This window comes from Eucyclogobius newberryi, unplaced genomic scaffold (genome assembly GCF_026437365.1).
Source record: "Eucyclogobius newberryi isolate DKJ021-1_F unplaced genomic scaffold, fEucNew1.0.hap1 SCAF_6, whole genome shotgun sequence".
Classification (NCBI taxonomy): domain Eukaryota; kingdom Metazoa; phylum Chordata; class Actinopteri; order Gobiiformes; family Gobiidae; genus Eucyclogobius; species Eucyclogobius newberryi.
In genome coordinates, this window is record NW_027316278.1 from 20,666,772 (window position 1) to 20,810,950 (window position 144,179).

At 41.3% G+C, this 144,179-nt stretch overlaps 6 protein-coding genes across 21 annotated transcripts; 4 read left to right on the top strand and 2 right to left on the bottom strand.

Annotated features, from left to right (window-relative positions):
* The first annotated feature begins 3,061 nt into the window (after positions 1-3,061).
* Positions 3,062-11,842, top strand: fam81b (family with sequence similarity 81 member B). The gene is made up of 7 exons (XM_072432909.1): positions 3,062-3,105; positions 3,357-3,567; positions 4,029-4,147; positions 4,578-4,701; positions 5,472-5,546; positions 8,331-8,532; positions 11,709-11,842. Exons 1-7 carry the CDS (start codon positions 3,062-3,064, stop codon positions 11,840-11,842), a joined length of 909 nt encoding a protein of 302 aa, XP_072289010.1.
* A 2,967-nt stretch (positions 11,843-14,809) lies between these two features.
* Positions 14,810-27,595, bottom strand: mapk1 (mitogen-activated protein kinase 1). Of its 2 annotated transcripts, none has more exons than XM_072432448.1 (9): positions 27,323-27,595; positions 19,800-19,982; positions 18,838-19,027; positions 18,626-18,742; positions 18,435-18,549; positions 18,190-18,321; positions 17,953-18,062; positions 17,745-17,873; positions 14,810-17,545 (listed from the first exon to the last, which is right to left on the bottom strand). In XM_072432448.1, the coding sequence occupies exons 1-8, from the start codon at positions 27,484-27,486 to the stop codon at positions 17,757-17,759; spliced, it is 1,128 nt and encodes a 375-aa protein (XP_072288549.1). In that variant the 5' UTR covers positions 27,487-27,595; the 3' UTR covers positions 14,810-17,545; positions 17,745-17,756. The 2 variants fall into 2 exon arrangements, with proteins under 2 accessions (XP_072288549.1, XP_072288548.1); XM_072432447.1 differs by having other exon boundaries at positions 14,810-17,548.
* A 3,784-nt stretch (positions 27,596-31,379) lies between these two features.
* Positions 31,380-34,212, top strand: grsf1 (G-rich RNA sequence binding factor 1). Its single transcript, XM_072434177.1, has 10 exons — positions 31,380-31,440; positions 31,539-31,794; positions 31,912-32,047; positions 32,130-32,285; positions 32,369-32,506; positions 33,291-33,429; positions 33,510-33,628; positions 33,706-33,776; positions 33,858-33,993; positions 34,066-34,212. Exons 2-10 carry the CDS (start codon positions 31,579-31,581, stop codon positions 34,116-34,118), a joined length of 1,164 nt encoding a protein of 387 aa, XP_072290278.1. The 5' UTR covers positions 31,380-31,440; positions 31,539-31,578; the 3' UTR covers positions 34,119-34,212.
* A 466-nt stretch (positions 34,213-34,678) lies between these two features.
* On the bottom strand, positions 34,679-42,402 carry rufy3 (RUN and FYVE domain containing 3). 4 transcript variants are annotated; one of them, XM_072434176.1, is made up of 18 exons: positions 42,177-42,402; positions 39,512-39,685; positions 39,138-39,255; positions 38,954-39,055; positions 38,750-38,873; positions 38,614-38,678; positions 38,473-38,538; positions 38,321-38,390; positions 38,156-38,245; positions 37,994-38,074; positions 37,342-37,509; positions 36,943-37,040; positions 36,019-36,138; positions 35,411-35,531; positions 35,251-35,336; positions 35,151-35,178; positions 35,005-35,079; positions 34,708-34,941 (listed from the first exon to the last, which is right to left on the bottom strand). In XM_072434176.1, exons 1-18 carry the CDS (start codon positions 42,385-42,387, stop codon positions 34,798-34,800), a joined length of 1,941 nt encoding a protein of 646 aa, XP_072290277.1. In that variant the 5' UTR covers positions 42,388-42,402; the 3' UTR covers positions 34,708-34,797. The 4 variants fall into 4 exon arrangements, 3 of the variants coding, with proteins under 3 accessions (XP_072290277.1, XP_072290275.1, XP_072290276.1); XR_011924390.1 differs by lacking the exon at positions 42,177-42,402 and adding an exon at positions 40,650-41,271 and having other exon boundaries at positions 34,679-34,941; positions 35,005-35,178; XM_072434174.1 differs by lacking the exons at positions 34,708-34,941; positions 35,005-35,079; positions 35,151-35,178; ... (1 more) ...; positions 35,411-35,531; positions 36,019-36,138 and adding an exon at positions 36,258-36,765.
* A 1,407-nt stretch (positions 42,403-43,809) lies between these two features.
* slc4a4a (solute carrier family 4 member 4a) lies at positions 43,810-85,201 on the top strand. Of its 12 annotated transcripts, XM_072433530.1 has the most exons (27): positions 43,810-43,902; positions 44,512-44,586; positions 47,484-47,557; positions 51,212-51,385; positions 62,826-62,961; positions 63,250-63,410; positions 64,530-64,709; positions 65,565-65,660; positions 66,666-66,742; positions 68,488-68,645; positions 68,848-68,935; positions 69,055-69,209; positions 71,104-71,226; positions 71,296-71,470; positions 71,544-71,677; positions 71,929-72,203; positions 72,319-72,383; positions 72,464-72,649; positions 72,718-72,831; positions 72,912-73,073; positions 73,871-74,049; positions 74,222-74,294; positions 82,057-82,125; positions 82,205-82,378; positions 82,568-82,720; positions 83,225-83,304; positions 84,385-85,201. In XM_072433530.1, the coding sequence occupies exons 2-27, from the start codon at positions 44,570-44,572 to the stop codon at positions 84,503-84,505; spliced, it is 3,399 nt and encodes a 1,132-aa protein (XP_072289631.1). In that variant the 5' UTR covers positions 43,810-43,902; positions 44,512-44,569; the 3' UTR covers positions 84,506-85,201. The 12 variants fall into 12 exon arrangements, with proteins under 12 accessions (XP_072289631.1, XP_072289636.1, XP_072289637.1 ...); XM_072433535.1 differs by lacking the exons at positions 43,810-43,902; positions 65,565-65,660 and adding an exon at positions 82,833-82,926 and having other exon boundaries at positions 44,555-44,586; XM_072433536.1 differs by lacking the exons at positions 43,810-43,902; positions 65,565-65,660 and adding an exon at positions 82,833-82,926 and having other exon boundaries at positions 44,555-44,586; positions 64,530-64,682.
* A 30,044-nt stretch (positions 85,202-115,245) lies between these two features.
* Positions 115,246-135,146, top strand: npffr2a (neuropeptide FF receptor 2a). The gene is made up of 4 exons (XM_072433537.1): positions 115,246-115,427; positions 123,811-124,145; positions 129,553-129,652; positions 133,919-135,146. Exons 2-4 carry the CDS (start codon positions 123,818-123,820, stop codon positions 134,772-134,774), a joined length of 1,284 nt encoding a protein of 427 aa, XP_072289638.1. The 5' UTR covers positions 115,246-115,427; positions 123,811-123,817; the 3' UTR covers positions 134,775-135,146.
* Positions 135,147-144,179: the final 9,033 nt, after the last annotated feature.

Here is a 144,179-nt window from a genome sequence, read left to right on the forward strand (position 1 = left end):
TTGACCCACATTGTGTTGAGGACACCGCGTCTCCCAGGGTCTCACATTGTCCTGACTGAACTGTCCTACACGTGTTTTACTCACAGAATCAGTCGCGTCTGTGCGCGGCTGCTCCTCTTCTGACGCCGGCTCCACCACCAGCTGCTCAAAGCACGCGGAACCGAGAGATGAGCTTTTCTGTTGATGCAAAATCAGCGATACCGGCAGTTTAGGGCTTCCGTGAGCCGACAACTCCGGTTTACTTCCCGTGGCACCGGAGGCAGCGCCGAGGGGCTCGAGCAGGCACTGTCCGCCGCGGCTCGTGCTGGGACCACACTCCAAACCAAAGGATTTCTTGTCTTCAAAGGACTGGGATAAATTGGGCTGAGACGATGAAAACACGCGGTCTAAATGTTTTTTCTTCCGCTTAAACATCCATAACCCAGATTCCTTTTTACTCCCTTCAGCACCGCCGCCACCGCGCCTCTCGGATCCGAGTTTAGGGCTCAGCCATGGCTTAGTTTTAACCTGGAAATTCTTCCACATCCTCCTCTGATAGGACATCGATCCTTGTCCCGGCTCAGCCTTCGGTAATTTCTGCTCCATATTGCCCGAACAGCAGCCAGCCAGCCTGAGAGCCCACTATGTGTGAAGGATCCTTCCACTGGTGATCAGAGGAGGCTGAGACACGCACGATGGAAAAGGCAATCTCCCAATGAAGCTTTACGACTCCTTTGAAGGAAACACTATCAATTAAGTCATCCAATATCCCAAATTGTGAAACGGGTCAATAAAGTTGTCCCATGTGAGTGGCGACTTCATCCAGTATAAAAACGTAGATCTCAGTCGTACTGGTCTAAACTCAGTGGTTTATCAAACTTCACTATAAATTGTTCTATTTAAATATGCAGAATGAGCGCACGCGCCTCCCTCTGCTCAGCTGCACACTCTGTGATGCTGTTGTGTAACTCAAGCTCACAATGCACGTGGTGATGTTTAGGTCTGGAGTCAACACCTCAGATGTGCCCTTCCCTTCCATTACAGGAAATAGGAGGTGATGAGTGGTTAACAGTTGATTTAAATATGTTGTGTTTATGTCTGGGACACAATTATGACATGGATGTTTTGTTGTTTTAATGAATTAAATGTTTGAGTTGAAGTCTTTTGGCAAAAGCAGCACCTCTCACAGTTCCCTGTGTCTGTGGTCTAAAAAGTCACTTTTACAACCTCCAACTGAGCCATTCACAGCAAATACAAATACATCACAAATGCTGAACAAAAAACTAAAATCCAAAGCCACAGGGCAGTGCATAAGTAAAACATGGATGAAGTTTTAGACTATAGTCATTGCAATAGTGAAAGTAAAAGTATTCAGAGTGATTGGACCTAGTGACAGAATACGTTACAAAAAATATTATTGCAGATATTCAGTATTCATTGTCAAAGTATTCTACCCATTACTGTGTGGTGGTTGGAGGGGCCGATGGCACAGATTGGCAGCCTCGCTTCCATCAGTCTGCCCCAGGGCAAGTAGCTTTCCACTGTCAAATATGAACTGAATAAATAGTGCTTACAATGCAGCGCGTTCAGACGCTTTGTATGTGAAGTTACAAGTGCAAACAAGTGATGTAGATGAAGGACAAACCAAACACTCACAGTTGCATGATAAAAAAACAGTAATGTCTAACAAGTTTGATTTTATATGATTTTTTATGTGCCTATGAACAATTAGGATCAACATCCAGTGAAACTCTGTCTTGTGCCAGAAACCCTAAATGTCCTAATGGAGATGAAAGAGTGAGAGCCAAACACTTGCAGTAGTTATTGGCGTTTCCTATAGATTTGTAAAGAAAACTGATGAGCTGGCAGTGGCCTGCTGAAAAACATCCAGACGTTTAGAATCTATTTGTCAAACTCTGACAGACGCACACAAGGATCATCATTTATTTTTGCATGTTGAATAAAATACTGTGTTTTGTTGTCAAGTACAAAACCAAACGTTGGAATATTTTTTCTGCAACTACATTTCTTATATGGAAGAAGAATAGCTCCTTTAGACTTTATAGTGCCCCCAGTATGAATAATAATAAGTCTCTAGTCATGTATAAGCAATTTCTATGTTAATTACAGTTAATCTTTCAAATATGGTGTTTAATAAGTGGAAATAATCTCATACAGTATCTCACGAGGTCTATGTTAATTAGAATACTCATATATTAAGGTTATTGTTAATTAACTGGCACATTGAAATTACACTCATGACTTCCCCTTTACTAAATGAATATGCGTAAACAAAATTGAAATGCATGACTGAAAACTGTGCTCCAACATCTAAATAGTTAATTAATTGAAATCCTTTTAGCGCAACTTTCATTTAGCTAAAGTTCTAACTGCCAGGTCAAATGGTTTTCTGACTGTCGAGTGAGTGGCTTTCACCACACGCCCCACTCGGCCTCACATTAGTGTGGTGACAAATCCACTCGGACGCAGAGGCCAAACCCATTCAAGGAGTCTGCAGTTACCAAGTGACGGCACAAACAAGCACTGGAAGAGACAGGAACAGCCCGTGAGTATCCAGAAATGAATGATTGTGGGACAAATACAAAATAATTCAGCTTTTTCTATCTAAGTCTAAGATCTATCTAAGAATGAAAAACATTACACAGCAAGTTTTAAAATGTGTTAAACCTCTGTTGTACATTTAAATAGTTATAAATGGCAATATACTAGTAATCAGATTAAAAATGTATTGAAGAAACACAGATAGAGACATAATATAGGGGCTGGAGTGTGAGAACCAATTATTTAGACCTTTTATGTATATTATATAGGCTAATATTAGTGTAGTTGCAAAGTTTAATGTAAAAATCATATTGCAAACAATTTCTAATGTTCATACAAAATAGGGGTTCCATTTGTATGCTTAATTTAGATTTTTCTCGTGTGAGTGATGATAATTCAGTTGATCACTTAATTAATAATAAAAAGTCTTCTATTTCACCTCTTACGCTGCCCTGTTTTGGCATAGCTGTGGTCAGTATGTCATCAGTCCTATAACAAAACTTTTTATTTTGGGTCTAGAATGTCAAATGCGCTTGAATTTCCCCCGGATCACACCAATCACAGGTAAAAAAAAAAAAAGATTTGTAATTTTTCAAAATTCTTTCAGCGAGAGGGTAACATTAGACTGGGGAGCCACTGCTGACCTTTCTTACAATACTGTGACTCACTCAACTTAAATTAAGGCTAACCTCACATCGGGGGACACAGCTAAGAGAGTTCAAGAATGACCTAAGGCTACACACAGTCCTTTTCTGTCTGTGTACTTAAGCCATATTGTGTAAATGTCTCAAACCGGCTTATGCTTTCTCCGTAAGTGTGAGACCTGATGTCCTGGAGGGCCGCGGGGGCCGTGAGGACAGGACTCTGGCTGTGCTGCTGGAGCAGGCCTTCAGGATCAAAGAGGAAGTGTCCAGTCTGCAGAGGTCCGAGGGATGCGCCCAGGCTCAGGCCGTGTCCCGCACACTGCTGCAGAGCCACATCCTCACCGTCACACGCATCGTCCAGCAGCTCAGTGTCAGCGTACAGGTCATTTAAACTCTCCAAAGCCCACTCCTGTCGCCAATATGAGGCTGCGAAACAAAAAAAAGACTCCTTCAACCATTTCTCAATAGGACTTCACTGGTTAAGTCAATTTAAAACAAGACATCAAACTATTAAATCATAAACTAGACACTTGTGTACTTTTGAATTCATTATGATCAAAGTATTATATGTGTGAATCAACTGCAACAGTACAAACCATTTCACACATGAAGATAAACGACGTGGATGTTATTACTTATGCGTGTTGTGAGCAAGTAATAATCCGAGCAAATTGAATTAGAAATCTGTTTAATTCTATAAGAGCCATGTAGCCACAGCCTCTCATGACACACTGGAGTATCTTTACACTCTTTACTACGATTGTGCACACTGCATACATCGGATTTGAGAAGCTGAGATGTGAGTGCGTGTGATAACATAATGCTTGTATTTCACCTGAGCAGACCTTGCAGAGTCAAATCGCAGAGCGAGACTGGGTTGCATGTGGGACCACGCAGGCTGTTCAACGGCTCGACCACAAGAACACGGCCGGCATCGGGGACCTGAGGGGGCGAGTGGCCAGGTATGTGACAAACACAGCAACAGGAGCTGAGGAATTACAATTATTCATTCACAATTGTTCCTCCTTTGCATCACAGGCCTTGCAGGATAGGGTTGTTAGCGATTTCCAGGAATACACAAGTACTCACAAGATATTTAGCTTTCAAAGTACCGTGACAATATCTGGAATACACCAAGTAAAAGCACTTCAATGGGCAAAGTGAAGCATACATAACATGGTATGAAATTAAAACAGATAAAGCCTTGTGCTGCAGAGAACCCTCAAAAAGACCACCAGAAGAAGCCTGCGCACCACACTGTGAGAATGAGTGCAGGAGATTTTAACTTTAGATCTTGTCACGAGTTGAAAAAGGTCCCTGTAGAAAACTAAAGCGTTAGTTTAGTTTCAGTGTACACTTTCGGGGGGATTCCATGTGTTCCCGTGTCCTCAGGTGTGATGCGAGCCTGGCCAAGCTGAGCGCCGAAGTGAAGAGCACGGAGAGGCAAGTTGTGCGCCTGCAGCACGAGGTGACCCAGCTCCGATCAGCAGTGACGCTCCAGGTTCAAGAGGTGCAGGTAAAGGTGAGGTTTGACTTATTTAAGATACTGGACGTCTGCAGTTATCCATAGTGTTGTCATGGAACTAGTAACTCAATTTGGAAATAACTTATAATACTTACTCAATACTGTTTTTGATACAGCGATGAAACAAAAATGACACTTTTATCATTAGTCTTGACGTGAGCCTCAGTCTTCTTAACCCTCTCCATATTATAATACCATTTTAATAGTAACCCTAACCCTAATAATAGTTTGTTTTACTATGTGGTCTTATAATAAATCTAATAACTCAGATCCTGACCTACTGTTCGCTGCTGGACAAAGACTACTCAATGTATTTGTATCAAGTATTTAGATTTAGATTTTTCAATTTTTTAATTGATTGTTTTTTCAGTATCAAAATCTGCTGAACTCAGATACTAATTTAAACACCACAGTATGAGTTGGTTATTGATTCTTTTGGACATACTACACATTAAGAGATGCATTTAATGGTCACCACACTAAGAGGACGGGGCTGGCACGTCCACTCTCTGTTTTAGTGGGGTGTAAATCACTAGGCAGCGCATTAGCTTTGGAGCAGTGGTCAAGCATGTGCCATAAAGGTAATTGAAAATGCAGAGAAAGTGGGACAGGGCTCATTCTGGAGTAGCGCCGTCAGGGGAATAAGCTTGACTCAGCGCAAACCGCAAAGGGAGAGGTCATATTGCAGATCTACATTTATAGAGCCGGCATTACAGCATTACAGTACAAAGAATTTATGCTGTGTGTTTGCTTATGTCCAGATGCAGCGCGACCTTGGCCGATTGTACCAGGTCCAAAGAAGCGTCAAGTCTGAGGTGCAAAACCAAGTTGGGAAAGTACAAAACCAGTAAGGCTACATATCACTGCTGAATAATGGTTTTATTTCAAATCACTGTGATTATGAAGCTCACACTTGAGACTGTAGATTGAGTATTGCGATTTGAATTTATGCTTTCAAATTAAGATTCTGTTCAGAAAGTGACAAATGAACTCCTAAACTATTAGAAGAATCACATGTATTTCAGGACGTGTTTGCACATACATATTATACACCAGACCGGATTTGGCCTTTGTTTGAACACAGTGCCATGTTCACAGTGTGTGTGTGTGTGTTTGCAGAGAAAACGCTGAGTGTGTGACGGTTTTAGGTTTCACGCTGTCACTTGTTCTCTTTAATTTTGTCAGGTTAAACTCTAGAGTTGGCAAAAAGCAAATGTGTTTTTGGTAACTAACTATTATGTAAATATGTGTTGCCACACTGGAATTTAGTATGCAAATTATATTTTTCTCAGATTCTGCCAAATATTCAATATAAAAGGTCATCATAATTTTCAAGTCATCAAGATTTAGTGTACAATACAAATGTTATGGAACAAACCTCCCAATGATAACAGTATTTTTTTTCAAAAATAAAAACTTAAAATGCACTGTTCCAAATGATAATGCACAACAGAGTTTGAAACCATGTTATTGTTGTAAAGAACTGAAAATGGTCTTTTGTTGAAATTAGAAGCATTAGCAGGTCATATTTACTTAAATCAAACACTATTTCATTAAAAACATCTTAACAGGTCAAGTTACATTTTAACATAGGGCCCCTTCAATAGGGTTGAGGTCAGGGGAGGATGGGGGCCACACCATGAGTTCTCTTCTTTGATGCCCATAGCAGCCAATGATGCAGAGGTTTTCCTTGCAGCATGAGATGGTGCCTTGTCATGCATGAAGATGATTTTGTTACAGAAAGCACGTTTTGCTGATGTTGCAGCCTTGTTGCACAGCACTCATCAATGAACAAGACTGTTTGAAAATGAGTCTTCATGTATTTCTGGGCCCACTGGAGCGTTTCTGCTTGTGAGCATTGGTTAAGGGCCGAATAGAGGCTTGTGCACAACTGCACGCCTCTGGAGGAGCCTCTGGAGGATCCTGCACCTGGATGTTCGTTGGAGCACCAGCAGCTTCAAATACCTGTTTGCAGCTTTGAAATGGCAGATTTAGCAGCTGCTCTCTTAATCCGATGTATTTTTCTAGCAGAAACCTTCCTCATTGTGCCTTTATCTGCATAAATCCATGTGTGCTCTGAATAAGGTTCAAATCTCACTTAAGTTTTCATGAAATATCTGATGTTTTCATATCTTGTCCAAGGCATTCATCCTTCCCATATTAAAATGGTGGTCTACTTAATAATGTTCTGCTAAAGTAGTTTTTTCCTTTAATTGGACTTTCCTGGCAAACAAATTGGCACATGTGTCTGGGACTGATTTCACTGAGAAAAAGCCCTGAGACACAATACCATCCATGAGTTTCACTGGAAAAGAAACAAAAATGACCTTTATGACACTTAAAAACAATTTGCATAATAATTATAATATTATTGTATTATAATATTATTGTTTTTGAACTATGAATGAAATATCAGAATGAGCAATTGAAAGGATGTCTCTCTCTCTCCCTGCATCGCAGACTGTCCTCAAAGATGACGGACGTTGTGAACCAGTCTAAAACGCTGAAGAAGTGGATGGAACAACAGATTCAGGACTGTGTTCAGTCATTTGAAAAAAGCAGCAGACAACTACATGACAACATGGTACATTTTTGTCATTTTAACACAAACAAATGTTAACAGAATAACAATAAACAATAAAGAAAGGGTATAATATTGACAAATTAACAAATATTATACATTTGAACTGTAAGAGGATTACAGATTACATATTGAAAGATTATTATTTTTTGGCATTATCTTGCTTTTATTTAAGGCCGTGGCTGGAGACACTCCCTTTAATTAAAGGAATAATGGAGGATTTATTTTTTGGCGCCAAATCTTTGTCTCATTTCCTCGTGCCGAGTAGTTCATTCACATGTGAATCATAGAACACACCCACTGCACAGCTGCTGCCTCGTCGGCTCGTCCCCAGGAGAGCAGCACGTTTCCCTGTGTCTAAGCGCATTGATCTATTATAGTATAGTTCCCTCAGTGTATTAAGACAGAGAAAGACAGTTCGAGCTGGCTCAGAAGAGACGGAAGATGAGATGCGATCCGTCGCGCTAATAAACAAACGCACGTGTAGCAACGAGGCTTTTGTGTGCTTTCGCACGGGGGGAGTGCGCATGCAATCTACCTCTGTATCTACCTGCGTTGCAAAAATGAAATTTCCCCATGTGTGGACAATAAAGGAATATCTTATCTTATCTTAATCCTCCATTATTCCTTTAATTACGAGTGTTTATCGCTCAGAAACACACTGAAAAACATGGAATCTCACAGTGAGCTTGGGCGCCTCTCCTTAGATCTGACTTGTAACTTGGCCTGATGGAGTCACCTGCTTGTCGTGGAGATTGCTGAAGCCATACTGTGGAGCATTCAAGACAAAGCAATGAAAAATAGAGCCAGAAAAGTTTAAAGTGTACAGTCTGTTCCCTTTTTGTGTGATTCTTGAACCTCAACCAAGACCGTTAAGGCACATTTAAGCACATGACGGACTGTTTGCTAAAATGTAAACTGATTATTGCAATCGGGATGATCCTAAATATTCTATGTCGTCCACCTCCAGGGAAGTTGTTCGGTGTAGCCTTTGTAGATGAGAAGCAACTAAAGCTTTATTCAAATGTGTTGAATCTAGCGGGAAGCTGAGCGTGGACTACTCGACAAACATGGTGCCCTTGAAGCTGGTCTGGAGCGGTTGAGAAGTCACCAGGAGCGGTGCGAGTGCGTTCAGGCCGAGCGGCTGAAACACATGGAGACCAGGCTCAGTGACAGGGTCGAGTCACTGGAGAAGAACCTCCATCACGAGCTGCAGCTGCTCAAACACGACTACCACAAAGGTCTGTCCGCCGCATACTGTCAGGAGCAAGCAAACATGGGCCGCATCCGCCCACCCGAACATGAGCGTCAGGGAAAAGTGAACGCATCACGTACAGGGTTCAAATACTTGATTTGTTTTGTCAAATAGTTTATTTGTAGAGCACATTTCATACACAAGGCAATACAAAGTGCTTTACGCAGCAGGAAAAATGCATTAAAATCACAAAGAAATTACATCACAAAACAGTTTAAGATATAAAAGAGAAGAGTGCAAAGAAAAATCCTTTCAGTCATATGCGCAGCTAAACAAAACTGTTTTTAGCTTAGATTTGAACATTGTCAGAGTAGAAGCCTGTCTCACATCTTCAGGAAGACTGTTCCAGATTTTAGCTGCATAAAACTGAAACGCAGATTCCCCATGTTTAGTCCTGACTCTGGGCACCAGCAGGAGGCCGGTCCATGTTTAGTCCTGATTCTGGCACCAGCAGGAGGCCGGTCCATGTTTAGTCCTGACTCTGGGCACCAGCAGGAGGCCGGTCCATGTTTAGTCCTGATTCTGGCACCAGCAGGAGGCTGGTCCATGTTCAGTCCTGACTCTGGCACCAGCAGGAGGCCGGTCCATGTTTAGGCCTGACTCTGGCACCAGCAGGAGGCCGGTCCATGTTTAGTCCTGACTCTGGGCACCAGCAGGAGGCCGGTCCATGTTTAGTCCTGACTCTGGGCACCAGCAGGAGGCCGGTCCATGTTCAGTCCTGACTCTGGGCACCAGCAGGAGGCCGGTCCATGTTTAGTCCTGACTCTGGGCACCAGCAGGAGGCCGGTCCATGTTTAAGCCTGACTCTGGCACCAGCAGGAGGCCGGTCCATGTTTAGGCCTGACTCTGGGCACCAGCAGGAGGCCGGTCCATGTTCAGTCTTGACTCTGGCACCAGCAGGAGGCCGGTCCATGTTTAGTCCTGACTCTGGCACCAGCACGAGGCCGGTCCATGTTCAGTCCTGACTCTGGCACCAGCTGGAGGCCGGTCCATGTTCAGTCCTGACTCTGGCACCAGCAGGAGGCCGGTCCATGTTTAGGCCTGACTCTGGCACCAGCAGGAGGCCGGTCCATATTTAGTCCTGACTCTGGGCACCAGCAGGAGGCCGGTCCATGTTTAGTCCTGACTCTGGGCACCAGCAGGAGGCCGGTCCATGTTCAGTCCTGACTCTGGGCACCAGCAGGAGGCCGGTCCATGTTTAGTCCTGACTCTGGGCACCAGCAGGAGGCCGGTCCATGTTTAAGCCTGACTCTGGCACCAGCAGGAGGCCGGTCCATGTTTAGGCCTGACTCTGGGCACCAGCAGGAGGCCGGTCCATGTTCAGTCTTGACTCTGGCACCAGCAGGAGGCCGGTCCATGTTAAGTCCTGACTCTGGGCACCAGCAGGAGGCCGGTCCATGTTCAGTCTTGACTCTGGCACCAGCAGGAGGCCGGTCCATGTTTAGTCCTGACTCTGGCACCAGCAGGAGGCCGGTCCATGTTTAGTCCTGACTCTGGCACCAGCAGGAGGTCGGCCCATGTTTAGTCCTGACTCTGGGCACCAGCAGGAGGCCGACCCATGTTTGGTCCTGACTCTGGGCACCAGCAGGAGGCCGGTCCATGTTTAGTCCTGACTCTTGCACCAGCAGGAGGCCGGTCTATGTTTAGTCCTGACTCTGGCACCAGCAGGAGGCCGGTCCATGTTCAGTCCTGACTCTGGACACCAGCAGGAGGCCGGTCCATGTTTAGTCCTGACTCTGGCACCAGCTGGAGGCCGGTCCATGTTCAGTCCTGACTCTGGACACCAGCAGGAGGCCGGTCCATGTTCAGTCCTGACTCTGGGCACCAGCAGGAGGCCGGTCCATGTTCAGTCCTGACTCTGGGCACCAGCAGGAGGCCGGTCCCTGAGGTCCTCAGAGTCCAAAGATGTACTTTGGTGCTAGGCCATGGAGAGACTTGTACACAATCAGAGCTGTTTTAAAGTCTATTCTCTGAGCCACAGGAGCCAGTGCAGAGGCCTGCACTGATTAGTGTGCAATGTTCCTTTTTCCAATATATAAACAAACAAAAACAAAAAAGAAAGAAAGTATGTTTTAGCACAAAGGCAGCGTTTATTGACTCAAAATGAGACAGGAATATTTTCTTCTATTACTCTATCTCTATTACTACAGTGTTTAAAATTCATGAAGAAAAAGGTACAGTGATAATTGTTTGAGTGGAAATAAATTAACTGTTATGCCCAACAGAACAAAAAAGCTATAAAAGACATTGCTGAGACTGTAAATGTTTAGACTGTTTTAATAGCATATTCCAATTTGTATAGAATCCAAAGAAGGAGGTCTATGTAAGAAAAGTATAATAACAAAAATAGAATATAGCTATGTTTTTTAGACATCTGCAGCCCTGTGTCCCTATAAACCTATAAGAGACCAGTGTAGTCAGACTTTGTGTAGTCTCCTCTTCTTCGTTAATGCTGCCCTGAAGAGTCCAATATTACATGTGCAGAACCAAATTTGCATTTAAGTTGGCATATAAAATGGCCTTCCTGTCTGACACCACACTCTTTGAGTTAAAGCCTGGAAGGCAACTGATATGATTTGCTGAGACGTCTCCAGAAGGAAACAGACAGTTAAAAATAAAGTGCATGAGCTGTGGCTTTATTATGTAGCTAACACAGCCTGGGTAATGCACATGATAAACCTGGAGGCTCAGAGCAGAAACTGCAGTAAACTGCTGGACATTTATCGCAGTCTCAGTGCAGAGCCAACTGGAAGCTCATTTCCCAGAGTCATTGCAGTAGATCTCGGTGCATTCACTCGGGCCAAAGGCTGCCTCACTAAATAAGAGCAGAGTTAAACTGCACTGTACATCATCACTCAGCCAAAGCTCTATTCAGCAGAGCCGTCTATCACTGCAGAGAAGGAGAAGGAGGACATTGTGGAGGGGGTTATGAGATGCAATGCATATTTGGTGATGGTACTCTAGGACAGAGCTATCTATACTCTTTAACTTCATGTGTTGAAACCACATTGAAAATTAATTATGATGCAATATTAATGCATTTGATAACACATTATAATAGAGAATAAAAAAACTCACTGGTTTGCATTAGAACATACAAAGACAAAACTACTTGAACACTGAATTCAATACATTTTATTCTCACTATGTTCTTTTCTTTAGGGTTCAGGTCTGTGCACGATGCCATTGAGACGCTGAAGGAAATAACAGACCTCGAGTCTCGCCTGGAAAAAGGAAACATTCAAAAGCAACTCAGCCACATTTGCAGCAAAGTAGCAGAGCTGAGTGATGCTTGAAACTTTGACCTCCTTGTGTTGAATATTAGGTTATAACTTACTGTTTCTTACACGTCTACGGTCTACTCCTTTAATAGGAAGAAAATGTTTGAGTGGCAGTGACCTCTAGTGGCAAGTCCCAAAATGTAGTAGCGGTTTTATGAAAGTAATAATAATATAATATATAATATAATATGTGAGGTAACCATTAAACATTACATGCATTAATTGAAATGCAATGAGTGCATGTGTGTTTCTTCTTCTGGTGTTTGTGTATCGTCCTTCAAGGTCGATGATGTTGTTGCATTTGTGGACAACATACTAAACTCTGTTGTTTAGTTCAGTTTGAGCTGAAAAGCTAGTGGACATGGATGAATCAGTCTGATTTGAAAATAAACCGGCCTACCTCTTTTCATAATTAAAAAAAAAAAACACAACAAGGGCAAGGCACAAGGTCCAAAATAAAAGTCCCAAATTGTCCAGTTTCTGTAAAATGTGTCCATTTCCAAGTTGAGTCTGTATGTGAGTTTTTCCATTTTCTGTATGTCAGTTATGACCTTGATTCAGTCCTTAATTGTCGGAACATTTTGTGTCATTTGAACTCTCATTGTGGGACAAACAAAGGTTATCTTATTTCACAGTGTGGCATTAATAACTGATGTAAATAAAGTGTTTATTTTACCATCATTATTAGTAGTAGAAAAAGCTTCAGTTGTAGTCATCTGGACTCAGTTTGAAAAAATAGACGTTTCGACTCTCATCCAAGAGTCATTGTCAATAACAGAATTTAGGTCGAGAACTCCGATATTAATACTGTTCTGTGGTAAGACCCGCCCATTGGGAGGAGCCTTCCTGAAGTAGAAAGAGTTGTTTGTTTCAACAGAAACTCCCCTTTGTATCTACCGAGCTAGCCTATTCAGAATCTTAATGGGCTATTAGAATCCTCTTTGTCTTTGTGAGACCCTGGCTCAACCACCCTGAGTACCTGATTAGCATCTGAATGTCCTTTACCTTTCCAGGGGTTCAGAATCCCATTATAAATAACAGGAAGATGAAACCTAAGCCCTCCATTTCTGTTTAAAGAAGGTCTTTCTTTTTTAACAAAAATAGCTTCCTTGACTCCTCTTTCAAACCATCTTTTCTCCCTGCTTAAAACCTTCACCTCACCGTCTTCAAACGAGTGATTAGAGGCTTCAAGATGGAGATGCACGGCACTCTGAGGTCCTGAACTTGTATTTCTTCTGTGCTGATAAAGCCTCTTGTGTAGAGGCTGTTTTGTCTCACCTATGTAACGTTCTTTACAGCTTTCTTCACTGCATTGGATCGAATAAACTACATTGCTCTGTTTTTGAGTCGGCAACTTGTCCTTAGGATGAACCAGTTTTTGTCTTAAAGTGTTTCCTGGTTTAAAATAAACAGGGACTTCGTGTTGTCTAAAAATTCTCTGCAATTTTTCCGACAGGCCAGACACATAAGGGATAGAAACACCCTTCCTTCTCTGTTCAGTTTCCCTTTTGTCCTGCTTCTTGGTTCTCTTCACTCATCATTATTAGTGTTATTTTGTCTTACTCTAGCTGTTTTCTTTTTATCTTTATTTCGCCCTCAATTTCTTATTTAGAAATGAGAGGTTCTGTCTATAGGAGTTTTTGTTTATAAGAGTTTTGTTTATAAGAGTTCTTCTATTAAGAGTGTTTTTTAAACTTCCTATAAGTTATCTGTCCTTTTCCTCTGTATCTACCTGTGTTGCAACAATTAAATTTCCCCATATGTGGACGGAATATCTTATCTTATCTTAAACATCTAAATGGAGACATGTGACACCAGACCAAGTAACAGGGCAGATCTGTGGCGAGGCGATCCCAGTCATAGTAGTGAAGTTCAAGCATAGTTTCAAGATCCCATATTATGCTATTTTCCCCATTTCGTAGTCTACCCTAAGGGCTTATTTGATCATAATAAGTGTTGCGCAACACCCATAGCATAATAGTTATAGAATATCCCCCATATCCTGGACCTCATTCATAAACCCGGAAATGCGAGTGCTTCCTGGAGGATGGGCTGAAACAGGGAAGCATGTATGCAGCGACACTCACAAGGATGACTCATCCAGGTGAGAAGCCTCCATCTGTCTGCTCATCCGAGGGGAAGGACAAAGACTGTTCTCTTGCTAAAGACTGCAGGAATCAATCAAAAATACACTTCGGGCTCACATACGAGGTCTCAATAGCACTGTAAGAATGTTAAACGCTCTGAAGAGTTGATTTGGTCTCATATGGGCCTTTTCAGCCTGGAAGACTCCCCTGCTGTCTCACCTGTGCAATTCTTCACCGCCCTGCTCTGTCATGATAGGCTCAGCAGCTGCCAATCACCTGAGCATATTGTTTTAAACTCCACCCTCCTCGCGCAACACTCCTCCTCCCCAGCACCACCTTTACAGTTTCATTTTTTTCTCAGGTTTTATTTTTCATCACCAAACCATAATACATTATATATTTTTTATATATCACTGTTAATTATCATTCCTCTTCTATGCATATTGGTTAGTCTCTCCAGGAAGTTGAACTAATGGAATTTCAAAATAAATAAATGTAATTTTATATGATGTAATTTGTTGTTGTAAAGATTAGGACTGATCTGGTATTTGGGCAGTTTATGTACGTTTTCTTTGGAGTTTACATTTGTTTACACTAGAGCGATTGGAACCAATAGCATGAACCAGGCAAAGCAATAACATCTCCATGGAGACGTGTTACTAAAGTACATATTTTACTTGAACCATGTTTTTCTCAATAGATGTATGCTGTTGTCCTCTACAAGATAGTCACTAGATGACAGTGTTTTGTGTTGCTGGCGCTGACTACATGAGAGATCCTTTTACAGAAATCTAAAAAAATACCTATAAATGACCAACACATGAATAGTTATGGGATTTTTAACAGCTAATGGAATGTTCAAAATGTTTTATACAAAGAAACAGATCAACTACAATTCAAAGTGACATTTTTTAATAGCAAAGAAATGCTCTGTTCAAGTCAAATCCTTCACACAACAGCAAAGAAAAGACTCATTTCAAACAATTACAATGGCGGGTCCAACAGAACTTCTTCAAAATGGTTAAGAACACAATTAAAGGTTTATACTGATCAAAACAGAGTGAAGTAGTTCAGCTGAAGACATTTCAAACAAGATTAGTGTCTGATAGATTTTTACAATACAAATATTTGCACAAAAACGTCAAAAGTAAAGGCTCCAGGAATAAGGAAAGCGTCAAAAATATAAATGTCATTTTTTTTCAATGTAATCACAAATCACGGTTGTGGAAACACTCTTTTTAAAATTGTACAGAAATGAAAATATTCCCATCTGCCATGACCCTCTTTGATTGTGTTCATTTTCATAGAGCAAATCTGCATTACAACAGGTCTCAGACTAAACTAAAGCTGCACATCAAATCTTGGATATCAAGACTATCAAAAAGGCACAGACAGACAAGTAGCACATAGAGTTAGCAGAAGCTTAAAACAACTAATCCAGGTTTCTCTTGCCCTCCCACAAAACATGGAAAAAGACCATCTCCAAGTCAAGTCCCAGGCACCTCGGATTACAAGCCCCACTACTGTATTTCAAGCAAACTCGAGAGCAAAGGTGACGAGTGTCACAGACACTTCAATCTGAAACCTCACATCAGATCAGCTGGGTAACAGCAAAGTCATTTAGGTAAACCGCTGCACCAAGTGAGTACTCTTTACAACATGCACAAGAGAAATTTAGTTTTAACACCAATTTTGGAACTAGGCCAACTTCCAATATACATCAGCTTCAAAATTGAAAACCTTGGACGAGCTGTAAAGACCCACCTGAAGATTCAGTATGCTTAAAATGTGAATCATTTCTTGAATATAATCACGTACAAACAGTAGATTTACAGATTTGTGCAAAATGCCAGTTTATATGATTTCATGAACATTTTGACCATTTCAAAAGGTTAATTGTGTATTACTCAATTGTATTTTAATACAACACAAATATTACCCATTACAAAGTTCTTTTACATTTTAAACCAACAAATCATCTATTTTAATACATGTTTTTTTCATTTGTAAATATAGGACACACAGAAAACAAAGCCAACAATTATTAAAAGTATTGAAAAACTGTTCATTCAGAACATGTGGACAATAAAAAAATATCCAAAAATAGTTTTAACAGAGGTCAGATATGACCATTTCCTTACTAAGTGCTTTTGATGTTCTGTTACCGAGTGTTTTTGATTAATCGGTTGGCATTAACATTCCAGGATATGGAGGCTTGAAAATTAGCCAATTAGTTTTAAGATGTACAGGGGGGAAAAATGACTTCATAATGTATGTGAAGTTACAATTAGTTTTTGTTAAACAGTCTTCAATTAGAAGTTACAGGCTGTGATAATGTCATACTGCCTGTTTTCTACGCAGCAATAAAGATCAATTTATGTGCAAAGTTACTTAATTTCCCTCAAATGCAGAAACATTTTTGTAATTGGCATTACTACCGTATACATGTACATATGGTTATTCTCCTATAACAAAAAGAGGGAACCGTTTTTTTATCGCAACGAAGACAAGATGAAGCGAAGGAGGACAAAAGCACCATGTGATTGGAAAGTGTAATAAACCGACAGAGCAGGAGCTCCGGGCCGGCCCGGCTGGAGTGGCACTTAACATTGTTGTCTTTGTATACAGAGCTTTTAACAGTCATGCAAAGAGCACAGTCAAACTTTGACAAGGTGGAAAATCATATTAAATAAAGAACAAATGGGAGGCACAACCATGTTTTTCTCTGGACATAGAGAAATGAAACCTTACATAATGTACACACCGGAAGGAAAGATGCAAGCAGACGGGTTGTCAAGGCCAAGGCCACACCCACAGTACAAGACTGCTTTGTTTACTTGGTTTTCCATTAACTTCACTTCAAGTAGAAGTCAATACAAAAAAGAACAATTGGTATAGACACTTGAAATAAAGCGGTCGTACAGGTCCTCCTGTTCTATCTCCTAACTGCACACTTTCCATTCAAATATTTAAGACTTTTATGTTATATATAATATATGTTTCAATTTTTGTGTATACATTTGTTTGGGGGTATTCTTATGCATGTCAATGCTTTAAAATACATAAACTATGATAAAATAGACAGCTTTTGAAGAGTGAACCCTCTTCAGTGATGGCTTTTGGCCCATGAGGTCTCTGGCTAACTGCCATGTTTGCATAAATGTGTTGGTTTTCTTTTATAAACATGAACATATGCATCCTTTCTTGGAACAGTGTGACAAAGGGTAATGAAATACTAAAGATAGATAATTGAGTAGCTTAGCTCACTTGTTTAAACGTCACTACAGCACAACAGCTAGTTTATGACCGCACTAAACAAAAGGGTCCACAGGGAAAAGCCAGAGCCACACAGCCTTTGACACACAGACCAGGGTTGATTGTGGCTTTGGAACAAATACCACCCAGAACTGTAACTGTGACATGACCTCCTCCCCTCACCTCCTACACACTCAGGAAAAATGACTGTTTTGTTGAGTCCGGACGCCATTCCTGAGCATAGTGAACTTGACATGCGAGACCCACGGAATCCAAATGATTTGGACAACAAAAGAAAGAAAGAAGGTATAACCAAAAGTCACATGATGTAGTGGAGGCGGGGAGAGCGGTGGCCGTCCAGAAGACAGTCCAGATCCTTCTGTCAAGACAACCAGACTGTGAGAACAGGTCAAATGGTCCTTGTACATATTACATTATACTTGGTAACTAGAGCTTGAACAGGCATTTAGAAATAACACATAAATAAAATAATTAAATAAATAAATATATTTTGTATTATCAACTGAAGATTAAATTTGAATGAACTAAAATTGAAATGATAAAGGCTGACTGACCTGTGGGGGGTGTTAGGACCTAAAGCCTGGCTGGAAACGTGCAGTCTCTTCATAGATGAGCTCCTTTAGTGTCTCTTTGGGTAAATCATCTAGCTCCATGTCAAATTTAAATGGTGCCTCGGCAACAGGCTGCACACAAGAAAACAGCAAAAAAGTAAGAATTTCAAAAAAGTCAAACACATTTCCAAAGTTAAACTAAAGTCCACACCTCATCTGTGGGGTCATAGTATTGTTCCAAATAGGGATGTGCGAGTGCCTCCTCCACCTCGATCCGTTTATGAGGGTTGAACGTCAGCATTTTGTCCAGCAGGTCCAGAGCTGCAACACATGAACCGTAAGCAGCTGCTCCGAGGACTCAAAGTCGTTACACAAACGCACCGGCAGAGGGCGCCACTGTCAAATACTGCTCATCCTTTGAGACATTTTACTCGCCACATGATCTCACCTTTGGGATCTGCATTGGGGAAGAGGCGATTCCAGGGCACTTTGCAGCGCAGCGGCAGAGACAGCAAGTAGTTCCTGGCTTTAATGTTGATGATGCAGTTGAGATCTTCTTGAGAGGGAGAACCGAGGATTCCTGAGAAATTGAGAAGAAATGTACTGTGTGAAACCCTGCATAACATTTGCACTGCAGTATTTGTACTCGTAACTATTCATTGTTATTTGAGTGTTTGTCGTGTATATTTGTACCCAATATGTGGTTAAGTTGATCCAGGTAGTGCTTTCCGGGGAAAATGGGCCGGTTGGATAACATCTCTGCCAGAATGCAACCGACTGACCAGATGTCTATGGACTTGGTATAGCCCTAAAATTACAATTACAACCACGATTAAATTAAAAGTGCTTTGCTTCGTTCTGTCCGCCAAACTGAGCGCGAGTACCTTTGAGTTGAGCATGATCTCGGGCGCCCTGTACCAGCGGGTGGCAACGTACTCGGTGAGGAAACCAGTGTGGTCGTGGTCAGGATCCGCCACGCGGGCCAAACCGAAATCACAGATCTAGAAACGGGGAGAAAGGTACCACGAGATCATCACGAGAGGCAAACAAAAGGCGGGAAACTGAAACGGTTGTGACAGCAAAGACGAGCGTTGACCTTGAGATCGCAGGTGGTGTTGAGCAGAAGGTTGGACGGCTTGAGGTCGCGGTGCAGGACGTTGGCGGAGTGGATGTATTTGAGGCCGCGGAGAATCTGATAGAGAAAGTAGCAGATGTGGTCGTTGCTCAGGTGCTGGGTTTTGAGGAGCTTGTACAGGTCGGTTTCCATCAGGTCCTGGACGATGTAACTGCACTAAAGTTGAGGAACTAAGCAGAAAATGCAACTCCTTGTTCACACATGGAAAGTGTCACGCAGTAACTCAAATAGGGGTGCAGAGTAATGTGTTTGTCGTTTTGAACATACCAGTAGTCCAAACAAAAAAATTACAAATATGAAAAGCATTTTGTTTGATGGATACCTTTGGAATGTACTTTTGGCGGCGGGAAAAACAAAGAAATGGCTGACACAAACTTCACAACTGGAACAAAAAATACATTCAGACTTAATTTGGAACTGAAACCAAATAGACTTTTAATTATTTTTTCATTTGATTATGTCATGAATGTTGATTTACCGGTAATCTTAAATTTCCCTCTCTGGATGTGTTTTGTGTCCATTCCATGTTGTATGTTTTGTATTAAAAAAAGCTTTGAATAAAATATATGTTTAAAAAAATAAAGTCATTTTTGCAAATTTCTAAACAATTGTAAAAATATCATCTGAATATTGTCATGGGGACGATCAAACAATCTTTGATTAATTCATTTTTGTTTAGTTTGTTAATATCCTAATCTTAGCATATTATTTGTGTAAAATATAAACAACAATGTGCTAGACTTAACAGTTGGCTGCTAGGCTACAAGAGGGCTGCCAAAAGCAAGAAGACAAGAGGCTATTATGTAACAAAAAGCCCCTCTTCAACAGTGAGCAAACATCAACAGCACCATCTGAACAGAGACACTGAACAATGTTTGCTCGGGAACATCACTGGGGACAGTTTTAATGAGCTCAAAGGATACACGTCCTTCATCTGGTCAATGGCTGCAGCACGGATGATGTCGTTGATTCCAATAATGTTCTCGTGTTTGAAACGCAGCAGGATCTTGATCTCTCGGAGCGTGCGCTGGCAGTACGTCTGGTGCTCGAAGGGGCTGATTTTCTTGATAGCAACACGGATTTTGTTGTCCCGGTCATAGGCAGAACTGAAAGAGAAAAAGAATATATGGGGTTAAATAAATTATAAAATGAGAATGTAATAAGATAGTCTTTCCTTACAGGGGGTCTCCAAAAGGCGGCCCATAGGCCAAGTCTGGACCCCCAAGCAATTTGGTCCGGCCCGCGGCCCAGTTAAAAAAAAAATTATATATATTTAAATTGTATTTATTTATCTATTTAGCGATGCACCAGCGCTCTGTGCTGCTTTGCTGCAGAGCCCTGGTTCATCTGAAACACTGCTTTGTCACAGCACAAACGTGTCCTGCTGCAGACACAGTAAATAATAGCGTCATTGATGATTTGGTGTAAATGTAACATGTGTAAGAACCTTGTTGGATTTAAAGGTCTCCGCGAGTGCACGGTACGTCAGACCGGTGTGCATGATGCGTGGATCTTTGCTTTAGGCATGGCTAAATTCATAAGCTTGGGTAAGCATGTCAGATTGTAATTAAAAAAACTCATTATTTTACAGGGTAACTAACAGAGAACACAAATATGGAAGAAGTTTAGTGTTTTCAGGAACTTCTTTCAGTTGTCCATTTCATAACGTTACATATATTTCAATGCTCAGTCTGGGTTATTTTTAATAGACTTTAATAGACAGCAGGTAGAAAGAAAAGGTTGTGGTCTGAGTCTGCTGCGGGTCAGAGAACTCCAAAAACATGCATGATACTGTGCATGTGGCCTAGTGACAGCTGCCTTTGTTCTTATGTACTAAGTAGCTAAGTGAGCTTTTTTTGGCAGCTATTGTAGGCAGTTATGTTTTTAATATTATTTGATCCAAATGTTCAAATTACATTTATTCTTTAAAATAGTCCTGCTTCATAGTTATCCATGTTTTTCTGGTAGATATGGTTTGTTTAGTCTTGGTTTAAGCCTCCTCTCGTCTTAGGTCTGCTCTGCACTACTCAAGTCAGGTTCCTGGTAAACATTGGTTTTAGTTCTTTTGTCCTGTCTTTAGTAACGTAATATTGTTATGATACTTTTACTTCTCTGAACGTAAAGTCCTATGTTGAATTCTGTTGTTGAATTGTGCCCCTGTGACTCATTTGTGAATCTTATGGAGATGAAACATTAAATTGTGGTGTGATTTTGTAGTTCGGCCCACGGACCTTAGCCCTCCAAAAAATATGGCCCCCTGGAAAATAGAATTGGAGACCCCTGCACCAGTCGGATCTAAATATACACAGGAACGTTTAGTTGTAGAGGAAGACTGTGCTGCCAACAGACGGAGTACAAAGACGTGTTTGGCCCTTGTTAGAAGACACTACCTCCTCCACAGTGTGGGAACGCAGCCCAAGTGCAGACGTCTGCTGTGGTACTGCATGTATGTGCAGCCTCGCAGTACTGAGCACGCTTTAAAAACACATTTCAAATAACCCAGCAGATTGAACAGCACCCATTTATGTGGAAAGAAAAGAAAATGCTGTGTCGCTATGGAGATGGGGGAGTAGAGACTGAAATGTAAACACAAGTGTGCTGCTTTTAGCAAAGGAAATATGAGTGACCGTATACTTGTATCAGCCCTCTGCTCCTTCTGCTCCTTGTGCTTCTCTGCCCCTGGTGCTTCTCTGCCCCTGGTGCTCCTCTGCCCCTGGTGCTCCTCTGCCCCTGGTGCTCCTCTGCCCCTGGTGCTCCTCTGCCCCTGGTGCTCCTCTGCCCCTGGTGCTCCTCTGCCCCTGGTGCTCCTCTGCCCCTGGTGCTCCTCTGCCCCTGGTGCTCCTCTGCCTCTGGTGCTCCTCTGCTCCTCTGCTCCTCGTGCTCCTCTGCTCCTCGTGCTCCTCTGCTCCTCGTGCTCCTCTGCTCCTCGTGCTCCTCTGCTCCTCGTGCTCCTCTGCTCTTCGTGCTCCTCGTGCTCCTCGTGCTCCTCTGCTCCTCGTGCTCCTCGTGCTCCTCTGCCCCTCGTGCTCCTCTGCCCCTCGTGCTCCTCTGCCCCTCGTGCTCCTCTGCCCCTCGTGCTCCTCTGCCCCTCGTGCTCCTCTGCCCCTCGTGCTCCTCTGCTCCTCGTGCTCCTCTGCTCCTCGTGCTCCTCGTGCTCCTCGTGCTCCTCTGCTCCTCGTGCTCCTCTGCTCCTCGTGCTCCTCTGCCCCTCTGCTCCTCGTGCTCCTCTGCCCCTCGTGCTCCTCTGCTCCTCGTGCTCCTCGTGCTCCTCGTGCTCCTCTGCTCCTCTGCCCCTCTGCCCCTCGTGCTCCTCTGCCCCTCGTGCTCCTCTGCCCCTCGTGCTCCTCTGCCCCTCGTGCTCCTCTGCCCCTCGTGCTCCTCTGCCCCTCGTGCTCCTCTGCCCCTCGTGCTCCTCTGCCCCTCGTGCTCCTCTGCCCCTCGTGCTCCTCTGCCCCTCGTGCTCCTCTGCCCCTCGTGCTCCTCTGCCCCTCATGCTCCTCTGCTCCTTGTGCTCACGTGTGCGTTGAAACGTTTTTGGGTTTATTTATTTTCAAAATAACAATTCTTTTTGTAACCGTTTGAACAGCCGCTCCTCAGATACAAGGCCTTTCCCAAAATCACATTTCCACACTGTCAGGTCTATGACATTGGACCATTTGTATTGCACTGAAAAAACAGACAGAAATGACGCAAACATGAAAGGGATTCTTGCAGAGAAAAACAAAAATAAATGCATTTAACTGACATTTTCTGTCATTTAAATAAACATGTAACGTACATATTTTATATTATTCTTGTTTTAGTTATTTTGCCCAAGTTTAGATGGATGTTAAAGTTGATAAATCTTTTTAAATCTGGTGCTTTTAGTGCAATCTTTTTTTTTTATTGCAATCATTTTTAGAGGAAAAGACCCACTTTTACAGTTTGTCCCAAAATACAGTATAAACATATGGTATACTATAGTGTGAAGCCAAGCTCATGACTCTCACTGCAGCCTCTTATCTGCACCATCTTTACAGGCGATTCACACACACACACACTGGTGCAGAGTTTGAAGAGTACAGGGGCAGCGTTTCCATGGAGACCAGAATACAAGGCCTCACAGTTACGCAACAGGCGGCTCTGTTTCCATGGCAAAGTTCAAAAAGATAAAATATGGAAGATTTGTTTAATCAGGTTTTTTTAATGCTGCTGAATTTATCATATATATTTGTTTAATTCAAAAGGAAAAAAATACCTGTTAAATATTCAATCCATACATTCAAATCCAACAGTCAAACTCAGAGTAAAATTTGCAGGGAAAGAAATTCACATACATTTTTAAGCATGCCAAGATCTTAGCAATCCTGAGTTTTTACTTGGTAACAACCAGGACATATTGCAGGGAACAATCAAATTTGTCCAGATTAGTCTAATCATAACATCATAACCTTGATTCCTTAGTGTAAACCTCATCCACACAAGAGAAAATGTGTGATTTTTTTCACTGCAAATTTTAATTTAGGTGGGAGTTGTACCAAAAAGAGATCATGATTTAAATTTGAAATACAATCTATATATTTAGTGCATTTATTGCCTTGAAGAGGCAACTAAAGTCTACAGAAAGTCCACATTGCAGTGTGATATCACCAAAAGAAAAATCAATATTACATCTTATCACCGTATTACACAGCCCTAATTTTAGGTCTTGAAAATATATGCGTTGAATAATTAAAAAGATGATTCTCTTTTTTTCATTTTGAATTTTTAAATAGGGAAAAACTCATGTATACTGCAAACTTCAGAGAATGAAATTCAGAATAAACACAATTCAAACATTTTTTTTTCAGCATTTAACATTTTAAATCTGATTAAACTAATTATCTTCCACAGTAAAAGTACAGTATGTAATGATGAGTGCATCATGATCCACTACCACTACGTCGACACAATCACTCAAAAATGCAACACAAAGACAAAGACTATGGTGATATTATTTATCCTCACCGTAGTAAATCAGAAGCAAGGAGATGAGGTCACACATATTTCCCTGTTAAATTAATTATACACGATAAGATAAGAGAGCCTTTATCTGACCGCAAGATGTCCAAATAAATAATATGTAGCGAAACACAAATTATAATTGCCCAGTTAAATTAAGTCGGTGTATTCCCTCATGTGTCCAGGAGCGTTCAATTGTAGAAAAAACAAAAGTAAAATGAAGGACATTTAGCAAACCTTGCTGGACTCTATGCATACATTTTGATATTTTGTTCCATTTACACAAAAACACTAAAACACATCCAAACAAGGTGTAAATGAGACATAAACAAGATCTAAACTCATATTAAAGACAGGAAAGAACTAATGCAAATGTGGAATGATTTGGGTCACTACAAATCCCATGTATGCTGCATATGTACAGCTGTAAGTGTCAATGCTGCGTAGCAACTTTAGTTTAAATAAAGCTCTAAGTTATTAAAGCTTGTTTCAATGACAAATATCTCAATACAGCAAACTAGAATCTAATGAACGGTCTATAACACATTACAGATAATTCAGACAAAGGACTAAGATACCAAAGACACTGTCGGATAGGGCCACCAGAAAAGTTACACAGTGTACCTTTAATAAGGCTGATGCACCGCACTTGCCACCGCTAATAATCAATAAACAGTTATGCTATATTTTTCATTATCAAGCAGCCTTACTGTTGGATGGTGCGTTTGGACGAGGCACACTCAGCTTTAGAGGACACAAAAACAGCAGCACTCTCCAGTCTGAACACTGCGGGCCGGGCATGACAATATTCTGATCTTAAAAAAAGATGACAAGTGGATATGCATGGGAGCTGATCACATTAGACAATGCTGCTACAGTCATTAGCAGTTTAGACTCATAGTTCGCACTGGAGCAGATGTGGAACAGCCTGAGGAGAATCATGAATGCAGTAACAAAGTGAAGCTTTAATTTCCCGTGTGCATGAGCATGCTTCCTAACCCATAAGTCATCACACGCGTCTTGTATAATAACCCAAATTACATCGCCACTTGAATAGCACAACAGGATTTCAGAGTGTCAAGGCGCTCTTTCTCTCCTTCCTTCTCCCATTGGCTGCAGCGTGGTGCTACTGATGTCAGAAACAGAAGGGTTGCCATGGAGACGGGCGCCACTGTGGCATTTCAAGAGGACAGCTCATGGCAGAATGAAGCCGAACATCGTCAGACACTACGGCTCAGACAGGTTAAGAAGGCACCGCCAAAAGTCCAAAATCATTTACAAGTGTGCCATTCTTTACAACTACAACCAAAAAACAAAAATAATCCTTTGTTATTGCCCCACCGTGCCACCAATCAGCCAAAAAATACACTGAAATCATCACATTTCAGTAAACCATCAAGAAAAACCATCAGGTTCAACATTTGTTAATTTTCCTTTCATTTCATGGCAAAGTTCAATGTAATCAAAAGGGGAAAGTCTCTCTTGCCCCACATCTGAGGTTAGGACATGATCACATTCAAGAAGGGAACTAAAGCTTACTTTGCCTCGGCGCATGCTGTGGAGACATGCAGGGGGCATGCCCACTACCACTAGTCTAATGCCATGCTACATTCATTTCATAGACTGATGTAGATTACATTTGTTTTCCAAACGGCAAATAGTAGTAGTCAGTATTATCTACATGGTTTTAGGGCTGAGAAATATGACAACATTAAATCAAATTGTGATCTCATCCTTGTGACAACTTCTGGGGATATTGTCATATCGTATTTGTTGCATTTCTGTTCCCAAACAGAAAGATTGAGTGACAAGTGTATTTAACCAATCATAGTGAAGCATGAGCTTCCAGAAGTAGCAGTAAGCTTTAGTTACTTTTTAAAGACCGTATATAAATACTAAGAAAACATGAATCGTGGTAAAATGGGAATTGTGATCCAAGAAAATCATGATAAGACTCTTTTGGCATTTATATTACTTGGAATATTTAGGACAACGGTTGGTTAATAATGGGGGTTTGGACCCACAGAGACACACAGAGACACACAGAGAGACACAGAGAGACACAGAGAGACACAGAGAGACACACAGAGACACACAGAGACACACAGAGACACGCACACTGCTAAAGTGAAAGGCTGAAGAAAGCAGAAGGAACGACACTTGCAGAGTTGCATCCATCCAAAAACAGATCACGTCAGCAGTTTTAGGTATCTTTTGTTATGCCAGGGCGATATTCATATTCAACATGCAAAACCTGTCGTCATAAAGTTACAGCCAAAGCTGATCCAACATCTCTGAGATAATAATCCATCGAGGGAAAAAAAAAAAAAGTACAATCCTTAAATTAAAGTGATCCCGAGGGATTACAAGATTTGATTGTGAACAATTATGAATAATAGTAATATTAATACATGATATGTTCAGTGGCAGTAGATTGGATGTTTTGTTTCTATTGACAGTTATTTTATAAACCGTAGGTTATAATCACCCAACCAAGCATCACCCTGAATCAAGCTGACTTACAGTCATACGATATTCTACCAATTCTGATCTTGCATATTTACAGAACAACTATGTTTGGGATACATCTCCCACGTCAATCCCAGATGAAATAATAAGCAAACTTTTGGGTTTGGTTTTCCAAATAGCAAAATTCACATGGAAATAGTTTCTGGTAAACACTTTTTCTGGCAAATGAGTATTATGACAACAAACCCTTATCAGACATGTATAACCATAAGCATACTGGGTGATGGTGCCAAAGAAAATACTGGCCTTTTTGTAAAATATAATATTCACAGGGATGGTGATAGAGATAGACACTACTACTATACAATTAGGGCTGCAGAATAAGATTAGTATCAATATCGAAATAATCAATCTCACAACAAACATATCACAATAACTTTCTCCATCTGAGATGAATTTAGCTAGTTAACTAAAGTGCAATTATTATTTTCCTAAAATCCTAAATAAATAAGCCTCGAATTCATTTTGTTTTTGTCGATGTTGTTTTGACAGCTTCTGACTAGTAAATCTGGCATGATTTAGTTTAAAAATAACAGAACATATTGTATCAAAAAGCATAATTAAGTATGGCAATTATATCGATATCACAGTAATTAACGGCACACGCCCGATACCAGAGCATGGGACAGACAAGGGAAAGGGCCACACGGGCAGCTTGTTGCACGTAGCCCACAGCAGCTGCACAGCACAACTTTGGAGTTAAACTTGGGCGTAATAGTTTGTTGTTCTGTACGTCTAACTTAATATATCATTCACTTTATCATTTTTAAAAACATGTAAAAGTGCCAAACTAGCGGAACTAGCGCGGACTCGGTGACGGTTGCGATTAGCCAACACGGAACATGATCTGCTGTGTTTCTGTGAAGTTCTGACGGGGAAAATGACAACGTCCGCGGAGCTGGCTTTACGTGCGGGACGGGAGCGCGTGTTTACGTACCACACCATCCCGTAGGCTCCCTCCCCGATGTAGGAGAGGTTGCTGTAGCGAGGCCCGACGTCGAAGGCCTGCCCGCGGACCAGCTCCGCCGTACCTGACCCGGGGCTGGGGCCGCAGCCAGCAGCAGCGGCGGCAGAAGGGGCAGACACCGCAGCCGTCGCCATTACGAGTACTTTCTACTTCTACGCCGACAAACGGGAACGGTTAGAAGAGGTGATAACGCGCGTGTGCTCCGATGCGGTGCTCCGGTGCTCCTGAGGGTCACGGTGGGCCTCGGGCATGTGAGGAGTTTGCCTGTGTGTGGCCGTATGGTGAGCGCGAGCACACTGCTGTAATGTGGAGCGGCGCCGGAGGCTGAGCGCAGTCCACACCAGACACACAACACAATGTGAAGGGGAAAGCTAGAAGGCGCTGGACGCTGTTGCCACGGCACCTGCGGCGGCCATCTTATGATGGTAAGAGCAGCAACGTTCTAATAGAAAATAAAGTAGAAAGACAAGAAATGCATTTAAATGGGTTAAATGGACATATGGTGTATTTGTGATCCTAAGAATGCAGGAGACTCTATATGTATCTGTCCAAATTAATGTCCATCAACATTTCAGTCATGTGATTTATTTGTTGTTCATGCTGTTGCTTACCTTTAATATTAGATAGTCATAAAAAACAATGTGTAAAATTGTAAAAAGGTTGATATTTCAAGAAGACAGAGGTTATGGGCTCTGATCCTTATCTACAGCAGCGAGTCACTGATGGATAAGCTCGAGAAGCTGCGAAAACGTGCTACAACAAACTTTTGCCGACATTTACATCCAAGCTTCATAGTCCTCATGGTGACATCCAGAGACTGACGCGGGCAAAGCCTGAGTCTTTATTCTGTTAGATCGTGAGTGCTGCTTTTAACACTGTCAATCATGGGATCCTCTTACAGAGACTAGAGGACTGGGTGGGCATCACTGGCAGTGCCCTAAATTGGTTCAAGTCCTATCTGGAAGACAGGAAGTACTTGGTAACTGTGTCATGGTCTCAGACCACATGCCTTAACCTGTGGGGTGCCTCAAGGGTCAATCCTGGGACCCCTTCTGTTCAAACTCTACATGCTGCCGATAGGTCAGTTGATACGCAGCGAAAATATGTCCTATCACAATTATGCAAACAATGTTTCACTAACGTTAGGTGAATATAGACTAGTAGATTCACTGCATCCAAAAACAACTTTTTTGCAAAGTTGAAATAATCTTTGGCCCACAGGAACAAAGAGAAAGCGTTAGCAGTCATCTCCAGAGTCTTGCCCTAAAACCTACTAATCAAGATAGAAATCTGGGGGTAATAATGGACTCAGACTTTAAATCAATAACATCAGCAGCTTTTTACTATCTAAAAACATTGCCAAAATCTAAATTATAGTATCTAAACCAGACTTGGAGAGACTGATCCATACGTTTGTCTCCAGTAGATTAGACTTCTGTAACGGCCTGCTCACTGGCCTCTCCAAACGAGCTGTAAAACAGCTGCAGTACATCCAGAACGCTCCTGCTCAGGTCCTGACTAGAACCAGGAAGTACGATCACATTAGTCCTGTTCTCAGATCTCTGCACTGGCCCCCTGTGGACTTGTGTACAAGTCTCTCCGTGGTCTAGGACCAAAGTACATCTCAGACATGTTAGTACAATATGAACCATCTCGGACTTTGAGGACTTCAGTGACCGTCCAGGACTAAACATGGGGTATCTGCGTTTCAGTTTTATGCAGCTAAATTCTGGAACAGAAGAAGAAGAAGAAGTCCAGCTCCGTCCTGGGCTGTGCTCTGGACTCGGTGCAGGAGGTGGGGGACAGAAGGGTCCTGGCTAGATTCACATCTATGCTGGACCATGAGTCTCACCCCCTGCAGGACACTCTCTGTCCGCTCTGGAGAGCAGCTTCAGTGAGAGACTGATCCACCCTCGTTGTGTGACGGAGAGATTTTGCAGGTCTTTCCTTCTGCTGCTGTCAGACTTTATAACAAACACCGCTAGCCTTGAACATGTGCAATACTGACTTAACCATGTGCAATACCGTCATATTCATGTGCAATTACTGTCGTACTCGCATGCAATAATGTCACATTCATGTGCATATAACTGATGTAAATAGAGTGTTTATTTTATACCATTATTATTAGTATTATTTTGTCTTATGCTAGCTGTTTTTATTTTATCTTTATTTTTCCCCTCCATTCCTTATTAAGAAATGAGAGGTTCTGTCGATAGGAGTTTTTGTTTATAAGAGTTTTTGTTTATAAGAGTTCTTTTATTAAGAGTGTTTTTTAAACGTTATCTGTCTCTGTATCTACCTGCGTTGCAACAACGAAATTTCCCCATATGTGGACAATAAAGGAATATCTTATCTTATATCTTAATATCTTATCTTAACAGTTAACTTGCTGAAGATGTGAGACAGAAATCTACTCTGACAATGTTAAAATCCAAGCTAAAAACAGTTTTATTTAGCTGTGCATATGACTGTAATGATTTTCTGTGCCCTCTTCTCTTTTATGTCTTAAAAGTTTTTGTGATTTTAATGATTTTTTTCCCTGTTGTATCTAATAAGATAAAAATAGACTTAGTATATGCACAATTTTTTTTTATTTACGTGGGGTAAAACGGAAACTCCACTGTCAATCAACACCGGATCTGTGCAGGTCTTGCTTATCCTGAACGCACCTCTTAGTGTATTAGTCATATGCTAACCAAATAGAAGACATTTGCCCCTGGAGGACAAGGACATTAGAACATGACTTGGATGACCTGGATGCCTAACCACGCCCAGATTTTTAAAAGATTTTTCCCCCCCAAGTTTTTTTTTTACAGACACAAAACACAACGTCTGGGGACACAACCTAAGAGAAAAAGAAAGTAGCAATAATACAGTAATGAGAAATAACATGGTTAAACATAAATAAAGCTACAACGTACCTAGTCCAACATAAACGTCCCAGCTCGCCCCAAAGTTGTTTTCCCCATATGTCTAATGTGTACTATAATGTCAACCTGTCCTTGATTGTCAGGGGGGTTGAGTCATCAATTTCCTTGTGATGGCCTTTTTTCCTGATTCCAAAATTATAATCCAAAGGTATTCATCTATTGTGTCAATGGCAGGGGTTCTGAGGCCTAAGTACATAGTTCTGACATCTAATGGGATGGTGATGTCAACCACGCCCAGATTAGACCAAGACAGGGCCCTAGGATGTGGGAAACAGTCCCAGAGGAGAGGGACATCGGAATTGAAGGACATGAAACCTATTGATGTCGGTGTAATCCCTCCAGGCGTGTTCTATTGATAATGATGAATTTTCCCCACCCATTCTTTGGGATGAAGCAGTTTTGAGGGGCAAAGTAACCGCTTTCGCTTCAGCTAAAAAGTAACAAAAGCAAGAAAAACTAAAACAATTTATAGACTTTAGTCATGTTAAGACTTTTACATACATATAATTATTTCACCAGAGGAAACCTACGTCTTTATAAAAGTATGTGTTTTTGTCTCAAAGCTGAAGGCTAACACACATTAACTTAAATCTAAAGCAGACAAAATTGATAAAAGAGACGCTTTACTTTGCCTTCAACGTACTTTAAACAGGTTAGTTGAGTTTGTGGTATTATTTTAACAATATCGATAACATTTATTGTATGTTAGCATGGTTACCGTTAGGATTAGCTCTTAGAGACAAAACTGTTTACTTTTAGCAACATATAGATTTCCCCAGGTGAAATACTTACATGGTACATAAAGATCTTAACATGCTGCCTGTGATTATCCATCTGTAACTTGATCTCAGCTTTGTGTTAATTCATTATTTATTTATTTTAGAGAGACTCCATTATGTCTCTCTATTAATTCTCCACATGTCATGTTTTTATGGGGAATTAGCCGCCGAGTCTCACTAAAATCAATCAATAATTTATATGGTTGAGTTGTTTTGTCTCTAAGCTAGTGCTCACATACAATAAACGTCATCAATAATGTAACAAACTGACCTTGGTGTATTTTGAAAAACCTCGACGCTGCGATGTTGTGTTTCCTGTTAGCTCACGCGCTAACGTAACACGGAAACCCCCCACATTGCCCTTGACAAGATACACGTGAGTTCAGCCAAGATATAACATAGATGTGCTCTCTATACAGGAAAAACATTATAACTAACTAATAAGCTGTCAAATCGTGTCTGGGGATATTTAAGGCATTACGGGCTTCCTGCGTTGGTCTCGGCGCGTGTAAACATGACTTGTCACTGTAAACCACTGCTGTTTATACTGCAGCGAAGTATCAGAGCAGCCCAAATACCCTTACCCACAGTGATCAAAGCAAATGTACCAGGGGGTCGTGGCTTAATCCAGCACAGGTTATTGTTCTCAGCAGTTCGTCATGTCAGAATTAAAAGTATATGTGAGACGCGGACAGTTCTGAGGAGCAGCTCTCTTCATTTCAGTACCAAGGTGTGTATGCCGGTGTTGTGTAACCTCGTCAAACAAGGATCCAATAGTTAAAAAAAAAAGCATAACATTGGAGTAAGACTGTATCGATTTTAATTTCTGGTCAATTATTATTTCCAGTTGCCAATAGAAGACGACTATCCTCCTCTTCCTGATTACTCTGATTCAGATGCGCAGAGGAAAGAGGTTTACATCATTCAAGTGAAAGGTCTGCCATGGTCGTGTACACCTCAGGACCTTCTGCAGTTCTTTTGCGGTAAGTTCACTGTGATATATTAACCACACATTATCAATAGTTCTGCAGGTCCAACATCATAATATTGCTGTTTACAATCCAGAGTGCAGGATCCGTGATGGTTTGAAGGGAATTCACCTCACCACTGATCGATCCGGCCGACCGTCTGGACAAGCTTTCATTGAGGTAGAACATGAAGAAGATGTGGGCAAGGCTCTGGAAAAGCACCGACAGTATTTGGGTCCTCGTTACGTAGAAGGTTGTGAATGCAAAACAAATGCATGTAATTAAAATATTGCAACGTACAAAAGAAAAGTGGTATTAATGTTTTGTCTTTTGCAGTTTTTGAGGTTAGTAACAGTGATGCTGAAGCCATCTTAAAAAATGCTGCGGAAGAGGGGCCATCTTCAGACTGTGTGGTACGTCTCCGAGGTCTGCCGTATTCCTCCTCTGAGCGGGATGTTCTTCAGTTTTTTTCAGGTACGCAAACGTGTAATGATTATTTAAAGGTGCACTATGCAACATTTCTGGATGAGTTTCTGCCACAGCATGCAGGGTGATGTTTCGCTTTGCCTGGAGTGTAGGGCATTAAACATTTCTATCTATGCATTTATTCAGTCACAGTTTGTATAGGTTAAAGATTGTGTTAAGAAAATACATTTGAAAACGAGTATTGGTACTAGTGATGGGCAAAGTGAAGCCTCATGCAAAGCATTTGAGGCTTCGAACCACTTCTCCAGAGTGACATCTAGTGGTATGTCTTAGTACTACTACATCCACATTGGTTCAAACCACATTGTATGAGACAACTTTGTACTTTTTGTTGTGTATTATTGATGCAAAAATATGATAAAAGTGTGATGTTTTAAATGGCCTACATTTTTCCCTTACTAAATTTTGCTGTGCTTTTATTGTCTTACTTTGGAAAAGCAGCAAAATCACAGGACGGGGCAGTTCTTGACACACAAACTAGTCCCGTACCACATGGGCATCGCTGCTCCACAGATCTGATCTGTAATGTGGCCTGTAGATGTCACTTGCTTGTTTCCAAGTAGATTTACTTTTCATTAACATTTCATTCCAACATTAAAATCTCCATGGAGACCAGTGGTGACCCCTTCTTTAGACAGTTACATAGTGCACATTTAAGTAAAAACACCAATTGTTTTCTGTTCAATTAGTTCATATTTTTCATTTGATCAACCACACGATTAAAAAACTACACTTGTATAAAGCGGTGTATAATTTTCATTCTATATTGTAGGGTTGGATATAGTGCAGAATGGCATAACAATTGTTGCAGATAACAAAGGGAGGAACTCCGGTGTTGCTTATGTTGAGTTTACGTCACAAGAAGCATTTGAAGAAGCTTTGAAGAGAAACAAAGAACTGATTGGAAACAGGTAATGGGCATTACTTACAACACTCGAGCACAAGCATTTCTCTAATGAGCAATTTGACCTGATGCCTGCGACTCTTTCAGATACATTGAGGTTTTTCCTAGCAGAAGAGATGAGGTCCGTACTAGCTGGAGAAGCCGCACAAATTCAAGTTCACCCCAACACAGTTCTCCTTTTACTCCCAGAAGAACATCTAGAAATGGTGAGTGTTGTAGGACAGAACATGCATTGCTAGTCTTTAAATTCAGGTTAATCTTTAATGGATGAACTGCCTTTTAGAGTCCCAGACTTTACATTACATCCATATGAGAGGTCTCCCTTTTAGTGCGTCTGGAGAAGACATCGTCAAGGTGTAGATTCTAATCTAATAGTTTCCAAATCTGTTTAGTCCTATTACATTGTAATATAAATGTTCATGTATTTTTTTTCAGTTTTTCTCCCCATTGGTGGTTTCAAAAGTGCTAATTGAGTTTGGCCCAAATGGAAGGGCAAGTGGAGAAGCTGATGTATACTTCAGTGGTCATCAGGAGGCAGTGGAGGCCATGACCAGAGACAAAATGCATATAGGTCAGTCAGAAGTGTGATGAGACTATCAAATGTAAATACAATTAACTGTACCATGCATTGTTATATTTTCAGGAGAAAGGTATATTGAGCTTTTCCTTAACTCTGAGGCAGACGGTGAAAGGTAAGCAGCATACATCCCTGAATAATTGCTGATATTGGTTAAGCTGAACCATTTTTTTTCTTCTACAGATAAAGGAACATGAGAGATCAGACACAGTAACACAAATTACTACTATATTAAGTCAACATGGACATTCAATAAACATTCCTGATGTTTAAATTATGTTTGTTATTCTTTTCAAAATTCTGTTTAGCCAATTTTGTTGCTTAGGTCTTAGAAATGATGATATGAGAATAAATATTTTAAATTATATTTATTCATAGTTTGTAAACGTGCATGTTTAATCCCAAACTACATGCACACATTTACATACCATGACAGCATTGTTTGTATAGTGTTACAGTTAACACTTTTAAAGGCTATTAATTAAGCAAACTGAAATCCTAATCAAAGACGCCGTCTGTATTCTAAGAGCATAATTTGTTGCAGCATACATTTGTTAGTGATATTCAAACAGCATAGGCTTAAACATAATAGTCCACACAGTGGACATGATAACATGACCTTAATGAGATGAGCTCTATAATTACCACGCTTCTTAATGCCATATGCCCCGCCCCCACTAACACAAAGACATTGCTGGACTCCAGTTAATTTACTTGTAAAGTGCATAGCATACTTCCATATTTGGCAGTTCAATCTTTAAATGTGCTGGAGCCAGTGTAGCCGTTTTAAATACAGCTTCAGGTCGGGGATGAAGCATATTGTTGGAGTAGCAGGCCGTAGCAGTCGTTGCACACACACTCTGGGAGAATGGAGGATGGCAAAGGCAGCTCGTTGGATACACAGCTTTCACAGAAGACGCCACTGCAGTTCTTACACAGTTTCTGAAAAATAAAACCAGTGTCCAGTCAAATACATTTTGCCAATGTTAGTTAGTAACACCCTACCTTAACCTTGAGCAGGGAATCTTGCTGTTCACATTTGTTACAAACTGAGGCCTGAGGGATTTCTAAAAATGACTCCTGGAAAAATAAATAAACTGACAGAATGTTTTGGTCAATCTGTGTATGCTTTGGGTATTAGAATATCTCACCTGCTCATCCTCATGATGGGATAAAGATCTTAAGGAAATAAATTACAAGATTATATTTTGCCCTAAATGTAACACATTAAAACAGTTCTAAACCACTCACAAGCTGGAGCTCAAACTGGCCTTGTCCTCCTGTCCCGAGAGGGACTGCTCACTGCCTTTTTTTACCAACGTCGATTCTGGCAGACACTGAGAAAACAGGTCAACATAATTCCCTCAATGCAGCCAATAATTTCACTCAAGCTAAAAAGACAGTCATTTACCGCAACTATTGAGTCAGGCTGCCTCTTTTCCCTTTGAGGTGAGCTCAACTCTCTGGGTCCAATGTTGGCTTGATGTTCACTTTGCTCTTGTTGCCTCCTGATTTGATACTGTAGTTTTGACCTGAAATACACACATGAAAGTAATAACACCACAGGAGTGCCTTCTACACATCTACCATGTGTTCACATAATAAAGCATTTGGTTAAAAGAAGAAAAAGATTCAGTTGTAGTCATCTGCAAAAAACAGTCCAGATGACAACTGAATCTTTTTCTACTATGGAACGCTCCTGGACGAATGAGGGATTACACAGACATGTTTGGTTAATAGAGTACTAATCATTCACTCCACACTCTGGTGGTAAGCTACTACTGCAGCCACAGCTGCCCTGGCAGACTGACTTAATCTGTGCCAACTCACCACAGACATGTCAGGTTGCACTGGGGCTGCTGCTGCCCCCTTGTGGCACCTGGTCTCTCATCCAAGTCTAACCAGGCCAAACCCTGCTTCGTTTCCGTTTTATTTGTAGATGGTTATTACAATTGACTGTACAAAATGTTACTGTATCTAAATCAAGCACTTGGAAATGAAAGTTTGAGTAAATTGTACCTGTGTTTCTGCAGATGCTCCACTTCTTCCTGCAGACTCTCAATTTTATCACCAAACTCGAGTTTGAAGAGCCGGTTGGCCTCTAAGGCCAATTCCTTCTCTTTCTCAGCCTGTTTGCATCTGGTTTAGGGGGGTGGGTGTTACAAAAACATGATAAAACAAAAACTTGACATAAACAGGAAAGGAAAAAGTGGAATAAGGAAAAGCTTCAAACTTAAAGAATAACGCAAGCCATTCAGTTTTGATTTTACGTTTTATTAAGACTATTGATGATCACTACAGTTAACACCAATCTCATATTCACAAAGTCCAAATTAATAAACCGTAATTGGTTAACTGATCAGCTCGTCCCTTTCTGATTTTGAAGACATAGCACTAAAATCTTTGGAATATTATTGAATCAACAGTCTACAGAGTGTGTGTTGTTGGCGTGTAAAAGAGGGAAAACATCCAATATTTATTCTGCACATTGTGCTTAAAAAAAGTACAAACACAAGATAAAAATCAAAAGGGGAAAACATTTTGAGATAAAAAATATTGTAATCTCAAAGCTGATATAATTACTGCAGGAAGAATGTTTAAATTCTTAAAGAACTAAATGGATATTATGTTAGGCGGTTATGGATATATGTACGTATAAGAGGGTTTGTTTAGGTTTAGGTCAGTGAAGCGCTCGACTGCTACAGCTGGAGAACCTTTCCTGCAACTGAGTTTAGACTTCTGGCTTGCTTTATTAAATCCATGTCGCTAAAATAATTTAAAAATGTTTGAGTGATGACAGAAATAATTATGATGAATGAGGACGGGTAGGGTGACACACAAGATAAAAAAAAAGTTAAGGTAAATATGTGAAAATGCAAATTATGGATCTTTTTATATTTTCTCTCCACCAAGCCACAAAACCAGTAAAAAAAAGGCACTCACCTGGCTTCCAGTTGTTTAATGGTCCCTGACATTTGGTTTATTTTCTCTTCCAATCGGCTAATTGCTTCAGTTTTTTGTTTAGAGCTGGCCTCTGCACTCTAAAAACAGACAAAGCGTGTCAGTCGAGTCTTAAAATACATTTTCCTTTTGTGGTAGTGAAGGTTTCAAAGGTCGTCATCGGGACAGTGTTTTGTGGTCAGCCATGGGACGAATGAGATATTACATCATTTTGCTTTGTCGTTTACATTTTGAGGACTCTTGAGATGAACCCACTCTATTTCCCTGATTGTCGATTGGATTATGACATGTGGTGCAGGTTTGGTCTGTTTTACTTGATGCAGTCTAAATGAGAGCGATTAGTGCCTTTCTGTAAATGTGAATGATGGAGCTACATCTCACCTGTGCCTTGTGGCCGAGCTGCAGGTGGATGGCCCGCATGTCGTCTAACTGCAGTCTCAGCTCCACCAGCGCGTCTTGCTTCTCACAAATGTCTTTCTCCAGCATCTTCATGGACAGCTCCATCTCTTGTTTTATTCCAATTTGGACCTCCAGCTCCTTCTCCACATCCTGCACATTCAAATATTACAAATCTTACAAAGGAAAAGCAGAACCTTTCAGCTCTTTTTTTACCAGATGACCAGGAAACATACGGTACAGCAGGGGTGTCCAAACTATGGTCCGGGGGCCAAATGCGGCCCTCAGACACATTTTGGTTGGCCCTCAGGCTTCCTGCTAAAAAATCCTGTATAATAATAACCTAAATAACACACATTTTAGGAGATACAGACCTAATATTAATGTTCCAAGCCTTATTAAAGTGTTGAGGCTCCTCAAAACTACATAAAATGCAACATTTCCAATTATTCACTTCATTGTCATATCATCGGTGGCCCTCTGTGCTGAATATGTTAATAAAAGCAGCCCTCAGTGAAAAAAATCTGGACACCTCTGTTGTACAGAATACATATTTAATGCTACTTCTACAATAACTGCTTAATGACTAGCCAAAGTTATATTTCCACACCCCCGTTTTACGTAAATACAAACGCACCAATCGAAGCTGCGTTTCCTCTTTGAGCTGCTTGCGAGTTTCCCCCAGTGCCTGACCGTTTGCAGAGTCACTTCTTACTGCCTGAAATAAAATGAAACCAATCATTTCAGATTCAAAAGTCATCAACAATCGGACGCTTGAAATGCTGTTAAGCAAAGTCACCTTTCTGGACTCCGACGTTTGTGAGCTCTCGTCTTTTACCCTTTCCACTTCATCTTGTAAAGTGATGAACCGGTTGTTTACCACGGCAAGCTGTTACAAAGGGCAAAATGTAAAACCGACCATCGTATAATACATTATGGAATTATTTGTGAGTAAGCAGTTTACCTCTTCCGTAAGTCGTGCATTTGACTTTTCCAGAGCGTCTGACTTGGCCTGGAGATTATAAACTGATGCACTAAAAAGAACAAATACATTTTAAATTCAAGTTTTCAAGCTTTATAACAAACACATTCAAATGAAAATAATTAAAATCGAACCTTAAATGTCTATTAAGCTCTTCTAAATAATTCTTCTGATCCAAGATGGCGGTGATCTGTCCGTCACTGTCAAAATAACACAAACACAATGTAAATGGTGTCCATTGGAAGCATGTTATTCAAAGCCATCATTGCACTTACCCCTCTGCACTCTTACTAGTGTTTCCACCGTCTTTAAGATACATGGAGAAATCAATCACCCCGACCTGCAAAAGAGAACAAGTTAGTGTCAAAGAACATAAATGTAACTGTAGCAAATTGTACTTCAGTCCATTACCTGTGAATCCAAGTCTTCTCCCTTCATACACAAGTTTGCGTCAATGACATTTAACCCAACGAGCAGCCCGGCGATCACGGCTCCCTCCTCTTCCATCATCAATGCATTTGTCTCGTAGAACTCACTATTAAACAAGCGTTGAAATAAAAAATGGGCTCACGATCTCACTCGATTCAAGCATACGTTACGGGACACTGCGCTAACCTGAGCAGATCCTTTCTGTTGATGATGGTCTTCATGTAGTCGGAGAGCTTCTTCTGCATCAGAGCCAGTCGTAGCCAGGCCCGCCCTCGTCCTAGTGGGGTCCTGCCACAAGAAAACAAGTACAGAGTTAAAAATGATGACGTTCTAATACACGAGTGAATAAAAATGTGTAGTTAATGCTTACTTGAGTCCAGGAAGGTCTTTAACACTGGCAGTTATCTCTCCAGCTTCAGGATTTAGCTTCTCAACCAGTTCAAGTGCTCCCCAGAATGATTTGTTCTGACCAAGGAACGTCTTCTTCGCTGATTAAATGAGATATGGATTGAACCGGGGAGGAATTTGGAATGAAAACTGAATGTTAAGATAAGATAAGATAAGATATTCCTTTATTGTCCCACATGGGGAAATTTCATTGGTGCAACGCAGGTAGATACAGAGGTAGATACAGAAGAACAGATCACTTATAGGAAGTCTGAAAAACACTTTCAGTAGAAGATCTCCTATAAATAAATAAAAACTCCCATAGTTGTGTATGCATTTCGGTTCACTGTGACTTACTTTTCAAACCGTGCTTCAAACAGTGCTCCATCACAACAAAAAACTGCTGCAGCGGTGCATAGTCAGAGTCCAGGGTCCGTCCCAGGTTAAGAGCGGACTCGATGAGACCTTTGATGCTTAGTTTGGCCATGTTCATCAAGTTAAGCCTTTCGATTGCAATGGGGTCTTTGGGATCTGCAAAAGAAAAACAGAACAACTCAATGAAACCACATCACCAGGGTTACAGAGACGGAATACTATTATAAATCACAGTCGATTAGAAGTAGATTTTCTTTAAAAAGTAAATAGACAATGTGTTTTACAGAAGCAGACCTAGGAAAATCTTACAATGACAAACATCTTTAGCATAAGTGAGAATGTGCAGACTATAGTAAATGTTAAATAATTGAAGTTATGTATTTATTTTATTTATTTAATATGGACATAGCATTATTGGACGAACCAAATGCAATGTTTTAAGTGTTATAGCAAAATCTGCTAATTTAACACCTGTCCATAGGAGGCTTTTAGAATTAAAACAATACAAAATGTACAAACTATATACAATACATTTCATTTCATACATCACCATGTGCACAGTTCTGTCCTGATTTCAGCCACAGTTTCAAACACCTAATAATAATTTATGTTCAACTGTCTGGAATAAGTACCACAGGAAATCTTTGAGAAATGAAAAAGGCGTGGCTAATGATTGTTAGTTACATTGTAAATCTCTTGAATTTGATCACGTCCTGGATTAAAATGCAAACGATCACAAGTAAACGTGACAAAGAAACAGGTGGAGATGAGGTATAAACGGAAAGAATTCATAAGAGCTTCAGAGCCAAGTATGTTGACACGTGCAATATTTTGTGGTGGAGCAAATACTACTACAGATTATGTAAAAATAAAAAAAATTAAAAGAGAAGTTGATATTTCCAGTCAGCGCATACAGTATTTCCCGCTTGTAACACGGCCTGGTCTCGTTTAAGCCTGGTCATCCTACTGCTACCCGTCTATAAAAGTGTCGCCTATAAAAGTGTCGTCTGTAAAATCCATGACGATGACACAGCTTAAACACGACATCACAACAGCTTCACGGTCGTCTTCACCACACCCATGTCATTGCGCTCCATCATCACAAAGCTCGTCTCTTTACCTTCATGTGCTGGCTCTGGGTCTGGGGTGAGGGAAATGTCATTAAGCTCTCGAAGACAAAGCCAATCCCCGTCGACAGACACGCGGAAATTGCACAGATAAATGGTCTCCCGGGCAGCCTGCGTGATCTTGTCCGTCGTGGGAGTCGGTGTTTCGCTCTGAGGCGTCAGATCAGACATGGTGACTCAGCTGATGGTTACCAAAAGCAACAACACAACTGGGAAGGGGGGAAAAAAAAGAGAGAAGATTTTCTCTACAAGTGCCCAAAAATAATCAGAGGGAAAAATAAGAATGAAAACAAAAAGAAAAACAGGCTAAGATGAGGAAAGCCACAGCAGCTTTGAGCAGGTGTGTGAAGGGTCCTCCTCCTCTTTAGGCCTGCATCCTCTTCTCCTCCTTGAGATAAACAGCTGCTGTGTTCAGAAGACTCTTCCAAGTGCTTCCTTCATTCTAAGCCTTCTCCTCCTCCTCTTCTTCTACTCGCTCTTGTGCAGGTCGGGGGATTTAAAAAGCAAAGAAGCGCAGAGATGCACGTCAGATGCAAGTGTCAGTGAGATTAGCTTCAGTGGTCTATGACTGGACTGTCTGTGCACTGCAGAGAATGCACTGGGAGGGTGTAGACCAAGATGGCCGACAGTGGTGCTGAGTAGAGCAACAGTCGTCACGTGAGCAGATGGTGCATGGGGGGGAGGGGGCTCCTCAGAGAGCTGGGCTAACGCTAATGATGCAGGCATGGATGTAGATCATGATGTGGATCCATGAAGCAGAATCTCTCTTCAGCATCGACTGGCTCCAATTTAAAAACACAATGACCTCTTATTCAGTAATGGGATAATGGGGTGAGCTGCACGTCCCAGGACACAATACAGGGCCAAACAGACAAATGTGGTGTCATTGTGGAGCTAAACTTTACCTAGGATGCTATTGTAAAACAGCCTGTGGAAAAGTGCATGATTACGATGTCTAATAGTCATACAAAACCAAAGCTGATGCAGAAGTCTGTACACACACAACCCCACCTTAACAAAGCGTTAGATATTTTTACAAATAATCGGTTTCACGTAAATATCAGCATAATTAAAAGTTGTATTATTAAACTATGACTGTGTGAGTGTAAAGCATCATAAACTAAACGAGAGGCTCTTTTTTACAATTGATTGTTATTTTACACTGAATTTGTGGTTTGACAAAACTGTAGCTCTGTATACACTGTATTTGTGTGCGAGTGAGGACACTTTTAGTCACAGGATGATTCACTTGAGGGTGATAAATCAGCACATGTCAACACAACTAAACTTGGCATTATTATTATCAACACTACAACAGCAAATCAAGTCACATTGCCCAGTGTATTTGGGTTATTATTGGGGATTCTTGTGTGTTTCCCCCTCACACACACACACAGGTGGGGTTCAGGGCAGATGGTTTCCTTCACTTCTACACAGACTCACTGACAAAACACCACAATAACAATAACAATAAAGCTGTTGTTGTGACACTTTGAGTTAATCATTCTGACTTCACCTACTTTTGAGCCTCGTCTCGGACTTCTTGACGTGGGGGTCGTCCCGTCGCGGCGGCGTGGGGGACAGCGCCTGGGCTGATCCGAACACAACACTGGACGAGCTCAGAGCCTCCTTGAAGTAAATGACAGAAGTGGGCGACAGGGTTTCATCAGGGCTTTCGGCGTGTCCGTTCTCATCCGCAGAGCCGCGCTGCTGCTGTGGATCCTCCGCCATCGCGCTGTCTCTGTCTTGTCTTGTTCTCTTTCTCAAAAACTCACTTCATGTGACCCACAGCGCGTATCGAGCGGCACGTTAGCTCCGGCTACATACCATGTTAGCACAATCCATCAATACCGCCGGGTCTTTGACTGTAAGGCTGTTTCTTTTGCGACGCCCAAAAAACAAACTGTCCTCTAACAGCCACATCCGAACCCGGAAACGGCTTAATTATTGGTCAAACTGCTCAACATTTCGCGAGAAGAGCGACAGCAGCGCGAGCAATCAGAGTGTTTGTTCCGAAATGATAAGCAGAGTGGAGATTGCGTTAGAGTGACAGTGCAGCTCCCGTGAGTCTTTGCGCCTGTCGCACGTTGTAGCGGTGAATCTCCTTCCGGTTAGGCTTTCTGGAGTTAACCCTTTCCACACGGGTTGTGTTCCAGCGTAATATTGAGAAAAGTAAAGCTGAAGAAACTACAGCTCTACAGCTCAGTGTGAAGGTTGTTTTTATGAAGGTTGTTTTGTGTTTTTATTACGATTTATTTTTTGACATCGAACTTTTTTTTGACATTGAATTAAAAAAAATAATAATTCAATTTTATTTATTTTTTTACATGGAATTAAATTTTTTTGACATTGTGTTCGTGTTTATATACAACTCGTATTTATATACAATGCATATTTTTTTACTAGATTCAATGTAAAATATATATAAAATAATTCGAATTTTTGTTTGCATAATTCATGTTTTCTGTGTGTGATTTTTAAAACGCACTCTCATATTTGCCTCTTAATTTATTTTAATTATTTATTTATTTATTATAGTCAAAGGTAAGCATGCATTACTATTTACTACTAGATACTCGAGTGTGATTTTTTTTTACCTCATCGGGCAGTAACTGTTGTTTATGTACCAACATCCGGTTGAAATGTATTCACGTCAGTCATGACAGCATTATTTGGTCCACTAGATAGCGCTATTGATTGGTAATCTCTCCCAGGCCAGACCATACTGTCCAGGAATCCGAAGATTTGAAATTGACCTGAGAATTGATTATTTTCTTGAGCAGTCAGAGAAGTAATAAACATAATTGCAGACTAAGACATGTATTGGCAGGTTAAGTATCTAGTATGCTTCTTTTAAAGGCCCGGACTTAAACATAATATTCTTTTGGCCTTAGTCTGTAGAAACCTTAACTAAATAGTCATGACTTAATAATCCTGCATTATCTGCAGATAGAGGCTGGCTCGTGCACGTGTAATCGTGTTGTGTAATATAGTACACCTTACAGTGGGCTCAGAGACCCTGGGCTTAATGCAGATCGTGATGAATTACAGGCTCCAGAGGCTCTGAGGTCTCCCTCCTCTTGACCAGCCGCAGGAGGAGTGGCCTGCTGCTGCTGAAGGATGGTCCTGACAGGCAGCGTGCTGTGCCGCACACGCGCCGCAATGTTCCACTCCAAACTTTCATGCACAGTGTCAGGACATTTCTTCAACTTCGGACACTGACGGGCTGACTCCAGCAAGAGCCAGGTAGGATCTGACCTCTGATGCATTCTGTAGCATCCACCACAGACATGTCACCAACTCACTTGTGTGTAGGCTGGAATGTCTGAAAGCATGCATTATATCCTACTCAGAATGATTTAAACTGAAATTCACATTCTGTTGTTGTTTGTTTTAGTCATTCTATGTTTGTTCTTTTGAAAAATAAAATATAAATAAAAGAAACTGACGTACTTTTGGTTTGTGACATATGTAAAGTGCACTGGGTAAATTAAAGCTACAGCTGGATGCAGGGCTCTGTTGTTGTTTTTAGCATACTGTACTTAAAGGGAAACAGTATTAGAGCACTTCATTCAGTTATTTACTAAATAATTGAATTATTTTTACTTTGTATTATTATTTGTATTATTTTATTTATCCAAATATATTTTTAAATGTTTTTATTTGCATTTAATGTGAAGATTATCCAACCCTCTTTTTACTGCAGCAACCTCAGATACATTATTGATACTGTCTTGTGTTTTTGTTTGTGTTTTATAATTTTAAAATGCATGTATATATGTAATATATGTATATAAGTATTCTGAAAAATGTATTTTGGATGAGCTAAAATACTCCACATCTGTGTCTCTGCAGTGGAACATCATCTGTCACTCCAGTGAACGCGGCACATTCACTGTTTAGACCTGCAGACATGAACACCACCAAGAAGTAAGTCAATATTCCCTTAGTTTACAGCTATGTTACAGACATTTCCATACTCTGACAAATTAATACGTACACGACTTTTCATTGTAACCTTTGACCACATTTTCTGATGATTTAACCTCTAATTATAATTTTCAGCATAAAACAAAGCATCATAGATGAAAGGATAAAACTAATAATTGTTTGAAATATTTGATATATGTTTATGGATATGAGCAAAGATATTGTAATAAAGACCAATTATTTTGTTGGTATTATTACACTAGGTTACACGCTTATATATTTAGTAACCAAAAATAATGTGTAGGCCTGTTTTGCCTGTATAGTAATATTCATACTGTCCATTTGGCTGCAGTCAAAGTCAAGGGGACAGCGGAAAGTTTTGGATGATTCATAAATCATCAGTACAATTAAAGTTAAAGTGTTGAAATATTTTGGAGTAAGCTTAAGTGACTTCTCTGAAAATGACATGGATTGAACAAGAACTCTGATATGTTATCTGAAATGGACTGATAGGACTTCAAAGTAACCATCTTAGGAATAGTTTTATGGATCATTCTTAAGAATTGTGATTCGTGTGTGGTTAAAATGGTTCAATCACATCTGCATTGATTTTCCATTATAGACAGCATGTCATTACCATTAGGTACAATCATCTGGTTTGAGAACATGTTGTGTGAGATTTATAGAGATAGACCAGTGCACTTTTATCCAGCACAGGCCGTTTTTTTGTTCAGTGCGAAGAGGGAACTGCATAATACGGGACTACACTGCTCCCTTATAAGTTTGTGGTAAAATAGAGCTGTGGGTGAGTTTGCGGCTAATTTTTTTTTACTACATCATTTGGAGATATTTCTCAAAAATATTGGCAGACCTTAAGGGCTTTCAGTTCACTGGATTCTAAACAATCAGCATTGGTCATGAAAAAGACAACATGTCGATCCCTAGTGATTTAGAGACTTAAGTGCAGATGTGTGTGCTGTTGTCTGCATAATTGCTGCAGGTTTCACTTTGAACCGTTCTTAAATAAAATGAGATGAAAGTGTTATCCTCACTCACACATGACTGTGGTGTCCAGGCGGCCCCTGCCTGTTGTTACTGTGGTTGTTCCGTAGGTGGCAATGAAGGCAATGGTGGAGTTCATCACAGCTTTAATATTCAAAGAAGCAAGCCCACACTTAAGACCTATGTGAAGACCCCAGTGGAGTGGGAACTAACCCTGAGTACTTTAGGGATAATTCTTTTCAATACTGGTCTAAGCTTATGAGTGAAGGTATTTTATTATAATATCTATCAAGAAAGAACAAATGAAAAACCTGACACAGATGAATTAGTCCAGTTTGCTGCTGACAAAGTGTGTTTGACACAAAGCAATTAAGAAATGGCTCCAATATGTCTAAACTGTTTGCCTACTCTTAAAATGTACACATGCTACTTAGTATAGATATTTGCATAACAGTATTGACACCCACAAGTACCTGTATCAATGTAGGTATCAATATATCGATACAGATACTCCCCATCCTTAGACCCCGAATATAATCGCTATATTATATACAGTATGTTGTATTAAATTATAGTACACTTGTTTATTTAAATGCATTTTCTGGATATAATTTAATTAGTTACCACAAAATGTAATAATTCAACAAAATTTTGAGTGTATGGAAGACTTTAGTACTTTATCCAGTAATTCATTTTATTATGCACATTACTTTGTCCGAACATGGGGCTGAACTGTCCTTGAATGTAAGTCCTCAGGATGAACTCTCTGGTGGGAGCTCTGAATATCCCCTTGGGGTGCGTTTGTCCTTTACTATTGTCTGAACAGTGAACACAGACTGTCCAAGAATGAATGAAAATACTGCAACAATTTCCTCTGGTTCAGCTTCATTTCACTGGAATGTAATCCAACTTTACTTTAATAAGTACATGTCCTACTGTCACAAAAGAATCAACCACAAGAGTCTGTGTAAATGTACCAGTCCCAATCATTAGGAAAGAAATCTGGGATCCCAAATGAAAACAAAAAAGTAAATAAATAGTATAAAAGCAAATAAAGCATTCTTTCAATTGATTGACTCAGACTTTGAGCCATAACTATGGAAACCAGCTCTAGCTGTGCAATAAAAAACAAACACTTGCAGCCAGTCAGAGAAAAACATTTTGATCCGTCGCCACCTGCAGTGTTTGTGCAAGATTGTTTACATGGGGAGACTAGAGAGGTGGTGACTTGTTATGGTGTGTGTGTGTGTGTGTGTGTGTGTCCGTGTGTGTGTGTGTCTCTGTGTGTGTGTGTGTGTTGACACTTAAGTAAAGCTGGCCTAATCCTGTAAGGGCGGATGAGTAGACAAGACATGTGATGGCCCACTTGTTTCCTAGAGGGTGAGGTAGCGAGGGGGCATTACTAACCAGCTGGAGAGGCTTTGTTGTATGTGTCACCGTAGAGCTTATTACGCTGTATCATTAAAGATGTTTTTTTTTTTTTTTTTTACAAATTAGGATCAATGAATGGGAAACTGTTTTCTTACACAAGTTTGCTGAAATCGACTGTCGGCTCACTGTGATGTCTTTGACCACACAACCACACTCAAAATCAATTAGCCGAGACTTCCTGTCCACTCCCACACCCTCCTCCTCCGCCAGATTACCTCCATTAGACCAACATACCTGCTGTGCACTGTCCATGTCTCGGGGCGAGCTCGTTGCCTGAATAGTCTTTATTTTTTGTTGCGTGTGAGTGTAGGGCTACTCTGTTCTGAGATGAGCACTGCTGGCGGCTCAAGACTGAGTCCTAGTCCAAACTTGCTGCAGGTCAATGAGCCCTACAAGCGCTATGGCTCCACGCTGTCTTTGGAGGAGAGGTGTGAGCAGTCTTTTTTCCTCTTCTACTACTACAGGATGGAGGACGAGGCGGTGCTGGACAGAGGGGCGTCTCTTCTCAAACACATGTGTGACGAGGAGGAGGTGGAGGGTAAGTGCGTGTGTCTGTTATTTAATTATGGGGCATTTAAGTGCGGGCCCAGTGATGGAGACCGCTCCTTTTGTCACAGTTAGTACATTTGTCGCAGAGAAAATCCCAGCTAGGGCAATCGTTAATCAATCAGTATGAATTCAAAAAGTCCATTAAAGTCTTGGGACTCTTTTGTCTTTTCTTGTACACACGCTGAGGTTCGCTTGTTTGAAAAGCTGGCACGAGAGGGATGTAGAACACGCCGGCGGTGATTCACTGCACTAATCTGCTCAGACCCAGACAGCAGAGAGGAACCTAGTGCCCTTAAACATAATTACTGACTCCTAAACCATGTCAGATACAACTTGCTAATAGTCAAACATTTACATCTGTGCACAACGTTCATCAATCTACCAGCAGCGGCCTTAGAAATGAAAACGACTTCTGGATAAAAATTGAAATGCTTTTATCTGAAAACCTAGTTCAGTTGGCAACTTTTGAGCCTGTTTCCCCTGTGGAACTCACCCGGATAATTAAGGTATTTACAGTATATTCTGCACTAATGCTACTGCTCTGGAGGTCCAACGTCTCATCATCCTAATTACAGGAGAAATTCCACAGACAGAATAATAACAGACGTGCACATGTCAGACTGAGCGGTTTAGGCGAAATATCTTATTGTGATTTTTCTGACAAAAATTCTGACATTACGATTGCGATTAGATTTGCAATTTAATTTATATTATGTATTCTGCAATAGTTGGATTTTTCATTTATTTTATTTATTTTATTTATTTTATTTATTTTATTTATTTTATTTATTTTATTTATTTTATTTATTTTATTTATTTTATTTATTTTATTTATTTTATTTATTTTATTTATTTATTATTAGTTCATCTGTATTTGAACTGGGACAGTGAACATTAATAAACATGTCTGTAAATGTGCCAGTATTAACTGTAGTTTACTGCAGTCCCAGCAATATAAACAACATACATTTACATTATATACAGTACAGTTAGAATTAGTAGAAACATATGAAAGATTAGGAGTCCATGTATAAACAAATTACTGGGTTAAACATGTACAGAAATCTGCAATAGCACTACAATAGACAACAAATATGTCAACAATAAGGGCTAATTCTATGTCCAGGCGAATTAACATTTGAGAGAAGACCTAAATCTTCATAAATGCACTTTAGTTAAGTTAAATATCATCATAAAAGATCATTAGAAAGTATACGCAAGCTGCTTGAATTTAGAAGCTTATTCAACTGTCTATGCGATTCACTAAACTGTAGTAAGTATTTAGAATAGATATGTAGATAGATAGATAGATGTCTTTTCTGAATCATAAACCTGACTTGTCTTGGTATTAATTACTAGATAGCTCTTTTGGTTCTAGAAGCCCATTGTGTGCTGCTCGGCCCAGTGCCATGCTCTCTGTTGTGGGTCGGTCCCAGCGCAGCAGCAGTTACTGTGGAAACTGGCATAAGGGCAGCGTCTCCTCAGAAATCTAGTGCTCCAACAAACCTTCCAGCAAACACAAAGATTTCATTTCATTCCATGTGCACTTTACTGACAGCTTCAAAAGAATTTGTTAAAAAGAGAAGGAAGTTGTTTCACAAAGCTGCTCTGGCAGAGTGCAACTCTTTCTCCGCTGCTCCTTGTCTTAGCTGTGTTTTATTTGTGGTTCTCCATCACACTCCTTATTCTCTCCGCTCTTGTCTTGTGGCCTTGCAGGCTGTACTGCTCATCTATCTCGCTTTTACTGTCTCAGGCCTTTGTCTTCCTCCAAATGTGCTGCTGCTCAACCATCTGCTATAGATGCTATAACTTAAAGTTGCTGCTTAGGTTTTGATTACTTCAGCCGTTGACTAACCCGGTTCACTAATATCCTTATCAAGAGGGCCTATTTTCCCCAAAACGCACTACTTATGGGCCCCATTTCAAACTGAAGTTGTTCTTGAACACTTTGGCGTACAAACACTGGGCTGGACTCTTTGAAAGGCTGAAACTCTGATGTCTGAACAAGCTCAGCGCAGAGGAATATCAGAATTTAAAACTCTGCCTTGACTTTCTTTGGTAAATATAAAGAGCAGTAAAGCTGATGTCTGGAGGAGGGTCTGATGGACACTAGTTTGTTGGGTTTTGACAATTCCTCTTTAAAAGGCGGAGTCCATATGAAAGTCCTATTAATTGTAATTTTAAGGGTAATTTCTTTATTTTTTGTTTTAGAGTACAAACTGAGTCTGATTCTGAATGTTTGACTGAAAAAAGTGGGTTACGGCTTTTTAAAAATATTTTGCATGTTGAGCTTGATAGTTTCACATGTTGAGCAGCTTGATAGTTTCACATAAAATGTGAACTTATTTATTATTTTTTTAACTTTTGATATTGAAAAAGGTATATTTGTACAAAATGTACTTGAATATATTATTTGTAGCTTAAACGGCTTTATATATAGTTCTATAATTAAAGTGCATAGTTATTGATTGTAAGAATCGTATGCATACTAGAAATGTACGATGAGAATTGGCTCCAGCGTGATTCATTTATCTGTCTTTTTTTTGGGCTCAGTAGAATTATAGCCATAGATGTTTGGCTGCATTGTTTTACAAAATGTCATATTTGTAATGTTGGTGTCAGTGAATATAGATAAACCCCCAAAGGCAAAGCATTGTGTGGCACCAAAGAATAATGAATGCTGTTGTTTAATGGAGATCATTGTTTGTTGAATCAATTCCTGGGTCCAGCTTCACACAACACTACATTCGATTGTTTCAAACGCTGTTCTGTTCAACCTCTTATACAGACTGTCTCCAAATGCAATACATTTCTGATTCAGCATTTCAGTATATTTCAGTAAATTCCCCAGCAGCATATGGTCCCAGAGCACCACAATGTTTACTGGCAAAACACCAACAGTGGGTGCCCACTGTTGGTGTTTTGCCAGTAAACATTGTGGTGTACTTCCAAGTCTATGTAAAACATTATGTTCTGTACTAAAGTGCAGACAACAGGGATTTAGTCATGCGATCCCCTTCACTGCTACATGTTACCTGTGCTTCTTAACAAATATTTAACATAACAGTATTCTGCAACCTTTATTAGCCTGTGCTGTTATACTTGGTGGGACATGTGAGAATATGAAATGAATATAATGCTCCTAATGATTATAAATAAATGATTACGTTTTAGCCTTTGCCTTTTGATATTAAATGCTCTATTGTTTTTTCCCAGTACGGTTTAAAAAATGTCAGTTGAAACTATTTGTCGACCAAAAAATTTGTCTTAATTCAAATAACAATCATTCTATTTCATGGACATTCTAGCACATGTACAAATACTTTTCCTTGCAAGTTTGTTAAAGGTTTTTGCCTCTGTAATAGAAAGATAATTCATTAAAATCAAGGCAATGCAAGTTTATTTATGGATCAAGGCAATTCAAAGTACTTTACACAATAGGGGAAAAAATGCATTCAAATCACAAAACTGATAGACATAAAAGAGAAAAGTGCAGATAAAATCCTTTCACTCATATGCACAGCTAAACAAAACCGTTTTAGCTTAGATTTGAAGGACTAGAGGCCTGTCTCACAACTTCAGGAAGATGAAAATGGACTATATTGACTTTGGTTGATGTTTCCTGTATTGTTTCATTTTTCAGGACATCATACTGTTTACATCGGGGTGAGGGTCCCCAAAAGCTACCGGAGAAGGCGGCGCCACCGTCGTAAAACTGGCCACAAGGACAGAAAGGAGAGAGTGTCCGAGAACGCGGATGACAAGTCGGATGCGGAGAACAACGAGGAGGCCAGTAATAGCATCCTCAAACCTCTCAGTAAGTTCTAATGGACCCATGTCAGCTCTCATCACTGCTCCTGCCTGTCCCACTGACTCCACACAAGCCCTGGTGGCCCTCACTGACCCCAGAAACAGTTTGCTGAGTGTACTACATGCTTAAAAATAGCACTAAGAGATATTTGGACACAGCGGAATTAATTTGAGGAAAACTAGTGCCGTGCAGAGTATTGTATCCAGTGGTGATGGTGTGAGTGCTTGTGCATGAGGCTTTTGTCCTTGCCTGTTGGACTGTGTGACTTTGTGCATGGGAATATTTGCTTGCACTGGAGCTGTGCTTTGTGGCTTGTCCTACAGTAATGACTAATGGACCTTCAGGCACTGCAGTTACAGCGTGAACGCACGGACCGAAAGACACAACTAATAAAGGAAAGACACTACTAATAAAGGGGGTTATTTTATGTTTTTGTAAAGAGTAAGCGTTCATACCAAAATAAACTTTGGAACCTAGTGAAATTTGGTAATGTTAATATGATTGTTATCCGGGTTACCTTTTGAATCAATACGAACAGCAAAATATAGTGATTGAGGACATTTTGTTTGCATATTATTACTATGTTTGCTGAGACTAAACTAGACCATGAATACGATTTTCGTTGATATACTATGGAATGATGAGGCGCTTTAGGGATCATCTCAAAATAGGTTGAAGCTTAAAAGATGAAAACATTTTCGTCTCTCTCTGGACCCCCTCCCCCCCTCAAAAGAAAAAATAAATAAATGTCTGGCTTCACATAAAATTTTACGCATTGATAAAACGATAGTAGCTTGATTGACCCTGCTCACCTCTAGTCACTGAACATCCTTTGGTATGTTTATCAGAGAAGTTATGAACTCTCCAAATAATGTCACCTGTCGCGCATGGTTGTTTACTCAATCCACATGGCCCACAGACCCTACGGCACATCCCATTCAACCCAAATTGTGAGATGACCACATTGAGATGGTCTCAAGAGGATGAGAGAGTGAGAAACTAATGTTTCTTGTCAAAAGCTGTAATTGTCAATTGCCTGAGTTTAGACCATAGACATGTCAGAATGACAGAAGCAGAACACGTGCTTTTGTCTCAGTGAGAATCTCACGTCTTCTGTGATTGGCCGAAACCTCATGCGAGGTTTGTGTTGGTCCTTCTTCAGGGCAGTGCATAGCCACGTTACTAGAGCCAAATCTCTTGATCATTTGCTGCGCTGCGTCTTGCCGCAAAAAAGATTTTTCAACTTTTCTGCAACAGCCGCGTTGGCGACGGTGACGCCTGCCCCGCTCCCCGCACGGGCCACGGCGCGCTGTGCTCCCCCGCACGCACCCGCCGTGCTCCGCGCACGCACCTGCCGTTCTCCGCACCCCCCGCCTAATGTTGGCCTAATGCTCGTTGCTGATAGAGTTTTTTAGCATTTCAAAACAATTACTGCCACAACAATGTATTGAAGCTTCAAAGCAACAATAAGACGAAATGTAGGTTTAACCCCCCCCCCCCGAAAAATATTAAGTATTTTCAGCTTCAACCCATTTTGAGATGATCCCTTAGTGCAGGGGTCCCAACCACCGGGCCGGGGACCGGTACCGGTCCGCACCGCGTTTGCTACCTGGAAATAATCTATCAGTGACAGCATCTTCTCCTACGTAACTTTTGCCTGTCCCTCATGACACTAATAAGCTTGTCTGTGGATATATAATGAGGAAATTGCCAATGAAATCCATTAAATATAATGGAAGTATATTATATCTCTGCTCTTGTCCTGAGTGATAACTGATACATGATACGTCATCGCGGATGCGTCGTATCAAACGCGCTGCTCAAAAGTAGAACCACAAGCTTGCGAAAATGAGTGAAAAACAAAAGTCTTTGGAGAGCGTTTTTGCAAAGGGGAAAAGGCCAAGTGAGGAGCAGACGAGGAGCCAGCGGGGATTTTGGAGGACACGTCACCTGGGTGGGTGGCTCACCTGTTTTTACTTTTACAAGAGTTTGAGCGCTACTTCCCGTGCCGTGACGGCAACAAGACAAAAATTACGGAGCGAACTGGACTTAAACACACTGCGGGTGTCATTGTCTCCCATCACTCTAAGATGGGACCATCTCATTGCACAGAAACACGCGCAGGGCTCCCACTGATTCAGCCTGTGGTGAGCTGTATTTTTTATGCACTCATTTTTGCCATATTTATCTGATGTGCTTCCACCAGTCAGAAGAACAGTGAGGACACATGTAACTGTACGTTTTGTTACTCCAATTCAGATCTTTTGGTATGGTACACTTAATAATGTACAAACGCGTTTTTTGAGAACATTTCGTCTTCCGAGCTGAATCGAATGGAAGCCTAAACTGTTAGTTTCTTAAGTTTCACTTCTCTAAGTTTCACGTCTCATGCCTGACAGCTAGGGGGCGATACTGTTCTGTTTACCTGTTATACGTATCTGGGTGGGACCGAGGGAGACGTTGTCGTGTGGCTAACCTGAACGTGGTGTTCACGAAATAAATGAACCAAATCAAAGTGGAGTTATTATTTGGACTAACATTGGTAGCAGAGGATGGTTAGTAACTACAGAGTCCCGCCATCGTTTGAAGAGGAAAAACCCTATGAAAGCTGGAAGAATGAAGTCGGCATGTGGATTAGAGTCACCGATTTGGAGAAAAAAAAACAAGCTCTTGCCGTGGCGTTGGCGCTATCTGGAAGAGCACGGGAGACGGCGATGGAAATTCCGGTTGATGATTTAAACAAAGACACGGGAATTGCCACTCTTTTTGGTAAACTTGATAGTTTGTTCCTAAAAGAAGAAAAAGATCGGATCTATGAAGCGTACACGAACTTTGACCGGATGATGAAAAGCGGAAACGTGTCCATGGTGGACTATATTATTGATTTCGAACAGCGATATTCGCGTATGCGCAATTACAACATGGAGCTTCCCGATGCAGTTTTGGCTTTTAAACTGCTGGACACCGCGTGCTTGGATACGACGGACAGACAGCTGGCTCTAACTGCGTGCACGGATTTGACATTCGCCTCTATGAAGTCCGCTTTGAAGAGAATATTTAGCGGGAAAACGATTGCCACTACAGAGGGAATTAGTCAAGAATCTGTTTTTGCAACGGAGCAGCAACGTCAAAACAGGCCCTGGCAACAGGGTTCCAGAGCAAAAACTCCACTGCCCGGTACGAACCCGCTGGACAAGTACGGACGGCGGTCAAAGTGTGCTGTATGCCAAAGTACGTTTCATTGGGCAAAACACTGTCCACACAAAGGTGATGAATAATTGAAGAAAAGACAAACGTGGAAGAGTGTAACATTACACTGTATACAAAAGAATCGCCAACAGATGCAGAAATATTCATGACTGAATGTTTTGGCTCCGCTATAATAGACACTGCTTGCCTGAGGACAGTGTGTGGACAACAGTGGCTTGACGACTACATTAATGTGTCTGGAAAGAAAAACATGATGAAGTCTATGATAAAAACTGAAACACAAAGTCATAGGCCCTTCAAGTTTGGAGATGGAAAAGTGGTGCACTCTGTCAAAAAGGTTACGATACCAGCTAAGATTGGAACCACAAAGTGTAATATAGAAACCGAAGTTGTCCCTGTTAATATCCCCTTGCTTTTGAGCAAGACATCTCTAAAAAGGGCAGGAACAGTTCTGGACATGGAAAATGACAGTGCTGTGATGTTCAATCAACCTATCAAACTGGACTTTACAAGCTCGGGACATTACTGTGTGAACATAATCGACAGTGAAGATAAATGTTTTGTTAATGCTGATCAGATATTAACAACTACTGAGGAAGAAGTGCTGACAAGCACAGACAAAATGGACACAAGCGAGAAGACAAAAGTTTTATAGAAACTTCATAAGCAGTTTGGGCATGCTTCTGCTGACAAACTACAAAGGCTTTTAAGTAGTTCTGGAAACAAAGACACAGAATGCATTGGCTTACTACAAAAGGTTGTAAGTCAGTGTGAAGCATGTCAAAAGTAACGCCAAAGCAATGGGAGGAGTACTTTTACGGACTACGACAGAGTCTGAGGACTACGAAACGTCTGAGGAATAAAGTCTGGCGGTAATGCAACACTCGGATGCCAACCGCCATAAAACAACAACAACAACAACAACAACCAAACCCAAACCTGCGGCTGGCCTACCACTGGCTTCAACGTATAATGAGACTGTAGCTGTAGATCTGCACGAGCTTGAGCCAGGGGTGTGGTACCTACATATCATTGACCAGTTCACTCGATTTAGTGCAGGAAGTGTCTTGACCACCAAGAAATCCTCTGAGATCGTTAAACATTTTATTCATGATTGGATCAGTGTGCACGGCCCACCACGAAAGTTGTTCAGTGACAATGGTGGGGAGTTTAATAATGAAGAAGTGAGAGACATGGCTGAAAACTTTAATATTGAAGTAAAAACCACACCAGCATACATCCCTGGAGTAATGGGCTGTTAGAACGGCACAACCAAACTTTAACAGAGATCATACTCAAAGTGAAAACTACTACTAGATGTGACTGGAGCACTGCCATGGACTGGGCTCTTATGGCAAAGAACTGTATGCAAAGTGTCCATGGTTACAGCCCACATCAGCTTGTGTTTGGGCAGAATCCTAACCTACTTTCGGTGTTGATTGACAGACCACCTGCTCTAGAGGGCACCACTAAAAGTGAGTGGGTTGCCAAACACATTTCAGCTCTGCACACTGCAAGGAAGGCCTTTACAGAAGCAGAATGCTCCGAACGAATACGGAGAGCGCTAAAGAAACAGATACGTCACAACGATGAGAGGTATGAACAGGGAGACAAAGTGTTTTACAAACGTGTGGACTGTCCAGAGTGGAAAGGGCCTGTGGTGGTCATTGGGCAGGACGGTGCTGTTGTTTTTGTTAGACACGGTGGCACCTGTGTCAGAGTTCACCGACTTAGGCTGAGGAAAGCCAATCAGGAACATGAGGAACCTCAGACCAGCTGTGATAAAGAAAACAATGAGGACAAACAACACTCATATGACATAAATGAGGATACCGAAGAGACAAATGCTGAAAACAATGACAATGATCCTCCACCCGCTCATGAATATGCTGGGGCAGAGAGACGGGGTGCTGGAAATATAAAGACTGGTCAAATTGTTACATTCAGAAACGCAGAGAGTGGTGTTTCACGTACTGCTAAAGTGTTAGGACGTGCTGGAAAAGCCACCGGAAAATAAAAGGACTGGTATAACTTTGAGCTGCTTGAGCCTGCTGAGGTGGCGGGAAACAATGAAGCAGTGGATCTGTTACAGCTGGAAGATCTTCAAGTTCAGGTTCAGGCTCCTGGTGGTTTGTCATTTGATGAAGCCAAGTCCAATGAAATAAAAAGTTGGATACAAAACGACGTGTTTGAGGAAGTTGAGGACAAAGGAGAAAAGTGCATTTCCACTCGGTGGGTGTGCACTCTAAAAGAGACTGAGAACGGATTAGTACCAAAAGCCAGGCTTGTTGCACGAGGATTTGAGGAGCTACAAGTTTCTGAGCTACAAAAGGACTCTCCAACCTGTGCTTCAGAGTCCCTGAGGCTCTTAGTGGCAGTCAGTTGTCAGAAACAATGGCAACTTCGTTCAATGGACATAAAATCTGCCTTCTTACAAGGACTAGAACTATCTAGAGACATTTTCATCAGACCTCCTCCAGAGGCTAATAGCACTGGTGTACTTTGGAAACTGCGAAAATGTGTGTATGGTTTAGCTGATGCCTCACTCTATTGGTATAACCGAGTGAAAAGCATAATGATTGAAGCAGGAGCTGTCATATCTAAAGTTGACCCTGCAGTTTTCTACTGGTTAGATGAGGACAAAAATGTAACTGGTGTACTAGCTTGTCATGTTGATGATTTCATTTGGGGAGGTACACAAATGTTTTCTATGACTGTCATGCCTCATCTCAGATCAAAGTTCAATGTTGGTCGTGAAGCTCAGGATAGCTTTTCTTATGTGGGTGTGGAGTTGGTTACTTTGAGTAAAAAGGTACAAATACACCAAGAGACATACATTCAACATTTACATCCCATACCTCTCACACCCTCACGGGCAGCAGAGACAGGCTCACCCCTCACTGAAGCAGAACAAGATCAGCTCAGATCTAAGATAGGGCAACTTCTGTGGGTTGCCAGACAGAGCAGACCTGATGCCATGTTTGATGCAAGTAACTTAGCATCAAATCTTAAACAGGCTACTGTACAGACTATTAATGAAGCAAACAGAGTTGTGTGCAAACTGAAGGCTAAGTCTGTTGAGTTGAATTTCCAGCATCTTGGTAAAGACAGTAACTTAAAATTAGTTACTTTCACTGATGCATCTTTTGGTAATCTGTCAGATGGAGGAACTCAAGGTGGGCACTTTATTGTTTTGATGGGTGACAATGGATGTTTTTCTCCTATCTCATGGCAGTCAAAGAGAATCAAGAGAATTGTTAGAAGTACACTTGCAGGTGAAACTCTAGCAATGTCAGAGGGAATTGACAATGCAATTTTTCTTTCAACATTGTTCTCTGAACTTAATGCAGGTAGCACTGAACATCCTGTACCAATAATCTGTGTCACTGATAACTTTTCTCTTGTTGATGCACTGAAGTCTACCAAGTTTGTCACAGAAAAACGACTGCGTTTAGAAATCAGTTCAATTAAAGAACTGGTGGTCTGAAACTAAAGAGCAGCTTGCAGACTGCCTTACTAAAAAGGGAGCTTCCTCAGCCATGCTTCTTAAGGCTCTCCATGAAGGACATTGGACTGTTAAATAATTGTTCAACAACAACACTTACACTCATGTTATGTTGTGTTGCTGTGTGTTTTTTTTGTTTTTATAAAGAGAGTGAGTTTGTTAGTTTCTTAAGTTTCACTTCTCTAAGTTTCACGTCTCATGCCTGACAGCTAGGGGGCGATACTGTTCTGTTTACCTGTTATACGTGTCTGGGTGGGACCGAGGGAGACTTTGTTGTGTGGCTAACCTGAACATGGTGTTCACGAAATAAATGAACCAAATCAAAGTGGAGTTATTATTTGGACTAACATAAACCCCGCCCACTTCCGCGCAAGTTAACCTGACGGCGACATAACCTGGCACACCGGTCCGTGAAAATAAAACCTACATTATTCCGGTCCGTGGTGCAAAAAAGGTTGGGGACCCCTGCCTTAGTGGACAAGGCAATGAGTCAAAATCTCTATTTATTGGGATAAATATAGAAAATAAATTCTACATATGCAATAGCCTGATGTTGCAAGAGATTCCGAATTTTTCATGAAACAGTGTTTTATGTGTAGCAGGAGGATTTTCTTAAATCCAATCAGAGAATAGATTACAGTCGGCCTATCCGGCTTTCACCTTTGATTGTGATGTTGCAGGCACATATTTCAAAGATAAACTCTTTTAGGTTTAGTATGTAAAATATTTTCAGCAATATAATTACTTGTACATAAATAACAGGCTCAAATAATTGCTGAACATTAATTAATCTGATATTTACTAGACAGATGTTCAGATCACTGATAACAGATTTTAACCCCAAGAAATTCAACCAATCGAGTCTATCTATCAAATTAATTAATTAATTAATTAAGAATCACCAGTGAATGTAGATGTAGCATTAAGGGCGCAATCACACTTGTACATTCTCCACATCAAAACTGGGACTAAACCAGAATTAGTCCAAACCTGGACTAGACCAGGACTATAGGACTAGAACACGACCAATCCAAAGCCGCATCCACATGAGGAATAAAATGTGCTCAATTTAGGACCAAGTAATGGCAAGTGTGAACACAGAGAATACCTGTGTCATGCCGTGAAGTCTCTGGACTCCATATATTTGATATTTTATTGCAGGGTTTAGGGCTGGGTATTGCCAAGACCCTCGCGATACGATACATATCCCGATACTTGTATATTCCGATACAATTCCCTCATTACGATACGTATTCCAATACACTTTGGAAAAAAGGGTCTTAAAAATGTACCAAATGGGTAATGTTTTTACTCTGGATAAGACAATTTATGAAATTTCATGTTTATCCACAAAGCACTTATTTATAAATCCATTATGCTCTAATAACTTAATACATCCAACCAACTGATCCAAATAGGAATATAAGGAACACATTCTAATAAAGTATTGCATGTTTCTGCATGGTCTGAACATGCTGCAGCAGCATCTTCTGCACAGATCAGCTTCTGATCAGGTCCACAGCTCCTTCTCACCTCGGCCGAGAGGAGCGCAGCACTACAGCAGATCAAAAGTACTATTCCACCTCGTTTGAAGCCTACGGCCACAATTTAAAAAAAAAATATTAAAAAAAAATATCGATACTGTGAGGTCAGAGTCCATGACGATATATCGCCATATCGATATTTTGAACACAAGCCTACCAGGGGTGCACAAGCCTTTTTCACCTATAGGGCCACATATTGAAATATATAAAAAGCAGAGAGCCACCTTTTGTAAGGTGTGGAACATTCAGTCTAGGTTTGTTTGTTTGTTCATTCATTTTGTACCACTTGCTCCCGTTCGGGGTCGTGGGTGACGCAAGCCTATCCCAGTGACTTTGGGTCTTATGCGAGGTTTACCTTGGACAGGGGCTGAACACAGAGACATAGACAAACACCAAACACATGCACGTCTTTGAAAGATATGACGAAGCCGGAGAACCCAGAGAGAACTCACGGTAACACGGAGAGGACATGCAAACTCCACCGAGGGAGATGATGTGATGTTGGTCTGGATAGGGAATCGAACCCATGATCTCCATATTGGGAGGCTTAACCTCCCTGCCACTGTGCACCTCGTATCACAATGCATGTTACTGAGGTTTTAGTGGCAGAATTACGATATTTACCGTACATTTGCCTGAGGTCCAACAAGAAATAGTCTGAGGGACACATTTGGCCCCCTGGACATAGTGTGGACACCAGTGTTTTATCCTGAGGAACATTTTGGCCCAAGGGGAAAACGCTTTTCTTTTCCAGACTGAAGTGCTGTTATTTGGTCAGATGTGCACTGCAGGGCGTCATACAGCTGTGTGGATTCTTGTGTGTCTGTCATTTGACATCTGAGAAACTTCAGTACACTATCTTAAAAAAAAAAAAAAAAAAAAAAAAAAAAAATATATATATATATATATATATATATATATATATATATATATATATATATATATATATATATATATATATATTTGTAATACACTGTAGGCTCTAACAAGATATTTACATCAACATTATTATACAGAAAAATATTTGTCTTTGTACCAGCTGTTTCCCCCCACATTCATTCAACACAAGCATTCCATTGTTTAAAAAGCACTGCAATACTTTACATTTTGTCTGTCAATTTTCCCTTACAGTTTACTGCTTTTTGAGGCCGAGATAGATCTACAAAAGAGTTTTTGTTGTTGGTGTTTTTTTGTTGTCTTTAAACAACCTGACCTAACAATGGTAGATGTCTGCCCATTTACTGTCTTAGGTCAAATTGCCCTTTTTTCACATTTCCTGTTACATCTATGGCAATATTGTACCTTTAATTAAGTTATGTTGTATATGCTTGCCATGCTTGGCATGCAGAGCACATGGCAGTGATCATTTCACATTATTGTGGCCTGCAGCAAGTATTTGTGACTGTTTGATCAGAAGAATAACAGTATGTTTGGGCTGAGCTCTGAGAGAAGCCCTAAGGGTGTCACTCTGCATTCAAGCCTGTCCTCTTAACTCCCTCAGCCCTGCTGCCCTGCATACTCAATGTCAGACTGTGTGACATGGAAAACATTTCCTGTTCTCAGTGATCCTGTCTCTGCTTTGAATGAGAGATGCCACATTACATTGTCATCATGTACAGGCACAGACAATGCATGTGCGATCACATCCCCTGCAGCTCTTAACGCAGTGATAAAAAGGTCACCAGATAGAAGATATGTGAGTTGGAGACATAGAAGTGGGACTAAACTCTCCTTTAGTAGCAGTCACACTCTGAGCTCTGAGCTGGACAGCAGGCATTCTTCTTCCATCCCCTATCCCATGAGCCCTTGCTGCCTGGACAAAGTGCTCTTTGTATGCCCCAGGCTCTTGGCTACAGCACACAGCTTTGAAATTGCGTTTGAACGATGGGATTTTCATTTCTAGCCCTCCTCTTTGTGTTTTTGTGTTTGCTTTCACCTTCATTTCCAGTAAGCACCTCTAACCACAACAATTACCATAGCATATTAGCCTAGAAAAGTCCACTTTGCATCGATATTCATACAGTTTTTGATACCACTTACATCTGAAGTTATGTTTTGGATATATTGAAGATGCATGTAATTTACTGTAACACATGCACAAGTCTATATATTTACAGTAAGTGTGTTTTAATTTGTGTAATTGACACAGTAATCAGCTTAATGTGTACAATGAACATGTACATTATTTGTCCTAAGGTATTATTATGCAGGTAGTGGTCAGAGAATATGCCAGCAGACAGTCTACTCTACCCAGTAATCTGCCAGCTGCTTGTCCAAGCCCTTGCATCCAGTCAGAGTCAAGAAATCTCCCCACACCGTACTGTCAGATTTTTACTACCTGTACTAGCAGCAATTGAATCACTGTAGTTATGTATGCAGAATATTGCATAATAATGGTCAAAGGCCATGAATGCCAAAGCTTCACTAACAACAGGCAGGGGCCTATGTTAGCCGCTTGCTTTGTGTTTGTGGACAGTTTTTGGCTTGGATGGGCCTGCTGTCATGCAAGGAGGTTGTAGTGGGCTCTCATTCTCAACCACAATAGAAAGTGTCACTGTGGCAGATCACCTACTTGCAATATGTCTGAATACACTTGGAAAGTATTTATAAATGTGTGACCTATTCTAAGTTTTCTCTGCCTCTTTTTGTCCAGCTCTCTAAATATTCAAATGAGATTTTAAAAGAAGGAAAGCCAAGCTTCTGGGCACAGAATGGTCCATTTCCTAATTGTTAATCAGGACTTCCAGGGCATTTTGCCAAGGCTGAAGGGCCAATGGTGAAGGCCTGTTTAAACATGGAGGGGTGTGTGATGTGGGGACACTGTCACTGAGGGGACCCCAAACCCCATTGGCCCCCTCTTCAGAACTCCTTCACAAAGCGGTGGACCAGGCTACAGTGAGATACTGTCACTTGTAATGAGGCTGTAGGCGCTACGTTTCGGGCAGCAACTACTTGACAATTATAAGAACAGCTGACCAAGTGAGATCTGTAAACATGTCCAACAACAACAATAACCTGGAGGAAAAGGAGAAAAATGAAGACCCAGAGGAGAAAGAAGAAGTTCTACCTCCATATGTACCTGAGGTCAAAACAGAGGTTCCACCTGAAGAGCAGAAGAAGGACTTAGAGCCCATCCCCAACGGCCTTCACAGCGTGGTGACCGGCAGTATTTTTGCTATCTCCACAGTTTCTCCTGCAGCAGAGAGGATCCGCTTCATTCTCGGGGAGGAGGACGATGGCCCCGCTCCCCCTCAGCTCTTCACGGAGCTGGACGAGCTGCTGTCTGTGGATGGACAGGAGATGGAGTGGAAGGAAACCGCCAGGTAAGGTTCTATTGGGATGAGATACAGTTCAGTCAACACATTTTTAAAAAAAATATTTGAATCACATTAATTTTATTCCCAATGACAACACACAGCAATGCAAACATGTTTAAGTAGAACGAGGTGTCTGTCATTAGCATGGAGAAATTGAAGCTCTCTCTTGGGATAATGGGACCATAGGCTCATATTGACACCAAGCAGCCGTCTAATAGATTATTTAATTTCTTAATAATGCATAGTATGTAATCATGTTTCTGGTAATAATGTATGTATTTTGTTTGTGTCCAGGTGGATTAAGTTTGAGGAGAAGGTAGAGAAAGGTGGTGAGCGCTGGAGCAAACCCCATGTAGCCACATTGTCCTTACACAGCTTGTTTGAACTGCGCACTTGTATAGAGAAGGGAACCATAATGCTGGATATGGAAGCTTCCACTCTGCCTCAGGTTGTTGGTAAGTCAGTTGTTAACCCCAGACTGTCAAACAACTTTACATCTAATGTGTATATTATACGTTTTAGTCAAAGTTCAACACTTTTTATTTATTTTAGTTAGCTTTTTTTTTTACTAGAATTGTTGGGCATGATGTCAAGATAAACAATTGTGTTACTTGTTTCTTTTATTTTCTTTCATTCTTGCCAGTACCTGAGACTACCGCCGCTTGATAATACGTTGTTTTTGTGTGTGTTTTTTTTCTAATTACTTTGTAACAGTGTGAGCCCAAACCACCGATAGTGATTTATGTGGCATAATTGAGTATGCTGCTTGTTCCACACAGGCTTTTCTTGGTTGGGCCCCTATTTAATGCCAGGCAACATGACTGTGAGGCCATTAGCAGCACTAGCCCCACACAAAGCAAAACTGCCGTAAGCTGCTCTGTTACAGCATTCACGCTTCTGACCTTCTTTTTAAAAATAGGCTAAACCCTTTGATTGAGTCGTTTGCCATGCCACACTGCTCTTATTATGGCATAACATTTTGGGATCCCCCTTCGGCGTCTAGATCATGATGGTCGTACAGCAACTTAGCAGCCAGACTTAATATGCATGAAGTTAAATATTTGACCAAAAACAAAAACCTAAACACGGGGATTGGATGTGATCTCTGACCCTCACACTTCCACTGGAGCGCTGATGTAAACGACTGTACTTTCTCTGAGTACTTCATGATATGGCAACAATAGAATACACTGTGTGATCTTTAAGCCAGGCATCTCCAAACTAGGGCCCGGGGGCCAAATGCGCCCCTTAGACCAATTTTTGTTGGCCTTCCAGCTATGTTGGCCCAAACAACAAAAAGTAGTACTTTTTACTGTGAAATTGGGAAAATTCAGGCATATTGAAGTTATACCAACCTAATATTAATGTTCTAGGTCTAATTAAAGGTGTGGAGGCTCATCGCAATTACTTCAAATGCAAAATTTCGAATTATTCACTTTGTCATTCAACAAATTCGACATTGTCAAGTTGTTTGTGGCCCTCTGCCCTGTTTAAGTTTCAAAATGTGGCCTTTGGTGAAAAAAGTTTGGACACGCCTGCTTTAAGCTAATGTGTGGCTTTTATTCCCATTACAGAGTTGATCACTGACGATCAAATCGAAAATGGCCAGCTAAAAGCAGATCTGAAAGACAAGGTGATGTACACGTTGCTACGGAGACATCGACATCAGACCAAGAAGTCTAACCTTCGCTCGCTGGCTGACATTGGGAAAACGGTCTCCAGTGCAAGTAGGCTGTTTACCAACCAAGAAGCCGGTAATACTGATGCCAGTTTGGTGCAGTCTTTTGTGTTGCAGAACGGCATAGTGAACGCAATTATTCACCCACAATTGGACGTTTTTGGTAAATTAATAACCAGCAGTCACCTATAACCCAACTATAGGTTGCATTCACGTGACATCTGTCAGAGTAAACAAATATTCCCAATAGCTCAGAAAGTGGTGCCATTATTAAACCCCAATGACGGGATTGTTGTCAGTTGAAAGGCCACCAAGCCATGAGATTAATATTGCGAATACGTTTAATAAGTTTGTGAATCCAATCTCTCTTTCTTTCAAAAACAGGCCCTTCCCATAGAGTTCTAAAGGCTTCTCCCCTCCATCTGAAATAATGGCATCACAACATTCTGTAACGTGAACGCAACCTGAACTATAATATGAACAATAATATCAAAGAAAATAAGGTTTATCAATCCATTTATATATCTATCGAAAGCTTTTCTCTAAGCTGCTGTTTAATCAACCATGTTAATGTCGACCATGAGTCAATGGAACATTTTCATGATTTTAGTGTAACATTTTGAGTGCATGGCAGCTGCATGTAATCATTAACATTAACATATTTAGTAGATCTCAGGCGTCACACACTTTTCTGCTGCGAAATGTAGGCCTTCACAGCATCACGTAATGCCATTTGACTCATGGTTTTTCACTGTTTAGACCCTTATCTTTTATTGCTTTGCTCTAGTTAGTTGATCATGTTTTTTGCACTTTCACTCTCAACTTTGTAAACGGCTGAATTTTTCCTAACAATCACTTTCTCTGTCCACTTTTCTTTTCTCCTCTTAACCTTTCCCGCGCTTACTCGGATTGCCACTGATACCACTAAAAGCACGCAGTCCTCTTGACACCTCTATGACTTGCTTGTCCGGTCGAATGTCTATGGAGGACTTGAACACCCAGAGGAGTTCTAGCATGGACTGGCTTAGTAAGTTTTCAAAAGGCTGGATTGCAACTTTTAGTCATATCATTCTCAACACTTCTTCCCGCTGTAAAACAACTAAGCAAACAAACTAACAACTGTGCAGCCAACTAAACCAATATTCATATATTTTACCCTTGATAGAAACTGCATCATCCTGGCAAACATGTTATAACCCAGAATGTTCAGGGGGGAATAGGCTGTGAAAATATGCAGTGGCATCAGCGTTTGCATTTACCTGTGTGGAGAAGTGTCACGCGTGTGAAAGCTGCAGCTCTGGTGAAGACTCGGTCAGCATTCATGTCAAGAGAGCCACTCGTCAGCAGCATCCTCCGAGTGCCCTGGTCACCTCCAGCTTACACTTATCTATCCCGGGGGTTTTCCTCAACAACAAACACTGCATAAACGTAGGACCGTAGTATGGACAGCTTATATCAAATTTGCTTACAAAAAGATTAAAATGTTTTTTGCGTTAGTGACATATTATGTAAAATCTGAGTTATCCTGCTTCTGAGGTCCGGGTGCTCTGGAAATGACTGCTTTCACCTACCCCTTATCTCCACCCACTGCTCTGTACTTATTTGAAATGAAGTACATGATATCACGCAATAGTTTAACAATAAAAGCACTTAAATTAAAACCTACTGCTTGCTATGGTTAAAAATGCTACGATGAAGAGGCGGGGCCTGTTGATTTTACAGTTTTGAACAGGAAGTCAAATGGTTTCTATTTTTCTATTTTAGATCTATTTTGCCGTTTACAATGAACAAGCAAAAATAATGATTACTATGTACATTTTAAAAGGATAATATGTCTTCTTTAAATGACTTAGTTGTGTACTGACTCAATCCACTTGAGGTATTGACATGATGAAATAGCCTGTTTGCTTTTCCCAAATACAAAATATGAATGAATTAAATAATTTGGGAGATGGTGTTCCTGGTCTCTACCATATTATTTACATTTACGGCTGGAATATTTTCAAGGTGCCTTTTTTCGTTATTTGAACAGACAGCCCCACCACAACACCCCGGAACCTGACATCCAGCAGCCTCAATGACATTTCGGACAAGCCAGAAAAGGACCAGGTCAGTCTACATCCTGAGTGCATGTATATATAATTTATGGAAATATTTTATGAATCTTTGTTGAAGCCATTATTCGGGAGGTTTTCACTTTTCCCTGGACAACTGACTTGTTTTATATCCAAGCTAAGGTCATGGTATATTGTGAATGCTAAGGAAAAAGTGTTACTCTGTCAATTATTGCTTTGCCAGTGTCTTTTCTGATGTACCAAAGGTCAGCCTGGCATTGTCTCACTCCACTAACCTTTTGAGCAGTCTAAGGCTAACTGCAGAGATAACATTGTTGTAAAGGTGCCGTTGTTTTGTCGGGTTACCTGCTCTAATGGCTCATGCAATACGTACAGTTTGCCTTGCCTTTGTTCCCATTTAAAATACATTTTACCATTTGTTTATTTTAATGCTCAAATAATGTTTGAACTGGTACCAGAAGCCAGCCATGAACAAAAAGCTACACTATATTTACAAAGGTGTTACCATTACTTGCCCATATCACCACATTGTGTATAATAAATACTACACTATAAACTATAAACTGCTTGTATCATTTGGTATATTTGAGGCATTGGCTGTTTAGTATTTGTAGTAGAAAAATCACCTACTTTTTGTTTCTTTTTTGAGAATATACTAGAACCCCAAAGGGATGTTTCTCTAGTAGTAGCAGTCAGTAGTAGTAATATTTCTCAAAAACTGGGTCAGAATTACCCTATGAATTTCCATTGAGGAATACAGGAGTGAAACATATTCAGCAAACAGGAACCACTTCTGATCTTATCTCTGTCAGGGTTTTAATTTGCAGTTTTTTCTATTGCCACAGATAATAAAAATAATACATAATCAATAGAAAACTCTGGTTATTTGTTAGTTATCTTTTGTATAACATCCAAATTGACAACCAGCATTAATTGAATTTCCTCTTAGTACTTTTTCATGTAACTAGTGTTTCATGGTATTAGATATAGTGTTTTGTATTAGCATGGTGCGCAGGTTGCAGTTTGTTGGACAAGTTAACTCAATCATTTACACACAGACCCTTGGCCACCAGGCTCAATGGCCGGTGATTGGATCTGCTTGGATGGAGCCAAGTGGAGGTCACCAACTTTATAGGATTCCCATGATTTCCATGATCTGCTGGAATACTGCATTATACCAATCTTATAATCTTTTATTTGTGTATGTCGTGACAGTCACCAAAGACTAAAGCTTTCTTCTATGTAAATCTATAAACCCGAGTAGGAATCCATGTAGTGAAAATAAAACATTTTGACAGGAACCAGACTGCGGTCCAGCCATTAACTGGTGTTTTGAATAATATTTGTAAATTAAGTCTGTTTTCTATTAGGTTTAATGTTTAATGTCTTATAATGTGAAGTTTTGTATGTGTTGTTGTCTAATTGAATGTTTCATGTTTTTACCTACCTTAGGACAACTTATGAAATGTAGTTATTGTGCTAACTCTGGCATATTTATGATGAAGCTGCTGCTGACCCATTGAATACTATGTACTGTCCCAATTCAATAAATACATAATGGGAAACTGCATGGCTGCAAAAAACTGGGAAGTATTTAGTTGGAAAAAGCACACTTTTAACTTGTGTTATCCCAATACTTAATGTGACAACATTCTGATACTAAAAAAAAGCAATGATACTTAATACTATTTTGATTCCACAATGATGATCGTACACTCTTTTTAGACTTTTACAGTGGAACTTTAGCATTTAATAACACGTTTATGTTTTATGTTTCAGTTGAGAAACAAGTTCATGAAGAAGTTGCCCAGAGACGCGGAAGCCTCTAACGTGCTTGTGGGGGAAGTGGATTTTCTCGATGCTCCTTTTGTCGCATTTGTCCGCCTACAGCAAGCTGTGATGCTGGGAGCGCTGACCGAGGTGCCGGTCCCGACAAGGTAAAAATGATGTCTGCTTCATTACATTGTCACAAAACACATGTACAAATTTTAACTTTTGAAACATTTAAGATCATATAAAATGGTGGATATAGTTTACTATAATGTGTTTGTTTTTTGTGAGCTTTGTTCATTTCACAGACCATTCAATTTAGATTTGACATTTCTGATAAACAGTATAAACCTTTCTTTTCACGTACAGATTTTTATTCATCCTACTTGGACCAAAGGGAAAAGCCAAGTCATATCATGAAATAGGCAGAGCTATTGCCACATTGATGACTGATGAGGTGAGTGGGCATTACCTCACCTTCATTTTCTTTCCCCTTTACTCACCTTGAGATATGTTTGCCCACCTGACTGCATGCTTTCACAGTCGACTGCCTCTACATGTACTCTTTGTGTCCAGATCTTCCATGACATTGCGTATAAGGCCAAGGACAGGCAGGATCTGCTGGCTGGTATCGACGAGTTCTTAGATGAAGTCATTGTGCTTCCTCCTGGAGAGTGGGACCCCACCATCCGGATAGAGCCCCCAAAAACTCTCCCCTCCTCAGACAAAAGGTTATGACACTTACTGCATTTGCATTGGGATAACTTTAGTGTGGCTGATACAAATATGACTCACTTTTGTAGAGTTTCCACTGCGGAGTGACAGTGGTTCAGGTGATTATCTTAAAATCTGAAGGCTGTTTTTTTGTTTATTTATTATTTGGAGCCCCAGTGCCTACAGCAAGCTGCCGCTATTCTACAGGGACCTACATTCCTCGTTGTTCAAATCCTGCTTTAGTCATTTCATTCTGCCATTTGCCCTTGGGCAAGACACTTCACCCACTGTTAAGTGTGAGTTAATGGTAGTGTTCAGTGAGGCTGTTGGCCCAGGTTGGCAGCCATATTGCCCCAGGGCAGCTGTGAGTATCTTATAACCACTCATAAAGCACTGTATTGTAAACCCAAGTCATTATTATAGCTGTAACTAGAAAAACTAAACTACAAGTGTTATTACTGATTCGACAAGAACTTAAGGCTGTAAATCAGTATGTAGGTTGTATATTAAACTGAAGGCCTTTATTTTAGCACTTCTACAGGGTAAAAGATTAAGTCAGTTTAACTAAATAAACTAAAGTCCAAGCCACAAACAGAGACCAGCAACAACAAATTGATATATAATCTAATACAATTGTTTTGTTTTAAACATGTCTATTATTATCTATTAAGTAATTATTTAACTAGATTAGAGACTTAACCAGGCAATAAGGCCTATGTTACTATTAATGAAATATTTATCTCATTCATTGATAAAATGGTCACATTTATATAGCACTTTTCTACCTTAAAGGCATTCAAGGCATTTTATATCAAGGAACTACTCACCCATTCACACACATTCATTGCATTTGCATTCAGGCCAGGAAAACAAAATAAGTTGCCTGGTCCTATTTCAATTGATTGTCCAAAGTGCAGTGTAAACCTGGGCACTTTGATTGAGGTGCAAGTGATAGCTTCTTCCAAAACCACCAGGTGCATGTCGTCCCGACCTCTTCTTGTCCGAATCGAATGTCATGTCATCAGACAGACGCGGGACAAACGTAGCTGCGCATGTCATTGCAGAACACACATGTGACAATGTGAAGACACATTAGGACAGTCCTACATGTGGCCAAACAAACAGGAATGAGGTTTTATCATACTTCTACATGTGCCCAAAACAAAGCGCAGTAGTGTGTCCATCACCAGCAACAGCAAGTTCAGAGTTGCAATTTATATCCACCCAAAAACTCTTGTTGTTGTTGTTTCGTCTGCATGTTTGCTTGATAAAAATCCAATTACAGCCTGCGGTGTGCATGTAAAGTTGAACCCAGTCCTCATTTGCGCATGTAAACGTTAATTAAAACCTATTTTAAAACATACTCGTGTTACGTCTTTTCAGTTACAACTCAAAACAAACACAAACAAATGAACCAGAGCTGCACAGTGGATTCTCAGCTCACGTGTACTTACATAATGCTCCAGTTCACTTTTGCTTTCCCAGTGTACTCACCAGAGGCAGGGCCGGTTAAGTGTCTTACCAAAGTGCCAACCTGTGGGCCAATGAATCTGACTACTCAACCAATGATGTTTATGTCAAGTGCACGATTCGAACCAGCAATCTATAGATCAAAAGAAGACCACTTGCACTGCACAGCTTGAAAATTATTTGAGGGTGACCTTTAGTTTTAGTTTGAATATACTTTTGCTTACTCAATACTTATTAAACATGCATCAGTACTTGGTCAACCTGCTGTGTCTGCAGAACATGAGCCTTTTTAAGCACAGCAGTTTCTTCAGGTGGATATAACAGCTTTTTGCATAAACCCAGTTACTATGTCAGCGTCTGGCACCATCTGACGGTGATATAAAATCCAGTTTGCATAAGAGGATTTTGGATTACTAATGTAGTGTATTTTTTGTTTAATAGAAAAAACATGTATGGAGGAGGTGCTGGAGGAGGTGGTCCACAGATGAATGGAGATATGCCCCATGATGGTGGTCATGGAGGAGGGGGCCATGCAGTAGGTGATGAGCTCAAAAAGACAGGAAGGTAAAGTGCAATGAGAACGAGGCATATATGAAAAGTGTCCAAAAGAAGACTGAATCTTTGTCTTTACAGGTTTTGTGGAGGCCTCATACTTGACATAAAAAGAAAAGCGCCTTTCTTTGTCAGTGACTTCACAGACGGTTTTAACATTCAGGCCCTGTCTGCCATGTTGTTCATTTATTTGGGAACTGTGACAAACGCTATCACATTTGGGGGTCTCCTTGGGGACGCTACAAACAACATGCAGGTATAATTCAAACCTGAAACTATAAATTTCTCTATGAATATAGCGCTGACTCTAAGGGTTGTTTGTGTTTCAGGGAGTCCTTGAGAGCTTTCTGGGCACAGCGATTGCCGGTGGAGTCTTCTGTTTGTTGGCCGGACAACCTCTTACTATTCTGAGCAGCACAGGGCCCGTTCTAGTGTTTGAACGGCTTCTCTACAATTTCAGCCTGTAAGAGCAAGCACAAACTGTTCACACTGCACAAAAGGACCTTTCTGCAAAAAGCAGCAGGAATATAGGCTTCAAAAGACTAAAACCCATACAAAATCCATATTATAATAATTATTCATAGATATGTATATTCTGTGTCAAATTCATGTCACAACATGACCTTACAAGTGAAAAGCTAAACAAGAGTAAACAGAGTAAAATAGGGCAGTAAATATATTCTCATAGTAACCCTTATTTTCTTTTTTCTTTAGAGATAATTCCTTTGACTACCTGGAGTTCAGACTGTGGATTGGCCTGTGGTCGGCGTTTTTCTGTTTTGTACTTGTGGCTACAGACGCCAGTTTCTTGGTTCAGTATTTCACCCGCTTCACAGAAGAGGGCTTTGCCAGTCTCATCAGCTTCATCTTCATTTATGATGCCTTCAAGAAAATGATCAAGTTGGAACACCACTACCCAATCAATTCTAACTACAAATTGGAGTATGTCACGCACTATGACTGTGCATGCATGGCTCCTATTGTACTGGGTAACGTTTGTATAATTTTTCAACAATTCGACATAAGTATAGCAATTATATATATAATATATATATATATATATATATATATATAAATATATATTTTTATGTTATAATTTTACAGTAAACAGTACAGGCTCTGATTCTTTGGATGGTTCTTCAATGTGGATCCTGAATGGAACAGAACTGGTGAGTTTTGTTATCTCCAAATACCATGAGTTCTTTCACAATAAGAACTACCTTATTTTGAGTGTGATTTCTCTGCTCAGCCAATAAACAGCACCTGGTCGACTCTGACAAAGAGTGAGTGTCTGATGTACAAGGGGGAGCTGGTGGGTGAATCCTGCATGTTCGTCCCAGATATCACCCTCATGTCCTTTATCCTGTTCTTCGGGACCTACACTTGCTCCATGTGTCTGAAGAAGTTTAAGACCAGCCCATTCTTCCCCACGACTGTGAGTTTGTCACAAAACCCTTCAATGCAGAGCTCTTTTCACCTAAAACTATACTGTTTTTCTATCAGGTGAGGAAACTGATCAGTGACTTTGCAATCATCCTGGCCATCCTGATCTTCTGTGGAGTAGATATGCTGGTTGGAGTGGAGACTCCTAAACTCATTGTGCCATCTGAATTTAAGGTCAGTGTCTCTGTGACACATTGTGAAATGTAAAGAGTTGAGAGTGTGAAGAACAACTTCAAGTGAATGTGGTGTTTCAGCCAACCAATCCAACTCGAGGCTGGTTTGTGCCCATGTTTGGAGGAAATCCATGGTGGGTTTATCTGGCCTCTGCTCTGCCTGCACTGCTCGTCACCATCCTAATCTTCATGGACCAACAAATAACTGCAGTCATTGTCAACAGGAAGGAGCACAAGCTTAAGGTCAGTCACACAACATTGTGCAGCACTAGGGGCGGCACTAATTCAGTTGGTAGAGTGCTCATCCTCTGTTCATAAGGTCGGCGGTTCGAATCCCACTCACGACATAAACATCCTTGGTAGAGTGGTCCAATCCATTTATTGCAGGGACCTCAGGTGAATTCTGCCATTGTGTCCTTGGGAAAGACAATTAAACGTCCTTGCTGTGTGCAAATGGGTGTGTGGTTTCTTGATGTAAAGCGCTTTGAGTCCCTTTAAGGTAGAAAAGCGATATATAAATGTGACCATTTACCATTTAGTAGTTGGATTGTTCCGGATAGAAACACAGACTGTTTCAGTCCATAATGGTGAGATGTCTGTACATTACCCAAAGCACACTTACAGGATAGTCACACTGCAGTTAAATATGCTTGCCATTCTTCTCATGAGAGTGAGAGATGTTTCATGGATGTGACTGCATGGAAAGAGAGAAGCAAGAACTCAACTATTCAACCAGTAACTGTTATTGCTGTAATTTGTAGCTGTGAACATTCCCTAAATGATTACATACAATTGTATGATATATTCAATACGGACAGGCGCAAATCATTCCTTCATTGTGTAACTTGTAATAACACTTTGGAATGGATAAACAAATAAGCTGTGGTTGAACAAACTTTTTCATATTTGTTGTTGCATGTAAGCATTTACCATTTACTGTTTTAAGGACTGCTAAGTGTGCTGTTTGTGTATAAACATGTTTTCTGCATGCACGTGTGAGCCTGCGTGACCTCTGACATTTAGTGTGTTTGTTGTGGCAGAAAGGGGCGGGGTACCATCTGGACTTGTTCTTGGTTGCTGTTCTCATGGTGCTGTGCTCCTTCATGGGGCTTCCCTGGTATGTGGCGGCCACAGTGATTTCCATCGCTCACATTGACAGTCTGAAGATGGAGACGGAGACATCTGCTCCAGGAGAGCAGCCCAAGTTCCTGGGTGTCAGGTAAAAGTCCTTAACAGTTGTGTGTATATATATATATAAATACATACACACACACACACACACACATCGACTTTGATTTTATTTATTATCCTTGTAATAAGAAATCTTAGGAGTGTCAGTTGGTCCTTTACTTTTATGTGATGAAGGTTTATATGTGATTTGTCATTTACAGAGAGCAGCGGGTCACTGGAGTATTTGTGTTCATCCTGACAGGACTGTCTGTTTTTATGTCTCCTATTCTGAAGGTATGGTTTCACTAATCATGGTACAGTTTTACTCGCCTTGTACAGTGTTGTGTTGATAAAATGCAATAAGTAATATTTGTAGTTACATTTAGGGTATTTTTGAAAACAGTTATTTAAATAGATTTTTTTTTATTATTTTGCTTTTCTTGTGCTTTGCATTGCAATGCTTTTAATTGCAGTCATATTAAGATTTCGACAATAATCAATACAATATAACATTTCATATACTAGTACAAAGATACAAAAAATAAATTACATTCATATTGAGATTGTTATTATTCCACTTGCAACAACGTAAATCCCTTTTTCTAGTTCCTAATCACACCAAAACATTTGTTTTTCCTCTTGACATGGAGGAGCAGCGGCTCTACTCCGAGCTCCTCCCATGTGACTGAGCTCATCACCCTATCTCTAAGGGAGCGCCCAGTAAATCAGAATCAGAATCAGAGGTGCACTCAGGTGGAAGATGGCGCTGGCCATGGCAGCCGCGGTGACTTGGTGCTACATGTTGTTTCGTCTGTTTTTGTTCGTAAATTGTGTGTCTGCGTGCTCTTACACCTGTGAAGAGCTCTTATCCACAACCCCTACGGACATAGTTCTAGTTTTCTTAGCATCTGCTATAGAAATAGCCCTTCTTTTGGCTAAAACCGTGAGATGACGCAGAGGACGGCGCGCTCGTGAGGGAGAGAGGCGCACGTACGCCATTACCTGGGATATTCCTTTCCAACGTGAACTCATTGCCCAACAAACTGGACGAGCTGGCGTTGCTGGTGAGATGAAACCGGGACGTCTCCTCTTCCCCCGTGTTATGCTTCACGGAGACGTGGCTCAGCGAGACCATCCCAGACTGCGCCGTTCAGCAGGAAGGATTCCAGCTATTCAGAGCTGACCATCAGAAAGAACTAACCGGGAAGAGGCCCGGCGGCGGTGTTTGCTTCTACACCAACAATGCCTGGTCTTCAGACAGTCACTGTGATCTCCAGGTACTGCTCTCCCAATCTGGAATATCTTTTCATTAACTTCAAACCATTCTACTCTCCACGTGAGTTTTCCTCCTTCATTCTGGCTGCTGTTTACATCCTTCCGCCGAGCGCGTGCACGCAGGAGGTGGAGCGCATCCTCACGGAGCAGATTAGAAAAGTAGAGCAGACCTATTCCGGATTCCCTGTGCATTATCCTGAGCAATTTTAACCAGGGAAATCTTAGCCATGAACTACCAAAGTACAGACAGCTTATTAAAGTCCCGACCAGAGAGGAGAACACGCTGGATCACTGCTACACAACAATCAATAACGCCTTTCGTGCTGTGGCCCGAGCTGCGCTGGGCTCGTCAGACCACGTCATGGTTCATCTGATCCCCACGTACAGACTAAAGCTCTATATATGTATGGACATCACGCACTGGGAGGTTTTCAGAGCTGCCACAGACAGTTTGGGTGAATACACGGACACTGTCATACATTCCATTCTGTGAGGAGAGCATTATACCAACACACACCAAAGTCACCTTCAACAACGACAAACCCTGGTTCACACCCAAACTGAGGCAGTTGAGGCAGCAGAAGGAGGCAGCGCACAGGACCGGTGACAGAGAGCGCTACAAAGAGGCAAAGTACGGATTTAGCAGGGAGGTGTCGAGAGCTAGATCCCAGTACAACACGTGTCTGGAGCAGCAGTTCTCGTACAACAACCCCGCCTCTGTGTGGAGAGGGCTCCGGCTTCTCACAAACTACAAGCCCAGAGCCGCCCCTTCTGTAGATGACAGAAAACTGGCCCAACAACTCAATACTTTCTACTGCAGATTTGACACCCTCTCCCACTGTGGCCACCTCTGCTATCCCGACCTCGGTCCCCCCCACCTCCCCCATCCCTCTCGTAGTTCAAGAACAGGATGTATGCAGACAATTTCGCAAATCCCACCCGCGAAAAGCTGCTGGACCAGACGGTGTCTCCCCGGCCACCTTAAGACACTGTGCAGGCGAGCTGGCCTCTGTCTTCACTGGCATTTTTAACACCTCCCTGGAGTCATGCCATGTCCCAGCCTGCTTCAAGTTGTCCATCATCGTCCCTGTCCCCAAGAAGCCCCGGATCACTGGACTTAATGACTACAGACCTGTGGCGCTGACGTCTGTAGTCATGAAGTAATTTGAGCGCCTGGTCCTCCCCACCTCACGTCCCTCACCTCACCCCTGCTGGACCCCCTGCAGTTCGCCTACAGAACCAACAGGTCTGTGGATGACGCTATCAACCTGGCACTCCACTTCACCCTGCAGCACCTGGACTCCCCGGGAACCTGTGCCAGGATCCTGTTTGTGGACTTCAGCTCGGCATTCAACACCATCCTCCTGCTCTGCTCCAGGACAAGCTCTCCCAACTCAATGTACCTGACTCCACCTGCAGGTGGATCACTGTTTTCCTGACAGATCAGCACAGGAGCTCCACAGGGCTGTGTACTTTCTCCCCTGCTCTTCTCCCTGTACACAAACTGCTGCACCTCCAGCCACGCCTCCGTAAAACGAATCAAGTTTGCGGACGACACCACCATCATCGGGCTCATCTCAAACAGGGATGAGTCTGTCTACAGGAGGAAGGAGGCTGGTGTCCTGGTGCAGCAGTAACAACCTGGAGTTCAACGCCCAGAAAACAGTGGAGATGATCGTGGACTTCAGGAAAGGCAAAGCCCCCCAGCCCCCCCTCACCATCTCAGACTCCCCCATCTCCACTGTGGAGACGGTATCACCATCACCCGGGACCTCAAGTGGGGGCTCACCATCAACTCCTTCACCGGGAAGGCCCAGCAGAGAATTTACTTCCTGCGGCAGCTGAAGAAAGCGAAGCTGCCAGCGGAGATGATGGTGCAGTTCTACACGGCCATCATTGAGTCCATCCTCACCTCCTCCATCACCGTGTGGTACGCTGGAGCCACAGCCAGGGACAAACAGAGACTACAGCGCATTGTGCCTCTGCTCAGAAGGTGATCAGCCGCAAACTTCCATCTCTCTCCAGGGCTCTGGGACGTTCAGGTCAGATCACAGCCGACCCTTCTCATCCTGGTCATGGACTATTTGAGCCACTTCCCTTAAGCAGGAGACCACTCCCCTCAGGCAGGAGGCCACTCCCCTCAGGCAGGAGGCCACTCCCCTCAGGCAGGTGGCCACTCCCCTCAGGCAGGAGGCCACTCCCCTCAGGCAGAACCTTCCGACATAAAAACAATTTCTTTCCCTCTGCCGTTGTACTCATAAACACTTCCTAAGCACAGTTCACTTTTATTGCACTACATACTTTATTTTATGTAAATATCATGTCTATTTTTAACTTTACTTACCTATTTTTAATACCCGGTAGTTATTTATTGTCCATTGTTTTTGTATTCATTGTTCAGTGGCAAGGCAAGGCAAATTTATTTGTAGAGCACATTTCATACACAAGGCAATTCAAAGTGCTTCACAGCAGGAAAAATGCATTCAAATCACAAAGAAATTACAGAAACAGAAATACAATAAAATTAACTAAATTAAAAATGATCAATCCAACTGATTTTCTAAACTAATAAAATCACAAACAAAAGAGAAGAGTGCAAAGAAAAAAACCTTTCAGTCATATGCGCAGCTAAACAAAACTGTTTTTAGCTTAGATCTGAACATTGTCAGAGCTGAAGCCTGTCTCACATCTTCAGGAAGACTGTTCCAGATTTTAGCTGCATAAAACTGAAACGCAGATTCCCCATGTTTTGTCCTGACTCTGGGCACCAGCAGGAGGCCGGTCCATGTTTTGTCCTGACTCTGGGCACCAGCAGGAGGCCGGTCCCTGAGGTCCTCAGAGTCCGAGATGGTTCATATGGCACTAACATATCCAAGATGTACTTTGGTGCTAGGCCATGGAGAGACTTGTACACAAGCAGAGCTGCTTTAAAGTCTATTCTCTGAGCCACAGGGAGCCAGTGCAGAGACCTGAGAACAGGACTAATGTGCTCATACTTCCTGGTTCTGGTCAGGACCCGAGCAGCAGCGTTCTGGATGTACTGCAGCTGTTTTACAACTCGTTTGGAGAGACCAGTGAGCAGGCCGTTACAGTAGTCTAATCTACTGGAGACAAACGCGTGGATAAGTCTCTCTAAATCTGGTTTTGACACTATATTTTTGATTTTGGCAATGTTTTTTAGATGGTAAAAAGCTGCTGATGTTATTGATTTGACGTGGCTATTAAAGTTCAAGTCTGAGTCCATTATTACCCCCAGATTTCTAATTTGGTTTGTAGGTTTTAGAGCGAGACTCTGGAGGTGACCGCTAACACTTTCTCTTTGTTTCTGTGGGCCAAAAACGATTATTTCAGTCTTGTCTGAGTTCAGCTGGAGAAAGTTGTTTTGCATCCACAAACTGATCTGTTGGATGCAGTGACAGAGTGAATCTACTGGTCCATAGTCACCTGCCGATAGTGAAACATAGATCTGAGTGTCGTCTGCATAATTGTGATAGGACACATTTTCACTGCGTATCAACTGACCTAACGGCAGCATGTAGAGGTTGAACAGAAGGGGACCCAGGACTGACCCTTGGGGCACTCCACAGGTCAGGGTCATGTGGTCTGAGACACAGCTACCAATTTCAACAAAGTACTTCCTGTCTTCCAGATAGGACCTTAACCAGTTTAGGGCAGTGCCAGTGATGCCCACCCAGTCCTCTAGTCTCTGTAAGAGGATCCCATGATCGACAGTGTCAAAAGCAGCACTCAGATCTAACAGAATTAAGACTGAGGCTTTGCCCGTGTCAGTGTTCAGGCGGATGTCATTTGTCACCTTGACAAGAGCAGTCTCAGTGCTGTGATGAGGTCTAAAACCTGACTGAAAAACATCAAATGAGTTGTTTATTAAGAGGGAATCTGTGAGCTGTTGGTAAACAACCTTTTCAAGGACTTTGCCCAAAAATGGCAGATTAGAGATGGGCCGGTAATGACTCAGTACTGCGGCATCAAGACTGCTCTTCTTTAGGAGAGGCTTTATGACCGCAGTTTTCAAAGACATTGGGAATGTTCCAGATTGAAGCGACATGTTAACTATGTGAGTGAATGGTGCTAACAAACTGTTCAGCACAGACTTTAGAAATCTGGTGGGTAACACATCAAGGCAGCATGTAGATGAACTCAGACTGGTGATGATCTCATGGACAGTTTTGTCAGTTACTGGTGCAAAGTGAGTTAGCTCTAAGTGTCTTGGTGGTTTTAGGGTAATTTTTTGCATTGTGGGATTTATAGCATTTTTAATGCCCTGAACTTTGTCATTAAAGAATAATGCAAACTCATTACACTTGGATGTGGAAATGAGTTCTAACGGCAGCTGAGCTGGAGGGTTTGTTAATCTGTTTACTGTGGCAAACGGGACACGCGAGTTGTTACTGCAGCTTCCAATTATTTCAGAAAAATATCTTTCCCTAGTTCTACATAAGATTAGGTTGTACATGTTCAGCTTTTCTTTGTAAATCTCTTTTTGAACCTGGAGCTTTGACTTGCGCCATTTCCGTTCGGCCCTGCGGCACTCCCTTTTCTGTGCCCTGACCGAATCATCATTTCTCCACGGCGCCTTCTGCTTATTTTTAACCATTTTAGCCTTTATAGGGGCGATGGTGTCCAGAACATTCAAAACACTAGATGTAACAGAGTTCAACAAATCATTTACATTAGAACATGAGACATTTTCAAAGTTTATCATTTCCATAAACAGTGCACCTGTGCCATCACTTATGTGTCTCCTCTGAACAACTGCAGGACCAACCGGAGGTTGGGGAGAAACAGACAGGTCAAAGAAGACACAGAAATGATCAGACAGAGCAACATCGATCACATTAACATTTGAAATATTTACCCCTTTGTAATTATGATATCTAGAGTGTGTCCTTTGCTGTGGGTGGGGCCTCTCACATGCTGAGTAAGACTGAAGGTTTCAAGGACAGCATCAAGCTCTTTAGCGTTTCTGTCACAAACATTATCAACATGCACGTTGAAATCACCTGTAATGACCAAACCATCAAAGTCTGTGCATATGACTGAAAGCATCTCAGTAAAATCATCAATAAAACTTTGTCAGTGCTGGGGAGGCTTGTATAAAACAATGAAGAGAATGGATGGAGACCGTTTTAGCTCCATTTTAAAGGATACATACTCAAATGATGAAAACACCCCAAAAGACAACCTGCGGGTAATTATTTCATCTCTAAAGACAGCACAGACTCCACCCCCTTTTTTGTTTTCTCGTGTTTCAGATTCAAACTTAAAGTTGGGTGGAGCAGATTCTATCAGAACTACATTTCCTGTGTTTTTGTCAAGCCATGTTTCAGTTAAAAACATAAAAACAGTGTTCGATGTTTGTTTGTGTTGAACCGAACCACCAGGACAAGTTCCTATGTCCGTGAATCCTGTTCATTGACAAATGGCAATAAAGCTTATTCTGATTCTGATTCTGATTCTGGTCCAGCGCAGCCGGAGGTCAGATGACAGGACAACAAAGTCGATCATTGAGCTCCGGCCTAGGGTGTCCTGGTGCCACGTGCACTGATGGACACCCTTGTGCTTGAACATGTTTGTTATGGACAGTCGGTGACCAGCACAGGAAGTCCAATAACTGAACACCGCTCAGGTTCACCCCTCTCCAGGTGTCACTGTCGTTACCCACATTGAAGTCCCGGTCGGTGCACTGTCCAGTACCCCTCCCAGGGACTCCAGGAAGTAGTACTCTGTTTACTCGAATAGTAGAGTACTACTAGAGTAAACAGTAGTAGTACTCTACTATTTCATTGTAAAATGTATAATATGTTATTATTGACCCAGTTTTTACAGAAAAGAGTTTTCTTTTTATGTTAATATTTTATAGTTCCAAATGAGTTTGTTTGGGGTGTACGGTGGCCGAGCGGTTAGCACTCTCGCCTCCCCAGAAGGAAATCGTGGGTTTGACCAACATCACATGATCTCTCTGGGTGGAGTCTGCATGTTCTCCCCGTGTTATCGTGGGTTCTCTCCGGGTTCTCCGGCTCCTCCCACCGTCCAAAGACATGCATGTGTTAGGCAAAAATTGGCAACTCTAAATTGGCCCGAATTTCTATTACTGTAGTTGTACCAAATTGGCCCGAATGAATGTGAGAGTGAAAATGGTTGTCTGTGGGTCTATGTCTATGTGTTGGACTTGCGACGAGTTTGCCCTTGTCCAGGGTGAACCCCGCGTTCACCCCGTTAGGCGTCAAGCGGTATAAAATGAAGGAAAGGATTGTTTGTGTTGGAAGAAGCTGTGATTGTACATTAATAGCCTGCATGAAAGACATTTCAAATCAAATATCACATTTTCTCTGTTTTTAATGAAATTCTTAATCATTCTCCTATTGGATGGCAGCCTGCCAAATAGACTAATGACTAGACACCACTTCAGAGAATTTATTATAGACGCATTGTTTTCTGTCTTTTAAATGTGATTCCACCCACTGTAAGGCTTTTGGAAAAACAGTTACATTCACATGATTTAAAAAAAAAATGTGATCACAGCCATTTTCCACGGAGCTGGAAACCATCCTTCATTAATTTAAACATTGTATTCATATTATAGATATCCTTTGCTTTTGAGTATTTGATAGAATAAATTATTGTTGACTGCATCACTCCACTAAATGTCAATATAGGGGCATGCATATTCAAAGGAGCACATTTAAACTATAATTGAGATTCTGTGTAATTTCTATCACTGTAGTTGTACCAAGCTAATGTCCTTTTCCCTTTTGTCTAGTTCATCCCCATGCCTGTATTGTATGGAGTATTCCTGTATATGGGAGTTGCCTCACTAAATGGAGTTCAGGTAAAAAAAAATTCCCCACAAATTTAATTCATTCATATTGATGATCGTACACTATATCTGATGTTGTAACTGTAAACAGTTCATGGACCGGCTGAAATTGCTTCTGATGCCAGCGAAGCATCAGCCAGACTTGATCTACCTGCGCCACGTGCCCCTCCGCAAAGTGCACCTCTTCACCTTCATCCAGGTGCTGTGTCTGGCCCTGCTTTGGATCCTCAAGTCCACTGTGGCCGCCATTGTGTTCCCTGTAATGGTAAGCCTCAATTACAGCACATTTGTTACATATTTTAACCATGAGTCTGAAGTAAAATTCCCCAAAAAATATATTGCATAATGATTTCATAGCCTTGTATTTTGACCATTATATAGTAGTATACTTCTTCCAAAAATGGGGACATATTTAGCTCAAAAAATACTAATGATAATTCTTTTGTTAATTTAGATTCTGGCCTTGGTGGCTGTGAGAAAGGGCATGGATTATATGTTTTCTCAGCATGATCTCAGTTTCCTGGACGATGTCATCCCTGAGAAGGACAAGAAGAAGAAGGAGGATGAGACAAAAAAACAAGCCAGTATTGACAGTGATGCTGAAGATGTAAGTTTTTACAACTACACATATGATGTGACACAAAGCATGTTTTGAGCTGGTGGTCGCTTGGTCCTTGCATTTGAATATCAAGCATTGTATGTTGTTTTCTCTGTGACAGTCTGATTACCCTTACAATGAGAAAGTTCCCAGCATTAAAATCCCTATGGACATGATGGAGCAAGAGCCCTTTTTAGGTGATAAGGCCTCTGACAGTGAGTAGAGATGAACTCTGGAGAAGCCGCCGTTTACTCACTTTTTCTTCTCAACTCTACATTTCTCTTGCTTCCTGATCTCCACTCGCTGCTTCCCACTCACCTATCATCTTTTGTTCTCTCAATGTTAGCATGGCCTATTGGTTTTCCAAAACAAACTCTAAAACTCCAAAACAAAATCTTTTCTTCTCTCAATTTGTTTGTGTGCATGTTCCTTGGAAAACATTAATCAGTGCCTCAGTGCTTTTATATTTACTGAGTCAGTGCTATCCCAACTAATGGAAGTGTTTATTAACAGGAGATAAGTCCTCTGCATTCCTTGAACACCAAACATCATGCTGAGCGCAGGCACTACTACCAGGCCGACTACACGTCCAGGTCAGTGAGGTCATTCACACGCTTATTCGTAGCTTATTCAATTATATATTATCACATATTGTAACGCTGCCTTTAATCTTATAAAGCAAACATGGCAAACCTTTATTTCATAGACAATGATGGATTATGAACAAACTGAAGTGTCACTGGTGCTTCTTTGGTAGCAACAATAACATATGACTTGGTCCTATTATCCTCTTGTATATAACAAAAGTGAAGAATCAAGGATCACTCATCACTTCATGCTAAAATATTTTTGCCCTGACAATTTCCGTTACCCACTTGATTTTAATAAATCAGATCAGGTTTGTATAGAACTATAATTCTGCACAACCATATAAAACACAACCTGTAAAATATTATTCTATAAACATTAGATCAATGATTATACAGCTGGAGCAGATATTACATTTGTATATTATGCCCTGGACCTCAGAGGAGGACCAGAATCCACAGGTCATGTGTTGAGGTCACATGTTGTGCCTGCACCCCCCATCTGCCCTACACTTGTGTGAACAGTGTGGACGAAAGCACCATTTGGGGCGGATTAGGTTTTGGGACAATGTGCGAAGAGCAGCTGGAATCACAGGACATTTGTGATGTCAACAAACAATGTGCTTAACATTTACTCCTTAAATGAACTTGGCTTTTTATCAAAAATATTCACATTTGTATCTACCTAAGCAGGAACAAATGCCTAAACATAAACCTCTTTAAGTTACATAGTGGAATTTCTGATGCAAAATATCATGGTGAAATTATATTATCAAATGGTTAATGAGTATTTGATATGTTTTAGCACATGTTTCTCAGAGTGGAGACTGAATGAGTTTGACACATGCTCTGATACTGATGACATGGTTCCTCCTCTACTCTACAACACTAATCCTCCCTCACTAAGACTGTGGCCAATTGCTTTGTGCTCAAATAACCCAGGCCATACACTGATCCAAGTTTGATGTCAATTTTACATGCACACATTTCAGTTGTGGCTCATTCATTGTTACAAATCTCCTTTAGAAACAATATTAGAACATTATGTCACAAAAGCCTCATGTAGTTTTTCTGTATGTGTTTCAGCCCCGACATGAGTCCTCTGAAGTCTGTGCCTCAGATTAGAATAGACATGGATCCAGATGATGACTACGATGAAGACAACACGTTCTACTGGAAGGGCCGAGGGTCTGAAACGTCCCTATAGAGACATGTCAATACTGGTTCATCTGTGCCACAGCAAATATCTCATTCTGACTTTACTATTAGTCAGACCAATGAATATCAAGAAAAATGAGGAGTGCTCTAACTATAAAACAAATATATTTTTTTCTATTAATGCAGTTACTCACTACTGTCTTGGCACTGCTCTGCCTCCTGCCTCTCACGCTGAATAATTATTGTTCCTCTATGCAAAGTCCTGCAACATGTTGCCAATCAATAGGAAATGCCACACCCTCTGCATTTACATGCACATTTCTCCCTGTACTTGTGGCAAAATATTGAAAAAAATGAACATTGAGTTCAGTTATGCTAATCTAATTTTCCTGTAGTAGGGAAATGCTGTTTTTATAGCTCTACCTCTTGTTTTAGAAGGAATTATCACTATAAACAATTGTGTCATGTTGAGTTTTAATACAACGTTGGCTTTGATACTGTCTGTCTTGTAGAGTTGAACATATGTATGAGATTTCTCTGCAGTAGTTCTGAAGAAAGTGTAGATATTTTGAGTAAATTAACAGTTTATTAACACTGCATATGCTGTATGTGCAGACAGGCTTCAGGCTTATGTTCTATTTTTGATGCGGTTTTCATTGTTTCACTTTCAAATTGAAAATTATTCTGTCACATGTCCTCCTAAAGGCTTTTGTTACTGTTTTAAATTAAATCAAAACATTCTCTATATTTTTAAATTAATGTGTGTAATTTATCATAAAAGCTATCTAGTTTTTTTTTTTTATTAACTACCGAACTGGTGAAATTCTGCTCATTTCTGTTCATGATTTTTCTTACTAGACACTGCCCTCTACTGTCAAAATAACAATACTACAAACGGATTTTTAACATTTTTTTTAGCCACTCTCCTGTTGTGTGTGATTAGAAACGTTAGTCAGAGCAGACAATTATTTAAGATCCTAAAAGTGGCAGCATGCACACTCATCACTAGATGGTATGATGCTTCATTAAAAATATTTTAACTAATACTAATAGAATGGCAGAATCCTGTGGCTAATGTTGCAAACACCGTTGTATGTCAGGTCATTAGTTGTGGGCAGCTCAAAGGATGCACCGCTGTCCCATCTTATTACCTCAACTAATGAGTTAATCTTCTCAGTCTGTCACCCAGAAAATTGTCTGTTAACTGTACAGTAATGGAGCATGTCAGCTGGAACAGGCATCCATTCAACAGCCTGACCAACATATTTGCTATTTTGAACCATCCAAAAAATATGGTCTAAATAAATTTGCTGTGACATACATGTCAAGATGCAAAATCACATTTAAGTTTATAAATCAAAATCTAATTTTATAAATAAAAAAATTCAGCAAATAAGAAGTGCATTAATCCTTTCATACGTTTTTTTTTTTTATATAAGTCTGAATAATGTCTGATCAAACTGGGAAGGCACATAGTACTTTTCCCCATTTACAGACATAGAAAAGTGAAATATCAAGGTAATTTTAGCCATTCATAGCTATTTACGAATGTCTTTATGTTATTACTTGAGCACATGGACAATTCCATAGTTTGCATGGTTTCTCTTGACCTGACTTAGAGAGACTTATCCATGCGTTTGTCTCCAGTAGATTAGACTACTGTAACGGCCTGCTCACTGGCCTCTCCAAACCAGCTGTAAAACAGCTGCAGTACATCCAGAACGCTGCTGCTCGGGTCCTGACTAGAACCAGGAAGTATGATCACATTAGTCCTGTTCTCAGGTCTCTGCACTGGCTCCTGTGGCTCAGAGAATAGACTTGGTGCCAGAGTCAGGACTAAACATGGACCGGCCTCCTGCTGGTGCCAGAGTCAGGACTAAACATGGACCGGCCTCCTGCTGGTGCCCAGAGTCAGGACTTAACATGGACCAGCCTCCTGCTGGTGCCAGAGTCAGGACTAAACTTCAGTTTTATGAAGCAAAAATTTGGAATACTGTAGTCTTCCTGAAGATGTGAGCTAAAAAGCAATTTTATTTAGCTGTGCACTGTGACTGAAAGGATTTTATTTGTACGCTTCTCTTTCATGTCTTTATCTGGTTTGTGCTTTTAATGCAGTTTCCTTCCTGTTTTGACTGAATTGTCTTAGTATGAATTGTGCTCGACAAGTTGGTATGGCCAGCATGACATGTGCTTTCTTTGATTGATTTGATTGAGTGAAATATAACAAAATCACCAATCACAGATTGCCTACTGTAGTTTCAGAGGTAGGTTGTTGCTTACCACCACCAGGTGTTGAAAGAAAGAACAATAGCAAGCTTTTCTGGTTCTTACCATGCTTGAAAGTACGATTCAAAGAAATGTAAGGTATCATCATAATTTAGCTCATTTCTGAACTGTGCCACCAGGTAAACATGTCTCTGCTTTAGCACTCTGTAATGAAAGGAACAGCCTTTGAAGTTCACCAAGGCATAATGCTGACTGAAAGAAGATGGGAAATCATTTTTGAAGCACCCCTTTTGTGACAGGCCACTACGAACTACACCATAAGCTTTAGTTTGGCGTAATCGCTCATTCGTCCTGTAATCATCCATTAAAAAAAGTTTCAAGGTAGTAAGCCTGAAATAATTTTTAATCTGACAGAAAATTACTTTCAGATGGAAGTAAAAAGGTCTTAATTTAAAAACGACAACTTTTTTTTTATGACCATAAGCTTTAATTAACATGAAAAAATTACAAGCTAAATTAATTGTACTTAGTGTACTTATAGGCCTCGTGGGAGATAAGAAAGCATTATACATATATATATATATATATATATATATATATATATATATATATATATATGTATATATATATACAGATAGATAGAGAGAGAGAGAGAGAGAGAGAGAGAGAGAGAGAGAGAGAGAGAGAGAGAGAGAGAGAGAGAGAGAGAGAGAGAGAGAGAGAGAGAGAGAGAGACTAGGTTAATCCTTATGTGGGACCAAAAGCCACTGGAGGACAACATGCCATCAACATGCCCCTCCAACCACCATGTGAAGTGCCTTGCCGAACAATGACAGGTTCCTCTTGAGTCACAGCTGGTCCACTGTGGCACCTGGCTTTCCCTGCAGTCCCACATCCAAGTTCTAACCAGACCTGAAGAGAAGTATAATAGAGAATTAAGATACTTTAAAGAACAAATACACAATTCCTACTCTCCCATGCTTCACACTTCAGTAGACTCAGGTGCTTTCTACTGTATGTAATCCTTTATTTACTACTTTGAGAATAATTTGTGACACAATCATTTGTGTAGTACTGATTTGGCCCAGAGACTGTGAGTGTGGCAGCACTTAATCCCCAGCATAATGTGACAGACTGTAAGTCAGTTGGTTCTGATGATTCAGGCACTTGGTGTTTGCTTGTGCAGCTCTGATACAGTTGTTGCAATCGTGTTCTCTCACAGGTTTGGCTGTCACTGGATAGGAGCCCATCTGGATCCACATATATTTAGAGAAGGTTTTGAAAAAATAGCTCTAACCCAACTGCTAAAAGGAGTTCCGTTATTTCGAGTCGAAAAGGAAACAACAGCCATGCATCCTCCTTCTCATTCATTGTATTTGTTCCTGCCTTATGTATCGTTCAATTTGTATCTGCGCATGCCATGCTAAAGCAGCTGAAAGAACATGTCCACAACAGTGAACACCAGATTCAATTTGTAGCCTAGACTGACTTTTCATAGATAACATCCTAATAATCTACTATGCAATAAAAAGTGGATTTTGATCATAGTACACAGGTTCTTGCTACTATAGCATGGGGCTAGGGGGGATGAGCATTCTGTGTATTCATATCCATGACACACCATCTTACATTGGCGGCACGATGGCTGAGTGACAAGCACACACATTTCACAGCAAAAAGGTCATACACAATAGATAAAATCTTCCAGCTAAACCTGACCAATCCAAGCTGAAAATCTGAAGATGTGTCCCCAGAGCATTGCACTTTTATACTCTGCTTTTGCACTTTTGCACTACTAATGCACTTGAAAATCACTACATTGGTTTATTGCATCTTTTACACCTTAAACTAGTTTCAAGTTTTGCCCTCAGCTGTAATATAGTGACCTCTTTCCAGCAGAGCAAGTCCATGCAGTCTGTCACTGTTTAGCACAAGTGTCGCCTCTGGAGGATGGAGATCATTCTTGGAAAAACACACAGGCATCATCTGGTGTGTGAACCCAATGTGGCATTGTCGAGGGGCAGTGGCCTGTGGAACTTACCGTATTTCCGCTGGGTTAGCTGCTTGAATTTGGCTTGAATATGTAAATATATGTTGCTGGTTGTTAAGTGGTCTTAAAAATAAATAATACACATACATACATACACTCAAACCTGAGGACCTACAATTGCTACCATAAGAAAATGGAACTCTCTTAAAACCAAATGAGGACAAACTGATTTCAAATTAACTGGGACTCGAGACATACAGCAATTCATCCGTTACATAGACTTGATTCGTCCATACATCACGGAAACAAATCAGTCTATTTTAATAGTTAGGCAGTAAAAATTACTATATAAACAATGGTAATTTATCATCATGGATTATTCCGATTTCCTTTGCACAAAGCACTAGCTCGAGCTTTCTGTGCTGATGCAATGACAGAACCGATGTGCGCAACATCACAATACATTATGTTTCTATAGCATGAGATAAGAAAAGAGCTATCATTCATACTGATATGCACCAGTGTTTATGTAGATGGACAGTTCTGAACGCTGGTTACTAACAAGAATATTGTCCAGGTCTGAGTCCTCATAGAAAAATAGGTTTAAAGGAAAGGATTGTTTGAGTTGAGTTTTATCCCCTTATCCAAGAAAGTGTATTTACAACACAAAATCAAGTAAAAATAGTAACGCTTATTTTTATGCATGTCTATTTTATCATAGTTTATATTCTGCTATTATTACTCATCGTTTCATCGTTTTGTTCACTGACAATGACAATAAACCTTTTTTTCTGATTCTGACCTCTTCATATTTAAACCCTGTACATGCTGCATTTTCCCTGTCAGTTAAATTCTCATGTGATGTGCCCTATTTTTACGGCAGCTTAAAGTGTAGTTTCTCTTCAGTTCCTTTTGTACCTGCAAGGAGGCTTTGAACAATATAATCTCTCATAAATTATAGACCTATTCATTTGGCTGAAAGAGGTGATCTGCCACATTCACATTGTGTTCTCTTTCTGTTTCTATGAGCGTTTCATATGTGCCGGAAAAGGGTGTACCAATATATCCTATCATATGATCATCATGACTATGAGACAGGAAATTATGTTCTTTACATTTGATTATACACACCCCCTCAAAGCATCCAGTAAGACTTTGTTCATTCATATATTTGAACCTAAGTTCAAGAACAAATTATGTATGATCAACCAAAGCAATATATCATCAAAGTGAGTTGCGTCACAAAACAGTACTCTTTTTAACTTCCAAATCCGTAAAATTTGATGAAGAAAGGATACTCTTTCTCAATAGAGTCTGTTGTTGTTATTCTGTTCATTATTTGAGGACAAGCTCTGTAGTCAAGTTAATAGTCATGAGATATCTAAGAGTTCATATTCTAACTTAAGGCTTTTTCTTTCAAAACATTATTATTATTGTGACATCTTAAAATATCAATATCAGATGTTACATCCATGCACTTATATTTTCAAAATAAATATTTTGCATAATTTCAAGGACTTGTACTTACATAGTAATAGGGCCACATAAAAACAACACTATTCTGGTGATGGGAGGAAAATCAACAGTAATGTGACATCAGAGATCAACGGTCACACATCAAAGTCTGCTTGAACAAGTAGTGTTTAGTTTACAGTGCATGTGTTTTCTCTTGTGAGTTTGGCTGTGCACTTCAAGCAGCCCTGTGCCACCAGCTACTCAACTGACAGAGTTAAAGGTGTTAGGACATATAGATTAAGAGCTCACTCCTAACCTGTTTGGTGAAGAATCCTTTTATTAGCACCTGTTGCCATTTCCAACATCTGCACAACAACGGTTAGGTCTAGATCAAACCCCCGCTGCCTCACGAAAGTCAGAATTCCAATATGGCGGCGACCGAAACGGAAATTACTGGCCCCAACATGGCGGCGACCGAGACCAGTCCCGCTGATACAGCTCAGACAATAATTTTCTCTCTTGGGTCCAAATCCGCTCTCTTGTCCCTAACCCTTAACCCTAACCCTAACCTTAACTTTAACCCTAACCCTAACCCTAACCTTAACCTTAACCCTAACCCTAACCTTAACCTTAACCTTAACCTTAACCCTAACCCTAACCCTAACTTTAACCTTAACCCTAACCCTAACCTTAACCTTAACCCTAACCCTAACCCTAACCCTAACCTTAACCTTAACCCTAACCCTAACCTTAACCTTAACCTTAACCCTAACCCTAACCCTAACTTTAACCTTAACCCTAACCCTAACCTTAACCTTAACCCTAACCCTAACCTTAACCTTAACCCTAACCCTAACCCTAACCCTAACCCTAACCTTAACCTTAACCTTAACCCTAACCCTAACCCTAACTTTAACCTTAACCTTAACCTTAACCCTAACCCTAACCTTAACCTTAACCCTGACCCTGACCCAGTGTCTGAAGCGTATCGAGGGCCGCCATGTAATTATTGTCTTTTTGGGCCGTCACAAGGGCCGCCATATTGGAGCCAATTCTGACTTCCGTGAGGCAGCGCGGGGCTGATCTAATACTGACCGCACAACAACCACTGTATGCCTCCACTCTAGCCCTGAGGCCACCATATCTAGGCCTTAAAGAGGCACACCTGCCCACAAGCTACAGTGCCCCACAGTGGCTGGTGGTGCAAACATGTAAAAGACCTCAATATGACTCTTGCAGTACTCTTCACTCAACTGTCCAGCAGACTTTTAGAATGTTATCGAAGTGGTTGGAATAAGTTTGAAGATCAATAAAATGTGTTTCTTAAGTTTTCTCGGGTCCTGGGCTGTCAAAATGAAGGGATTCAAACTAAACACTTACAATCCTAAAACAAATGTATGCACTTGAAGGAAGACACACCGTCAAGGCAGGATTTGAAAAAAAAAAATAAAATGTAGGAATATGAAAGCTGCTAATTCCTTTGGATTTTTACTAAACTAGAGATTATACCAATGCGTGACCCTGATAGGTGTGATGACCTTGATGTGTTGTGTGATGACAGCATATGGTAAATACAGTTTACAGGCTGAACATGCTGTTTTTACATTACATACTGGAGATGTAAGCTTTTGTTGCCTTTTATTCGCCCACTTTTCCTGGGACATTCACAAACAGAGGAATGAGTGGGTGTGTATTTTCTCATTGCAACATTTTATGTAATTACCTTTTATAACGTGAGACAAAATAACACCGAATTTATTTATTCTAAAGATGAAAAACTTGATTATATTTATTGCCTGAAACAAGATCAAGGCTTTGTCTGGTGGCTGTGCACCCAGTCTCTGTGAAGCAGAGGTTTCAAGTCAATTACTGTTTTTCTTTATCTTAAAATAAAGAAATATTTGACTGTTCACAGTTTGATGACCGAGGAGTTCAAACCTGGAAAAAAGACCTATTGCTCAGTGTTTAAGTAGTATCCACCAAATTGAAGGTTTACGGTTCAATCCCAACACTTAAAAACTATGACGACACATTCATTTAGATTTTGAGGTCCCATAATATCCACTTTTATATATTTCTGGTGGGAAAATACTTTGTTACCTTAATAGAGGTGAAAATAGAAAACAAACCTGGTATATAATATTGCATGTGTCCACAGTCTATAGTTTCTAGAACATTATTTCCTGAAGTAAAATGTTTTTTTTTTTATCCAGGAGGAGCCACAAACTGGTGAGCTGAATTGATTCTGAATGTAAGAAGGGAGGACTGTGGAATCTTGTAGGGCTGAAGTCAATCAATGACACATAGTTACCAAAATATGGCAATAGACCTGAATCTGCTATTGAAACACAAACGTGTGGAGGGAAAACACTGCTATTTGAGCACTGAAATAGTTAGAACAAGTTTGCAGTCAGAGGCGGGCCTTTTGAGCTCTGGAGAGGGAGACAACAAACATGCCAGAATACTGACACATACATGAATGAAGCACAACTCAATTCCAGGTACGTTTTCAATGAGAAAACAACATAACAGTCAAACTGCTTATAGGCTCCTTAAACTTGAAACTTAGCCAAGTTTACAACTTTTGAAACGTGTTACTTTAGAACACTAGTGAAGATGTAAACATATATTAAAATAATGCACAAAATGCATTCAACCCTTAGAACCCATATAACCCAATTCATTCCATTACATACAAAGCTTATCTTGCACAACCATTCTCAAATTTATGCGACCTCTTTTTTTTATACTGATGAGTGTTTCCCCCTCTTATTAGGTGCACATATGCTTATGGGCACCTGATGCAGATGGCACCCATGATCCCACAGCCAGGATCAGAGGTGAGAATATATCTGACTGAACAAGCAGCAAAGGAACAGGTCTTAATAAAGATATATCCTGCCTCTTTTATTTTGACAGGCGATTTCCATTTCAAAAGGTGTTTTCTACCTAATGGTTTTGCCCAATTACCTTAACTGCAGCTGGGCAATGTTCAAATCCCTACATTCCTCTCCAGTCTTATTTAACTATACAAGCCTTGTCTCTACACGATCAATTTAAATCCTTAATATACATCAAAGCAGTAGCAACGCGTATGCGCAGCACGTGCGTAAGAATCGATTTTAATAGTTTCTGGTTGGACAATCTACCAGCCATGTCACACGAGGGTCCAATGGGTGTAATTACGCTGTGTGTGTATCACTCTGAACTGAGTTCTACACAATATCACTCTGGACAGTCTCTCGCAGAACACAGTCAGGAAAAGGCTTAACGTCAGCATCTGATTGGTGGAAGCAGAACAATAGCAGAACAATAGCAGAATTAATTTATATCAAACAGTCACTCGCATAAAACACAATTCCCTTTGTCTGCAATAATAATATATACAGCAGAAAAAACTTGTCAGGACAAAATCATTTGTTTGGCATGAATCATGTTTTGTTTTCAGCAAGCCTTATGCAAAACACTGTTACCTTGTTCCTTTTTGCACTTGTGGTAAACAGTTACACGTGGTAAACAGTTACACATAGAAACAGAATTTGTAATGTTAATGAGGCTGTTGCCGTGAGCCCGTAACAGCCTTGAGTTGGTTTATGTCAGAGTGCATCTGCCTGAACCTAACTGGTCCATCTCAGTGCTTGCCAATCTTATTAGCCTTTGTCTGAGCTGACCTCCATTCAACCCCATCACGTTACATTTCATTCACAAGCATCCTGTTATTCAAGCCAGAAGCCATCATGGGTCACCTGCCATGGCACCGTTCCACCACTCATCATTTTATAGCATTTATAAAATCAGAATCAGAATCAAAAAGGGGTTTATTGCCATTTGTCGATGAACAAAAAGTCACGAACATAGGAACTTGTCCTGGTGGTAACACAGACAACAAACATTGAACACTTTATACAAAAACGGCATGATATGTACATTCTAAGTAAAGTATTAAATATAAAGTCAAGTAGTGCAATAGAAGTGAACAGTGCAATGAGTACAAGGTGCTTAGGCAGTGTTCATGAGTCTAACGGCAGAGGGAAAGAAACTGTTCTCATGACGGGAGGTTCTGGTCCGGATGGACCTTAGCCTCCTGCCTGAGGGGAGTGGCCTCCTGCCTGAGGGGAGTGGCCTCCTGCCTGAGGGGAGTGGCCTCCTGCCTGAGGGGAGTGGCCTCCTGCCTGAGGGGAGTGGCCTCCTGCCTGAGGGGAGTGGTTCAAATAGTCCATGTGCTGGGAGAGAAGGGTCAGCTGTAATCTGACCTGCTCGTCCCAGAGCCCTGGAGACGTACAGGTCCTGCAGAGATGGAAGTCTGCAGCCGATCGCCTTCTGAGCAGAGGCACAATGCGCTGCAGTCTCTGTTTGTCCCTGGCTGTGGCTCCAGCGTATCACACGGTGATGGAGGAGGTGAGGATGGACTCGATGATGGCCGTGTAGAACTGCACCATCATCTGCACTGTCAGATTGGCTTTCCTCAGCTGCCACAGGAAGTACATCCTCTGCTGGCACTGGTAATGTTATGTTTATTCAGTCCTTTGAACTCATGATTTTGACGTGGTTCACACAGCACTTGCCAAATTGACACATTAGCTTTGTTTACAAAATGCACTTAAACAAAACATTTCCTCGGCTCAGTATTTCACTTCTTTGGTTGATCAGGTCCTTTCAGTGTTGTCAATTGAGAAAGTCTTCAGTCAGTGATTTTTAGCAAAATTTGGAATCCGGAGTATAAGTCGCACCGGCCAAAAAATGCATAATAGAGACGAAAAAAAACATATATAAGTCACATTGGAGTATGAAATGCAGTTGCAAGTGTGAAAATAACAAATAATATCACATATCAGTCGCTCCGGAGTATATATTATAATTATATATGTATAAATATAAGTATAAGTCGCACCCCGGCCAAAACTATGAAAAAAGGTGCGACTAATAGTCCGGAAAATACGAGTATTTCAATTGCAGGTGTTTTATTAACAGAAAATCCCTTGAAAACATGAATTCTTACTGTTAGCAGGGTTGCCTTTCCTGACCTTTAACTTTGTCTGTTGGTGTTCAAGCAAAAAATAAATAAATAATAATAATGCAAAAAAACAACAACATTCCAATGGAGACAATCAGGTCTTGCAGTAGCTTTATGAATAATTCAGAATTAGAATTTTTTTAGATCATTAGTATGGTATATGATTTTACATTATTAATATTGTCGGGTATTCTCACTAGTACAAGTACTGTAAGGTTATTAATGTCCTCCCACTTGTGAAAGAGGGGGACATTCAAGGTTGATATTGATTAAAGAATATCATATTTTAAGAGTAAGTTGGGACACCAGCCATAGATTAGATAACTCTATAATCAAATATCAAAATTAATTGTTAATTAAATATGTTACTATAATTTTTTTTTTTTAAATGTATTAAAAAATAATTATGCTCGTTAATCTGAAGGTTTGTGAGAACGTAACCGTGACATTGACCCCTTTTCTGGAAATAAATTAACACTTTACCAAACGTGGTTTATGAAGATTATTGACCAAATAATTAAACAGATATATGAATTTGGAATATGCAAATGAGTCGATAACAGACGGAAACACTAGACATGATTGTTCTAGATCTATCTAATTGTGTGTTAGAGTTAATTCTAAGATTATATTATCAACCAGCCTGTGAAGTGCTTTATATGAACGGAACCAGGAGCTGTGAGGAGATGGGCCTGTGTGTCTGTGTCGCCTCCAGGGTTCACTCAGGGGTCACACTGCAGATCAGTCCTGCCAAAGAACCCCTGTGATCTGCGTTCTCCTTGGCTCTGAGGAGTTCCTCAGATAAAAAAGCTGTTGCACTGATTCACTTGTGAGGCTGGTCTGAAAAGACTGCCCGGGACTTGAAAAGTTGCAAAAAGGTCCTTTGCTTGAGTTTGCATGATGCAGTCTCAATCACGTTTAAAAACGGGCACAGAATTCTTATTTATGGGAGAGAAAAGTTAGCTTCCACAGGCGTGTTTCTGGAATGTCTTTATTCCGTAGCTTAGCTTAGCATCGCTAGGCCAGAGGCCCTCATCTCCCGAGATCCGATCTCATGGACCTCCTCAGATTGAACTTCCAATGGAGTTCAGATGGAAAACTACTGATGTCTTCTTTGTCTCTTTGACTTACCCCTGCGGAGTTGTACTTTGGCGTCATGGTTCACCCAATCAGCACGCACGCTGAGTCAAAGCTTGATAAGGGAAGAGATCTGGAGTAAATGCAGCCATTGTTCAGAATTAATGTTTGGCCACATAGTTACAAAGGTAAAATGATCCACAAGACAAGTAATAAAACAGTTAAATAACATTATAACATTATGTACAGTACAATCTGATGATTGTTTACTAAAACCGCATAGTCTTTTTAGCGTTTTAACTTTTGTCTTTGGAGGGAAAATTACTCTCTGAGTTCTTTTAATCCAAGTCATTTGATGGAAAAAGTTCTTTCCAATGTTCAAATTGTCTCTGCTCCTGCAGAGATGCCATGAATCGCCACGTGGGGGTTGTATGTGGTACCACCTTAGCCCGCATTCCTGTCACCATGGAAACATTTAGAGGTCATCTGCAGATCGCTACAATATTGACTTATAAGGCAAGGCAAGTTTATTTGTAGAGCACAATTTGTACACAAAGAAATTCAAAGTCTTTCACACAGTTTAAGATATAAAAGAGAAGAGTGCAATGAAAATCCCTCCAGTTATATGCGCAGCTAAACAAAACAGTTTTTAGCTTATATTTGAACATTGCCAGAGTAGAAGCCTGTCTCACATCTTCAGCAAGACTGCACCAGCAGGAGGCCGGTCTAGATGTTTCATATGTGATTGTACTTCCTGGTTCTAGTCAGGACCCGAGCAGCGTTCTGGATGTACTGCAGCTGTTTTACAGATCATTTGGACAGTTACAGTAGTCTAATCTACTGGAGACAAATGTAAAGGATTACTCTCTCCAAATCAAGTTTAGACATTACACTTTTGATTGTGGCAATGTTTTTAGATGGTAAAAAGCTGCCGATGTCATTGATTTGACGTGGCTGTTAAAATACAAGTCTGAATCCATTATTACCCCTAGGTTTCTAATTTGATTTGTAGGTTTTAGAGCAAGACTCTTGTGTTACTGTAATTCTAAAATATTAGATAATATATACTATTATATTTTGCGAAAAAAATATTTAGGTTGCTGAATGTGATTCCAGAGGTGCAAAAGTTGTGCTCACGATGTAAATAAATGTAGCCTCAATGGTGAAGAAGTGGGCCTTAACTCCTGTCACTCTAGAGCAAATGTGTGTCCTATTTGTGTTTATCTAGTTTAGTGAGTCTTCCTCTGACCCACAATAGTTCACAATCCATTTTAGTTTATGTAACAGCCAAAATTCTAAATGGCGTGCAAATGTTCATTCTTCAATTCCAATCTAGATAATATATACTTTTTTTTTCAGTTTCTATTTACTTTTGTTCAAATTGTATTTTTTTCTTCCTCTAATCACAATTTTAATCCAGTTTATGTTGAAACATTTCTGAATACATTATCTACGGATGGAACACAATGTACAGATACTTGTCATTTGTTGCTGATCTAATTAGCTCCCTGGTGACAGAAGGCTAATGAGGCTTATCTAATGTTACATACTGTCTCTAAGTAGAAAAAGCTTCAGTTGTAGTCATCTGGACTCAGTTTGAAAAAATAGACGTTTCGACTCTCATCCAAGAGTCATTGTCAATAACAGAATTTAGGTCGAGAACTCCGATATTAATACTGTTCTGTGGTAAGACCCGCCCATTGGGAGGAGCCTTCCTGAAGTAGAAAGAGTTGTTTGTTTCAACAGAAACTCCCCCTTGTATCTACCGAGCTAGCCTATTCAGAAACTTAATGGGCTATTAGAATCCTCTTTGTCTTTGTGAGACCCTGGCTCAACCACCCTGAGTACCTGATTAGCATCTAAATGCCCTTGTCCTGGTCCTCTACCTTTCCAGGGGTTCAGTATACCATTATAGATACCAGGAAGATTGAATCTTAGCCCTCCATTTCTGTTTAAAGAAGGTCTTTCTTTTTTAACAAAAATAGCTTCCTTGACTCCTCTTTCAAACCATCTTTTCTCCCTGCTTAAAACCTTCACCTCACCGTCTTCAAACGAGTGATTAGAGGCTTCAAGATGGAGATGCACGGCACTCTGAGGTCCTGAACTTGTATTTCTTCTGTGCTGATAAAGCCTCTTGTGTAGAGGCTGTTTCGTCTCACCTATGTAACGTTCTTTACAACTTTCTTCACTGCATTGGATCGAATAAACTACATTGCTCTGTTTTTGAGTCGGCAACTTGTCCTTTGGGTGAACCAGTTTTTGTCTTAAAGTGTTTCCTGGTTTAAAATAAACAGGGACTTCGTGTTGTCTAAAAATTCTCTGCAGTTTTTCCGACAGGCCAGACACATAAGGGATAGAAACACCCTTCCTTCTCTGTTCAGTTTCCCTTTTGTCCTGCTTCTTGGTTCTCTTCACTCTGTTGAGAGCCCAAGCGGGGTAAGATAAGATAAGCAAAGTTTGGTGCCTTGAATTTTGTATAAATGGACTTCTCTTCCTTTCTACGATCTTCTCTTCAGAAGCAAAACAAAGCATTGACTATAAGAAACGTGGACATGTAATCTAATCCTAATCTCAATCATATTCTCTGCTCCTTGTGTCTATTGATTTTTCCTTTTTTACAGCAGCAGCTCTCCTCGAGACAGCCTTTTTCAATTTTATTGAGACTGTGGACAAATTGATGAGCCATGGAGTCGATTTTGGCTTTTCTAATGGCCAAATTCCTTCATTTGATCAATCAGACATTAAACCGTGTTTATCGCATATTTATTAATGATGATTACATTACAATTATTTTTGTTTCTTCTTACCCAATTAGCATCTTTCTATACTTTTAAAGAAAATGTAACTTCATGTTTACCCTGTTTGTGCTGTTGCTTCAGCTTCATTATTTATTTGGACTAATTCAGATAAATTCTTAACTCTGATGACAAATCACAAGAGCTTATTGGTAGCATGATTGAAAGCTGTACTATGTAATGTGTATGTGCTTATAAAGATATTATTGCTTTGCCAGAAATGTTCCACAGTATGGCATAGAACCCATACATCCATCTCATGGAGAATGTTCCACAGTAAATTTTTAATTTCTATTTCCAGTGAAACAGGTTACGCCCCCAGGCTAATATTTTCAAGGTATTATTGAGCAATAAGAGCATATGTAATTAAATTAACGGTAAATAAATGGAGTTTATTGTCATACCTGACAAAGTAACAGTAACATTTACACTCCACCTAAAAAGTGACAGTACATAGTGTACATTCACCTCTGTTTATCCCACAAATTGGCTGGTGCCGTGTAGAAGATATACATTTTATTTATAATTCACATAACAAATTTAGACATTATTTACTGTATCTGAAAGTATTTGATTAAATTGATAAGGTTTGAAATGCTACAGATTTTCAATAATGTTTTCCTTTGATTTGTGCTACTGAGGCTGAGAGGCGCTGTGCTGATTTTGCTGAGGGATTTTTCTTCAATCCCCAGACAATGGAGGCGCTTGTGAAATGACCCGGGGCTTGGAGCATCTAGATTGGAGACAAGCACAACTTCAGAAACCATCTCCAACACCTCAGAGAATTCACACATTTCCTCTTTTGATCCTGTCGCATTATGTATCCTACTTAACTGGAGGAAAAGCTATATCAAAAGGCAAGGGAGAGCCAATATGGATTTCTGAACATGCAAGTTTTGTTTGGCAGAAAAGTTTGAATAATGAATAGGTTCATTTTTTGTAAAACACATATCATGTATTTTTTCTAATAGAATATGAACATATTAATAAAGATAGCCGCAAGCGGCAATGATCAGCCCTCGCCACGCCGCCGCCGCTAAAATGCCCCAATTGTCCTTTTATTACACCTACTGCTGAATCCGCTGTCACAACTTTCCCATCTTCACATTTGCTTTACCATTCAAAAAGCAATTTTATTTTGAATTCTTGGCAGAATCTGGCAATTTCCCCATTGGAATAACATTGGGGGTTTCTGTCATCGCTACGGCTACGTTGTAACAAATATGACATGGGTGTTTTGGGCTTTTTTACTGGCATGCCAAAATAGAATTTTGTGCAAAATTTGATACATTTTGAGAGAACTAAATTTTGTGGCCCCCATTCAAAACGCAATTTCGTTTTAAATTCTTGGCAAATGTGCGGCTTTTGCTGCACAGAGACCATGACTCTTAGAATAAACATTTTGATAACTTTTGATGGTCCACCCCTGAATATGAGTTTCACCAAATTTCAGGTTAATAGGACTAACACCCTAAGAGGAGTTTGTGAAAGTATAAAGTCTAAGCATGTTCTTATTTCAGAGATCTGGTGATTTCCCCATTGGAATAACATGGGAGGTTTCTGTCATCGCTAGGGCAAAGCCATAACAATAATGACATGGGTCTCATTGACTTTTTTGATCGGGATGCCAAAATGGAATTTTGTGTCAAACACGTAAAGCGCTCGTGTAGTGCGCACCTTTGCATGGGCTTCGCCCCTTTACAGTGGTAATGTTCCATTTCTCTACTACTAATTAGTATGCACGGGGCGTGCATGAGTGGAGGCCTTACGGAACTAACAGGCCTCTCGCCAGCTTGTGGCGCTCGGGCCTAATAATAATGATAATCATGATAATTAAAGATGCAAGCGGAGTGACAGGCCATGTGACCACCTGTCCTGCTTTTGGTTGTACAGTCCCATTTCGGCTTTGGTCATGCGTCCTGCATATCTACCTGACACCCCAGGGTTCAGAATAAGCAGTATCGTATCGCAAAATGCGACGCAATTTCTCTCAAATGCGATGTGTTCGTCAGAAAAAAGGGCTTTGCATGTTCAATGTGTGTAACCAAAGCGCCTAAAAAGTACTGATCACTCGTCAATCGATCGTCAATAACAGCATGACACATGTAGGACGCTGTGTTGACATGACGAGTCTCGCTGCTGTCACAGATCGAGTCTGAAAGTGGGAGGAGCCACGTGCGGTAAAGTTAGCGTCACAGATTCGGACTTCCAAGGCCAATAGTTCCTAAACGCAAAAGTCTTTGCAGATCATACACAGCCAAAATACTCATATTTACACTGCCAAGTGACAACCTCGTTTTTAACAATCAGATGCGTATTTTTGGCGCAGTGAATTACACTGATCCGAATGTGCAGCCGGAGCCGAGACGAGTGCTTAGGGACCGTCATCAAATAGCAAAACGAAAAATTTAAACGTTTTATAGTTGGAATGGAACGTCAAATAGAGCGGTACAATTTTAATAAAACAATAAATACACCATGATGGACACCACAGCAACCTTCATTTTTCCATAGGAGGCTTAACACATTTTTTGTGAATGTAAAGACAATTAATATGTAAATGAGACTCCTGCAAATAGTCATCTGATTGATGATGATATGGAAGAAAGTTGTAAATAAGTTAATCTAACTTGGTGTTAATTAATTTGTTCAACAACTAATTTTATTTGCAAGTTTTCTGGGTTTAAAATGTAAAACATGTTTAAAAAGTGTGTCATTTGTTAGGAGGTTTAAAAAAAAAAAAAAAGAATGTTTACAAATACATTTGAAATAAATAATCTTGTTAGCAGCACCGCTATACAAGTGAAAATCCTTAATCTGAACCCTGCACCCGCCTTTTATTTGATTTTCCAGAGATTACAATTGAGACCACACGCTCTGTCTGCATGCAAATAAACTCACACAGATGTAGAAAGGACTGTGGTGTAAACATCTTCATTTTTGTGCACGCTGCACACAGCAGCGGGTCAGTGGCAGCTATGAGAATATGCAGTGGGTACAGTGAGACTGTCTGACCAGTTAATGTAATTAACCCACAGTAACTAATAGGCTTTTAGTCAAAAATGAGATGGCATGTTTCCTTCCTAGAACTTAGTTTCAGTGGTTCAAATGATGAGAGCGCTGAAGGGAGTGAGAGGGGACAGAAGGGATATAATAAGAATAATCAGTCATCCTTATGTTGTACATCATACAAACAGCAGTGAAAAAGTATGAACAATTTTAATTGTTTTTCTGAAAAAAAAAAAAAAAAATATGGATACATATCAATATTGTGACCAACAGAACATTGTTGCATCCCTCGTCTTTTAAATATCAATTCACTCTTTATAATGCAGACCAATGGCTGTACCCTATTAAAAAGACAGTAACTGGTTTTACTGATTTTTATTTCAAGCGAGTTATTATATCAAGTTGTGTCTGTCCTACCAAATCCCATGACCTGTTGAGACTTTTTAAGGTGGTCACCCTAGAAGCATGCGTCTCTTCCTTATGATTTTCCAGCCTACATAACTCCTCCCCCCACAATCATTATCTGCAGTATTCCATTCATTAATAAAGCCATTTCTGATATTGTCACAGTCGAACAGTTGAATATACAGTTATGCGATCTCTAACGTTTTTGTTCATTATGATGTAGAGCATGTGTATGCCAAATTTCGATTGCCTTCAACAAACACATTTGGACCCCATTCAAATTTTCCAGCCGATGCAGTCGAGCCTTTTCATATCAAAGGCCTATAAGTGATACATCTCCTCATCCTCCGCGAGTGGTCTTGTTCCTTTTTTCTAAACTCGAATCCTATCATTGGCCAGGGAGCTTGAAGGATCTGCGCAGTATCTTTGCTGTTCCTAGCAATGCACTTTTCTGGATGGACCACTCCTCCAGTTTGGGAGCTACACTCACCACTTTATTAAATTGACAAGGCAAAGACTTCTGTGTGAGTAAATATTTGACGTATTTTGGATGAAAATTGTATGAAGAGGAAACCCAGGAGACCCCAGATGACCTCATGGTTTCATATGATGTTGTGTCCCTGTTCACCTGCATCCCGACCTCTGATGCAGTAGCAGCAGTGAGGATCAGACTGCACCACCCTACAGGAAAGGACCAAACTGACACCTGAACACATATGTAAACAGTTGGACATCTGTCTGAACACCACTTACTTTCAATTCCGGGGACAATTTTACAGACAGATTCATGGCTGTGCCATGGGCTCGCCCGTCTCTCCCATAGTGGCCAACCTGTACATGGAGCACTTTGAGAAGAAGGCACTGTCCTCATTCTCAGGCATAGCCCCAAAACTGTGGCTCCGCTATGTCGATGATACTTTTGTAACAATCAAGAAACAAGAGCTGGAAACCTTCTCTGATCACATCAATGCTGTGGACCCACATATTAGGTTTACAAGAGAAGACTAAGGAGAATCGCTTGGCCTTTCTTGATTGTTCCACGATCAGAGGAGAGGACGGGAAACTCCAAATAGAAGTATATAGGAAACCTACACACACGGACCAGTATCTGCTCTTTGGTTCCAACCACCCACTACAGCACAAGCTGGGTGTGATCAGAACCTTACAACACAGAGCTCAAGGTGTGCCCACCAGCTCAGAGGGCAAGAAGAAAGAGGAAAAACATGTCCGAAATGCCCTCTCAGCCTGTGGTTACCCCGCTTGGGCTCTCAACAGAGTGAAGAGAACCAAGAAGCAGGACAAAAGGGAAACTGAACAGAGAAGGAAGGGTGTTTCTATCCCTTATGTCTCTGGCCTGTCGGAAAAACTGCAGAGAATTTTTAGACAACACAAAGTCCCTGTTTATTTTAAACCAGGAAACACTTTAAGACAAAAACTGGTTCATCCTAAGGACAAGTTGCCGACTCAAAAACAGAGCAATGTAGTTTATTCGATCCAATGCAGTGAAGAAAGCTGTAAAGAACGGTACATAGGTGAGACAAAACAGCCTCTACACAAGAGGCTCTATCAGCACAGAAGAAATACAAGTTCAGGACCTCAGAGTGCCGTGCATCTCCATCTTGAAGCCTCTAATCACTCGTTTGAAGACGGTGAGGTGAAGATTTTAAGCAGGGAGAAAAGATGGTTTGAAAGAGGAGTCAAGGAAGCTATTTTTGTTAAAAAAGAAAGACCTTCTTTAAACAGAAATGGAGGGCTAAGATTCAATCTTCCTGGTATCTATAATGGTATACTGAACCCCTGGAAAGGTAGAAGACCAGGACCAGGACATTTAGATGCTAATCAGGTACTCAGGGTGGTTGAGCCAGGGTCTCACAAAGACAAAGAGGATTCTATTAGCCCATTAAAATTCTGAATAGGCTAGCTCGGTAGATACAAGGGGGGAGTTTCTGTTGAAACAAACAACTCTTTCTACTTCAGGAAGACAATGACAATGACAATGACTCTTGGATGAGAGTCGAAACGTCTATTTTTTCTAACTGAGTCCAGATGACTACAACTGAAGCTTTTTCTACTATGGAACACGCCTGGACGAATGAGGGATTACACCGACATGTATGAAGAGGAATCAAAAGTACAAAGGTTAAATTTTTGAAGGTACTGGGTTTCTACAAACCTGGATCACACTCTCTCAAAAGGCTAGACTATTAGAGTCTCTAGAAACATAGTAGGAGGTTTCTACAGCTGGAAACAGAAATGAAACCCACAGTTTTAGATATGCTGCAACTATGCTGGGGGGAATATGGCAACTTGAGCACAACCCTCTGCTTCATCCTTACCCCATTAACAATATTTGATATTCAGTCCACCCGTTTGTTCATTGCTGTGCACAAGTTGTCCCATTCAGATATTTCTGGCTACTTGCTGCTCCATTGATGACTGAACCTTAGAAGCCCCATTATGCCACGATCCTGACCTGGGGACCTGGATACCTCCCTGTCATCACCTGGCTAGATGTTAGCTTATCTAGCTGGAGGACCCTCTCCCTATACTAGATGAGTCCTTTGTCTTGAGTGTTTCTGTCTCTACCGTCTCAATCTGCAAATAGATGCACATTAATACTGAACCATCAGCCTGTCCATCTGTGGTTGTAAAATCTCTCCTTTACTGTGGTTCTCCTCAAGATTTCCAACTGGGTTTTTTGTAGTTTTTACTTGCCAAGGAGGGTCTAGGGACAGCGATGCTCTGGGACAGTTATTTGGTAATTTCCTGTGAACGTTGGTTAATCTATATTATTGACAAATTACTTTCAATTTTGAGAAGCCCTGCAAGGCAACCGATGTAAACATGCTTTCTCATTTTATTGAAAAATCAGCTTGATCAGACCCAACATTGCATCAAAAATCAAATTGTAATATTTCATTTCACATAGGTTTTGTGTCTTTTGGCCAAGATTGGAGGTTTTTTTTTCAAATAGAGCTCAAGCTCTTTTGTCTGATGGCTTTTAATCCGAATGTACTTATCTTAACAAAGAAGTTCCTCACTTTTAGTTACAATTAACTCAAACTCAATTGGTCATAATCTAAAATATAGCAGCATCCATGTGTTATTATATTATATATTCAAATGGTCTTTCATTCCATCCAACAAAACTGTGTTGATTTAGAATTGTTACTGAATTCAAGTTAAACAAAATATATTGCCCTTATTCCGCCCCGGCCACTTTTGCCTCTTTTTGCCACAGATCAGAACTTCCGTTTTCATCACACTTCTGGTTGAGCATTTTATTTTCACTTTCCATTCATAGGGGTACTTAAACAAACCTGGAACCAAGATAATTATTTAAAAAGTTCTCAATGGATAAAGTCAGTGAACATGTTCTCAGGTAGACAGCAGATGCTCATGGAGCAGTGACTTCAGATGCTCATGGACCTTTTAAGATACCAGTTAGATTACCAGATCACTAGGAGAATAGAAGTGTCAAACCCTCAACCTGCGCAACACTTTATATGTATAGACTATACAGAGTTATAAACAGCCCATCAAAAGCCGATTGCTCTTTTCAGGGGTGGAGTGCCCTGCTACATTGTCTTGAAGATATTCTAACAAATGCAGACAGAAGACCACACACATAAGATCCCTGTCTTTACCAAACCTTGCTTCCTTGTTTCCATGGCGACACACTAAATCTGCTCTTCAAATGAAATTTCATGCCTGGGCAGCACCCCATAACGTTTTCCTCAGAACAGAGTTTTGATAGATGTCATTGAAGTCATTATGATCAAGGAGTAGAGTATATGAACCATCTCGGACTCTGAGGACCTCAGGGGCCGGCCTCTTGCTGGTGCCCATAGTCAGGACTGAACATTGGGAATCTGTGTTTCAGTTTTATGCAACTTAAATCTGGAACAGTCATCTTGAAGATGTGAGACGGGCACTACTCTACTACTTTACCCTGGCAATGTTCAAATCTAAGCTAAAAACAGTTTTGTTTAGCTGTGCATATGACTGAAATGATTTTCTTTGCACTCTTCTCTTGTCTTAACTGATTTGTGATTTCTGTCATGTATTTGTGATATCCTGTTGTGTGAAGCATTTTGAATTGCCTTATGACTGAATTGTACTCTACAAATAAACGTGCCTTGTCTTGCTACACAGCTTACATAGGCTATTTCTGGGGAAGTCAACGATGGAGGACATTAGCTTTTTATTTTATTATCTGACATTTTGTCTTTTACTTATGTAAATTATGTAGGCAAGGCAGTGGTTTTTATCAAGCCATGTATCAAGATAATGAGAAGAAATAACATTATTAATTAAGAATGATTTGTTACATTAGAATGACTGACATTTAGCACGGCAAGTTTCAGACTAGTTTCAATGTGACTGGGTGTTTTATTTTCACAGTGAATATGAATCAAATTTCTCAGATTGGGCAGCCTGGACAGTTGTCCCATCTGTGTGTCGTGACCACAGAAATAGCACTAGGGGAGGTTTTTACACACAGCCCTGGGTTGGTTTTAATTATGACTAAGTCCCGGCAACGCTAAGAACCAGAGCATCCTATCTATGGGTGATACCAGGTGAAATGCGAGGGGCTGTTGGGGCTTTTGTTGGTGTAGCGGGAGCCGGGGAGAGTTTGGGACCAGGTGAAAGGCGGGTGGTTTAGGTGGGGCGGCTTTTGTTGGTGTAACAGGAGTCTGGGACACAGCTTTGTGCAGGGAAGAGTTCATCAGTGTTGACATCAGAACTCTTGATTTTACTAAAAGAGTCGTGAGTGGACCCATCTTAATGCCTGATTTGATCGGATATTCAAGATGGCTGGGAGGGCCCTTGGGTGAGAGTGGAGATGGGAAGGAGAATGAGGAATCTGTAGTGGGAGTATATGTTGTAAAGGGAACCCAGGGCTGCTCTGAGGGCAGGGGCGATGACAGGGATGCTGCCAGGCCTGTCACAGATGGGTCCAAGGTCTTTGATGAGGACCCTGTGGGAAAAAGACTCCTGTGCTGGCCGCGGTGAAGATTGTTGTGGTGCTGCTGCTGATGAGTCTTTCGCTGGAGGCAGTGGAGGTGATTGGGGAGCAGCTGGAGACAGTGGAGGTGATTGTGGAGCAGCTGGAGCTGAATTGTACCGAATCACCAAAGTTCCTATGTTTGTGAATTCTGTTACTGGATAATGGCAATAGACCTTTTCTACTCACAGACAACATGCTCGACGCTGTCCCGCACGTGAGTGACTGTTTACTTCCTTCACGCCCCTCACAAACTCGTCTTCTTCAGACTATTCAACACACAACTGTCTACAGACTAATGCTCCCTCTAGGTCACTGCAAACAATATCTCAAAACGGACAGACGCAAGAAACCTTTCGAAGTGGCTCTAGCGCGTATTATAACTATGAAAAATCACAGATATAAACACTCCATCAGTGAAACCATAAATCAGAGACCTTTAATTCATGTACCACGTGGGAAGACGTGCTAAATGTCAGGTCTTTATGTAGCAAAGCATTTCTAATCGATAATTTTATTTCTTCTCATAATCGTGATTTTATGTTTTTAACAGAAACATGGCTTGACGAAAACACGGGTAATCTAGTTCTTATAGAAAATGCTCCATCCAACTTCAAGTTTGAATCTGAAATGCGTAAAAACAAAAAAGGTGGAGGTGTGTGTGCAGTTTTCTAGAGATGAAATAATCACCCACAGGTTGTCTTTTCGGGTGTTTTCATCATTTGAGAATGTATCTTTTAAAATGGAGCTTAAACATTCTCCATCCATTCTCTTCATTGTTTTATACAAGCCTCCCCACCACTGCCAAAGTTTTATTGATGATTTTACTGAGATGCTTTCAGTTGTGTGCGCAGACTTTGATGGTTTAATTATAACAGGTGATCTAAATGTACACATGGACAATGTCTGTGACAGAAACGGTAAAGAGCTTGGTACTGTAACCTTTGGTCTTACTCAGCACGTGAGTGGCCCCACCCGCAGCAAAGGGCACACTCTGGATCTGTTAATCACAAAGGGAGTTAAAATATAAAATGTTAATGTGGTCGCTGTTGCTCTGTCTGATCATTTCTGTGTCTTCTTTGATCTTCTTGTCACCAGCTAACGCAGCCCTTGTTCAGAGGAGACACATAAATGACAGTACAGGTACACTGTTTATGGAAAATGTTCTAATGTCAATGATTTGTGTTTTGAATGTTCTAGACACCATTGCCCCTATGAAGGTTAAAGTGGTTAAGAATAAGCAGAAGGCGCCATGGAGAAACTATGATTCGGTCAGGTCACAGAAAAGGGAATGCCGCAGAGCGGAGCAAAACATTTTCATTATGAAATATACACAGGAAGAATGTCTGCATACAACCAATTAGATGAAGACCAACAGATGAAGACACTGGAGCGGCTAGTCCTGGACCACCTCCGCTCCACAGTGAGCTCAGCCATGGACCCGCTGCAGTTTGCATATCGGCCTGGCATCGGAGTGGAGGATGCCGTCATCTCCCTGCTGCACCGCTCTCTCTGGAGGATCCTGGCAGTGCTGTGAGGATTCTCTTATTTGATCTTTCCAGCGCCTTCAACATCATCCGGCCGCTGCTCCTGAGGGACAAGCTGGAGACGGCTGGTGTGGAGTATGACCTGGCAGAGTGGATCCTGGACTACCTCACAGACCGACCCCAGTTTGTGAGAGCCCGGGACTGTGTGTCTGACACTCGGACCTGCAGTGTGGGGGCGCCCCAGGGCACTGTCCTCGCACCATCTCCTCTACACTGCAGACCTCAGACACGACACGGACGGTTGTGTCCTGCAGAAGTTCTCTGACGACTCTGCCATCATCGGACTCATCACGGACGACAATGATGATGAGTACAGAGGACTGGCGCAGGACTTTGTGGACTGGTGTCAGCGGAATCACCTCCTGCGGGGAAGACCAAGGAGATGGTGGTGGACTTCCGCAGACGCCACTCTGCTGCCCCCTCACCAGTGAACATCCAGGGACAGGACATTGAGAGAGTGGACTCATACAAGTACCTGGGTGTTCATCTGAACCACAAACTGGACTGGACTCATAACACAGACGCACTGTACAGGAAGAGCCGGAGTCGGCTCTGCCTCCTGAGGAGACTCAGGTCTTTTGGAGTGACAGGGCCACTCCTGAAGACCTTCTACGACTCTGTGGTGGCATCAGCTCCTGTACGGTGTGGCCTGCTGGAGCAGCAGCATCACAGAGAGGGAGAGGAGGAAGCTGGACAAGGTCATCAAGAAGTCCAGCTCCGTCCTGGGCTGCGCTCTGGACTCGGTGCAGGAGGTGGGGGACAGAAGGGTCCTGGCTAAACTCAAGTCTATGCAGGACCATGAGTCTCACCCCCTGCAGGACACTCTGTCCGCTCTGGAGAGCAGCTTCAGTGACGGACTGATCCACCCTCGCTGTGTGAAGGAGACGTTTCACAGGTCTGCTGCAGTCAGACTTTACAACAAACACTGTTACGCATGAACATGTGTCATTCATCTTCATAATCATGTGTAATACTGTCATATTCATGTGAAATATTGTCATATTCAAGTGCAATACTGTTTTTTCAATATTCTCTGTACATGTAACAGCTGAAAATAAGAGTGTCACTATTGTTGTTATTATTATTATATAGTATAAGAGTTTTTTTATAGAAAGAGTTTTATAAGAGCTTTTCTATAAGAGTGTTTTTTATAAGTTATCTGTTTTTTATTATTTACTTCTGTACCTACTTTGTGTTGCAACACTGGAATTTCCCCATTGTGGGACAAATAAAGGCTTATCTTATCTTATTATTATGTAGAACAAGAAAAATGTATTTCTTTTAAATAATTGGGAATAGTAATAACAACGCATTCTGTTTGCGACAGTATACAGATTGACAAACCCTCCAGCTCAAATGCTGTTGGAACTCATTTCTGCGTCCAAGTGCAATGAGTTTGCCACATTCTTCAAGGACAAGGTCCAGAACATTAAGAACACCATCAATCCCACCGTGCAAATACCAATTCAACAGCCAGTTAAACATGTGGAGCAGACTCAGTTTGTACCTGAAAAAACTATCCAAGTAACCATCACCAGCTTGAGTTCTTCTACTTGCTGCCTTGACATGGTTCCCACTAGACTTTTAAAGTCCGTGCTGTGTAGTTTGTTGATTGCACATACTAAAATAGTCAACATGTCACTTAAATCTGGAACATTACCAACAGCCTTGGAAACTGCGGTTATTAAGCCTGAAGAAGAGCAGCCAGGATCCCACAATACTAAACAACTATCAACCAATTTCAAATGTACCTTTCCTGGGAAAAGTCCTTGAAAAAGTAATTTATCAACAGCTTATTCAGTTCCTCCCAATAAGTGACTCCTTTGTTGTCTTCTAGTCCGGTTTTAGATCGCATCACAGCACTGAGGTGACTCTCATTAAGGTGACAAATGACATCCGTCTGAGCACTGATGATGGTAAGGCCTCTGTTTTAGTCTTGCTGGATCTGAGTGCTGCCTTTTACACTGTCGATCATGGAATACTTCTACAGAGGTTAGAGGACTGGGTAGGCATCACTGGTATGGCTTAAATTGGTTGAAGTCCTACCTTGAAAACAGGAAATACTTTGTTGAGATTGGTAACTGTGTCTCTGAGAGCATGGCATTGACCTGTGGGGTGCCCCAAGGGTCAATCCTTGGACCCCTTCTGTTCAATCTGTACATGCTGCCGTTGGGACAGCTAATACAAAACAGTGGTATGTCCTATCACAATTATGTAGATGACACTCAGATATATGTTTCACTGTCGGCAGGTGGATATGGACCAGTGGATTCACTGGTCCATATCCACATTGCCTTCAACAGATCAGTGTGTGGATGCAAAACAACTTTCTCCTGCTGTCTTTGCCCCTCAGAAACAAAGAAAAAGTGTTAGCGGTCACCTCCAGTCTCTCTCTCTAAAACCTGTAAACAAGGTAAAAAATGTAGGAGTAATAATGGACTTGGACACGCATTTGTCTCCAGTAGATTAGACTACTGCAACAGCCTGCTCACAGGCCTCTCCAAACGAGCTGTAAAACAGCTGCAGTTAATTCAGAACGCTGCTGCTCGGGTCCTGACTAGAACCAGGAAGTATGATCACATTAGTCCTGTTCTCAGGTCTCTGCACTGGCTTCCTGTGTCTCAGAGAATAAACTCCTGACGCACTAAATGGCCTGATACAAAGGCGCCGGACCACATTTATCAGTAACTTGTATTCTTATATTCACATGTATCATCTGCACACAGAAAAACAGCATAGATAGGTTTGACATGACATGTCATGACCTATTTTTCCACTACAATCCCGTCAGCTCTACTTGTGTATGAGTCTCTTCACGGCCAAGCTCCTACAATACACCTCATACATGTGTGTGCCATATGAACCATCTCAGACTCTGAGGACCTCAGGGGCCGGCCTCCTGCTGACGCCCAGAGCCAAGACCAGCTATCCAACACTGGTCATCATAGATGCAAGTGTTAGCATAATCTTCATCGACGTCTATGTTAGGAGCATTCGACTTATAAAAACAAATGAAAAATCAACCAGATCTTAGTGAATCCCTGTACAATACAGCACCAAGGGATGCACCAATAAAAAACCTCACAAACAGGTTGACAAGGATTTTGCTCCATTTATCCAAATTTAGTCCGTGCCCATAAAACTGCTGCGAGACCTTGGGGGCAAAATATTAATTTATTGTTGCATGTGTTACCTTTTTCCTCCGCCACTGAAACACATGAGTTTGTCCTCGTGCAGGGCATGGAGCTTGAGGTTGTTCCAGTGCCAAGACCCACCGTAATGTTTTACTTTACTTTAGATTCTAAATTAGTGCATGACCAGTGACTGTAACCATGCATTCCATGCTGCCCTTACCCTGTGTGTCACATTGATTCTTGGAAATGATTTGTGTAGTAGTGCAATGTGGCCAACAGCACCATTGTTACAGCTAAACCTCCTCAGCCGGATGAGGAGCTGTGCCTCAAAGTGTTTGCAGTGTGTGCTGTAACACATGCCCAGCTCCGTGCATCTGTGGGAGATCAAAAAATGTATGATCTGCCCCATTACCAGAACTTACTGCGTCCATTTCAGAAAGAGAAGTAATGTAAAAATAGCAGATATGTCTCTATTAGAATAGTTTGAAAATGTCCTTCCAGGTGAACAAACTCATGACCAGTTAATTAATGTAACTTCCTATAAGTGCAAAATAATTCAAGTAAGGCCAATATAGTTATTATACAATAAAGTTTTTATGTACTGGCTATGTCCTACTGGGCACTTCATTATACATTCATCATCAGTGACTTGTCAGACCTACATGCTCCCTTTGTGTCAGTGTTTGAATATCAAACAGTGAATTCTTCAGTTCCTTGTGATGTATTCAACACATTTTTAAATGGGCTTTTTCTCTTAACAAACCACAGAGACATTAGCCAAAAGCTGCAATTACAATTTAGAGAATTGGTTTTGACTGCTTGTGCGTCTCGGCAGGGGTCCACTTAAAATAAAACATAAATCTAGAATGAGTTTTGTTTCAATGTCGTTCCCTCAGGTGCTGTTTGAGTCAAACATGGAATGACAAAAGATCTGTTCAGAGACAGTGTAAAGCTGAGAGCCCAACCTGTATTTCAAACAACTACATGGAAAAACCTTCAGAACTACACATGTTGTGGAAGTTTGCACACAAAAGATTATCATTCAGCTCTGTTGAACTATGTATTACCATTTTTGACATTCACACTCTGAGCATGCAGTATTAGTTTATAGAGCAACGTAATTGTGATCAGAGTTGGGTGTAATGTGTTAGCTGGTAACGCCTTAGAGTACTTTTTTACAGTAATGAGGAAAGTAATACATTAGATTTGTGCACCCATGGAATCTAGTACTCCCCAAGTTACTTTTTCACATTAGTAACGCATTCGTTTTGGTTAGGTCTCATCTCTCCACCGCAATCCCAAATACATTTTCAGATGGACGTGTTAAAAACCTCCTTCGTTATAACCACCGTTTTATAGCGGAGGCGAAAACAGCTTTGAAGTGAGTTTGATTTAAATAAACTACAGTGCAAAAACAAGCGCGTTCTGTTGTTGTGCGTTGGTGCTCTTGTCAATCAACAAATTTTGTTTTAGGATTTGTTTGAAAAATGTTTGGCCCGTGGGCTTTATTAGAAAAGGAAAGACAGCATGCAATTGGGGACGAGAGAGAAGGGAGGACATGCAGTACTGTACATCATCAGAGTCGGGATTCAAACTCACGACACTACGGCTGGCTGCACTTGGAGACATGTGCTGTGTCGTATATGTGCTGTGCCTTAACCACTCGACCACCAGGCAGCATGTCTTTCATTGCGTGAGGACACGCATACACATGCTTATTGTATGGCATTGTATTGTGATAATCTGTCAACATGAACGATAAATAAAGTTCAGTCAAACGCATTTACTTTGCTTGTTTATTTGATATTTTAATGGTTATGTTACTGTGTTCAGTAATGAAAGGGATTCTCGGCAAACAATATAGGTTATACAATACAATAAGGGCAATTATTGGTAACGGAATATTACTCTAACGCTTTACTTTTATGACAAAGTAACACAGTAACGTAACGTGTTAGTTTTCCACGGTAACGTAACGAGTTACTTTTAAAAGTAAGGCTATACAACACTGATTATGATATATTCATATTACTTCACAAAATCTATGTTGATTAATGGCTTGATTGTGTCATATTTGTGCAGACGAAAGCTTCTTATGCCAACGCGGCAGAAATAGCAAATGAGATTTTAAAAAAAGGTTGTTTTGCTGAATCTAAAACATGACACAAAATCAATGGGTAAAGATTTTTTTCCATTAACCTGGAGACTGAAATGAAGGTAAGGACTGAGTGCAATGAGTGCTGAAGGAGTTCTTTGTAACAGGCAAGTAGGACATCGTTAACATACATACATTCATTGCCTATAGGCACAGATTACAAGAGGCACTACAGCAAACATAAAATGCTTCTGTCTTAAAAGTGACTTCTCATGGCACTCACTGCTGTTATTTAAGGCAGTGCCTGTAGAGGACTACACCCTGGTTCCAATACAGTACTATCATTCTTTTAAAAATGACAAAGTTGTGAGGTCATCAGTGACCCATATGATGCCTGGAGAACTCAGAACAACCATGGTCCTTAATTGTGTTAGTGTGAGGGCCCTGATAGGGTTTGGCATCAAAAGACTTTAACATCTTTTGGTCAGTCTGCCTCCAGCTACTTAACTTTAATGGAAAAGGCAAGTTGTTTTAAACATTTTATTGGCTAATAATACTGTAGCAGTGTGATAGACCTACCATGTGCAAGCTGTGCGCTGACCGGACCCGCTGTGGACTGACCAGACCCGCTGTGGACTGACCGGACCCGCTGTGGACTGACCGGACCCGCTGTGGACTGACCAGACCCGCTGTGGACTGACCGGACCCGCTGTGGACTGACCGGACCCGCTGTGGACTGACCGGACCCGCTGTGGACTGACCGGACCCGCTGTGGACTGACCAGACCCGCTGTCCTGCTGTGCGCTGACCAGACCCGCTGTGGACTGACCAGACCCGCTGTCCTGCTGTGCGCTGACCAGACCCGCTGTGGACTGCCCGGAACACATTTAAGAGGCTCAGGCTCGTGCTGGTGAGTCGCTCAGTGCTATTGTGACTCCTCAACCATCCAGTGCTCTTCCAGATTCACTCCGCCCCTTTGTTGCGACGTCAGTACTTCAAATAGCGCTCGCAGCTTCAGACGCGGCACTTGCTCTGCGCTGAGGCGCGCGTATCATCACTGTTCAGAGGGAGACGCACGTGAGATGTGCTGACGCTCGAGCGGAGCCCACACAAACTAGAGCTTACTTTAAATTTTGTCTCTGTATGTCCCTCCTCCAGCAACGTGGATCTTTAACTTTTACTTTATTTCACGGAAGTTTTATTTGCAGTCGACAAGGTAAGAAACACCGTGTTTCCCCGTGTCGAAACAAGCCTGGTCCACACAGGAGCTCTTTGTCAGGGCAGGAGCAGTGTCCTGTCGTGCGTGTGCTTTTGCCCGAACACGTGAATGTTGGTGCAGCCGATTAGTGTCCAACCTCTCCCCCGGACTGCTGACACAGAGAGGGGGAAACATCAAGTTGTTGGACATTTACTATACGTCAAACTCGGGTCAGAATACAAAATAACAAATTGTTATACTGCAGACATGAATCGTCGTATAAACCACTATATAATATATATATATATATATATATATATATATATATATATATATATATATATATATATATATATATATATATATATATATATATATATATATATATATATATATATATATATATACAATATACAGTGGAATCTTAACTATTATTATAGCAGCTATATTTTTGTAGTGTTTTCAAATTGTGTGCAGCACTTTTGTATTTTTATTTTTTAGTACATGTTTGAATCTGTAAGGTCCTACTTCTTTTATTTTGCATTTCTTTTAATTTTTTTTTATGTGAGGCTTTGATTAAAAGTTTGTCAGATTCATTTTACATCTCCAATTCTGTTTAGCTCAAAACCCAGAATATGGTGTAAACAAACAATCAAACAAATTAATTAATTAACAAAAATGTAATTCATAAATATGTTTGTATAACACTCATGTAACCTCATGCAGGTCATACATAGAAAGGCAGTGAGTAAAATGAGATTTCAACTGTAATGCGTTTTGTAAACTGACAACAATAAAATAAAAAAACAAGGGTCCGGATGCTCCGGATGATTTTTTTTCAATGATCGCTAGGTTAATGCAGCAGTGCAGGCTGGAGGATTAAAGCCAATTTTAATTCGACCTGATTCACCCTAAAATGCTTAATTATAGATCTAAAATCAGTCCGTTTTAAAATTTAAGCTGTTTAGAGTATAAATAAAAGGCGGGGCTCTTGGTGGAGCTGGAACTCTCTAGCTCACTTGGAAAACAAAAATCAGACGCTTGCTCCTGCCAAGATTATTATAGGTAATGATAAAGAGGACGGAAGTTGTAGCTGTGCTTGGAAGGACTTAAACACACATTGAGCATTGCTTGATCCTTGACCATTACCCATGTTGAATACAACATCTTAAACAATAATATTTGTGAACTTGTTATTAAGGTACACTCAGTAACACAATCCAGGTAGAAAACGTTATGAAGTCAATTCAAATGCAATTATAATCATTCTTATTTTGAAAATTGTGCTTTTGGTGTGTATACAGATATTGATGCAACTCAGAGTAAGTCTACTAGCCTTTGGTTAGTGGCACTCAAATCAAACACATTTCAATAGTTAATTCCTAAGACGATGCTGTACTGCATGTCCACACCTCCAACCCACCCGTCACGACATTTGCACATGCACCATAAATAGTTTTCATGTGACATACGTACAGACCTCTACTTACATATTCAAACTCAGCTCCTTCAATTAACCCCTCATGCATTCTGATGATCATGTTTTATTTATTTACTCTTATTTTTTATTCAACCGACGGAGTGAAGAAACGGTGGTGCTATTACATTTGCCCTGAGTGTTCCTGCTGTCAAAGCCACAGCAAGGGCAGAAAGTGTACTTATTTCCTGCACTGTTTGGAGAGGTGAGCTATAGTGCTTGTCTTGTTTTAAATGCTTTCTGATAGCAAAGAGCAAAACAACATTGAATTACTCTTTCAAAGGTATACTCTTCTTATACAGCCTCTGATACTGTCTGATACCATTCTTCTATTATAGTCCAGGCAAAGTAACACATTTTTTAGCCAAAAATAGAACTAATTGTAAAAGATTTTTTTTTTGCACAAATAATTTCTATGAGGTGTCCAGAACAACATACTAAAAGTCTTAAGAAATCCTAGTTGAGGAAATATGTTAAATTCTCATCAATCCGAGATGTGTGCCAATGAGGCGAGGCAACAATACACCACTACTGCCAGAATGTGGTGGCACTAGCTGCACAAACTCACAGTTGTGTGATTTATCAGTTGAATAAGTGTAGTTGGAGATGTTAATCGCTAACTTGGGTTCGGGAGCAGGACCACGCCTCAACCTCTTACTTAGCCAGCAACCACACCTCCACTCTTTAACCACGCCTCTAATTACCCAGAAGGCCTATATATGCACAGGCCAATCCCAGCATCTCTTGTTGTCTCTGCTCTCTCAACCCCACCCTCCCACCCCATGTCTCTTATCATCTTCACCTTATCAAATAACCATCCATGGAGGGGGGGTTCTGAATCGGCTGGGCTGATTACCCGAGACAGAGCCCCAGTCTCTACCCAGCCAACTCTCATCAATCTCTCATCAATCTCTCGTCGATCTCTCGTCGATCTCTCGTCGATCTCTCGCATCAATCTCGCTCATATCGATCTCGCTCATATCGATCTCTCTCATATCAATCTCTCTCATATCGATCTCTCTCATATCGATCTCTCGCATATCGATCTCTCTCATATCGATCTCTCGCATATCGATCTCTCGCATATCAATCTCGATCTCACATCGATCTCAATCTCTCATCAATCATCGATCTCTTATCATCGATCTCTCATCGACCCATCATCGATGTCTCATCGACCCATCATCACTATCATCAATAAACATTCTTTCGTATTCAATTGTTGTGGCGTGGTCCTTGCTAGTGAAGACCCAGATTGGAAGAACTAAGCAAATAACAAACCAGGAACTGATAATAAAATAAAATACACCCCAAAAAAAACCTCCCCTGTGGTTTCTACCTTGTCGTGGTCGGGAGGCTTGTGTGCCTCCGTGACCCTGAAGACTATACCGGCGGGGGTTATACTCCTGGCAGGTGCAACCAAGCCAGGTAGTTTTCAGGTTGAAGGCCAGTCCAAAAGCAGCATTACCATCACCCATTGGCAGTAGATGATTGGATGAAGATTGGGCCGATGTATTTGTCATAGTATGCATGGTGTTTCTGCCTATGCAAATTAAGACATATTCAATAAGTGCAGAGCTCATGTGCATATTCAAATTAATTTCAAAAGAAACTTCTAATACAAAATGTTTTACTTTTCATGTATACTTTCATCGTGTAAAGTTTTATTGTGGTAGGAGTAAAGGAAAAATCGGCCTATTTGAGTGTATTTTGAGCATATTCGATTTGTGTATAGCTCATTTGCATATCAAAATGTATTTTTAAAGAAACTTGTAATACAATTTTTTTTGTTTTTCATGGGTACTTTCATTGTGTAAAGTTTCATTTTGATAGGAGTAAAGGAAAAAAATAGCCCCATTGGGATGCATTGTTGCCTCGCCTATTGGCACACATCGGTTTGATGAGAATTTAACATATTTCCTCAACTAGGATTTCTTAGGACTTTTAGTATGTTGTTCTGGACACCTCATAGAAATTATTTATGCAAAAAAAAAATATTTTACAATTAGTCGGTCGTAAAATGCTACTTTGCCTGGACTATTAGTGATTTACCTGCAAGGACCACACCACAACAATGGAGTATGAAAGAATGTTTATTGATAAGAGACTCGGGATGGGGGCTCTATCTCGGGTAATCAGCCCAGCCGATTCAGAACCCCCCCATAGATGGTGATGTGTTAAGGTGAAGATGATAGAGACATTGGGGTCGAGAGAGCAGAGACAACGAGAGATGCTGGGATTGGCCTGTATAGATAGGGCTTCTGGGTAATTAGAGGTGTGGTTAAAGAGTGGAGGTGTGGTTGCTAGCTAAGTAAGAGGTTGAGGCGTGGTACAGCTCCTGAACCCAAGTTAACAAATACCCTTGTCAACTACACATATGGATGAGTTGTGAATGAATGATGCATAACGTTCAGCGACTTTGAGTGCCTGCCAAAGACAATACAATCAGTAGAGGATTATATGATTCATATGTTTTAGAAGAAAATTATGGCAATATTACAACATACAGTATTTTCTGTAGCTGATAAAAACTATATTGTTCTAGTTCCAATTATGTGATGTCTTATTCAGATTAAAACATTTATCAAGAGACAGAAAATGGATTTGGGGCAGCAATCAAAAGGAGATTTTCCCATATTTCCTTGGACTCAAATCCTCTTGCTCTTCCAGAACAGTTTTCACCTCATCACGCAGCTAGAAGTATTTAGACAAGAAATAAATGATTTATGTACTGCACTGGGTATCGTTAAATGGCATGGCTGCTGGCACTGAAAATATTTAGTGTACCAAAAAAGTGCCATGAAGGTGGATAAGTGCTATATAAATACACTGTAGTAGTAATAATAATGATAATAATAATAATAAATAATATTATTAATAATGATAATGATAATGCAATTCTTGGAACATTCCAGGCTACACGTTTGCATTGTCATGGAGACAAGCAGGTGGCAGACCACCCAACCAGAAAAGTTACATAGCCTAACTTTAAATAATGTTTAACAAAAAAAAAAAAAGCCTCATTATAAATGTTTGGCATTGATAAAGACGGTTGCTGGAATTCTGTTTTTTCTTATGTCCCCAGTTTACGTCTCACAGCAATGGAGAGAGAAACTCTGCATTTAAACTGCCCTTCCACTGTCAGTAAATGCTTTTGCTGACTCTAACCTGTTTTGGGCCAGTAGGGATCTCACTAAATAGGAACGACAAGATAAATATGAAATGTCTGCTTATGCACACACTGTATCGTATCGCTTGCAGGCTTGGAAGAACACCTGCTCCATCTATTATTGCTGGGCAGTAGATTCTCACTTTTTAAATTGTACTGCAGTTTATATGCTGAGTTTTTGTAAAGTGTCACTCCCAGAGCTGAAATATACAGATGTCTTTTATGCAGATTAACAGACCTCAGATCACAGGCACTTTTAGCTCCAAAGATTAAACATGCCAATATAGATTTTTCTTTGGCCCAAGATGAATGAACCAAACATGATTAGGGATTATTTTTTCCCCTTAGTTGAACCAGACAGTGTTTTAGAAGGATTATTCTGGAAAGGAATTTAGGTTGAGTCCACATCACATCTCAACATTCTAAACTGCCTATAGTTGGAGAGCAAGTCAGAAATCTATGGTAGAAATAGCATTTTAACTGTCAAAAGGCTGATGTTTTCACATGATTTATGGTCAATATCTTTGCAATTGTTTGTTTTTTGAACAAAAACTGGCAAAGTCCAGTGGCTTCTCAGCACAAATGAAATAAGGTGAAAACTGTTAAAACAATAGTTTCACAAAGTAGTGTAATTGTTAAAAGGACTTTATGTCATAAAAGTTTGCAAATCAAATCCCTATAAAATACTTTATGGAACATTATGGCATCATCAAATCATCTAATGTGAACAGTTTCCCATGTGCTTTCACTTATTCATAATGTTTCAACACCCACACACATCCGTCACATTTAGACATGCTACACAATGAGTCTTGAGTCAAAAATATTCAGCCAGTCTTGCAATAATTGAGGCTTTGTGAGATCAAGGTTCTGCTAAAACAACTAGTAGTGAGGCAGATAAATACTTGGGATGGGTGATATATTGGTTCCAGTATTCTGCAGTATTGGTATCGGTCAATATTTTAATATATATTTGTTTAAGCGTCTAATGAGTTAAATGCAAAGTGCAATTGGGCTAAACATATGTCAATCAACAAATGATTTCATATCAAAGGAATACATTCCGTTATTCTCTTTATTATTATTTAAAAGTGAAAGTTTTTGTGAACTTAACTTCAGCTTGAAATCGATTTGTGGGCCTTGTGATGAATTTTAAAATGTATATAATGATATCAGCAAATATCGCCAACAGTGGCAAGCCAAATATTATCGTATCGGCTCAAAAAAATCCACATCTGCCCAGTCCTAATAGCATAATAGATCTATTCACACTCTTATTATTGATGATGCAGGAAAAATATCAATACTAATTATTTTCTTCTCAGGAGAATGTCACATCAATGTTAAATATACTTAACGCTTGTCAAATAGTTTAATACATTCAATGAAATTGTAGCAGGCTCGGGTCTACAAAGGGTTGTAATCCACACTTTTGAGATTGCAAAAGTGTGGATTACAACCTTATTTAAAAATCTGCCCATTTGTTTGAGGCACCAAAATAATTACACTTAATGGAAGAGTATTTTGCACTCCTTTGAAACTCAGCTGCTCCCTCATTCAGCTTGAACCAAGGCCTGTGAGGCGCTTTCTGATTAATTTCGTGAAGTTTTTCCAAAAACGTAGACATTTTTATGACCTTTTCTTTATCCTGGGCATTCCGAGCAATGCAGGGCATTCAGCACGCCTCATTACTGTCCTCCTGACGTGAAAACACACGTCCATGCTCAGATGCCCCGGCTGATGCTCACACTGGGGCGGGTGTGGAGTAAGAGCCAAATAAGTAAAACAGCTCTGAAGTCCCGCTCCAAGTTTGTGTGATGCGGATCAGGCAGAGCTCCGGCTTCTTCCACATGTTTCCCTTTCATGCCTTTGGTTGATATTGTACACAGCGCTTCTAAAGGCGAGGTGGAGAGTGTCTTTCTGGACATTTGATTTGACTGATAAAAGTGTATTGTGAACGCAAACCGGACCAGCTCAGAGAAAGTCCCCAATCGAGTCCACTTCCATTTCTATTGCAAATGTGACCTAAATCTGTATTCCATATGGCTGTTTGTGAGCTACAAGTTATTGTCATCAATTTTGCACATCCAAGGAGCTAGATGGAGACCATAATGCACCAGTATATGAATTACTCACAAGTCATGAGGTTACATGTTGGGCAGCACTTGAGCAGCATTTTAAAAACAATATCCTGCAAGTGCCTGGCCACTGTTGTATTATACACATTCAAAAAAATGGTTACATAAAAGTATGTGGTGGTTGTATTGGTGGTCTTCAAAACAGGGGACACTCATAATATTTTTTACATTATTATACGACAGCACAAATACAGTTAGGGAGAGAGCATGGGTATACAAGGGTATACCCATGGACTGGGAGGAGCCAAATACAATTTGGCTCCTCCCAGTCTCGCTCCCATTCAAGTTCAATTGGAACATTTGTGCCCTTATCTATGTAACCGCTGCTGGCAGGAGTTATTTTGGTTATTGGTTATTTTAGAGCCAGATGTTCTTTTTTAAAATGCTATACATATTTTGCTATTGTCTCTGTTTTTAAAGATATGAACCATAGTAACTTACTAATCAGGTGCCTTCTTTCCTCTGTCCTCTCCAGTTCTCTTTAGTAGGAGGTTGTAAGAGAAGTGGCGACAGTATGACAACCTTATGTCCACTTCTGTATACAGTCTGGCTGATGTTGGTCGAAATGACAGTAAACCAGACCTTGTAACTTTCTAAACATGTATCCTTTGTTGTTGTGCATGTTGTTAATTCACGATGGTACAATGCATTCATATAAATGCATTGACCAGTAATAAGTACTCACACAACTTGTTCATATCACGTCTAGCTATCCATAAGTAGACTAATGAAAAGGGAAAAATGTTTTACCAACAGTATTTAGGTTTTGATTGTAAGAGCTGCTGTTTGTTCATAGTCTGTCTGTGAGTAACAGTAGTAGCAAATTAATGCAGGAGAAAATTATACAAACTCACTAAAGATGTATTTGGTGACATCTCCTCGCCTGGGTCTACGGGGTTGCTAAAGGGTGCTAAAAATTTAAAATGTTTGCTCCTTCATTTGACTCCTGTTAAATAACTACACTTAAAGGCGCAATGGACGATTTTTTGGCGATTTGAGAACTCAGGCGGAAGTGCACATGCGCACTCCCCCGTGACTGATACAACACACACGTGCGTTTGTTTATTAGCGCGACGGATTGCATCGCATCTCTCGTCTCCCGTAGTTTTCAGTCTTCTTCTGAGTCAGCTCAAACTGTCTTTCTCCGTCTTCATTTTGTCCCGTACACTTAGGGAACTATATTATGATAGATCAATGCGCTCAGACACGCGGAACCGTGCTGCTCTCGTGGGGACGAGCCAGAACGAGGCAGGACTAATCGGCAGTCCACGCCACGAGGAAATAAGATTCAGATTTGGGTCAAAAAAATCGTCCATTCAACCGTTAATAGAAATACTTCTTTAAAACTTGGATGCCCCCTCACTAGGTCTGGCTTTTTCACCGCTGTGTCCGTTCAAAGACTCCCAAAACTGCAGCATTGTTCGGGATGCTCATAGCAGCGCTGAAGTGACTGGGAGATTGCAGGAAAAGCTCAAATAAAACAGTGGATTAACAAGAGTATGAAATTACAGCTGGTCTTTAATGTGTATTGATAAGTACAGTAACAACATATAACAGTATATATTGAGGTGAAGTGAATTGCTGCACTGATCCCACCTCTGCTCTTCTTTCCCATAGGTTTAAAATGAATGAAGGATTTGAAACCAACTTCAGTCAACTTTATGATAACTGGACATTTTACAACTCCAGCCAAGAGAGAGTCCTGCACAGAAACAACATCACCTATGTGGGATTTTACCTGCACCCACCCTCCACCGCTTCCATCTTCATTGTATCTTATCTACTCATATTCCTGGTGTGCATGGTCGGGAATGGAGTGGTGTGTTTCATTGTGCTGCGGAGCAAAAACATGATGACTGTGACCAACCTGTTCATCTTAAACCTGGCTGTCAGTGACCTCCTGGTGGGGATCTTCTGCATTCCCACCACACTCCTGGACAACATCATAACAGGTGAGGTAGGGCTGGGTGTTGTGATGTTTTATTCTAATTTGACATAGCTTCAAAATAGTATTTCAGTATTTTAATGTTAAATGACAGAGATGGGGCCAGTGATGGCAAGAAACAGGCCATATGTTTTTCCTTTTCCATTATGAAGTGAGAGATTCATTATTCTTTCACAATTGTCTGTTGCTGTGCGATCTACTGTCTGGAACTTTAGTTAGAAAAAAAAAAAAGTGTGATTTGCATGGGGATCTGCAGGGGATCTCAAAAACTGATGCTTAAAGGGAGTAAAATTGGTGGTGAAATAGCTTTATGATTTTATACCATTCTCTGTGATATTCTTACATTCTTAAGGGCAAGTCCTTCATAATCATATTCTGTGAACATATCTGACAGTGTTCTGTATTCAAAATAAAAGAGACTTTGAGACAACGGCCTTGTGATGTTTTGAAAGCTTTGATCTCAATAAATACATTGTGTGACAAGGCTCCCTTTAAACAGGTCTCCATGATCTTATTTGACAGTTAACTTTTTCACAATTGCAGTCTTGGCATGTTGAGCTTGGGAATTCACACAAGCTATGTACCAAGCGATAACAATGACTAAATATTAAATATTCAAACTATAAAGACAGACATGTGATAGATATAGATTTAATTAATCCTGAAGGACATTTAAATAAGCTGTAAAATATGGCTGTAGGACTTTGACTTGATAACGATGGTGAGAATTATGTGTCAGGATGATAGAATCTGGGAAGAATAAGTTGAGAGGGATGATGATATGTAACAAAAATGGCAGTCATCAGTAATTTGTAATAGGTTTATCTCAAAAGCTCTCGAAGTGAAAGTGGAGGCAATGGATTGATTGTGTTGTATGTTGCTTCTGGTGGGATGTGGGTGGAATATGAAGTAAGTAAGTATATATCTGAAGGTCGGCTCTGTGCTGGCCTGTGCACTCTAACTTTGTAGTTTAAGTCTGATAGTTTAGTGATGTGTGTGTTTGAAAGTGCAAGTGCAGTGACAACAAACATAATAAACCTATGGTTACAATCCTGGCTGTTTACATGTATCTGTTTCAGAAGAGTACATTATCTTGACCAGTTATGCTTTTTGTGCTCATATCTTACTACTTTACAGTGACTCTAATTGCACAACACAGCAGTCCCAATGACAGATGAAGAATGACACATTATTTATTTTTCACGCACCAGAAAGAGGGAAGAATGTTCTAATTCAGCCGGAGGTAGCAATAATCCAGATAATGAAAAGTGAGGCAGCAGTCATAGACCTTTGCAATCTTTTTTTTTATATTTAATGATTAGTTATTGAGTGAACACGTGGTCTCATGTAGCGATCTGCAGATGACCTCCCAGCGTTACCATGGTGACAATCCAAATCAAATCAACAACATCAGCAGCATTTTACCATCTAAAAAACATTGCCAAAATCAACGGCCTGCTCACTGGCCTCTCCAAACGAGCTGTAAAACAGCTGCAGTACATCCAGAACGCTGCTGCTCGGGTCCTGACCAGAACCAGGAAGTATGATCACATTAGTCCTGTTCTCAGGTCTCTGCACTGGCTCCTGTGGCTCAGAGAATAGACTTAAAGCAGCTCTGCTTGTGTACAAGTCTCTCCATGGCCTAGCACCAAAGTACATCTCAGACATGTTAGTGCCATATGAACCATCTCAGACTCTGAGGACCTCAGGGACCGGCCTTTTGCTGGTGCCAGAGTCAGGACTGAACATGGACCGGCCTCCTGCTGGTGCCAGAGTCAGATCTAAACATGGACCGGCCTCCTGCTGGTGCCAGAGTCAGGACTGAACATGGACCGGCCTTTTGCTGGCGCCAGAGTCAGGACTGAACATGGACCGGCCTCCTGCTGGTGCCAGAGTCAGGACTAAACATGGACCGGCCTCCTGCTGGTGCCAGAGTCAGGACTGAACATGGACCGGCCTTTTGCTGGCGCCAGAGTCAGGACTGAACATGGACCGGCCTCCTGCTGGTGCCAGAGTCAGGACTAAACATGGACCGGCCTCCTGCTGGTGCCAGAGTCAGGACTGAACATGGACCGGCCTTTTGCTGGTGCCAGAGTCAGGACTGAACATGGACCGGCCTCCTGCTGGTGCCAGAATCAGGACTGAACATGGACCGGCCTTTTGCTGGTGCCAGAGTCAGGACTGAACATGGACCGGCCTCCTGCTGGTGCCAGAGTCAGGACTAAACATGGACCGGCCTCCTGCTGGTGCCAGAGTCAGGACTAAACATGGACCGGCCTCCTGCTGGTGCCAGAATCAGGACTGAACATGGACCGGCCTTTTGCTGGTGCCAGAGTCAGGACTGAACATGGACCGGCCTCCTGCTGGTGCCAGAGTCAGGACTAAACATGGACCGGCCTCCTGCTGGTGCCCAGAGTCAGGACTGAACATGGACCGGCCTCCTGCTGGTGCCAGAGTCAGATCTAAACATGGACCGGCCTCCTGCTGGTGCCAGAGTCAGGACTGAACATGGACCGGCCTTTTGCTGGCGCCAGAGTCAGGACTGAACATGGACCGGCCTCCTGCTGGTGCCAGAGTCAGGACTAAACATGGACCGGCCTCCTGCTGGTGCCAGAGTCAGGACTGAACATGGACCGGCCTTTTGCTGGTGCCAGAGTCAGGACTGAACATAGACCGGCCTCCTGCTGGTGCCATTCAGGACTAAACATGGACCGGCCTCCTGCTGGTGCCAGAGTCAGGACTAAACATGGACCGGCCTCCTGCTGGTGCCCAGAGTCAGGACTGAACATGGACCGGCCTCCTGCTGGTGCCAGAGTCAGGACTAAACATGGACCAGCCTCCGGCTGGTGCCAGAGTCAGGGCTAAACATGGACCGGCCTCCTGCTGGTGCCAGAGTCAGGACTAAACATGGACCGGCCTCCTGCTGGTGCCAGAGTCAGGACTAAACATGGACCGGCCTCCGGCTGGTGCCAGAGTCAGGACTAAACATGGACCGGCCTCCGGCTGGTGCCAGAGTCAGGACTAAACATGGACCGGCCTCCTGCTGGTGCCCAGAGTCAGGACTAAACATGGACCGGCCTCCGTCTGGTGCCAGAGTCAGGACTAAACATGGACCGGCCTCCTGCTGGTGCCAGAGTCAGGACTAAACATGGACCGGCCTCCTGCTGGTGCCAGAGTCAGGACTAAACATGGACCGGCCTCCTGCTGGTGCCAGAGTCAGGACTTAACATGGACCGGCCTCCTGCTGGTGCCAGAGTCAGGACTTAACATGGACCGGCCTCCTGCTGGTGCCAGAATCAGGACTAAACATGGACCGGCCTCCTGCTGGTGCCCAGAGTCAGGACTAAACATGGGGAATCTGTGTTTCAGTTTTATGCAGCTAAAATCTGGAACAGTCTTCCTGAAGATGTGAGACAGGCTTCAGCTCTGACAATGTTCAAATCGAAGCTAAAAACAGTTTTATTTAGCTGTGCATGTGACTGAAAGGATTTTTTTGCACTCTTCTCTTTCATGTCTTAAACTGTTTTGTGATTACTTGTGTGAAGCACTTTGAATTGCCTTGTGTATGAAATGTGCTCTACAGATAAACTTGCCTTGCCTTTGATGCTGTTTAATATGTGCAATTTGGTAATATTTCCCATAATGTTCTACATAATGTGCAACTGAATTCCCCACTTCTATCAGTCCTCCTGACTCTGCGTGTGTGCTGATTGGTTGAACATTGGCGCCAAACCAATCAAGGGGTCAGTCAGTGAGGGTCATAAGAGCAAAGTAGTTCCATTGAGGTCTTCCAGGAGGAAAAACCCATGACCTGGGAGGAGCGAGAAACACTCTTGAATGTCTCCTTGTTTAAGCTAAGCTAACTAAGTTACGATAGGGAACAAAGACTTTCCAGAGAGACACACCAGAGGAAGCTAACTTTACTCGTTCCCAATAATCGAAATCAGAATCAGAAAATATTTATTGCCATTGCCAATGAAATTCACAAACAAAGGAACTGACTCTGGTGATTCGGTGCAACATACAACGATGAGCAATAATAAAACAACAGATATAAAATCAAAAAGGGCATGCATTAAAGAAAAACACATTTACTATGGGATAAAAATAGGCTTATATAATAGCTGTAATAAATGTAGTATCCTTTTCTCTGACCACTGACCCAAACAGAATAACAAGGGAAGAAAACCCATCAAGTCAATTAGCTTTGGCTTTCTAGTAGAGTCGGGCAATACTTAAGGGCTGTGGTGAACGGGTGATGCAGGCTTATACAAAGGCATGTGGAGATAAATAGAATCATGCTGTCAGAGAAGAGGACAGGCAATTATATGACAGACCAAGACAGGAGCCGTCGCCAATTCCCCTTATTATTAGTAGCATGTGTGCTCACAGTGTGTATGCAGACATGCTTCCTACCACTGGTCCCTCTAATCTGCGCCCTGTTCCAAAGGAGTCTGCGCACAGAAAATCTGCACTGCACACAAAATAAAAATCCAACCTAAATTGAAAATAAACGAAACACATAAAAACAATTCACCCTGGAGAGACAAAGAGACCACGAGAATGGACTGTTTAGCAAGCTTTATTCGTGAGTTATTTGGCGCTCAGACCCCGGCGGAAGACGTTGCGATCATGGGCACTCCATGATCTATTTGTATTAGATGTCTCCCCCCGGAGCCTGGAGACTGGTGGTGGTAGATGTGGAGAGAAGGTAGAGGATGAGGGGAATGCAGAGGAGGAGCTGGGGAGGTGGTGGGTCGCAGTACGGTTTGAGCGGCCGAGCCATCTGCCTGAGGGCTTAAATGCCACCGCCTGGTGCTGATTGGGAGCGGGGAGGAGTCACTGAGAGCGTTGATTGGGGATGAGGAGCAGGTGCGAGGGCCATGGTACAGACGCCCCCTGACCTTTCACCCTACTTCTTTGGCCAGGAAAAACTGCATAACCTCTTTGGGATAAGCGCAGAAACCTGGGAGAGTCCATGGTGAAGTGAGGGATCTGACTCTCACAGACGGACAGGCGGGCGCCCGCTTGAGTGCGATGATGGCGCTGGGGAGAGGGGTCCTTCCATGGTGGCCTTGACGTAGATGGGTGGAGTTAGGTCTTCCAGGCTGAATTTACGCAGGCTTCATTTGTCCAATGTAAGTCAGTGATACACACACACGTTCGCACGCACACAGATCTGATTAAGAAATGCTGGGAAAAGCCAGCCCTTTCAAGACACTTAGAATTTACATTATCAATCTCCTTATTTCTCTTATGTGGCTGTAGGCGTAAACCCATTTGAATGAGTAGGAGTAAATCCATCGGAATCCTTACATAAAACACATCCATACATAGCACTAAAGGAATGCTGTGGACTTTGAGCTATGGTCCTGTATATGACTCTCAGAATCACAATGTATTTGTGTCAACAGGGTGGCCTTTTGGAAGCCTGGTGTGCAAAATGAGTGGCATGGTCCAGGGAATATCTGTGTCAGCATCTGTCTTCACTCTCGTGGCTATTGCAGTTGACAGGTAAATAAAATGTCATCATTTAGTCAAAAAATAGGTCATTACATGTATTACGAAATGTCTTTTGTTCCCTTGGATAATATTTATCACATGTCATATTTTCACACAAAAAATGACCTGCATGTCACAGTGTCGACTCATTCAGACATTTGGTTGATAGAGAATTGTTCCCTCTTTATTGATCAATATGCATGTGATGAATTGTATTCTTTTTTCAACCTTTGCACACAAATATTTTTATAGTCAGTTTCTTTAACCCTTCGAGGCAACCACTGTTATGATTTCGGGCATTACAAAAATAAATTCAATAAACTTGAATTGAAAATTCTTTCAGCAAAAAGGCTTCAGGCTTATGTCATTAAATGCGTCTGAATATCCTCCTGTTGTTACTGATGCCAAGAACTTTCACACACAGTGCTGAAACAAGTAGTTGGATGAATTAATTTATCTAATATTGTGTTAATAATTTGAGTGCTCATGTTGGGATAACCTGGTACAACAAACCTGACAATAAGAAACAAAATAAAAGTGTTTCTGCTAATAATTCGAAACTACAAAAGCATTTGAGATAAAGGAGGCGGTGTGAAGGCCACTGAATTTACCAAACATTTGTTAGTGGTGACTCTGGCAGATGCTGCAAACAGGTCTGAGTGTAATAATGAGGGCAAGATCAATAGTCAATATCTTTCATGCATAATCCACGTAAACACAAGCTACAACTATTCTTGTTTATGATTCTAAAAAAATATTAGTGTTACTATATTTCATTTAGGTTAATGTGCAGTTATATTTCAACTCGTTTTCCATTTTGCAGCTGTACAAAGTGTAGCCAATTACATTTTGTACAGGTGAATTCTCATTATGCAGCATTAGGAGGCTTGTTAAATTGCGACCCAGCATGTGCTCAACACAGATGGATTTTAGCATTTTACAGGTGGATAAGAGCAGTTTAAAACCTGAATGACCTGAGCTGCTCTTTTATTCCTCAGACTCAAAATTATGCCATCATGGCAATGTTAAGTGGCCCTTCAGGGGACATTGGCCCTGGTAAAGTCTCGCACAAAGAAATACAGCATCCAAATGACCAAAGTCAACCCATGCCCTAAGTACATACACATTTGTAGTTTAAAAACATGTAATGCTGGGTAAAATAGATACACACACATAAAATGTGTAGTGATTGGAGCACTTGGGGCAGTGACCCCCAAACTGGAGGAATGGCTTGAGCAGATCCCAGGAAAAACCGAGATGTTATTTATATTATATATATATATATATATATTATATTATATAAATAACATCTCGGTTTTTCCTGGGATCTGCTCAAGCCATTCCTCCAGTTTGGGGGTCACTGCTCCAATCACTACGGGCACCACCGATACCTTCTCGCTCCAGGCCTTCTCCAGCTTCTCTCTGAGGCCTTAGTATTTCTCTAGTTTCTCATGTTCCTTTTTCCGGATGTTATCATCCCATGGTACGGAAACGTCCACCACCACAGCTTTCCTCTGCACCGTGTCAACCACCACTATGTCCTGTTGGTTCGCCATTACCATTCGGTCTGTCTGTATCCGGAAGTCCCAGAGGACCTTGGCTCGGTCAAATCATTGACTGACAATTATTACTCTAAAAAGCTCTATAAACCAAAATGAGTTTGTGTGGTTTAATAAATAAAGATATCAAAGTATTGCAGAGTAAGTTTGATTAATTCTTAAATAATTTGAATGGAACCTCAGCAAGTTTCAGCCACTCTCAGGTCTTACGTGTCCGAGGGAGGCCTCCTCCGAGCTCTTTGGGTCTTTAGAGCTGCCCGTGGCGCTGATCTTTGTGCAGGGTTTAGCATTTGAAGATATAGAGTAAGAAAGAGCGTCCAGTGATGCATTAGTCCTGAGGAGTTTCAGAAGCCATTTTTCATATTGTTAGTCTGTTTTTTCCTGGAGCACACAGGGCTGAAACATGAGGCGAGAGGTCGCACCCCTGACGGGGGACCTGATGCGGCTTGTGTCCAAGAGGGGGGGCTTGGTGGTCTTTTTATCTGCCTTCAGAGGTGTGGCTTAATGTGGGAGTGACTTTAAGGTTGGCTTTTTACTCTCAGTCAATTTGGACAAACTTAACTTAAACCAGCAAAATGACATGTAACCATAACTTAATACTGTAATATAGTCAATGAACACACATCATAAGCAAGTCGTAAGGAAATGCATTAAATATGACATAAACACATTTCAAACACATAGGGGAGGTCATAACATGCATACATCCGTACCTACATACGTTCATACAAATTAATGTGATAGTGATTTTATTGAGTTGCCAAAGATAAAAAGGGTCTTTTGGTGAGACAATGGTGAACGTTTTTAAACTGACGAACTTGACTCAAAGAAACACCTGCTAATGTTCAGGTTTTATGATACATGAGTTGGAAATCTGGAAATTATGATTCGTGTTATCTTGAGTTTTTGTTTGGTCATTTGATTTTTGGGGGTGAATTCCAGTATTTATTGTGTTGGATTTCATGTTTACATTCATTGTTTATTTGTCTACTTTGTACAGTTCAATCGTTCAGGAAGAGCGTTTAAAACTATTACTGCATGTCTTGGGGTTCATTTATCACAAGCTACAGTTAGCAGGCTAACTGCTGTTTATTGCTAACTTACATGAAAAACAGAATACATCTAAATCACTGCCACTGTGTGGAGCCGTTAATTCACCCAAAGCAGGGTAAAGCTATCTCTAATTTGCTGCTATTTCTAATTAAAAAAATTATCGTCCGTTGGTGGTGATTTTGTACATCCGTGAGAATGAGCGGCTGTTTTCCCATGGAGCTGATGCTGGTTCTGAATATTTTAAGACTAAAAGGAGAGTAAATTTGTATCTGTCGTCATTGAATGAAGCGAAATGTTTCCCCCCAAAAGTGGGCGGGACTCATTGCAACAGCAAGTGTCTGTATTACCGGAGACATTATGCTGCTGTGTTGGCAGTATAAATATTTTGTTGTATTTTGGAGCAAAACGATAACATTTTAACAATTGGTATCTCCCGCCTATCTGTTATCACGGTTTGTATTCACCCAAAAGGGGGCGTGGCCATAGCGCTAGCCAAAAAGTACCAGTATGACCGGAGACTACTGCAGCAGGCCAGCTTACTCGGCAGACATGCTTGTTTGGGATGCTCTGAATCGGTGTGTATGACAGCACGCTCAGTTGGCTGATCTAGCCATCTAGGTCAGGGGTGGGCAATTGTTTTCCTCCGAGGGCCATATTCAAATCCAGGCAAGTAGCGGAGGGCCGGCCCGCAATCATTGGTGTGAAAATAAATAAATAAACTAAATGTCAAATAAAATATCACTTTTCTGTCAAATATAGGTTATTTAATCTATTATTTAATTAATTTCAAGTCATCTTTATTAAGGATACAAGTGCAGACAGATGTTACAGACAGTTAAAAACTAGAAACTAAAATCTTCTCGGGGGCCAGATTAAAACATGCCGAGGGCCACAGCTTGCCCCTGGGGCCTCAAATGCCCAGGTCTGGCCTAAGGGCAAATATTCCTTGGCATGTTTGGCGGGCCGGATTATAAAGACAAACGGGCCGTATGTGGCACGCAGGCCGTAGTTTGCCCACTCCTGATCTAGGTGGTGCAGATGCTGTCAGTTTCTCAGTCCACGTACTCGTGTGCTTGTGGACTTGTGTAACGTCATCCTCCATGTCAAGTTTGCTTCTGGACAATGGTCGTTGGAAATCCCCGGATGAGAACTTCACTAAAGAATCTGAATCAGAAAAGGTTTATTGCTAACTTTCTTTGGTGATTCGGTGCAACATACAGCAATAATAAAACAACATATGTAAAATCAAAAAAGGCATGCATTAAAGAAAAACTATTTACTTACTATTAATATACTATAAGATAAAATGTAAAACAAAAGGCTTACTATGTACACAAAATTTACAGTTAACTTGCTCTGCCCGGTTCACCGAGGATGCATCAGACGAGACTTGTCTGTATTCTGCACAGTATATTTCCCACAATGCACTTCATATAGCACACGCATTGGTGTGCTATATGGTGTGTGACCTTTCGCCCTCCGCCTGCTGCCCTCTGCCCGCTGCCCCACACTGGACTCTGATGACTACAGCTGAATCTTTTGGTGGCTGACACTAACTCAACAATTATATATCCTTTTAAAACAGGGGTTGTATACTTTATACTTGTTTGTATAAAATACTGACAAGACACTGTTCTCTCACTCACATTGTACATTGCTGTTGCAGATTCCGTTGCATCGTGTACCCATTTAAGCAGAAGCTGACCATTTCCACAGCCACGCTGATCATCGTCGTCATTTGGGTGCTCGCCATCTCCATTATGTGTCCCTCTGGGGTGATGCTGCAGGTGACCAAGGAGCACACCATCCGCGTTTTACTGGGCTACGACAACAAGACCAGCCCCTTCTACTGGTGCCGCGAGAACTGGCCCCACCAGGAGATGCGCAAAATATACACCACGGTCCTATTCGCTAACATCTATCTGGCTCCCCTCTCGCTCATTGTAATCATGTACGCTCAGATTGGCATAACGCTTTTCAAAACAACAGTGCCGACAGGAGGCAAGCCGGGCCACAACAACCGCCACACTGTGTCCAAGAAGAAGCAACGAGTCATCAAAATGCTTCTTATTGTAGCATTGCTTTTCATTCTCTCCTGGCTCCCACTTTGGACGCTCATGATGCTAAGCGACTATGCCAGCCTTACAGAACAACAGTACAGAATCATAAATATATACATTTACCCTTTCGCCCACTGGCTTGCCTTCTTCAACAGCAGTGTCAACCCGATAATCTATGGATTTTTTAATGAGAATTTCCGAAGAGGGTTTCAGTCCGTGTTTAAGTTTAGCTTGTGCACAGCGAACGGACCGCGGAGGAAAACTTACTCTCACAGGTTGCAAGGAAACTCTGTGCTGCCGGAAAACCATGTGCAAACCTGTATGGAGCCCATCTCTCTCAATAGCCTGGATAAGGTGAATTCCCGTAGAATTAACCATGTGACTGAACCGGGCCTGGTTATGGAGGACCTTGAGAAGGGATCATGCAGCAGCAGTGGTGGAGTGACCGCGGTGTCAATATGAATATATTCCCATCAAGGTGACACAGGTATTTGCCTTTGTCATACAAATCTTAAGATGTCCACACTTTGCATAAGTAGATGGCACAACTAACCCAGACAGTCGTTTTTAATAAGACTTTATACATTTAAAGGTAAAGAAAAAATAACCCTAAAAGCATTTTAGTTTTTTGTTACTCTGTTTCAAGTTAACAGGTGATAAACAATTGTCTAATCAAAATGGTGAAATAAAGTACAAATTACAACTGCCATTGTAGTAAAGAATATGGGATTTATGGACGATATAATGTTTTACTGATCGTGCTGCTCTACAACATACCTCTGTGAAACTGTACAAAACAAATGTTGCATCAAACTACTTCAATGTTACTCTTGATATCCTGTGAGTAAATTGCCTTACATGTCTTGAAAATGACTATAAGCATATGTTTGATGCCATTTATATATATTCATGAAAATATGATCTCGTTCTTGAATGTACTTTTAAATCTCAATTTATGTTTTAATGTAGATTTAAAGAGGTGGGGACATGTGCTGTCTGCTTTGTGAAGCTTCGGTTCTGTTGTTACTTGATGTGATTCTTGCAGGCTAACAGGGTATGCATTCATATACAATGCATTCATAACAGGGACTATCTGGGCAAAAGCACTATACTATCTATCTGCCTTTCTAAATATAAATAGTAGGCTGTAAGTATAAAGAGTAACTCATATTCTAGATATTACTATGTGCATATTATGTGCACAAAAAAATCCTGCTACAATGGGAAGATGCACAAAAGTGAAGAGAAAAGAGTGGAAGAAACTCATTACAAAAGCAGAATATTTTATTTGTAATGAGATACAAAATCTATGTACTAAAAGTGACAGAATGTCACTGCTGGCATCAGAAACATACTGTTCAGACCATATTAAGTTGAAGTAACATTCACATTATTATATAGCCTATATTTTGGACTTTTTAAGTATGGTAACCTATAGAAGAATCTTAAATCTTAGTTAGAATAAGCTTATACATGCTTCATGGAGCAAGGTGTTTTGACCAGATTAATTGTCTGTCCAATTAATTTTAATCAGAAAAATGCAATTTGTTCTGTACATTAAATTTTAGGTTGCTACTCATTATGATTCTGCCTAGAAGGTTCTCACACATGACTAGTTTGGGGTGAGTTACTCTTTAATACTACATGACTTACTACCACTTCTGTAATTGAAATGTGAAAGGAATGGTGATAAGGGGGTACAGTGCACTTGAGTGTGACTGTTCTTGTTAACTCCTGCACCACCACCACCAGCCGTCCTTCATGACTCAATTTCAACCCATTTATATCAAGTTCATAATTCTTGACCCATTGGATATTGCCATTTAACTCTTGTGTCGCATCATTAGTCATTGCAACCAATGAATTACATTTGTGTATGTGCTGGGTGACTGACCATCTGGACACTGTGTGGGGACAATAATTGGATGTTTGCTGGTGGCACAATATTGGGCGTCATTAAAGCAGCCTTAAGGCATGGAAATATAATGCCAAAAGATTATAAACATCAGGACACATGGGATGGGTTCTTGCATCTCTCCCGCAAAATAGAACAACAAAAATAACACGAGATGCACACATTCTCTCTTCTGCTTTAGTTACGCTTAAGACAAATGTGTCATGGGGATTTGCAGCAATTGAAACATTTGCAATTTGCGGCACTGCATTTAGGCCACAAAAAGAGTTAGGATAATTTCAACCCTTAAGAATTGAATGTAATGAATTGGTACTTTTTCTGTGCCTGTGATGCATTTCTTTATGTGCTCTGGCCCTAAACAACCGCAAATGAAATGACTAACATATTACTTGGGGAATTGGCTTAAATGACTGCATATGAAAGTCTTGTGAATACGCATGTGTGAGTTTTTTTGTACATATTTGTTTTTCAATTGTATAAAAATGAACTCCTAAAGACATCATGGTTGTTGTTATTTACAGTAAGAGAACATGAAGTGTTTTTAGAGTGCATTAGGATGTCCGGTTAAATTGTGAAGGGCTATTCACTGTACTATGAATTACCTCTGTGATTGTCTGCACAAATTATATCATCAAACTGCCATGTGAATAGTCATTGTCGACAATAGCTGATTAATGTCAGTGTATTATGTGTTAGTGGTGACAATGATTTTTTTTTTGCACAAAGAGGGTGGTTGTGAATGATATTGTTAACTGTATTTTGTGTTATTTTTGTTTTTAATATTGAAATAAGATGTGCCTACAAGGTCAAGGCCATCCTCTTGAAAAAATAAAATGTATTTGGATCTGTATGGAACTTTTAGTGATGGGCAAACTCCCTGTCATTTTAGCTGTTAGGCAGGTTTGCTGACTATTCTGCCACTGTTACAAGTCATTTATTGTGTATTCATAGTATACACATGATTAAACATAACTGCAAAATATAAATTGCATATTAAAACTTTTTCTTAGGGAACAATTAAAACCATTAACAGAACACAGTTATTTATACGCAAAATACATTTCACCCTGGAGAGACAAAGAGACCACGAGAATGGACTGTTTAGCAAGCTTTATTCGTGAGTTGTTTGGCGCTCAGACCCCGGCGGAAGACGTTGCAATCATGGGCACTCCATGATCTATTTGTATTAGATGTCTCCCCCCGGAGCCTGGAGACTGGTGGTGGTAGATGTTAAAAGGTAGAGGATGAGGGGAATGTAGAGGAGGAGCTGGGGAGGTGGTGGGTCGCAGTACGGTTTGAGCGGCCGAGCCATCTGCCTGAGGGCTTAAATGCGACCGCCTGGTGCTGATTGGGAGCGGGGAGGAGTCACTGAGAGCGTTGATTGGGGATGAGGAGCAGGTGCGAGGGCCATGGTACAGACGCCCCCTGACCTTTCACCCTACTTCTTTGGCCAGGAAAAACTGCATAACCTCTTTGGGATAAGCGCAGAAACCTGGGAGAGTCCATGGTGAAGTGAGGGATCTGACTCTCACAGACGGACAGGCGGGCGCCCGCTTGAGTGCGATGATGGCGCTGGGGAGAGGGGTCCTTCCATGGTGGCCTTGACGTAGATGGGTGGAGTTAGGTCTTCCAGGCTGAATTTACGCAGGCTTCATTTGTAAATGAGATCACTTTGAACTAAAATTGTGAAATAAAGTAACTCAGTGTTTCACATTTAATTTGCAAGGACCACTCTAGAGACTTTTATTTTGTAACATGTGGGAAAGGAACATACTGTATTTATGCAAAGTGCAGTCAGCGCAATATTAACTTCAGGAGGCACCCAAAGTGACACATTCAGTACTTTTCCTGATATTTTCAGTCTTTTCACTTTGTACTTGACTATGTTCAATACATGACACCAAAAATACATGCACCAGTTTCTGATGGAGAAACATGCATTTGCCTTTTCAATAAGCAGAATATGATGGGAGAACTTTATGTTTTTATCATTATAGTTTGCAGTTGGTTCTTCTGAATTAGAAATATTAAGCAAATAAAAAATACCCCCCTCCAATTTTTTTTTATTTTATTTTTATAAGTAAAATTTGCTGTAGTATCTGAAAATAGTGATGTTTTTCATCATGCTTTTGTGAACAAGTGAAAAATTCATAAAATGTGTGAAAGTTAAATAATTTCACAAATGGTCTACTGTACCATTTTATGGAAAAAAGAAAAGAAGAAATACAAAAAATCCTGCTTAAATTTGTGATATGTCTTTCCAAGTGTCTATACTGTCAAATATGTATTTGTCACAAACAAATTGAATTTCTTCATTAAAAATATATATTCATATATGACTGCTAATTATTGATCATAAGTAATTAACACTAACCTAAGTTAATGTTGGACATATTTGGATCGGCAATAATTTTTTTGTATATTTGACATTGGTAAAATGAATAGTCATATGCACAGTAATTCCCAGTAAACATAAGTGGAAGTTGGAGATGTTAATCGCCAGCTGAAGTTCAGGAGCGGGACCACGCCTCAACCCCTACTCCACGAGTAAACACGCCCCACTCTCTAACCACACCTCTAATTACCCAGAAGCCCTATTTATAAGGCCTATTCACAGCATATTTTGTCGTCTGCTCTCTCGACCCCACCCTCCCACCTCATGTCTCTATCATCTTCACCTTAACACATCACCATCTAGTGGGGGGGTTCTGAATCGGCTTGGCTGATTATCCGAGACAGAGCCCCCATCCTGAGTCTCTACCCAGCCAACTCTTGTTGCTCGATCGTCGCTGTATCGTCGTTATTACATTAGGCCTGCATCTGTTCCTCTTCGCTTCTCTGCCCCGGCCCATCAGCTCCCCACTTCGCCTGGACTCACCCATCCCCCCAGCACACAGTCCCCCTGCCAACCACTGACTGTCACAGCAGCACAGGTGAGGAGTGAGCTGAAGAGGATTAAAGTGAGGAAGGCAGCAGGACCTGATGGCATCAGCCCCAGGCTCCTTAAGTCCTGCGCAGATGAACTGTGTGGAGCTGTGGAGCATGTCTTCAACATGAGCCTGAAGCTGAGGGTGGTACCACAGGTCTGGAAGACCTCTTGTCTGGTACCTGTGCCTAAGACGCCGCGCGCCAAAGACTTCAACAGCTTCAGGCCGGTGGCTCTCACGTCCCACCTGATGAAGACACTGGAGCGGCTGGTCCTGGACCACCTCCGCTCCACCGTGAGCTCAGCCATGGACCCGCTGCAGTTTGCATATCGGCCTGGCATCGGAGTGGAGGACGCCGTCATCTCCCTGCTGCACCGCTCTCTCTCTCACCTGGAAAAGCCTGGCAGCTCTGTGAGGATTCTGTTCTTCAATCTTTCCAGCGCCTTCAACACCATCCAGCCGCTGCTCCTGAGGGACAAGCTGTAGACGGCTGGTGTGGAGTATGACCTGGCAGAGTGGATCCTGGACTACCTCACAGACCGACCCCAGTTTGTGAGAGCCCGGAACTGTGTGTCTGACACTCGGACCTGCAGTGTGGGGGCGCCCCAGGGCACTGTCCTCGCGCCCTTTCTCTTCACCCTTTACACTGCAGACCTCAGACATGACACGGACAGCTGTGTCCTGCAGAAGTTCTCTGATGACTCTGCCATCATCGGAATCATCACGGACGACGATGATGCGGAGTACAGAGGACTGGCGCAGGACTTTGTGGACTGGTGTCAGCGGAACCATCTCCTCATCAACGCGGGGAAGACCAAGGAGATGGTGGTGGATTTCCGCAGACGCCACTCTGCTGCCCCCTCGCCAGTGAACATCCAGGGACGGGACATTGAGAGAGTGGACTCATACAAGTACCTGGGTGTTCATCTGAACCACAAACTGGACTGGACTCATAACACAGACGCACTGTACAGGAAGAGCCAGAGTCGGCTCTACCTCCTGAGGAGACTCAGGTCTTTTGGAGTGACAGGGCCACTCCTGAAGACCTTCTATGACTCTGTGGTGGCATCAGCTCCTGTACGGTGTGGCCTGCTGGAGCAGCAGCATCACAGAGAGGGAGAGGAAGAGGCTGGACAGAGTCATCAAGAAGTCCAGCTCCGTCCTGGGCTGCGCTCTGGACTCGGTGCAGGAGGTGGGGGACAGGAGGGTCCTGGCTAGATTCACATCTATGCTGGACCATGAGTGTCACCCCCTGCAGGACACTCTGTCCGCTCTGGAGAGCAGCTTCAGTGAGAGACTGATCCACCCTCGCTGTGGGAGGGAGAGGTTTCGCAGGTCTTTCCTTCCTGCTGCTGTCAGACTTTATAACAAACACTGTTAGTCCTGAACACTCGCAATACTGACCTAACCATGTGCAATTCCGTCATATATGTAATTACTGTTGTGATTCATGTGCAATTACTGTGAAATTCATGTGCAATCTATGTGCTGTCGTGACACATATTCATGTGCAATTACTGTCGTTATCACATGCAATGGTATTTATGTATTTATTTATTTGTCTATTGGAGTTTTTGTTTATAGGAGATCTTCTACTGAAAGTGTTTTTCAGACTTCCTATAAGTGATCTGTTCTTTTCTTCTGTATCTGCCTCTGTATCGTCCTGCGTTGCACCAATGAAATTTCCCCATGTGGGACAATAAAGGATTATCTTATCTTATCTTATCTTATTATCAATAAATATTCTTTCATACTCCATTGTGGTGTGGTCCCTGCTTGTGAACCATAGTTATTAGTTACCACCATGAGCGTCAAATTTGAGTGAAAGAGTGTTGGATGATTGCGGAAGCATGTAAATGTGACTGAAACATCTGCTGCTGGAAGGTCACCGGAAACAGACACAAAAAGAGAAGAATATTGCCGAAATATGCCTCAGACTGTCAGATGGGAATGAGATGAGTCATGAGCTGATACAGAATATGAGAACAAAAATAAGAAGATGAATGTAGGGCAGAAATACTTTCCATCACATGTTCTTGGTTGCACTGGTTTAAATGAACTCTGTTCCAACTTTCCTTTATAAGGGCAAATCCTAAGAGGGCTTAAAGTCAAGGGCAAAACTGAAGTCAATCTCAGAGTAAGCAGACATGAATAACATAATTGTACAGATACCTTAGCGCACATTTACTTCATGGCACGCAGTAAAAGTGGAAGAAGATGTATTCTTAATCCCCCCCAAAAAGAAACGCATTGCATTAATTTCCTGATTTCACAGAGCAAATATTTGGTATGTATTTAAACATAAAAGGTCTGGAACAAAATGGTTTCTAATCTCATAATCTAATGAGGCCAACTATGCAGAAAATAATTTAGAGCAATTCCTACTTACACTAAATATACATACAGGATGTGGCTGGTTCATGCTTGGAGTGACTTGAGTGACTTATCGAGGGTCCAGACGGCTGTCAGTCTTCTGTTTGCAGGAAGGAAGAGCGACAACGTTGCACGACAGAGCCCAGGGTGCCTCTGGGGGATGGGCTTGGACAGATGGACATGTCTCTGGGTCCATGAGAAAGACAGCGCGTCAACAAGCAAACAGCACACTCAAATTCATTGCCTGTTCCAGAACTAATGAACCACAGTTTGTCCAATGAGGTTGTCATTTAGTTTTGTACTGTTTCTTTTCGACATTTTACAAATTGCAAAATTAGAGAGAGAATTATAGACTAAACTAAATTGAGACCTAATAAGATAAGATAAGATATTCCTTTATTGTCCCACATGGGGAAATTTCATTGGTGCAACGCAGGTAGATACAGAGGTAGATACAGAAGAACAGGTCACTTATAGGAAGTCTGAAAAACACTTTCAGTAGAAGATCTCCTATAAATAAATAAAAACTCCCATAGACAAATAAATAAATAAATACCATTGCATGTGATCACGACAGTAATTGCACATGAATATGTGTCACGACAGCACATAGATTGCACATGAATTTCACAGTAATTGCACATGAATTGCACATGAATTCCAACAGCAATTGCACATATGACAGAATTGCACATCAGTATTAGGTTAGGTCAGTATTGCGAGTGTTCAGTACTAACAGTTTTTGTTATAAAGTCTCACAGCAGCAGGAAGGAAAGACCTACGGAACCTTTCCTTCCCACAGCGAGGGTGGATCAGTCTCTCACTGAAGCTGCTCTCCAGAGCGGACAGAGTGTCCTGCAGGGGGTGACACTCATGGTCCAGCATAGATGTGAATCTAGCCAGGACCCTCCTGTCCCCCACCTCCTGCACCGAGTCCAGAGCACAGCCCAGGACGGAGCTGGACTTCTTGATGACTCTGTCCAGCTTCCTCCTCTCCCTCTCTGTGATGCTGCTGCTCCAGCAGGCCACACCATACAGGAGGGCTGATGCCACCACAGAGTCGTAGAAGGTCTTCAGGAGTGGCCCTGTCACTCCAAAAGACCTGAGTCTCCTCAGGAGGTAGAGCCGACTCTGGCTCTTCCTGTACAGTGCGTCTGTGTTATGAGTCCAGTCCAGTTTGTGGTTCAGATGAACACCCAGGTACTTGTATGAGTCCACTCTCTCAATGTCCCGTCCCTGGATGTTCACTGGTGAGGGGGCAGTGGGGTGGCGTCTGCGGAAATCCACCACCATCTCCTTGGTCTTCCCCGCGTTGATGAGGAGGTGGTTCCGCTGACACCAGTCCACAAAGTCCTGCGCCAGTCCTCTGTACTCCGCGTCATCGTCGTCCGTGATGAGTCCGATGATGGCAGAGTCGTCAGAGAACTTCTGCAGGACACAGCAGTCCGTGTCATGTCTGAAGTCTGCAGTGTAAAGGGTGAAGAGAAAGGGCGCGAGGACAGTGCCCTGGGGCGCCCCCACACTGCAGGTCCGAGTGTCAGACACACAGTTCCGGGCTCTCACAAACTGGGGTCGGTCTGTGAGGTAGTCCAGGATCCACTCTGCCAGGTCATAATCCAAACCAGCCGTCTCCAGCTTGTCCCTCAGGAGCAGCGGCTGGATGGTGTTGAAGGCGCTGGAAAGATCGAAGAACAGAATCCTCACAGAGCTGCCAGGCTTTTCCAGGTGAGAGAGAGAGCGGTGCAGCAGGGAGATGACGGCGTCCTCCACTCCGATGCCAGACCGATATGCAAACTGCAGCGGGTCCATGGCTGAGCTCACGGTGGAGCGGAGGTGGTCCAGGACTAGCCGCTCCAGTGTCTTCATCAGGTGGGACGTGAGAGCCACTGGCCTGAAGCTGTTGAGGTCTTTGGAGCGCGGTGTCTTAGGCACAGGTACCAGACAGGAGGTCTTCCAGACCTGTGGTACCACCCTCAGCTTCAGGCTCATGTTGAAGACATGCTCCATAACTCCACACAGTTCATCTGCGCAGGACTTAAGGAGCCTGGGGCTGATGCCATCAGTTCCTGCTGCCTTCCTCACTTTAATCCTCTTCAGCTCACTCCTCACCTGTGCTGCTGTGACAGTCAGTGGTTGGCAGGGGGACCGTGTGCTGGGGGGATGGGTGAGTCCAGGCGAAGTGGGGAGCTGATGGTCCGGGGCAGATAAGCGAAGAGGAACAGATGCAGGGCATTGTCCAGCTGTGGAAGAGGGAGCATGCAGCTGTGCAGGGGGAGGGGCGGGTGACCGATCAAACCTCAAGAAGTGAGCATTTAAATCATTCACCCACTGTAGATCCCCCTCTGTCTGGGCAGGGGGGATTTTGAAGCCCGAGATGGTTTTCAGGCTCCTCCACACTCCCTGAATGTTCTTTTGCTGCAGCTGCTCCTCCATCCTCCTCTTGTAGCCGGCCTCAGCCTGCCTGATCTTCCTCCTCAGCTCCTTCTGCACAGTCCTCAGCTCCTACTTGTTCCCTGACCTGAAGGCTCTCTTCTTCTCCTTCAGCAGAGCCTTCAGTTCACGGTTAATCCATGGCTTGTTGTTTGGAAAACACCGCACCGTCCGGGAGGGAACAATGTTCTCAAAACAGAAGTTGATGTAGTCTGTGATGCA

What these genes read in the sequence shown, in the direction of transcription:
- fam81b (XM_072432909.1), top strand. Translation starts at nt 3,062, where the DNA reads ATGTCAAATGCGCTTGAATTTCCCCCGGATCACACCAATCACAG. An exon ending in AGCTCAGTGTCAGCGTACAG is followed by an intron (nt 3,568 to 4,028) that starts GTCATTTAAACT and finishes TCACCTGAGCAG; the next exon opens with ACCTTGCAGAGTCAAATCGC. An exon ending in CTGAGGGGGCGAGTGGCCAG is followed by an intron (nt 4,148 to 4,577) that starts GTATGTGACAAA and finishes CCGTGTCCTCAG; the next exon opens with GTGTGATGCGAGCCTGGCCA.
- mapk1 (XM_072432448.1), bottom strand. Translation starts at nt 27,486, where the DNA reads ATGGCGACGGCTGCGGTGTCTGCCCCTTCTGCCGCCGCTGCTGCTGGC. An exon ending in ATTGACCAGATGAAGGACGT is followed by an intron (nt 19,028 to 19,799) that starts GTATCCTTTGAG and finishes ACTTTAGTGCAG; the next exon opens with TTACATCGTCCAGGACCTGA. An exon ending in AGATCATGCTCAACTCAAAG is followed by an intron (nt 18,550 to 18,625) that starts GTACTCGCGCTC and finishes TTGTAATTTTAG; the next exon opens with GGCTATACCAAGTCCATAGA.
- grsf1 (XM_072434177.1), top strand. Translation starts at nt 31,579, where the DNA reads ATGACTTGTCACTGTAAACCACTGCTGTTTATACTGCAGCGAAGTATC. An exon ending in TGTTCTTCAGTTTTTTTCAG is followed by an intron (nt 32,507 to 33,290) that starts GTACGCAAACGT and finishes TCTATATTGTAG; the next exon opens with GGTTGGATATAGTGCAGAAT. An exon ending in AAAGAACTGATTGGAAACAG is followed by an intron (nt 33,430 to 33,509) that starts GTAATGGGCATT and finishes CGACTCTTTCAG; the next exon opens with ATACATTGAGGTTTTTCCTA.
- rufy3 (XM_072434176.1), bottom strand. Translation starts at nt 42,387, where the DNA reads ATGGCGGAGGATCCACAGCAGCAGCGCGGCTCTGCGGATGAGAACGGA. An exon ending in AAAGACCTTCCTGGACTCAA is followed by an intron (nt 39,056 to 39,137) that starts GTAAGCATTAAC and finishes TTCTTGTGGCAG; the next exon opens with GACCCCACTAGGACGAGGGC. An exon ending in AGGAAACGCAGCTTCGATTG is followed by an intron (nt 37,510 to 37,993) that starts GTGCGTTTGTAT and finishes TTGAATGTGCAG; the next exon opens with GATGTGGAGAAGGAGCTGGA.
- slc4a4a (XM_072433525.1), top strand. Translation starts at nt 47,347, where the DNA reads ATGAGCACTGCTGGCGGCTCAAGACTGAGTCCTAGTCCAAACTTGCTG. An exon ending in CCACATTGATGACTGATGAG is followed by an intron (nt 68,936 to 69,054) that starts GTGAGTGGGCAT and finishes CTTTGTGTCCAG; the next exon opens with ATCTTCCATGACATTGCGTA. An exon ending in CATGGCTCCTATTGTACTGG is followed by an intron (nt 72,204 to 72,318) that starts GTAACGTTTGTA and finishes ATAATTTTACAG; the next exon opens with TAAACAGTACAGGCTCTGAT.
- npffr2a (XM_072433537.1), top strand. Translation starts at nt 123,818, where the DNA reads ATGAATGAAGGATTTGAAACCAACTTCAGTCAACTTTATGATAACTGG. An exon ending in CCTGGACAACATCATAACAG is followed by an intron (nt 124,146 to 129,552) that starts GTGAGGTAGGGC and finishes TTGTGTCAACAG; the next exon opens with GGTGGCCTTTTGGAAGCCTG. An exon ending in GTGGCTATTGCAGTTGACAG is followed by an intron (nt 129,653 to 133,918) that starts GTAAATAAAATG and finishes TTGCTGTTGCAG; the next exon opens with ATTCCGTTGCATCGTGTACC.